Here is a 144,179-nt window from a genome sequence, read left to right as displayed (position 1 = left end):
GGCGTAGTTGAGACCCGGACCGACGGAGACTGACAAACTGGAGTTGCGATTGCAATTCCTGATAATATTTGTTGGAGTTGGTTGGATAATACGATAATACGAAGCGACGTTAACTTGATCGTTAATCGTACGAAGGCAGGGTGATCAGTCCTGCGGTCGTAGGTAGTTTAGTACGGACGAGTTTCGGTATACGTTAGTGTTTCTATTAGGCCTAGTCAGGTGTCGGGTGTCGGGAGTCGGGTGTCGGGTGCGCTGGATATATGTATTATAAAGGACATACTAACCGAGGCTAATTACAGATGCTCGTCGCGACTGCCCTCGCCGCGCTGGTGCTGTGCGCCGCGGCGCTGCCCGCTCCCGCCGCCGCTCCCGCCGCCGACCTGGAGGCCGCCGAGACCGCTCATCACGGGGGCGGCTACGGGGGCGGCTACGGGGGCTACGGGGGCGGCCACCACGGCGGCTTCGGGGGCGGCCATCACGGCGGCTTCGGAGGCGGCCACGGAGGCGGCTTCGGAGGCGGCTTCGGAGGCATCGGAGGATTCGGAGCGATCGGCGGATTCGGCGGATTCGGAGGAGGACATCACGGCCATGGACATTTCGGTTAAACTCCAATTCACCTCATTCCGCGTGTTCCTGACCAATTCAATTTTATAAGACTACAATACAGTATTAACCGATACGTTTCGTTAAGTGATTCATATTATTTACTACAGGCCATACGTGTGAGCTTTCACAAATAAATACTCTTTTTCTCATCAAACGTTGTGTTTTTTTTTAGTCCAGACTCTTATACACAATTGTTTTTGTAATTTACTCATAATATATTTGTTACCTAGCATACGTTGAAAGTTTAGAGACACCGTTCAAAAAAGTGTACAATCATAATATATTTTTGACAATGAGTGAATAATCTGATTTTTAATGTAAGACTTTTATACTTCCGTTTCTTAATTATTATAGAATAATTTAAGACTATTACCTCCCATGTAGATATGTGCGTCTTATGTATCTTATGGTGACTTCCGCCTGTCCAATGCCTCGATCTTCTGCCTCTCGCGCGATCGACCACTTCGCGGCTTGTCCGCCTCCATAACGCAATGGTACGCGCGTTAGATTTCTGCGCCGGAGGTCCCGGTGAGATTCCTAGGAGAGTCAAAAGAAATATTAGTAACTTTTCACTCTAAAATTTATCTAATATTACTTTGGACAAGTACCTGAAGCGCAGAGCAGATCACCCTTCGTATGTATGGCATATTAACCGAGATAACACTGCTTCTATTCAATAGAATGAATGCGACAAAGGTCGGAAGAAGTAAATATATATAAATATGTAAATATTATGGTAACATTCAATTTGTATGCGCTACCTCTAAAATAATCGTATCGCCGCTCGTAGAGATTAGCTAACACGAGTCTACAGAAGTACAACAGCATTCCATTTCCCATCCATAGATGATCTACAACATGAAGCTGGGACTGATGAAGGTCATCGACCGCCCCAATGTTACCATAATATATTCTTATCCTTAAGGCCTCTGGGTTACGCCGGTGATTGGTGATTAAGGAGAAGAGTTCGAGGGACGAGTAGAAGGAGTATGTACCATACATATTTAACGTAACTCCGTCTAGTGGTACTGGATGATAGCATTTCAGAAGATCTGCCTTAACCCTTTGGTTACTAAAATCCGATATATCGTCTTTCGGTACTCTAGCGAGAAATACCGGATCCGTCGGATCTGACGTCATGATTTATAAAAGTATCAGATACATTTTGGATAGTAAGTTAGCGATTCCTTCAGGGTGGTGTAAAAATTTTCGATTCATACTGTCTTTTTAATAAGTTATGAATCAAAAATTTTAATGACATGTTTATTTTATTTCTTACAGTTTTAGAATTACCAAAATTAATGTTACAAAAATACTTAAAGGGAAACGAGAAAAATAAAGCATCTTAAACCAATTTAGTTTCGCGAAAAATAAGTTGTGTATAGCTGAGATAAACAAATGATAAAAAAGGTAAATTACCCGTAGGTACCTACCTTTACACTATTTCTTTTATTTAGATATTTTCGTTACGGCAAAGATAAAACAATGGCACAGAGTGTTTATAAGTTATCGAACACATTTTACTTTTGAAGTATTTATGTTTAAATCGCGTATTTCTGGTAACCAAAGGGTATTAACGACTGACCGTTGAACGTGTTGAATAGGATATGAGGTAAGTAGTACATAACGAATATTTTATTCCCACTTGAGGCCTGATTTATCGTATCAAATTGCTCACACTTAATTATTGCTAATAATATAATATAAATATGTACGTTTGGACTTGCTGATTTTAACACAGCACTTATTATACAAGTTATTTTTTTACAATTTCGTTAATATTTTACCAGGTAGATTCGATATAAATATCACATGATTCAACGTCACGTTCTTCTAGCACTTATTACCAGAAGAACCTGTTCCCGGGGAGACAACACAGAGTACCCATTTGGATGTCAATCTACTGACGTATATTATACGTATGGTAAATTTGAAAGTACATACACATACACAATTTATATAATATATATATATATATATATATATATATATATATATATATATATATATATATATATATATATATATATATATATATATATATATATATATATATATATATATATATATATATATATATATATATATATATATATATATATATATATATATATATATATATATATATATATATATATATATATATATATATATATATATATATATATATATATATATATATATATATATATATATATATATAACAAAAGACAGATCTCGGTTGTGTGAGTATTTTGAAATGGTACTTCGGCTTGGACGATTAGTGTCTATCTTTTATATATATATATATATATATATATATATATATATATATATATATATATATATATATATATATATATAAAAGATAGACACTAATCGTCCAAGCCGAAGTACCATTTCAAAATACTCACACGACCGAGATCTGTCTTTTGTTTAAAAACTATACGAGGCCATTAACTCACCACCTTCTCCGCAACCCGATGGAGTACGTAATTCCTATCTACTGTCCACTCTGGCGCGTCCTATTGCAGGAGTAGACACCGGACATCCTTTGTCCCGGCATGCGGCAGGCCGCAATGGGACTCTGCTCCGCGCAGAGTGCGGGTGGAGGAAGCAGAGGACAACCCTCGACACGGCGTAACTGGCTGATAGGGCAAACATGACACGACTGACAAAACCGATTGACAAACTGTTGTAGCGAGAAGCCAAAAAGGGAAACCAATCCGCAATTTCGTACGAACAAAATTATGGATTGTTAATTTGGATTTGTTTATTTTGGATTAAGTTGACTCGGATGTTAATTATGGATTGCAAAGTCGTTAGGAAACGAAAGCAGTGATGACAGCAAACCTTAATAAATAAATCTGACAGACGAAGCGAACTTTTTGCAATATCGGGACATGTACCGAGAAAAAGCCTTATCTCGGCATCTCGAAAATTATTACATTATAGCTGTTACTATAAACTACAAAGAAGAATAAGCTTAAATGTCATAAGCTTCAGAATTCTAGAGGTAATTTATTAAGTACCTGTAAACTTACGCTGGCCATCACATACATCACAAAAAAATATGATACTTGATTGGTCTCACACCTTAGAGGCGCGTGATGGACCCTAATCGAAAACAAATCATTCTCATCTCCATCTACCTCAATAGGTAGGTACATGACATTCTTACAAAAACAGTTACAGTTAGTAAAAGCCAGAGGTAGTGAAGTGTTTCTACCAAGAATTTCAGTGAAACTCAAACAATGCATGTCCGAGTATACGGTTACATGTACTTATGTTGTTTTATTCACCTTCTCGTACATGCTAACAATTTGATACATTTTTATCCAATTATACGGCAGATTTTCTCTAAAATGTGTTACCAAAAATATAACAAGAATTGAATATTCAAACAAATATGTAATGGAAAAAAAACTAACTAACTAATCATCACGCCGCTTCACCGCAGGGGTAGGCAGAGAGAATAGAACGCCACACCACTCTGTCTTTGCAAACATTCTTCGCCTCTTCAATCGCCTCATACATACCCGCCGATTGTTACGACTCCTAACCTGACCACTTTCAAGTATTTGGCATACCTGATCGTGCCATGTTTTTCTCGGTCTTCCTCTGCTCTTTTTTCCATATCTTAATACATTGATCATTGACAGGAATCACATGAAAATGAATTTCTAGCTGTTGTCATCAGTTAGGTCGTGGATGCGTTTGAAATATTTTGTTATAATTAAAAGATGGTAAAAATCAGTCTTTGAACGTGATTCGAGTATACAAGCAAATACCCGAGTAAGAAGGACGTCATTGAATCACACCATTTTACTTTTTAGGAAGCATAGTGAACTCTTGTATACTTTTCTCTAGAGAATGATTCTCACTCTTTACTATTAATTTGATGTGGCATTATTATATGTGGCCAGTATAAAGTATATATTACCAGTTCAAAACAATAAAGCGGCCCTGCAGTTGGAGTACACTGGAGCCGAAGGTAAGGCCGATGGTGCAGTAATGTAGATGCGGTCCAGGCGGGCGGGGAGGGGAGGGGAGCGGAGGCACTCCAGACCGGGAAGGGCGGGCAGCCTATAAAGGCGGGCGGGTTCGGCGACACATCAGTTCATCCGCTCCCGGAACTATCAGCTGCACGCGTAAAGTGGTCATATCTCTGGACTATTCCCGCTCTCCATGTTGTCATTTACGGTGGTAAGTAGGCATATACAAATAGTTGCTCCTTCCGCCTCTACTGATTCTTGGCTCCGAGCTCCGCCGTCCTTAAGCGTGCGAGTACTTTCGTGGGTATATATACCTACAACAAAAAAAGTACCATTTAGGTTAGGCGAGTGAAGGATCGGTTGGTCCATAGGTCGGCAAAGTGTGGCTCGGGAGCCGCATGAGACTCCTCGTTTTAAGTGCGGCTCCGGCACAAATATCCGCGCAAGGCTTTTCGACTCTAATATTCATGGGAACAATCCTTTTGAATCTTCAACCGTATTAAAAGCAAACTGGAAAATCATCTTATTGATGTGAACCTGGAAACGTGCTAAAAATAACGACACAAACCAGACGTGATCAAACTTTAAATGGAGATGCGAGGACATTATTCGCAATAAGTAGTGTTCTTATGGATACCTTACTTTCAAAACATTTTTTATCAATGAAAACAATTCTTATTATGTGTGAAATCGAGTATTACTGGGTGTACCCGTAATTTAATAAAGGTCTAAAATTAAAATTAACGTGTGGGTACTAGAATAGGAAACAGATTTGACTCTCAAGAATTTTTCAAATCGTAGTTACGTGCATATTTGACTCTTTGGTTAATAAGTTTGCCGACCGCTGGGCCAGTCCATTGTCAGAAGATCTGCACAAAAAATATTATCACTGGAAAACCATCTCGAATGGAGTGTTTTGCCATAATTTTTTTTAAGATAGCTTGATTAATATTTTTACAAGCAAATTATCAGTATCGATTGGATGAACACGTGAGTATTTTCGATATGGCATTATGACGTCACCAATGTAGACAATTATTTTTTTCAATAATAATTATTAAGATTTTTTAAAACATTGACCAACAAATCTAAGCATCTTACGTCCAATATAGAAATATTTCTAGGTATTCAAAGGCGTTCAATAACCTGTAAAAATATTTGTATACATACATACGTATAAGTAGGTACTTAATATTTTCTAATAAAACATTGTGCATAAAAACACAACCTGCTTGCTTGCGTGTGTACAAACATCTTTGGCATAATCCTTAGGGTTCCCAGTTCCATCTGGAAATACTTTTCAGGAGACAGTAAAAAAATACAATTTAACCATCAAGGGTGATTTATCGATTCCAGAGATAAAATATAACAAACTTTGTTGTGTTTCAGTACACTACATGAAGGAATACAGAAAAGTTTTTAAGGTTTTGTACGAAATTTATACAAAACACGTAAATACTACGTATTCTCTACCTGAAGTACACATTAGCAGTGTTTAAGTTGAACAGTACAAGTACAGTATGCAACTTCAAGTATTTCACTCCTCTCAGATCAGGAGCGTGGCATTGATCACCCGGTCTTAGTTAAATTTACAAAGAAGTTAATACCGCGTCGGTCCGACGCGGTGCCCATCCACCATTTAAGTGTGTGAAGAAAATATTAAATATAAAAGAAAACAATACACAAAAGGTTTCATTAATTCGATTCACTGTACCGAAATCCAACAGCCGAGTAAAAATCGTATTTATTATTGCCGACCCGTGTTATCGACGTTACTTCGTTGCACTATTAAAATGTTAAAAATTAAGTTATTTCACCCGACACATTGTCTTCAGGTGCTGATGGCGGTAGCGCTGATGAGCGCGGGGGCGCGAGGGGCGCCGGGAGATCTCCAGGCCGCGGGCACCACGTGGGGCGGTGGCTGGGGCGGCCGCCCGGGCTGGGGGGGCGGCGGGTGGGGCGGCGGCCAATGGGGCCACTACGGCGAGGGGGGCTACCCCGGCGTCGGGGGCTACCAGGGCGCCTACGGGGGGTACCAGGGCGCCTACGGGGGCTACCAGGGCGGCGGCGGATGGGGGCCGGCCGCGGGGTGGGGCTACGGTGGCTAGACACGACGAGTCACTACCAGTACTTACTTCATTTTGTAATAACCTTTTCAACGGGCCTCAAATATCCAACAACTACATATTTTAGATACCTGTTTTATTAAAACATGATTATCTCGATAATAATCTATCGTAAGTAAATCCTGTATTTGTATGTACGTACAAAAAATTAACCCACATTAAAATATTGTCAACGTCGTTAATTACTTACTTATTTATCGAGGATACCCGATACCCTGGCCAGGAGTTACTTTACTTCGCATTCGTTAAAAAAATCGTAGCTTTAGCATTCCGATAGTACGGATCAACAACCAGTTTGAAAAGACCAAAATCACTTGAAACAAAAGTCATCTAAAGTAATTTTCATTCTGCTCCCTTTGCGGAACCACACACTGCCTCCGGGCTTCTCTGTCGGCTGCCAGCTCCCTCGCTACCTCCCAAATCAGGGCCGCGTCCCGAAGTTCAAACGAGAACCGCCGACGGATTGTCAGCGGTGGACGTCCCGGGAGGCGAGCCCAGGACGTCCACTCGCAAAAGGGGTAAGTTTGATGGCGGCTCTCGAGAGGCATGCGAAGTACACGGCCTAGCCAACTGAATCGCCCTTTCTTGACTACAGATGTGGTCATCTTCTTCTTCTCCATGAGCCCTCTGTCTTCCACTGCTGGATATAAGCCTCTTCCCCCTTTTTCCTTTTCCTCCGGTCGGTTGCAGCAATGTACATACCTATAACTATTATTTTGCTTCGTAAGTTTTGTTCCCGATGAATTATCGACCGACTTTACAATCCGCATTATCAGGAAGTTAAAGTTAACGCCCAGAAATAATCCAGCCAAGTTGGAAGCTGGAGGCACTGCACACAGACGGATGCTATTTAACATATTTTAATTATATAATAATTGTTTTACGTTATAATAAATATATTATTACAAAATTATAGGTGATTTTATTAAACTGGCATATTGCATACCATATAGCGTCACCATCGGCGGTTTGTTTCAGCGCGCTGGAAGTTAGGTAGAAGATTTTAACAAAGCGAGTGATAGACAAAACAACTCGTAAAGGAAGGAAGCCTTTATCTCAATAAAATTTCATCCTAAGTATATAAGTTCACTTTATACGGTATCTGAGGACTTTAAAATCCAACGAGCAACGGAGCTAACGCCGAGTACCGGTCTCTAGTGGCAAACGCTTCTAAATAGACATCATCATCATCTTCTAAAGGCAGCGCCTTGTAGTGTCAGCCACTTGTCTCTGTCAGTCGCCATCCTCTTGAGCTGCGAATAGGAGGAGACGTCCATGAGCCGCTTCAAATCCTGGAAGTATGAAGTTCTTGGGCGGCCTCTTGTTCGTTTTCCCAAGATTCTTCCTTCGAAGATGTTGCTAAGAAAGGTGCTATGTCTAATTGAGTGCCCTATTAGCTTGGCCTTCCTCTTCAAAATATGATTTAAAAGCTCTCTTCTTTCTTTTACGTCCTGCAACACCTTTTCGTTGGACTTCCTTACGACCCATGATGTCTTGGTCATCTTCCTCCAAACCCACATCTCAAATGCTTCAAGCCGGTCTTTTTCGTACTTTTGGATGGTCCAGGTTTCACACCCATACAACAAAACACTCCAAACAAAAGCCTTTATGAATCCTAGACATCGGAGTTTTATTTGCACACCAAACCTTCACATCGATATCGACCAACGCCGAATCCAGCGATCTTCACGACACCGCTGACAGTCGTCGGGACGTCAGAGACCACCCCCTGTGCAGTTTATAGTCCTGTGCGGATGTAGACGTCTCGTACACTAAGAAAGGGTGTTTTCAGAATAATTTTATTGTAACAAGAAAATAGTTTATTGCTTTTATAAATCAAAATTGTTATTTTATTATTATTATTATTATTGACACCTGTTTCGTCCATTTTGATGTACCTATTATCCTTGAAAAGAACTGAATTTACGACGAAAAAATATTTATACATCATTTAGAAACCCTTGAAAACGATTCTTATGTAAACTTTGTGTAATTAAAGCGGGATATTCGATAGCCCGCAACATAGTTTTCTTTAAACCCAGATAACATTTAACATAATTTTTCTTGCTTTAAGCACCGTTTTTGTATTGAAAAAGGTTTTCTTCGAAATAAATACATACATATATGGTTTTGAACAGGAAAGAAAGAATTATTGAAAGGCAAGGAGTTAAAAAAAATCTAAAAATATTTTTCCAATAATAAACTAAAAAAAAAGTGCGTGGAGACACGTATGGCCCCTCGAACAGCCGATAGCGTACTGAATTGTATATTTTTGCGAGTACCTCCTAAGTGTGTAATTAACCTTCTATAGGAATTAAATGGGAAAGAATTTGGTGGATTTTGAAAATATACACGTAAGTATATGTATATTGTTGCTCTAATACTTTTACTGAAAATTATGTTGCACGTACTTTTCATAAAAACGTTCCACAAAAGTGCTACCGAGATTATTAAAAAAAAAAACACTACATCAATGATATCTATTTTTCTCATAATAAAGTTTTATTCGTGACATTTTTAAACAAGAATCATAAAAAAATAAATTTGAGTTAGACCTATCAGGATTTTATTCGTAGAAAACATTCACAAAATGATAAACGTACTTTTGGTCCAGATTACTATTGATGAAGATCACGAGTAGAATGGTGAATGTTACCCGGTATGTAAAGTGATCAAGTAAACCAGCCTATGACAGGTCGTAAACCCTGTAAAAGCCCAGACTTCTATATTCCCATCTTAACAAATAAATCGTCATCTTTTTCGGGATATGAACGACGATGTAAATCGTGCATTCGATAGAATACATTTTCCGAAGATCAAGGCTTTATCTACGTATTAACCGCTTAAGTATTATAAAAACATACTTATGTAAAAATTTTCGAGCGTTGAAATTTGACCAAATGTCGTAAACAAGAAAATAGGTGTTCTCGTGACGTCACGTGTCGGGGGAACCAGAAGGCTGCAGACCGGTCCTTTGGAGGACCCGCTTCACTATATAAAGCGGGGGCCGCCTCCGCTGCTGCATACGGTGGGTTCTCGTCATAGTCGAAGGTTACGCGACCAGCCGCGGCTTCCAGAATGAAGACGTTCTTACAAGTAAGCGGCGGAGCACTCTCTGCGTGAAGTGTGTGTACTGCGCGGGGCTTTCCCGAACTCCCGGTCCTTTGCGCCCCACACCGTCCCGGTGGCGGTGGAACAACATGCATTTCGGAACATTTCGGGAACAAAACTGAACATTAAATTAAATTTATTTTTTAACGTAAAAACAGTGTTTGCGTTTATCTTTCTATGTGACGTTTTCTAGCGTTTGTATTAATTTTACGGAGCGTTTTTTTTTGTTCGCGGTTATTATCATCTGTCTATCAAGCTTGTCGAGCATTATCGAACTTCTGATTTTATTTTGTAACAATAGCTTCGATGGATTTTGAATTTTCGATTATTTTTCTAATTTTACAAATTTGAGACTCGATTTTTGATATTCTGATTTCTGAGATACTAAGTATTTCTATTTTTGAGATATCGAGTTTTGTCGTTTTATTTTTGAGGTATTATTTAAAAAAAAATAACGATTTTCATTTATTGGTTTCCATTTCTTTATTTTACGTTATATTTGAACGTTTTATGATTATTGAGATTTCTATTCGAGTTTTGAACTTCTTTATTTTTACATTTATATAGTTTTTTTATATCGCGGATAAATTAGCAGCTTATATTAAGACTGCTCGAACCAGATCGGGCAGTCCTAATAATTATACGCATTCGAGGGCCGCAGTAACATATACTTTAAGTTCTCAAAGAAAAAAAAGACGGATGTCATTGCTACAGGATAATTAATTAATACGAATAAATACGTCATTCTATTATTAAAGATGCCGTAAAAGTAAAATGTTCTACGAAATAAATTTTGTGAAGGGAAAATTTTCGTATTTGCGGTACATCAAAAATACGTCACGGGCCGCACTTATATCGGCCGTGGGCCGCACGCGCCTAGCGAGCCGCGCTTTGCACAGTCCTGGCTCATATTGTTAGAAATTATTAATCAACTAGTAAAGTAAAAAAAAAACACTATTTACGTTATAATAACTAGTGACATTGTTTCATTAAATTGCAGATATTGGTGGTGTCGGTGCTGGTGGCCGCGAGCCTGTCGCTCCCCGCGCCCGCTCCCGCCCCCAAGCCGCAGTTCGGCTTCGGGGGCTTCGGCGGCGCCATCGGGTTCGGGGGCTTCGGAGGCGGCTTCGGGGGCTACGGGGGGCACGGTCACCACGGCTACGGCGGCTACGGGGACTACGGGGATTACGGGCACTACCACCACCACCACGACCACGGCCACCACCACCACCACCACGGCGGCTACTACGGCTGATCGGCTGCCGGCTGCCGGCACCGCGCCCCGGTGAGTGTGGCGAGCGTCGACCCGACCACTCGGCCCATTATCGGAACACTCGTTGTGACCCATGAAACAAAATATCACAACGATAGCTGATGATTAAAAAAATCTAGGTTATTAATCCTTTCCCGTCATCCAGAATTAAAAAAAATATCTAGGTAGACTGTTAAATTCCAATTGGAAAAAAATCATTTGTCCTCTGCTCCATATACTGTCATAATAGATACGAGTGACACAAATGTAAGCTCACATTTTAAATAAATAATCCTAAAGATAAAAAAATGTGGAATAACATCTGACATGGGACCTAAGAGGAAAAAATTGATGTCGAATGAGATGTAACGAGCCAATATGAAAGTTAAATAAAATTACGGGGTTCTAGTACCCAGACTTTCATATTACCATTTCAATAACCCTCGTCTCTGTCGAGACATCGATATAAAAAAAATAGAGATATTAATAGTTTAAAACAATTTTGATTGAATATTGATTACACGAATACGCGTGAGTGTGTAGCGAGAAATGTATTTCTCCGAGTCCAGTAGAGATATGACATAGCGTAGGTCAGTTTTGAATAATTACAGGTCCATCAGTACATGCGGACTAATGGTGCATTGTTCCAGGTGGGGTAGAGGCGAGGTCCCCCGTCCGCAGTTGTTGTGCGACATTACAACACTCCCCAGTGATAACTATGTATAATCAAAATAAGTTGTTTTAGTATAATATATACTCAACCGTGTTAGGAGATATTTGTGCAATAAAGTGAATATGTTGACAAACTTAGTATAGTTGATATATTCTGGTACCTGTTTCTGTTTAAGCATTTGGATCATTATATTATATTGTTATTTGATTTAAGCAAATAAGATTGTAGCTAAAAAAATTTTTGGAAAATATCTGTTTTTACCTCTTTTTAATAAAATTGTGATGAATTGAAATGTTTTTTGTTGGTATTTTTTATTGTATATTAGAGGCATAATAAGAACCTCGATTATCCCGACTAATTGTGGATGAAGGTAGTCCCCATAAGGAAAAATCCAGATCATCGGAAAAAATCATAGTAGACAAGAAAAGACACGTACATTCAGTATAACCAATTTTTTAAATTTAAGTTTAACTCGGTAAATATCACTACAAATACACGGTGTTTGAAAATGAAGCAGAATGCATCAAAATACATCTCTAAAAAGATTTGAAGGAATAGTGGTATTTACCAAGTAAAACTTAAATTAAAAAATGGATAGATTTTACCGCAAAGTGACTGTTGAATGAATTAATGCTTCAATATCAAGCCGGCTGGTTTTTCCAAGCTGCCAAATAGCGAATACCTTCAAGAAATATAAGTTGTCCCGAGTTACTCTTCTTGCCTCTCAAAACCATTTGATGGTGACACTAAACGCTGAAAGGCTTCAGAAGGTGTAGGACCAATATCTTTACCCTCGCAAATCTCTTCGTCTTCTTGATCTTGTTTCTCTAGGGCAAATATTTCTCCACTTATTTATTACCTGCTATAGGCATAGGAAGTGTGGGTCGTAAGCCCTGTAAATACCTAGACATCCAAATTTTTTTCATCTTTGTTGAGATGTCAACAATCAGAATTGGCCGCGACAGTAAATGTCAATCTTAGAGATGTATTTCCCAATGTTTACAGTAGATGAGAATGACTAAAATATAAAGGTTGTTTGGATGGGATTATTAGTAGTTATAAAAATGAATACATATATCACTCGTGATATAATTCCCTCTGCTATACTTTCAAATGTTATATCAAATTTCAGTAGATAACAGATTCTCGGGATTGGGGTAGATCTATTGGAAATGTCAGTCACTCTCCACTGTAGCCCCATCATTATTTTGATGCCAGATAAATACAAGATATCCTCCTACTAAAGTTGTCCTTTACAAAATGGATTTCTAAAATAATAAACCTAGCTAGAAATAAAAGCCAAAAATATTTATTTATGTGATTTATTATTACGAGAGATGCAGTGGAATACAATTCTTTTTCTGATCCGTGAACACTAAGATCCCGTAGATACCATTATATCCCAGCTGTGTGGGTCCCGACCCGCTTATTACTCGCCTCCTCATTTGCAATCAACAGAAAACAGTACAATTTATAGTATGTAAACAGAATGGTAAGTTAATTTGATACATACGCACTTCCAGCAGCGGTAGCGTCGACGAAGGGTGCGCGAGTGGGACAGTACGTTGGTGGAGAACTCGCATCACTCGGTATTTGAAGATATTTCAAAATGTCTCGTCATTCCATAATTTATCCTACCGTTATTTTAAATATAAACACTACGCGGTCATTTGAAATCCAGACTTGCGGTATTTCAATTCAAGTAAAAAATATTTAAAAATGCATAATGCATCTTTATCATTTAGATATATTTGTATAAGATAATTAAATTATATTACGGAGCCAAATAATAACTTCACTCGGTGAGAGCTACGCAAAGCGCTTCCGCAAGATGACAAAAAGTAAAATTTAAATTTCTTAAAAAAAACATCGGGAATTTTTCCCTACAGTCCCGATTCATCGAACGCGAAAGCCCTTCCAAAAAATATATCTTTTTGAGATTTCAGGCAGATGGAAAAGTTTGACGGGACGGTCAGCCTAGCTGTAGAGGTCGTCGTCCACCCCGTCGTCCTGGAAGGTGGGCTGGTCCCCCGCCGAGGTGCCGGCCGCCCCCGGCCCGCCCGCCGAGCCGCCCGCCGGGAAGCGGAAGTTGGTCCCGAAGCCGCGCGACTGCTGCAGCGTCTGCGCAAACATCTCGTACTTGCGGATGTCGTTGTCCGACACCGAGCGCCGGGCGAACTTCATGGCCTCCTCGAAGTGCGCCCGCGTGATCTCCGGCACGGGGTCCTCCTCGTCCATCTGCAACCGCACACACACACCGTTACACTCAACCGTCACAGGATCGTGGCATCCCAGAGAGCGGAGTAGACTCACGTCCATGGCGGTGGTGGCCGTCGCCTGCTGGCGCTGCCTCTCCCGCGTGATCTCCGTCTCGATGGCTTGTCGGATGGCCAGCTTGCACGCTCGCTGACAGATCTCGGTCAAGTCGGCTCCGCTGAAGCCCTGGGTGACCTGCAAATATAAATGTACCTTTTTGTAATAAAAGAGTATTTATGCTGCAAGAAAGAGATAAGATAAGATAAGCAAAAGAGATGAGATAAGCATTATCGATAAAATTAAGAAAGGTGTGTTGAGATGGTTTGGACATGTGGAGCGTATGAGCGAAGAAAGAACGGTTAAACAAATTTATGGAGCGAATGTAGTAGGAAAAAGAAGCAGAGGACGACCGAGGAAAACTTGGCACAATCAGGTATGTCAAATACTTGAAAGCGGCCGGGTCAGGAGTCGTAATAATCGTCGGGTATGTATGAGGAGATGCATGAATGTAGAAGAGGCAAAGAATGTTTGCAAAGACAGAGTGATGTGGCGTTCGATTCTCTCTGCCTACCCCTGCGGGGAAGCGGCGTGATGGTTAGTTAGTTAGTTAGTTAATAAAAAAATACTACGTAATTCTGGTATGATTTTTACATTTATATAATTTAACTCAAGTTTGACAATTGAAAAAAAAAATTGCCAAAAATCGAAATAAAATGATAAGAATACAAAAATGAAAAAAATAAATAAACAAGTTTTTATTGAACAACAAAAGATTAAGTGTGGGATGTTCAGAGCGGATTCACGAATGGGAAAGGATTACAATATGAGTGTTCTTTATTGCCTTAATTCTTACTACTACTACTACATCTGCGGGGAAGCGGCGCGGTGGTTAGTTAGTCGCAACATTTTGAGTGTGTCCAAATCCTTGTTCACAAAACATGAGGCGACATGAGAGTAATATGACATATGTATGAGTTTCAAAAATTTTAATACTGCGGTTGTCAAATCATGGGTAGAATGGTGAATGTTTACACGAGTATAAAGTGATAACTTTAATAATTGATATCATTAATATTTAAAGCACTTACTTTATGGTTAGTCATTTTTGCTTATTTATTTTTTTACAAAAATGTTAGTAATATTAGTATATAACCACTCACCGAGATTTTTGTTTATATTCGGAAGGCAATTATATTCCCTTAATTAACAACCAAACAAATTTTACTTATAGATTCAACATTAATTTATTTGATTCAACATCGGTTAAGCAAGATTCGTCAATATCCAATTCAAACTCCGCCCACTCCTTTCAACCTACGAGTATTTAAGCTGGTTAAATAATCAATTTTAACCCTAGTGCATGTTTGACTTCGGCTCGTAACGCATGTTTGCCCTGCAACCATTAGTGCATGTTGGTTTTTGGGTCGACCAAAAATCGCATGTGTTAAAAATTTTGTGTAGTTTTAAGTGTGTAAATAGTGCTATGGTAGTGAAGGGTAGTATTGTTTGCATGCTGTGGTAGTGATTGTCCTTACGAAGAGACGGGTACATCTCAGACCGGTAGACATAAAAATTTCGGTGAGTGGTTATATCCCAATATTACTAACATTTTTGTAAAAAAATAAATAAGTAAAGCCTACAACAGGTCATAAGCCCTTTGAATATCCAGACTTCCATATTCTTCTTCATCTATGTTGAGACGTCAAAATGTTAGTTTAACTGTAACGCAGGCAATCCAACTTGGACAGGACTAACCTGCTGATGGTTGTGCCGGTTGACAGAGCTGAACAATATCGCATCGACATTGATCTATTCTTCTCTTCCTTAAGTAAAGTGTACCTATAATTTGATCCTACTTTGTGTGTAGTGTACATATAAATGTGTCGGGTTGTGGTCCCGTGGTTAGTGTCGCGGATTCCTGAGTGAGAGTTTCTCAATTCGAACCCACTCTACCACAATGTGATACCTTTTTCTAATGAGCCGCTTAGGCTCACAGAAATTTAAGTATTTTTGTAAACAAAAAGACAAATATTTCTCACTCTTTATAGATTTTGATTCCTTCTTATAGTACCATTGCACACTTTGGGTTCGCTTGAAGTAGCAGAGTACCATACCATCCATCAGCTGCTATGGGCAAAGTGATCTTACCAGGTCACAACCGGCGCACTAAATTTGGCGAGTGTGGCTTTGCTGTTGCGGGGCCGATTGCGTGGAATGCTTTTCCACCAGTAGTTAGAAATAGTGAGAGAGAGATAATCTTTAGAAAAAAAATAGAACCATGTTTGTTTGCTGAACCATTTCCAATATCTTCTTTTCCCCAATCCATTCACAGTGAAGCGCCCTCGCGGTAAAATTCTACAAAAATGGCACAATAAATTATCCAAATATATTACGAATATGATGGTACCTTGGCGATGTAGGTAAGGTCTACGTCCTTAGCGACGGGGGACTTGCGCAGGTTAGCCCGGAAGATGGCCTCGCGGGACTTCTCGTCGGGGAGGGGGATGTAGATGAGCTGGTCGAGGCGGCCGGGACGGAGAATGGCCGGGTCGATGATGTCCGGTCGGTTGGTGGCACCTAAACAGTTCACTCCAGATTATTCCCCGAGCAGGGACTCTTCCGCAACTATCCCGTATGCATTCCAAATAGACAGGTAGTTACCGATGATGAAGACATTCTTCTTGGCCCCCATGCCGTCCATCTCTGTGAGGATCTGGTTGATGACGCGGTCGGCTGCGCCTCCGGCGTCGCTCACGGAGCCGCCGCGCGACTTGGCGATGGAGTCCAATTCGTCGAAGAACAGCACGCACGGGGACGCCGAGCGAGCCTGCCGGTCCACAACACACCGTCAGATGCTTACACTCCAAACACACCCGCTCGCTCATCTCCCAGTATTATTCTACTACACTATGCCAGATATTAAGTAGACACAAGGTATCTAATCAGCTTACCTTATCAAAAATATCCCTAACGTTCGCTTCAGACTCTCCAAACCACATAGTGAGGAGTTCGGGTCCCTTCACAGATATGAAGTTGGCTTGACACTCATTCGCAATGGCTTTAGCCAAGAGAGTTTTACCTGAAACATTATAAGTGCAATATGATTCAGACTAGATTAGTAGAGCAATGTTGGAAGCATTAAAAGCAGACAAATAGTGCGTATATTACCGCATCCCGGAGGCCCGTAGAACAGGACTCCGCGAGACGGCTGCATGCCGAACTTCAGGAACTTGTCGGGATGCTCCACAGGATACTGCACCAGCTCCTGTAGCTCCTTCTTCACGTTGGAGAGGCCTCCGATGTCCGTCCAGCTCACATTGGGCACCTCCACGACCGTCTCGCGCAGAGCCGACGGGGACGATTTGGTCATGGCATACTGGAAATACACACATTGCAATTCAGTATGCACTCGCGTTACGTAATAACCAAACTGGAGATGCGGAACAGTGCGACAGTCTCACCCTGAAGTTGTCCATGGAGACGGCCAGAGAGTTGAGAACCTCGGCGTCTATCTGATCGTCTTCCAAGTCTATGAGATCCATCTTCTCCCTGATCTGCTGGAGGGCGGCTTCGGAACATAGAGAAGCCAAGTCAGCTCCCACGTGACCGTGAGATTCTGCCGCAATCTGCAATAAATAAGCATTTAGTAATATCCTCCTTCCTTTCTGCACTAGCTGGGATTAAAAAACCTTTATGTACATTTGAGTACAGTAATTTTAGTTTTTACACACAGAAGCCACAGAGTCGGCTGCCTGAATTGTCGTATTACTCGAGTGCCTTGCGTGGCGGCAAGAAAATAAAGGCTTATTTTTCAAATATTTTTAATACATTTTTTTTGCAATATAATTTTACTAAAATCATATTAGTTCAGTTAAAAAGAAATAACTTATGGAATTTTATTAACCTGACAGAACATACGAAAAAAAATTAAGCGCAAAGCGTTAATAAACATCACTTTTCATTTTTCATTTATGTTTTCCACTTTTTATAATGAAAATCCAATTTCATTTCATCTCTATACTAACATTTTTCTCAATTCGTACCAATAAAATTTAACATTATTTCAGTTTCATGCATAAATAATTTCATGAACATGAAAATTAAGCACAAAAAAAGATATCCGTATGTGGCATTGTGCATTTTATACAATAATGACATCTTTGAGGTTGATAAATAAAACATCTTTGAGGTTGTAAGTTTAAATTTGGACATTTATGTATGAATTTGCCAAATAGTAAATAAAATCAGGAAACTCGATTTTAAGATGAAACAAGTTTACCAGAAGAGACCACAGAACAAGGATAAATCCTTACTTTGAACTGGGGGGCGTGGTATATTTTATTTTACGGTTTTATTAACACATTGTAGTCGGGCGCTTCGAACAATAGACTCTAGCCTATAGCGGATGTTTTTCACGATTAGCGCAAAAATATATCGCTTTCTTAAAATTGACACAATTTCTAAACCAAATAATATTTTCGATTGAAATTTTCAAAGAAATCATAAATGACATTTGATCATCAAAAATAAATTATAATCATAATTTTTAATTAAGTATTCCGTATTTCACAATTTTAGAAGCATTGTAAACTCTAAAAAATTGTCTTCCCCTCCGACGAGGTATCATTCCCTATACAATGCTAATATATTCAAATAATAAAATACCAAACAGTAAACAAAACAGTGCGAGCGGTATGAAAAATAGTCCAATACGTGAAATGACTCAAACTAAACTGGAGATTGAGATCGCATAAAAACTCTAGATTTCCGGCAATGCCTTTACAAGCGGCACACTACCAATCTGGACAAATACTCAAATAAGACATCTCAAATAACGTCGACAGACTTTCGCCTAGCACCCGGGTAGCAAATTACCCTTCAAGGCATTTTATTTCACGCTGATAACAAACCCGTATATTGCCGTTTCCCGCCGATAACCGACAGTCGACAAAAACGGCATTTGCCGTGTCCCGCAGTTGACCGACAGTCCACAAAAAACGGCAAATGCTGTGTCCCGACGACAATGTGTTAAGAGTTTAAACTAGTCTGTAGTACATGTCTTAGACTTGTGCCCCTCTTCTGTTTTACCAGATATTTGCAGCAGGGAAATTTTACTTGGAGCCAAGGAAATAAATCCACTGTCACCACCGGTCGGCTATACATGTTCAAGATCTTATTTTTATATTTCGATTTTATTGATAATGTTTTAAAAATCAATAAAAAGGTCAGTTTTCTGAGATATTCTTCACTCTCAACTTTTAATATTAAATTTGCACATTTTGTTACAGATTTTTCATGAAAATATATCACAAAACTTCTAAATTACCATTACATTATTTTGACGGCCGAGAAAAATAGCTAACATATTTCGCAATTATTTAGAAATTTTTCTTTTGTGTTTGTAAAATTTAATTTAATTTGGCCAAATTCTGATTCCCGAGTTTTGAATCAATGTACTTTTGGTATATTAAGTTTAGTTTATATAATTTGTCAAAAAATTCCGAAACAGAGAAAACCTTTAAACTGGACAAGATACCTTTTTTTATTTAAAAAAAAGTGCATTGACCTGACAAAACAGCTTACATAATATCCCATATTCAACCTTGAATGTAATATGTATAGCTTTTTTTACATTCACACATACACCATTTAATTATACGAGAAATAAAATTTCTTTTCCTGAGTTTTACATTTCCCTAAGAAATGTAAAAAGTGGATCTTAATTCTTTATATGTACTGTAAAAATGTGTATGGAAAAATCAATTTGGAGCTTACAAAAGAGTAAAAACATTATGATTTAACCATGAAATGGAATTTTTCATTCTAAAAACGTGCTGTGTTTTTTGTTTTTAAATCAATAAATTATGCTTGGTTACAATACTTTTACACTCTCCTGTAAAGTAATCCCAAATAGAATTAAGACACTTTCCAGATTAACCCAAATACGAGGAATTGGAAAAAATAGTTTTTAGCCGTTATTAAGCAAAACAATACCATTTCTTAAACAGTGTTACATAGAAAAAGTGACCATTAATGTAAAAACGTTAAATTGAATTCCATTAAAATATCAATATTGGAGACGAACCTGTTCAAGATCCACATCCTCAGCCAGCTTCATGTTCTTGGTGTGAATGCGCAGTACTTCCAGGCGACCTATCGCGTCCGGAATCCCAATATCAATCTCCCGATCGAAGCGACCGAACCGGCGGAGAGCTCCGTCAATAGAGTTGGGACGGTTGGTAGCTGCCATTACTATAACGTGGGATGACTTCTTCATACCTGCAAACAAATGTTTCAACTGTTGTATGGCGCTATAAAGTGATATTACAGGACCCGAGTAATATTATTCCAATTCCAGCTAGTCTACAAAACCACTCATTTTATACTGTGTTGCACTCTGTGAAGATGATGGCCGAAATTGGAATATAGAACGCTTACCGTCCATGAGTGTGAGTAGCTGACTGACAATACGTCTCTCCACCTCTCCGTGTGTCTTCTCTCTCTTGGGAGCGATGGCGTCCAGCTCATCTATGAAGATGATGGCTGGGGAGTTCTTGTCCGCCTCTTCGAAAGCCTTCCTCAGGTTGGACTCGGACTCTCCCGCCAACTTGGACATGATCTCCGGACCGTTGATTAGGAAGAAGAAAGCACCTGGAATTCAAATTCGCATATAAAAACAGAGTAATAGTTTCACTCATTAATATAGTACTATGCAAGTTATGATTCCCTTTGACAATTGGACAGTTCGTATAAGCCTGCTATATTATCAGATCTAGAAGATGAGGAAACTTGCTGCACCAAACAGATACATTATGAGTATATTGATTTGTGAAAAGGGGTAAACTGACCGGTTTCATTGGCCACGGCCCTGGCGATGAGGGTCTTGCCGGTGCCGGGCGGGCCGTAGAGCAGGATGCCGCGCGGGGGCTTGACTCCGATGGCCTTGAAGAGCGAGGGGTGGCGCAGAGGGAGCTCCACCATCTCTTTGATCTGCGCCAGCTGCTTGCGGCAGCCGCCGATGTCGTCGTAACCCACCGCGTTGAGCGCCTCCTCCTCCTCCTCGCGCTTGATGGGGTCCCCTTCGCAGTGGATGACGGTGTCGGGGGCCACGATGCAGTACGGCACGGGGTCCGTCTCCACCACCTTGAACTCCACGGCGCGCATGCCCCCGCGAACGATGAAAGTGTCGTCCTTGTGGATCGGTCGGTACGCTTCCAGGAAGTACGGTTTCAGGTATACTTCAAACAAGTTCCTGGTTAGACAATAAAATCAATTAAAAAATTGTACCTAATAGTATCCGGCTCTACCGACATTTTGGTACATCTATTGAGATGAGCCAGAATCTACTGAAATAACCAATACACTCAGACCTCGCTTTGCGTCCTTTCACTTTACATTTTTTCCAAGTTGCGTTGTTACGGAATTAAGACTCATTTTCGCTGTGCGTCATTGTATTTTCGAATTGCATTCTTTATTTTATTATTATAGAGGTTCTGTGAATTAAAATTTTGTTTGGATTTCGGGGAATCCCAAAGTTTTTTAAAATTTGATTCTTGATTGAAGTGGAAAGATTTTTGTCAATCATTGTAAAAAGCATAGTTGCAGTGGTTGATTATAAATTAAGGTAAATAAAATATTATTAAAATAATAAAAGGCTGTTACCCTGTTTCTTTATTTTTATTTAAACTTTTCAGACTATAATAAGACTTAATAATCATGAGTGGAAAAATCAGTATTGGTAAAATTACAAAAAAACACTAAGTTTGGAAATAAAATTGGACATTTTACGACGCTTTGATAATGGAGAAAAGGCTGTAGACATAGCAAAAGGTCTTGATCTGCCTGCAACAACTGGAGTATTCAATCATTCAGTTCATCAGGAGTATTCAAGCTCGAGATAGAATTAAAATAAAAGAAGCTGCTAAGTCTGTTACATCGTTAGACACCAAGACGATGACTCATACAAGGAGTGGTTTTATGATATCAATTGTTACAAACAACTTTAACTCAACATAAAAAAAACAAGCTGTTCAGCAAACTTTGGACAAATTAAAAAAAAGAGATTTCAATTGCTGCAAGCTTGTCTTCAGAATCTGAATACATAATTTTATATTTTGTAAATTTTTCGTATATATTTTTAATTTTTTATTGAATCTAGTCTTTTTAATATTTTTAAATGAATTAATAAAGTTTTACTTTGGTTTTGTTATGTAAATATTCTTATTTTATTTAACATTTAAGGACTGAATGAAAAATACGATAACCTATCTTTGATGTTCATATGATTTCCAATGGAAATAGCAATTCACATTTGCGTTGTTTCAATTTGCATCGCGATATTTTGGACATATAATTGATGCAAAGTGAGCTCTAAGAGTTACTCGCTATAATACTGATTTTTGTCACCTTTCTGTCAATGCCAAAAAATATAGGGCCAAATCGTTTTTTCTAAAACATCACAGTTTCCTCCAAAACCACAATCCACCCAATTTTCAACCTGCAACACTAGCCTAGGGGTCAGTTTAGGAGTGATGCGGGCATGTGAATATGAAATTATATTTACACAACACAAAGCCCTTCAAAGGGGGACACTAAAATCCGTTCAAAACCAGCGCCAATTTATTATATTAAGAGATGATTAAGATCGGTAGATTAATGAGTACATTATGAATGTAGATGGATGGATAGTGCCAAATACAAAATGCGGTGTTAGAGGAGTGAAGGGATAATTTAGGCAGCCGACTATTGAACCGCTAGGAATAAGTGATGAATAGCGACGGTGTCGTACCCGGTGAGGCCCTCGACGGAGTCGTCCATGGGCAGGATGTGCACGCGCTTGCCGTACTTGACGTCGGGGCACGGCGCCACGGCCACCACGTCGGACAGGCGCACGCGCAGGTTGTTGCGCACGGCGCGGTTCATGCGGATCTTCTCGTCGGGACACGTGTCGTCCGACAGCACGATGCACACCGTCTCCTTGCGCCGCTTTCCCTTCAGCAGCACCGTATCTCCGCGGAACAGCTGCAGCTCGTCCATCTTGGCCTGATTACAACATACAACAAAAAGGTCAAACAACAACTGGACCTAAACTAAAGTAAATACGAAAATGTCTGAATTATTTATTTTGTTCATGACATATATATTTATATATTTATTTTTATATTATATGTATATATTATATATGGTAATAATAAAATAAGATCAATGTGAATTGAAGTTAAAGTGTATGTATAACGATGTCTTTAAATAAATAAATTTAATTTTAACAAAATTTACAAACACTTTGTTGCGATGCTATCATACTTTTGTTAAATGATGCAATTTTATTATGTAAGAATTAATTTTTGGTACATAAAGAAATTAATTTATGAATTCAACACTGTATGCTAAATAGTCTAATCTGAGACAGATCAAAAGAATATGAAATTCACAGTGTCATGGTGTTAAGCCAAATTATCAATATATTTGTTATGTAAAATGAAGATTTTCCAAATGAACCTTTTCACTTTTGATTTCTTTAAATTAAGAATGGGCGGGAATAGGATTAACCTGAATTATTCTTTTCTCATTAATAAATTAATTAATGAGAATAATTCCTTACAATTACAGGTTATTTAGTAGAGAAGAACCCAAATGTTTCTGGAAGATTCCATAGAAAAGGGATAATTGGCACATTACAAAAAATCTCTAAAGCACGCATACATTAACAAATATGATTCCAATTGCTATCAATAAATGAAGCAAACTTGAAAACATTAACATACACCGTGAAAATAAGAACCAAACTGAAAATTATTCTGATACATATAAAAAGGTGTGAGGTTCCGAAGCATTAAATATAACAGATGTTAAATGTAACAGATTAGACACTAACATTATTCCAACCATTATTGTTTTCTTTGTGGTCTTGGATAAAATATAAGTTGTTTAGCATGTTGCACAGCAATTTTTTTTATTTAATGGAAATGCATAACCTGTGACAGAGCTACTACTGAATTGTCATCGTTGGCAGCTTCCTCCACAATCAGACGATTAGGACGATCCTTACGCCTCAGGATCGCGGTAGATAGATCATCGGGGCTGAAAACAATTATTATTACAGTTACCATAATAAAAAAGATTAGGCAAATATTATAATCAAATAGAGGTTAGCTACTGAAAAACACAATCGGGAATTTAAAAAAATGCGAATTTGAACAAAGGTCGTATAAATCGCTCCGAAAGTAGGGTTATAATATCTAGTCATCGTACTAAATAAAATTTCACAAAAAATATAAAGCCATACAATAGCACTTTTGGAGAATATCATGAAACGGTAGATGTTTTTCAACCGAATTACCGATTTAATAATGAATAAAAGTTGACGACATGATGACAAGCCAATTTTCGAATGTTTTACAAACAGAAAAGTTCCCCGGAGATTATATCAATGCATACAATAATAACAAACAGTATTAAATAATAAAACTAAGACGTACCTCTTTCCTTCAGCCATATTAACAGATATTTGAACTATAAATTTAAACAGGCACAACTCCCAATTACACTTGTCTACTCGAGTAAAAAAAAGCCGGACTGAAACCACAGACTAACTATTTATATAAAGACCGCCAACTACCTCGATTTTTTATGGCTGGAAGTGATATTCGCCAGCGGCCGGAAGCGACGTAAACGGCTACTAGTACTAAGCTCCCGGCTGGGCGTGACTTCGCCGCGGCTGAATGTCGAATCCACCCGCCGAAATATTTATCATTAATTTTTCAGGTTAAATGGTATTGATATTGAAATTTGTTGTATTACATATTTTCAAAATTATAATATTAATATTACAAAGAAGATATTTCACTATCTAAATTTATTTATTTCAGTGTAAACAAAAATAGAAAGGTCACGGCTAAAACGCGACATTTATAAAAAGAGTTTAGGCGTTTAGTTGAGTTCAAAAGTTCAGTTTAATAATGGTTACTCAACTCAGCCGTACAACGGTAAATGGTAATGGTAATTTTTTTGACTTACTATAATATACAATATATAAAATTCCAGAAAACACAATATTTTAAAAGGACAGAAGGAGTGTCCACCACTTCCTGAAGTTATGTTTCTTATCGGGGGTGCCAGCGCCCCTTTCTGGACGTTTTGGAAGTCTGGCTAGGCGTTTTTAAAATTTTCGCATTTGGGGGGTGCTGCAGAAGGGAGCGGGAGGTTCAAGGGAACGTTGTGTCAATAAAGAAAAACTACACTTTCATACGCAAAATTTAACTTTAACTTTGGCATAATACTCAATATTATCAAGTTCTTCATATAAAACAAGGGCCCATTAACACCTAAAGCGCGATGGCCTCAAACAAAACGCGCCCAGCGGTGGTGGGTCTGATCTGACCCAGTACAGAAATCGCCTTTTAGGCGTTTTTCGTCGGGTTTTTATATTTTATATATTATTCAAAATAGCCTACATAGCAATAGGATAATGTGTCATAAGTTTTGTATGAGAATTTTCAAGTTTTTGATAGTTTTGAAATTAAATTATCCAAGCGCATAATTTTACATCCAAACGCGACCGCGCGCTTCGGCTCACTACCACAGACTAACTAATTTATATACTCACTACTACCGCGGAGCATGTCACACGCGCATGTAGCATGGTTGGCAATGAAGCAGTGATTGTAAACATTTTTATTTTTACTGAATTCAAATAATTTGTGTTTTTAATTTTATAACTATATTTAAGTCAACATCATAATAGATAGAATTATTAACAAAATGCAACTAAGTAATTATCTTCAAATATAAAACGTGGCAGTTAGCTCCAAAAACCACAAAATGATTCTAGGATTTTGAGTTAATATTTCAAGATAAATTTTTGTCCATAATGCAATTAAAATTCATTTTAAATACAGTGAAAATATTTAAATTTTCATTGAAAAATATATACGGAATTGCCCAAAATGGTGTAAATATTCATTTAAAGTTCGCCATTTCTTACATAAACATTTTGCGGGTTTTAGAAATTATGAATACAATTTTGTACGAAACCAAATAAAACTAATTATTATAAAAAATTTATATACAAGTTCGTTAGACATAATAGGTATGATATTTAATTTTATTATTGACCAATAAATTGTTACCAAAAAATAAGAGGACAATCGGTACTTTTCTTGTTGAAATCGATGTTTTTATCACTTACTGACATTTCTTATAAAACCACGTTTTCCGTTGCACTTTCAAATTCTGAATCTAAGGTTTTTGAATTCTAAATCACTGTCATCTGCGCTATTCTCTCACTTTTCTTTCACTTTTAGAACTGTCCAAAAGTCGTTCAATCTCGTCATGAGATAATTATTTTTTTCCTGCCATTGTGGTAAAGTATCGAAAAGATTTAAAAAAAATAAAACTAGAAATCGTTCAAATATAAAACAGTTTATTGTGAAGGTCTGTGTTTTGTAATATTAATATTTTTTAAATGTAGATTTACCTTATAGTCTATATATATGATATTTAATCCGTCATACAAGTAAACAAATAAATCAGTTAAAAACAAATATAAAAAAAAACAATAAACGGAAACAATCGCCAAAGATTGACAATGTATGCTTTTGTTTTTGGGATTTCAAAATCACGGCAGACGGCACACTAACACATTGATAGCGATCAACTGACCTTACTCAATATGATTTTTGATATTTTATTTGTTCTTTTTTTTTAAATAACTCATTTGAATCTGGTCCAATAATTTTCGTTTGTATCTCAATTTGTAGGTAATTTTTTGAAGAACGATTACACTCAAGGAAAACGACGTAAACAAATTACCTATTACGTAATCAATGATTTTCCGCGATGGTGGGTCTGACCAGACCCACCATCGCAGAGGAAGTGTTAAAAAAGACATATAGTATCATAGCCACATTAATGCCCTTATCGAAGATATGATAATACGGTTCAAAGACTAACAGGAACTTTTGATATCAGCTTGGTTAATCAATCCATTTTTATCAGACGTAGAAAGTGTTAGTCCAAATTTAAAAGAGTAATTTATTGATCTGCAAAATGACTGTGAAGCCAAAATAATATTTTATGTATTAATTTTAAATCAAACACAGATTTTTTGAGTCTACTAAGTTGTATTTTATTAATAAAAAACACATAAAAAATTATACTGTGACAATTGTTTCGCCTTGTTAGGGCATTATCAAACGAATGATAATTCATGGATAACGAATGGTCATTCGTTTGATAATGCCCTAACAAGGCGAAACAATTGTCACAGTATAATTTTTTATGTGTTTTTTATTAATAAAATACAACTTAGTAGACTCAAAAAATCTGTGTTTGATTTAAAATTAATACATAAATTAAAATGGAGTTCTACAAATTAAACGCCAAGTCAATAAATAAACCAAAATAATATGTAATCAATGTGTTTATATTGATTTTTGGGTACGTTTTCGTCATCAATACCTAATTCTGTGGGAAGAATTGAAATTACCTATAATAGCCTTTCTATCTTCATATTTAGAAGAGAAGGGTTTTAGTGCAGTAATGCATATATTTAAAAAAAAACGCGAAATTGATTACAAATAACCCGAAGAGGAGATAAACTTTAACCAAATAAAACGAAATTGGCGCAATCTCATGACGCTCAAGGATCTCTTTAATTTTTTTAAGTAAGAAAAAAAAAATTTAAATACATGTTTTATTTAAAATTAAAAAAGGTGTTTTATTGTGTATTTCGCAATAATTTTTATTTGTAGAAGGAAATCCATCGCATAAATACTTACAGGTAAGTAGGTAGTGGGTACGTAAATACATACATAGAGAAAAGTGTAGTGTAGTGTTAAAAATTTATAAAAGCATATGCAGACACGGATCAATAATTTTATCTTTAAAAAATCCTAATGAATTCCGGCAGACCGAAAAAGATTAATAAAGATGTTTAAGGCATTGAAAATAAAAATAGACGTATAAAACATATAAAAATAGAAAATAAAAATTAATCAAAGCAGATGTATGTAGAGGAATAGAGCAAATCTCAAAGCGAAATCGATTTCCTAACAATATCATGGCAACAGTAAAAATATAAAAAAATATTGCAAGCAACATAATAAAACCGTAATCGATGCTCCCGGCTGAAGGTACTTAGCTCCCGGCTGGGCGCGGCCGGATCCACCCGGCGAAATTTTTACCATTAATTTTTCAGGCCAAATGATATTTATATTAAAATTTGTTTTATTACATATTAACATAATTATAATATCAATATTAAAAAAAGGAATTTTATAACCAACATTTATTTATTTCATTGTAAACAAAAATATAGAGGTCACGGCTAAAACGCGACATTTATGAAAAGAGTTCAGGCAATTAGTAGTTTCTAAACTCAGCCGCTGAATGATAAATTACATTCGAACCCTTTTTACTTATTCGTCACTCGCCGAATTGCTAAAATATTTTTCTTTTTTTTTATTCTACGGTCTTTCTTATTGAGGCTTCTGTTCAAATAATCAGACTTATTAACTTTTTTGAATGTAAAATAATATATATTTATATATATATATATATATATATATATATATATATATATATATATATATATATATATATTATATATATATATATATATATATATATATATATATATATATATATATATATATATATATATATATATATATATATATATAAATATTTTATATAAACATATATACATTTATACATATTTTTTTATATATTCACTAAATATTACACACTCAAACTTGTGTGATACATCGTTTTTTTTAATTACCTAACGTCCAAGTGACTCTGAAATCTAGCTACGGCTTATGCAACACCGTTTATCATGTCCCTACTCAGGCTTCAACTTAAAAGTTTCATAGCCTATGCCTACTTGTGAGTGGATTTACTCTTTATGTTTAAAGTTACTATAATTTCATGTAATTCATGAGTGAAAATTCTAGGCAAAAACACTCGCAATGTGTGATACATCGCAATCGATACAATGCTTTTAAATAAAAACAAAAAAGGGAATTTTCAAATGACTATATTTCAGACAAAAATTCCAGAAAAACACACAATTTATGTTCCTTCTGCCCTTTTAAACAAAAAATATATAACAATTTACAAACAAGTATATTACAGATACAATTGTACAATTCTCTAAAAACAACTTGTTGGTATCTCGTATTGGTTTCTCAAACAACTTGTTGGTATCTCGTATTTTTCGTTCCCGTTTCGGTGTTTTTGTTAGTGTATTAGCGTGTCTCGTCATTTCTGGTCGTTTTTTGAACAATCTGACGTTTACGAGTCGACCCCCCCTGACTGAAACCAAAATGCAAATATCATCCGTCGAATTCGTCCATTGGCCCTTGCCTTTGACGTGACGTTGCCGTATTTCATTTGTCCAGTCGCTTTGTCATGAAAACTTCTGTCTATGCTCACTTATCGTCTATGGTACGTTACTTAAGTCGCCATGTTTATACTCCAGCAAATGAAATAACTGCACGTTTTTGGTTCTATATTTTGATTGGTCCAATTGTTAAGTAGGATACTAACAATATATAAGGATTTTGAAGCGCCACATAGCATATGAACGAATTTAATCGTTACCAATATTATAATTTCAAAGTCTATAGTACTGACGTAGCCTTGTCGCATACATAATTTTTTTTTTACTAAAAGGAATTTTATTTTATTCTCTTCACATTTATAAAAATCCAATAAATTTCAAATTTAAAAAATTTGTATTTCGGAAAAAATAAACAGGGGATACAGAATTTTTGTGGCTTTCGTGCATTTGGAAATCCGAATTCGTAAAATGAAAACGGAGAACTGATATGTGCTATCAGTTTCATTTATAAATAATGGAAAGTACCTACGCTATTCATTTCAATACTTTGAAATAGTAATTATATTAAAAATAAGTTTTCTCTGTTATATCAAAGTTTGATAAAATATTAAATTCGAAATAATCACAGTTTGGAAAAAACCGAACATGACAGGGTACAATTTTGTGTCAGCGTTTTATACGTATGTATCCGGCCACGCGTTGCTGTGGCTTGGTTTGATAAAAAAATGAAAGCACAAAATTCTATTAAGATTAATTTAAAATGCTTGTGAAGCAGTAAAAAAAGGAATAACCTTTGTAACAAAAATGCATTACAAAACATAGAAAATGCTAAGCGTCAATAGTTTTCCAGAAGCACGCTGTCGGCCATGAGTAACATACAGTATGAGTGTGTTGCTCTTACGTCCAACTCATGATGCTTTACCCGTAGCAGGATTTAAAAATTTTCACAAACAAACTTTTTTCAATATACATAGGTTTTATGTAAATCCTGATATGCATGAAGAGATAAAGAGGCAAAGAATATTTTCAAAAACATAGTGGCGTTCTATTCTCTCTGCCTATCCTTGAGGGGAAACGGCGTGATTGTTAGTCAATATTTCTCTATTTTCAGATCCCTAACATCACTTTGCTAGTGTCCTTAGTGTGATATATTTTACAATTACATAGTTTCATGGTACATCTTCTTCTGCATCTTATTCCTCATTGCTGTGAGTTGTGACCCTTGTGGAAGCAATGCCACTTTTCTAGTTATCCCTTGACTGCGCTGCACGTAGCGCTCCAACCACCGAGAAACCTGCTGCTGCCTTAACTTGATTGATCCATTGTGCGGGGGATCTTTCTCTCCCTCTCTTCCTCTCCAGGCTATGCGCACCGTTAAAAACCAGTCAATCCAGGTTATTCTCATAGCCACGCGCAACGTGTCCGAAGAACTGAGGAGTCCGTTGTGTACAGATATTGGCCAGAGTCGAGCCATCCAAGTGTACCATAGTTCCTCGTAAAACATACATGGATGGAATCCATTTACCATGAGGAATCCGATTCCAAATTCAAATTGTGTTTTTAAACAATGGACAGTGTTTATTGCAAAATATGACATTTTAAACTCCCACATACTTACAGTTTCGAACGATTTTTTATGCTTAAAATACTTTTCACGTATTGTCTTGTGATTATTTTAGTACAGTTACCTCCGCGAGGCTGTAATGAAGATATTTTGAATGTTTCAAACATTTCCTATGCTTATATAGCAATACGTCAAGTACAAACAGACAAACAAACAAACAAATAGACGGGACATTTTTATGTACTATGTGCCCATAATTATGAAAGTGGCGTAAGTCAAGAAATTGAGAAAATGAGTAATTCATTTATTTCGGTTCACATTCTTGTAAAATAATATAATCTATATTAAAACATTTTTTTTTATAAAACTGTGGAAATAATGCCAAGTACTGTTGTCACTTTCAGCGGTGCACCACTTTTGTCATTTTGACAACAGACTAAGTGCATCTTGTACATCATAATTTTAATCCTGTAAATGTATTGTTTAATGTAAAAATATTTTTTAAAAGATTGAAACGCAAACCTTTAAATATCTCAAAACTAAGAAAACATGACTTACGCCACTTTCATAATTATGGTCACATATTAGGGGGTTGAATTAATTCTCACCATTCTTTGTAGTATTTTGAATTGAATTTTTTTTTTTTTTTTAAAAATAAGAATTTATTCAAAGTATTGCCCTTCTTTCTCGACTACTTTGGCCCATCTTTCAGGAAGAAGTCGTATTCCCCTATAAAAGAAAACCTTGTCTTTTGAGGCAATCCAATTTTCAACCCATAACTCGACTTCTCGATAACTTTTGAAAATTTCTCCCGATAATCCATGCTGCATGGACCGAAACAGATGATAATCGGATGGTGCGACGTCAGGGGAGTAGGGCGGATGTGACAGAACCTCCCAGCCGAAGGAGTTTATCTGTTCTTTTACCACTTTGGCAACATGCGGGCGCGCGTTATCGTGCAGAATGAGAATCGACTCGTGCCTGGCTGCGTATTCTGGACGTTTTTCTTCAATTGCTGTTTTCAGTTTGATCATTTGCTACTTGTAAACCTCTGCTGTGACTGTTTGGCCTGCTTTGAGAAGCTCGAAAAAAATTACTCCCTGCTGATCCCACCAAATGCAAAGCATCGTTTTTGAGCCGTGAATGTTGCGTTTTGCAATGCTGGCTTCAGCAGGGAGTGGCTGACCTGGCTGGCAGATGACTTTGCGGCGTTTGGGGTTGTCGAAGAAGATCCACTTCTCATCGCTGGCGATGACGCGATGCAAAAAACCTTTTGTGTGATGCCGTTGCAAGAGTGAATCACACATGCAAAGTCGCCTTTCCATATCTCTCTCCTTCAGAGCATATGGGACCCAGTTTCCCTGCCGATGAACAAGGCCCATAGCCTTAATTTTGAGGCGGTTTGAGGCGGTTGAAAGTGCCTCGTGGGTGTTCGAGGCAGCGGGGGACAGGAAAACAAAAAAAAACTAAAGGAATCTATTTAAATCACAGAGAAATATTAAATTTTTATAAACGGCAAGAACTAATTCAACCCCCTAATATATAGATTTACGGAGTTTTTTCTACTTGCGCTCATCAATAACCAAGAGATTCTAAATTTCCATAGACTCATCTGTAGAACTACTTGTAATATAAACCGATTTTTGCTGGATCTAAAAAAAAATCTGTAAATATTGGCAGTACACAATGGAATCCTGGTTCCAACCATAATGTATCGAAGTGAAATGCAGTCATAATGCGATCCCTCAGACGAATGTGCGGCGAAATGATCAATGTATGTATGATCAATGTTCGAATGGTGAAATCAGGAGAAAATGCAAAACTAAAATAAACATTATCGATCAAATTAAGAAAAGTGAGTTGAGATGGTTTGGACGTGTAGAGTGAATGGGCGAGGAAAGAACGACAAAACAAATTTATGAGTCAAATGTAGTTTGCAAAAGGAGCAGAGGAAGACCGAGGAAAAGTGTATGATACGGTATGTCAAATACTTGAAAGCGGTCGGATCAGGAGTCGAAATAATTGGCGAGTGTGTATGAGGAGAATGCATGAATGTGGACGAGGCAAATAATGTTTTCAAAGACACTAGTGTGGCGTTCTATTCCCTCTGCCTATCCCTGGGGAAAGCGGCGTGTTGGTTAGTTAGTTCTGTAAATATTTGAATGGTCAAAATCAGTATTGCATAAAAAAAAAAACAAACAAAAAATTAACAGTGTGGTCTCCCGGAACTTCTCCAGATGTTTATAAAAGTATATGTGACTCTCCGGAGTTCAGAATAGGTTTTTATTTTTAATTAAAAAAAAAAAAACATCAAATTAACTCATCTATCAATCATAAATCGAAAAATGTTAATTCTTCAAATTTATTAAAGAAACGAAAACATGTTTTTTTCATATTTTACCTGATGAGTGTTAAAATGACTTGATTTAGTATTTTATTTTATATTGCGGATTTCATTATCTTTTTCTAAATGCGAACATATAACTATGTACTGTCATATAAACTTTGGGGACTTTATTTTCTTTCTTGGTAGAAGAATGTTTGCTTTGTCACCATTAAATGAGAGATGTCAGTAAACAATAAGCCATGGTTTTGAACCATTTCTCCGTCGGACATCCTCCTGCCGAATGACAAATCTCCGATCATGTTCGGACGTTTGCATTTGCATTCGTTTTTTGCTTAGCCGAGTTTAGTCGAGCCGAAATCATTGAATCATATTTTTTTTGAGAATAATTATTTTTCTCTTATTTTTTTTAACACAAATACTCGATCCCTATAGAAATTTTACAAAGAAATCAATATTTTCTAGTACATTCAATGTTTGCATTCAAATATCAACATTATGCCGGACTCGGTGTTGTTGTGGTGATTTTCGAAGCATCGAACAGGGTTTACGGTTGTTGCTTTGTGGAGAATACTCTTACACTAACTTTGGGAAAAAAGTAATTTCTTATTTTTCGCTTTATTTCAATATAAAAAGTGTTACAATCATCCGATTAAGTCAAATATGCTCCGTTCTGTTCGATAACTCGTTGCAAACGAGAATCTAACTTCGTAATGCCCCTTTGGTAGAAGCTCTTATCCCTATTGGCAAAAAACTTTGGACAACCAATTTTCACAGGCCTCTATTGAGGCCAAATTTATACTCCTTAACGCGTTTGCCACTGACAGGAATAGGTGGTAGCCACTTGGTGCCAATCCTGACTATAGAGAGGATGCAAAAGAACTTCCCATCCGAGCGTCAAAGATGTGTGCGGCCTGGCGTTGCCTGCTTCTGTTCGATCGCCGATTTCAATCGGTCGAGTTGTTCACAGTAGAGGGCAGAATTGAGCGTTTGGCCATAGGGTAGCAGCTCATAGTAGAGTATTCCCTGTCAATCCCACCGAACACACAGCAAGACCTTCCTGGCCATCAATCCTGGCTTTGTTGACTTTCGACCACAATCTCTGTCGCTTAACACTGTCGTAAGTGACCTATTTTTCATCACCAGTCAACATCCGCTCAGAAATGAGTAGATTTTGTTGCGATTCAGCAGCGATACGCAGTTAGAGATTCGGTCCATGAGGTTTTTTGCGTCAGGCCGTGTGGCATCCAAACATCGGGCTTTTTTTAAAAATCCATCCTTCTGCAAATGGTTCAAAATGGTTCTATGATCAATATTCAGCTCCTAGGCGATACTACGATTGCTAACATGACAGTCGATGTTTTCCATTGTTTTACCGACATTTTCGACAACAAGCCTGCCAGACCGTGGTCCACCATTCGTCTCCATTACACTAAAACGCAATAGTTCGAACCACTGTTGTGCAGCACGAACCGAAAGAGTATCGGCCTCGCATACAACGAAAAATTTTCTTCACAACATTTTGAGTGTATCCAAATACTTGTTTACAAATCTGGATTTTCTCCAATTATAGGAGTGTTTTCATATTATTTTACAAGTATTGGACACACTCAAAATGTTGTAAATAAATTATCTGGTCAAATTAAAAGCTAAAATGATAAAAATGAAAATGATATTTTTTGGCGTTTCTCATGTATGTGATTATAATCCAGGAATCGGACCACACATACTCAATTAAAGAGTTTCTGCTCAACAAAAAGCTTCTTTTTATCTCACCAATAGATGTCTCTAGTGAAGTTCTAGTGATTCAAGAACAATGTTTCAAAATTGGTTCATATATACAGAACTTCCAAGAAATTGAGTAGTATGGTTGTCATTAATGGGTAGAATTGGTGAATGTTACCCGTGTGTAAATTGATTGCTTAAACCAGGCTATGACGGTCGTCAGCACCGTAAATGCCCAGACTTCCATATTCTTCTTCATCTTTGATGAGATGTCAAAAAATATGAAAATTTTTCTGATCGTTTTCAACACGTTTTTCCTTTTCAGGTAGTATAAATGTAAAATATGGCGAATTTCTTCTTTTGAGACTTCCATACTTGAAGCACAATAGTTCACGACTGAACCGACCAAGTTTAATACTGTCAGAAAAACGTTTGTAGACACACTCACACCTTTATAACGCCATATCATATGATCCGATGTGACCAATAATGAACGAGATATACTTCGTAAATAAAAGGGCGCAAAATACGAAGTTACTTATTCCCCAAACTATTATGTAGGGTCGGCGGTATTACGGTGACCATCCAAGTTACCAGTATAAAAATATCACTTATGGTTTAAGTAAAAAATAAGGCATGTTCCAAGAAATTAGGTTTCGAATCCTGGGTACTGCCAAAACATACCTGTAATGGTTGCGTATCAGACAGGTTTATTTAGTTTACAGTCATGTGTATTAGCCAAATACTCACTCATAGTTTTGTGCCAGTGAAAATAATTACATTTATATGTGTATGTTATTACACAGTTTATAGGTTTACATATTTCAATTTTAAACATGTGTTTTATAAGTGTCGGGTTGTGGTCCCGTGGTTAGTGTCGCGGACTCTCAAGCTCAAGGAGTTTCTCGGTTCGAACACACTCTACCACAATTTGATACCTATTTCTAATAATGAGCCGCTTAGGCTCACAGAAATAGTATGAAATTAAAATATTTGTGAAAATATTAAAAAACACTATTATTTCTCTAAATTAAAAAATTAAATAAAATAAATAATTTGTTCTTTTAAATCAATTAAACGATTTAACCTCTCACAAATACCTTCTAGTGAATATCAGCATCCTGCCATCCAAAACATTACGTCTGCGTTCTTTGGCTGCAGAGTTGATAGGTCTTCTTGTGTCTAGAAAATCTTTCAGGGAATGGAACAGTGGAAAAGGGAAATAATGTAAGACAAGAGGAACATACCTAGTAAGTAAATAAAACAACTAGGATTATGGTTTAATATTTAATGCAGTTTTTTTTCTAAAGTTTGTTGATAACAGCGATGAGCACTTTTGGTAAAATATCATTAGTATAGTAACTGTGCACATATTATTACCCTTCGCACAACTTACTCCGTCTTAAGAGATTAAGGGAACGTGATTACTGGTAACATTTGGGCGTTGACTCTTGTACCCGCTAAGGTTGTCGGGGAGTACAGAGCGGTTACAAATGACAGTGTTAACAGTTGTGGACTAAGGAGTGCTCCCAACATTTATGTACATACATGTGGAGTAAACCTCTCGAGGCGAGCAAAGTATAGGTGAAAACATAAAGTTGTATAATAAGTTGGTGAACCAGTAACGAGACAGTACAAGCCGTTAACATCGCAGATTGCGTTCCATAAGTAAAAGTGAACTTCTTTAACCATAAACTACATTTTCATAATTAACAAAGCATAATTATTATAATACAATAAATGTTCAGTCTACGCTATCATGTTGATGCCATGTAATAATTATAAAATGGCAAGATTCATCTAAAAGTATTCCGATAGTTTTTCTAAAGAGTCTTCAGCGATACAATAGCGAGGAATCAAATAATTTAATAATAGTAAACAATTAATATTAAAATTAACACACTTGTCGTTTAAATTAATAAAAACAAAATATTACATAATTTGGCAAAAATATATTCTACGTAAAATTGACATTATTTGTATTTACAAAAATACTCGGCTCGGGTTCTCAGTTTGTCAGTGCGAGAAGTAGGGAGAGAAGGCAACCCGAGTGCTAGTCTAGTCTAGTCTAGTCTTCCTACGCTTTCCTTCTAACGGACAGAACGGTGCGGCCCGAGCCGCGTACTTACCTCTATAGAAGGCGAGTCTCTTACGCTACTGTATTCCCTAATATTTACATCATAACTTAACTTACGGTAGGTACACCTAAACAAACAAATCCAGACGGGGGAAACAATTTAACGGGTGCCGGCGGTGCCGCTCTACGCTCGTGGCGGAGTGCTGTGCGGCTCTACTTAGTAATCTTAGTAGCGAACTTCTTCTAACCATCGGATAACAGCGAGTGTAAGAACAATCTGACAAAATAGAATAGTCAACAAGTCGGCGGGGTCCATCCGTAGTCGTCGGTCACCGCTTCACATATATATTTCTCTATAAAATATATCATACGTATCAAAAACAATTTGTTGTATCAATACAAGTCTACGGTTTCACACTAGGAATATACTCTGTAGTCTCCCGCGGGCTGTCTCGAGTCGGAGCCGCGGGGAGCGGATAGTCCTAGCGGGAAGGGCTCGTGCGGTCGCCGGACACATACATCCTTTGTATCTTTTGAGCACCTAATATTTTTTAAAGCTAATATTGTTTCTGTATATCTAAATATTGCACGATTTCTAGCATATTATACATTTAATAATTGATTTCGATAGCGGATATAGGCGTCCCGAGTGACGATGTTTCGCACAACACAATTATCTACGTAATTAACGATATTAAACATTTGTGAATCTCGCTCGCTTCCATCGTGATGCCAACTGATCGAATGAATTTGCGAATGCCAAATCTGAAAGAGACATCCGTCCTCTCGTCCGGGCCGTCTCGTTTGCCCGGGCTCTGCGTTTTGGAAACGCAATCGCAATGAGAAAATTTAATTAACCTGTTAAAAATAATTGTCTTCTAAAACTTATTTCCCCTTCTTCACAGCCCAATTAAAAATATGAGATACTCAATAAATAACCTAAGAATACGGCTAGCACGCGGAAGAAGGAGCAGCCGCTAGTGAGTAGAGTGTCGTCATTGCGGTGGGAAGTTGGCGTCTGACTTGTGAAAAGCGCGCGGGGCGAGCGAGGGTTCGGGCAGCATGTTGTTGTCGGACTTGGGGCGGGGCAGGCGCATGGCGTGCTGCAGCGGCCGCAGCGCCAGCCCCAGCGACGGCGGCCCGCGGTCTGGCGACCGGGACGCGTGCTCCGCCTCCGCTGCCAACGCCACAACCACGGCGTTTATACTCCCCGTGTCCTCTTCCGATCTGCAACATTACCCCCACCATACTGTACTCCAAATGTCAACCACTCCCAACTGATCACAGCCCTCATCGGCACAAAAGTACTAGTAAATACACACACACATATGTATATATATTTTTCTTAAGGATATTTAAGTATTTGGCAGAAATGGATGTGTAAAATACCTATGCGCAACAAGGTTGGGATTTTTTCCTATCTTATTGAGTCTCTCTGCGGCCACACTCTCCATGGTCCTCCTCATGAGAGGATATTGGTCCAGCACGGCGTTGAAGTGGTCCACCGACAGAGAGAAGAGGTTGCAGTAAGTCTCGGCTCTCACAGAAGCCACTCTCCGCGCGTTGGTCAGCAGACAGATCTCCCCGAAGTAGGAGCCGTCAGACAAGCTGGTGGCCACTTCTCCATTCGCCATCACAATATCTACGATGCCTTCTTGTATGAAGTACATCTTGGAACCGATGGTTCCCTCCTTTATAATTATATCACCTGAAATATAAACATGATAAGCTAAATGCGATGCCCATGGCCATGCAGTACTGTATTCCTGGTAGTGAACAATATGTAAATTATTTGTATGCATCACTTTTAGAATAAACTGAATTAATTTACGCTGTTTTATAATATACGGTTTATAATATGCTGGAGTTTTGAATTTCATCCTTTAATACATCAGATGGAAAAGGTTGAATTATTTTATTCTTTTAGAAGTGCAAGAAAATATAGAAATTTGAAATATTCCTTACCCGGTTGAAATACTTCATATCTTAGTTTAGTAACAACATCTGAAACAAAGTTAGAATCCGCATTGGCGAAGAATGGAACGGATGCCACAAGAGATCTGCAGTTGTAATTGATGACATCTTCGCGGAGCTTTTCACTTAATTCTCCTAATATAAGTTCTTCATCGAAGAACTTTCCTTGGTATCTATGCTCAAAGTATTCTGTTATCCTTTGTCTCATCTCTCGAGGTAATTTTCTATAAGCCATATACTCTTCTACTTGCTTGACCTGAAACAAAGATCATATTTAGTAATGATTCAATAACAACTATGTACATGTCAATTTATTAAACCCAATCATAAAATAAACATAAATTAAATATACCAGCCAACAACATTTTTATAAAGTTACAAAAGGTATTAAGGGATCACTGGTAAACCATAACTATATATTATAATGTCTCAGAAGTAGACTAAGGATGTATTGTTTAGTGAAACAGTCTAGAATTAATTACCTTCTCGCGGTACTGTCTGCGCGAGGAGTCGAGGCTCTGGATGAGGTTGGTAGCGTGGCCCAGGAACAGGGCGTAGCAAGTGGCTCCGGAGATCATGGAAAGCATGGTGAGCCACATGTCCGTGAGGGACTGCGGGGGGAAGCGCCCGTACCCGATACACAGCATGTGGGACATGGCCTTGAACAGTGCCCACGAGTACTGCTCTAGCCAAAATGCTTCCTACATTGTAATATACACACTGTTCAATGAACAACAAATGGCATTATGTTACATAGTACATTGTCATTATCTAGGGTAAACTGGGCATCAAGTTGGGAATCGAGTTGCAACTGAGTTTCAAAACATCAGAGGGAGGAATATAAAACTGCGTGGACTGTAGCTATCCATAATATCCAATTCCCATCCTCGAGCTGTAAGCATCAGGACAACAGAATATTCAAACTGAAGTGGTTGAGGTCTTTTTCAAATGCAGAATTTCGATTCTAGACCTAAAATGCCGGGGGAATTATTTTGGTTGAAATTTGATTTTTTTGAACTTAGGAAGATAATAAATACTATTAAAATGTACCTGCAGTTCGTTGATTGCGACCCAGGAGTTGGATGGAAATCCTTGTAGCATAGGAACCAGGAACTGAAGGCAGCCGGACCAGTGGCCGATGAGCAGCATCATGCAGATCAGGTTAAAGATCCGCATGAACACCGATGCCATGTTGAGGAACTGGACAGACAATGCGCAGCAAGTGAGAACAAGTACATGATATGACACGAGATCCGGTACTGATGTGCCTTGAAGATCCTCTGGACTAAATTGCTGGCGGCTCCGGAACAGAAGCCCCTCGGAGCGCTACTTTCTCCCTTAGATTGTTAAAGAGGTGAAGCGACAGTTCCCAAGAAGTTAGCGGGTTAGTATAGCTTCATATGCAACACGATATTCGGCTAAAGTCAGTCGACTTTAAAAACTATATCTATCACATTAATTTTATTTGCTTTTGTTAGATCGGTTTTTTTATATTGATTAAAAGCGTTAAATTCTTCTTTTTATCTTCTAGAACAGAGTATTAGACGTCACAGTCTACAACTAAAGAGTTAAATAAATTGAGAAAAGTTTGTATTGAAATAGCTGAAGTTCGTGGCGCGGCTCTACTGCGTCAAGAAGGTTTACTGAATACACGGGGAAACGCGTCCCGAGTTCGCATAGTCAGCTCTCCCCCTTGAAGGCCAAAAGAAATTGAGTATGCGAAAAAAATTGCGAATTATAATAATTAATTGTGAAAAATTCAAAATAAACTGATGAAATGTAAACTTTAAAGCCATTCGATAAACTAAGTTTTTTTTTGTAGAGTGATAAAATTGCATGCCCGTATGAATCGGTATAATGAAGTATCTATCTCGTTGAATGATAGCGCTAATCGATGTTGGCGTGTTTCGGAGTAGGTCTCGAGGTGGCCCGTGTGTGTGTGGCGTGTATTTGCATGCAGAGCGGCGGAGAAGAAAAGAAAGAAAGAAGCGAAAGCAAAGAAGCGGCAAGCGGGAGAGTAGCGGCCGGAGCGGACGGTGCAGACCGCCTTGCCGCCGGCACAAAGCTTGGCTCATGCTGCGGGCGCATGCTGCCCGCGGCGCCAGTTACCTTGAAAATCAGATTGCTTTTGGTGTATCCCTTCTTTTTGCTCGATTGATCGGAGCTCAGACGCCCCCTCCTTTCTGTGCGCTTTTTTTGGAGATTCTGCAAGATCTAGAAAACAAGCGAGAAACACAAGATAGTAGAAAAGAGCAAAGCACGATTAAGTGATTCCCGGATGGTAGAGGGCTTCATGCCGACGCGGGTGAGTGAGGAGTGGTGAGGGAATAGAGCAGAGTAAGAGAACAGAAAGGCCGCCCGACCAGCTTCTCGCGCCCCCGAGCGAGCGGAGAAGAGGTCCCACAAACACCGAGTGCTAGATGCTAGCTTTACCACCAAACACATACATTTCTATGGTATTTGTCATGCCTTACGGGGATCAAGTCGAGATCCACTCGGGAATCTCCATATTAGTTTGGAGGTTAGCATTGTTATTCTTTCTAAAATGCAATTCCTAAGTTGAGACAAAGGGAATTCTAGTCAGTTACTTACGTAACTACGAGCAATAAAACAAATTATTTCACCGAGAACTAATTCGGATGATACCTACACTCTGAATAAAATTTTACCTTTTTTCATGATAATGTTTGTGAATGTGATAAATAAATATTAATGATTTGGATAGTATGTGTTACAATGTATTATGTTTACAAATATTCACATGCCCACAGTTTTACCAACATCAAATACTTCCCTACCAGAGAACCACAAATTAAGAAAAATCATTTAGAGACGGAAGAACATCAACAATCTAGGCATAATCCTCACAACTGCAAAACGTCATTACAAAAATCTAACATTAGTTTCTAACACAACATCAAATGTCAACAATGGTCGGAAACCAAATACAGGCAGTCAATCTGTACAGTAATGGCGGAGTCTACATTACTTCAAGGATCTGGGATGGTCTGGATGCTGTACATTGTACATCTACATTCTACTTCGGGGATTATCAAGACCACCATGACGACATACGCTACACGATAAGCTACACGACAAGAGTGATCCAACCAAATACACGCCACCACGGATAGAAGAGAAAGGTTAGGTGTGCACCTGCGAGAGCCAGTCTCTGTCCTGGGGCCCCTCGGGACGTAGGTCCGTCCGCTGCGGCTGGTACAGGGGGCTGATCTGTCCACACAACACCTCCGTTACCTCTCTGTCACACAACCACCCGCACACACTACTGTTCTGCCTCACTGCTCACACACACTGTCACGCTCCCCCATTCTCTCTGTGTTTGTGTTGTTCTGTTTCTGTGACTGTACTGTTACTGTTACTGTTACCGATACTCGGATACTCGACGAGAACGCTCACGAGAAGAAATCGGACGCGATCGAGTGCTGCGAGAGGTTCACAATAAGCGATCAATAATGTGCTCTCGGGTGGTTGTGAGACAATGAGGTTCCTAGTGGATTGGTGTACTAAACATAATGGGATCAGTTAGGGTAATTGCATTATGTTAGAAGGAATGACTCTCCATTTCTTTATTACCTGATCGGTTTTTCCTTTCTCTGAAAATTATTAGCCCTCTTTAAACGGTATATTGACGGTTTCTCGCTACTTATACACAGCAGATATATACATACATATAAAAATATGTATCTATTTATTGCCAGCAAAGTATAATTGGCTAATAATAATGTTTTGAAATGAAGGATTTGAGTACATAATTAACATAGTGGAGTAAGTTAACGTCGGTACCAAAATAAAGCAAGCACGGATAGAAGTGAGCAAATAAATACATTTCAACAGATGTAAGCTCTTCTATAGTCCATGCATATTTCTAAATGGAGAAAATGTATTTTGTGTATGTAGTAGAGGGTATAATATATATTATATCAGGCATTCATTATATTTTTGTTCATTTATTTCCATCGCAGTGTTAAAATAACATCTCTATGTGTTGACATTCTGATCTTTTATAAACGTAATCCTTTATTTTTATTTTGGTATCTCATTCTTAATTTTATGAATTGTATATGATTAAAAGGACGCTAGTAATGTGTAGTGTTATTATTGTATTCAGTAAGATTGCATCTCGAATCCTTGAAATGATTAATAATGATTTGAAGACTTTACCACTCCATTTTCCATTCAATCTCATCCCATCATTTTAACCAGACTTTGTTAATAAGTTTGATCCACAGTTGATAATTATAATGTAAAACTCACTTTGAATTTTGAGTTACAAAAGCTTGGTCTAGTTTTCTTCTGAACCCTTACTGTCAGTAGTGAATACGGACAAATATATGTTGAATTTTATAAATCCAAACGAGGATGTACAGAGTTTGAGAGGGATACCATCAGATTATAAAGAAAAAACATTATTTTTGAGAAAAGAAGTTTATATGCGTCGTTCTGTTCCATTGCAAATATAGTTATATGATAAATATTTGTACATCTACGAGTGTTTCAACCATGTTAGTAGTGAATAAATATATTTAATCTATTATTTCATTACTATGTAGTAAATGTAAGTGTTATTGTGAAATAAATAAAAAATTTAACCGAGTTTTGTTGAAAAACATAGAACATTAATTAATTGTATTGTTTTCATATTGATTGTAAATAATGTACTTTTTACATTTATATATAATTTTTTTTCTTTCTAATTACTTCCAACACTGTTTTTTAATCATTAATAACATGAAGGCAAGATGATTAGTCATCCGTTCAGGTACCAGTTCAGGTGATATTAAAATTAAATCAATTTTAGTGTGAAATATCACTGGCATTTATTTTGACGAACATGGGACCTCCAGCATGGTAGCTTAACGTGCTACCTGCCACATTACAGAGAAAGATATTTTATTATTTATCTATAATCAATATTAAATGTAATTCAAAGGCTTATTTTTTTATTTGATTTAGTCTCATAATGAAATGTAATGTTTTGTAAGAACTTTGTTAAATTCTATACACATAATATGATTACATGCTACATAGTTAGTGTCCTGAAATATTTTTTAACAAAATGCGGTGAGTAAGTACATAATGGGTATTAGTTTGATGTAATGTATAGTGATACTTATACATGGTGAAAGTTGATTATTAGCTCTTCAAATGATCTGTACTGTGCGAGTGATGCGAGAGTGTAGCCAAGATAGTTTGTGCACGTATCGAGTTAGTACATTCATTAAATAAATCAGACAGAGGCTTTAAAGTAACTGAACCATTTAGTTACATCAAATCAAATTCTGACTTTATTATTAAATGAAATCTTACTTCGTATTTAGGTAGATAAATATTGAAGGCAGGAACTCGTGGGAAAAAACCTATTAATATAGAATTGGATTTCAAACAAGAAAAGTTGATTTAAATGCAGAAACGAACTTATATTGCCGCTTTTTGTGTGAAGTTCGAAGCTAAAATAAAAATATTACAAAATAACATGTAAATTGAATAATCATGGTAAATATACAAATAAAGGGATATAGTTGGCTGGATTCATTCATTCAAGTTTAGAATTTATACCATTTACAACCCCAATAGATGCAGGGTTATCCGATAGAGTATTATTGTTACATAAGTTGAACAGTTCAATTCATTTTTTAAATACATCTAAACTATATCCCTTTACAAATGCGAGTAGTGCTTAATTTATATAGGGTAAAATGTTATCGCTTCCGCTACATGCCTTACTCGGTATAGTTTATGTAAGGAAGCCTTCGGATAACTTAATATACAAGCTGGCACTATGTATTAAGAAATAAGGCTTACATATACTTCCTCCCATTGCGAGACATATCGAACCAGACGAGACAGCCGGAGCAGTCGGACGAGAGACAGCAACTTGGCGAGCCTCAGGATCCGGAGCGCTCTCCCGGCGTGCAGGATCTGGAAGCTCTCGCTGAAATCCTGCGTGACAACCGCACATTAGACATTGGCACGGCAGAAACATCTTTCAATAAGTGCCACGTTCGTGTAACAACAATATCGTTTGACATTTCTAAAAAATCCGTTTTAAAAAGAAAAGACGCCGAGATGAAATGGCGCGCCAAGAGAATGTGGCAGCGCGGTGGAGGTTTCGGGCTTAGGTCATGAATTAAGATTTTTGCTAGGTTCACAGAATTTCGGGTATTCTTACTACCCCAACTTGAAACCTTCCATTAATCTCATAATTATGTAATTACGCTAAACACATACTGATGAAAATCTAGGGTTATGATATTTTTAGCATTGAAAATTGAATATCTAAAATTAATTTGAAATGAAGTTTTTTGCTGGTAATTAGATGATATAGCAGCATTGTTACTTAGGATTCTCTTACATTGTGAATGTGACAAATCTGTTATATTTATTGTATGGTTCTATGATATTTGGTGCGAGTTTTTGTGATTTGTGCATGTTCTTTTGACAACCTGTAGTTTCATAACTGATGTACGTATATAAAAAGTACATACATTTTGCATATTTTACACCAATTGACAAATAAAAAAAATATTGATCTTAGAGCATTCGGATTAGTGTAGTGTGTTTTAAAAAGAAATATATCTCCCATCATTTAATGGCAATAAGCATAAATACATACATATTAATGTGTAAAAATATGTTTTCTTTAGTATTATGTATGTATTATCTTCGATAACCAGACACAACAGCATAAATACAAAACATGTAAATTTTCAGGAAAAAAAGTTTTTTTAAATGCATAGGCTGCCTCGATGTCTCGAAAACTATTTTATAATTCATTCAAATTAAATTAAGACGGTATTGTAAGTACCATTTAAAAAAATATTTCTCGAATAAAAATGAGTACTTATTTACGTTTTAGTGCAAAGGTTCCCAATCTCTTCGAGCCAAGGAGATGTTGCATTTTTAAGTTTTTTGAAATATTCAAACTTGACTCGTCTTTTAAGATTTCCCGGTGACTTTTTTTTATGTCGCCCGGTGGCGGAATACAATTCGACGGTAAATGTTAACCCAGTGTGTTCGGTAAATTTAAACTAAGTGCGCCTAGTGTTCAAAATATTATAAAATCACGCCTAAAGCACTTAAACCTCTCGCCACCCAAGTGAGTTCAATCTTCGATCACTTGGCGGTGTTGGTGATATAGGTGAGTGGGGGGGGGGGGGGGGGAAGAAATTAATACAATTTTGTAAAAAAATCATTCAACAACATCTACATGTAAAGTGTGAAATGTAAAACTCGAAGTGAAATATAAACACAAATTATTAAATTATCAAAATTACATATAAACTGTTATATCTACCCTTCAAAGTTTAAATGTTTGGTTTTTCAATTCCATTAATTAATTGAGATTCGTTCTTTTGAAATCACATACGTGCAGTGCAATTTAACTTCCTAAGTACAAGGTATTATTATATAAAACTTCACTGAAAATGAGTAGAAAATGAGTATAGATATGTTACTAATTTTTCATACTGTAAAATTATTTAATAAAAACATTCAAGTTACAAAGTGAGTTAAAATTACAACTCTATATAAAGTTTTATTTCATATTCGGCCAATTAAGTTACTAAAATTCAACGTTTTATTTACACTCCTCATAATACTTAGTATTAGAATATATAAAAAATGGATGTAGGTAATAACACGAATATGAAATTCAAATATTTGGCGATTAATTTATATTCTTCGTAACTGTGAAATGGTTATTGATCTTGCAATAAGTGCTAATTTATTTAAATAAAAAATAACTTAAGGTTAATCATTCGTGAATTAATCATATAGATGCGGGTACCTACATACACATTTATTACATATATGTATGTTAAAACATTATTTGTTGCCATGCTGTGCAGCTTTCATCAAGTAAAAAAGAATATTGCGAAATGAAATAAAATAAATTAATAAACCAAACATTCTCAGAAAACTGCGAAATGTAAAAACGAATTGTTAATTCACATAAATATATTATTTTTTACTTATTAAAAATAGGTTATTCACAAATAAAAAAATAAGGAACACGAAGACTGTTTCCTAAGATTAAATCGTAACTAAAATTATTTTGAACTCATAAGAAAATAATATTTATACGCAAGTGAATAGATAGCTGTATCATTTAATTTAGCAGAATAAAGAAGATAGTAAATATTCGCAAGAAATTCTGTCGTAAAAAAATGTAAGCAGAAAAATAATTTTTTTTCCGGAGAAAAACTAATAAATTACGAAAAAAGTCTCATCATCGTTGTAAAATAATTTTACATATTTCTAATTGCTTTAAGAAATAGCTTAATTGTAAAAAGCCTACTAAAGTGGTTTGATTTAATTACAAAACCAAATGATAAATTGAATGTATATTATCATTTCTTACACATTCCGAAGATAAAGTTTCTCGAAAAGTGGGAAATCTTCTTTTAAGTATTCATTTTAGTTTTTAATTTAATTTCTATATTTAAAACTGAAACATAAAATATGTACTACCGTTTATTGGTGTACATACATGTTCTTCTTGTTAGATAAACGATGAAATATATTGGCTCTATATCCTCCGGTATTTTTTTAAATGTATGAAAGAATAATTTAACTAGACAAGAATATTACAATAACAATAGCAGAGTACACATATTGTTAATCATATTTAACAAATAAAATATGAAGTTCGAGCATTCCACTTAGTATTCTGACCAAATGTAAATAACATTTTTATATAAAATTAACTTAAGTATAGATAATTCATAAAGAAATACAGTCTACTTAAAAGAATGTATTACATTTTGCATACTTAACCCTAACTTCTCACAAAACTGCATAAATGAAACAGTAATAAAATCTCTTCGGTAATAGGATAATGTAACAAAAATGTAATATATTCTTCAAACTAAAATCTAATTAAAAAAGCATTCAAATAAGTTAATAAATAAAAAAAACATGTAAAAAAATAAGGAAGTGGAAACTGAAATTACAAAGCAAATATTGCAACATATGTGCAAGAAGAAGATGCAGAGGTAAAAGATTTCAAGAAAATAGTAAAATATAAAGAAAATTTAAATACTTGGTGCAAAAGGATCGAGTGTTAGAAACAGAGTGTAAGAACAAAACCGAACAATAATGTTCACATAGAAATAGCGAGGAGTCTTGGTACTTAGAAAGGGGAAGTCGGTACGTACATAGAACGGCGAGTCGTGTGTATCTTGGACAGGGAATGAAGGTGTTAAAGTGAGGGTACTCGGGAATGTAAAGTTAGAATAAATAATGAAAGTAGAGAATAAGAATAATAATTGAAGCGTAGATAAAAGAGTGAGATAAAATGATCCGTAAAGAAGTAATAGATTGTACACCAAACCTGGGCCAATACTCTGGAGGTAGACATAATATACCGAAACAAACATAAATCAAGCTACGACCATCACGGAGACAACAAAAATGGAAAATAAATTAACTGGAACAGAAACACACTGAAATCAAATCCAAACAAAAAATTAACGGGCAAAATAAACAAAAACAAACGAATGAAACGTACGTTTACCTGATTGAAGATTAAGAATATATAGTCAAGAGGAATACTCGAGATGAGGTCGAGGAAGAACCAAGTCTTCAGGTAGTGCTTCGCTATCAACTTCGGGTCCAGAATGACTTGCTCCGCGTTGTCTTGTTGCATTATACCTGGAATGGTAAAGGAGCACGTCACTCGGGAGTAGCTGATATTCAATCATGAATGGGTACAACGAAGTTTTAGTAATGAACCCCTCGAAAACATCTCGGAAAAGTTTCTCCATTAAGGCTGCTTCACGTAATGTGTGTCCTACGTGATCTCCGCAGGTTCTCATGCAAACAGAATCAAAACTTGCTTTCCTGAAGAATGGATTACGTGTATAACTTTTAAAGTTTCATGTTGAAATCCTAGCGAATCTAATATTCAATATACTCGTGCTCGGGACACTTCAGGAACTTTTGCGTTCACTGAAATGTTTGTGTTAAAAAGTAAGCAACTAGATGTCTATTTTACTTCTTGCGATTATACAACTTCTAAATAATATAAGGAAAATATCCGAATGAATCTTGTACTTTTTCATGATCTTAAATAATGAATTCCTTATAGTATAAATGACGTAAAATACATCTCGATTAACATTTTTTCCATATATGCGTATTACACTATTGGTTGAATGTGCCTTGGTAAAAAGTTTATACTTAAAAATAAACCCATCAAAACGGAACACACTAAAAATGAATATTAAAGGGTTATTGAGAATAGGGACATAATTTTCCCTTATTCTCCCGACAATGGATCAGAATAATATACAGTTATCATGATAGAAACTTACAAAAAGACAATGTGCTATTTACTATAATATGTCTCCTGTGGGAATCGAACCCGGTACCTCATACATGGTAGTAAAATGTGATGACACTAGGGCGATGAGATTGATGAGATGGAATGAGTGATGTAATACTAACCTGTCCTAAAATTAACAACAATATCTATAAGAAATATGGTGTCCGAGAGGCAATTGAAGGCGATCCATCTCGTGCTGAGGTCATCGTTGAAAAAGGAGATGGCCACTGGCAGGATTATGAGGTTAGCTACGAGGAGCAGCAGCATACACAAGTCCCAGTAGAACCTGCAACAACATTTGCGAGCTGTTATCCCAGTCTCTTATAACTGTTAAATAAATGAACATATATATTTATGCGGTACATTTGTTTTTTTTCAAATGTCTCTCTCGTTAACGGTGGTAATTGAAGTGTTTTCCTATGAACGGCGAATGATGATAAATCCTTTAAAGTTATTTGTGAAGAGTTAAGAGTTAAGATTAGCGTTAATTTCATTCGTGATTAGCAGATGAAAAGCGAAATAATTTAAAAACATTCTTCCGTTTTCTGAATTCATTATTCGCACCTTCATTAGCACGCGAAAATAAAGTTTCCATTGAACTCGGTGTTCACGCTTCTTCACCAATTCCAACGGAAAATTTAGGGCTCGTAACCTCGAAATATAATATTGTGATACAGAACAAGAAGCATTACCCAAGATCGGAGGATCGGTATCAAAATAAAACGGAAGCGTAATTTGTATTAATTTTCGCAAGAAGGCTGCTGAAGTGTGGAAATTTACTCAAACAACTGCCTTCACTTCGAACGGAATATTCCAGGTCGGTGGCTTTAAAGTTACGCGATTAAATAAATTCACGGGACTTTTACGCGAGTTACCAAAAGTAATAATATTATGTTATACTACACCGGAGGAACAATTATCGTAAGTTATTCTAGAAAGTGCACAAATATTAGGAGAATAAATGTACCCCAAAGAGAAGAGCTTTTAATGTGCATAGTTGATCCTAATTCAAACGTCGCAATAAATTATTTCCCTTTGGTTAGACTTTGTGCTAGTAAATAATTTTATTTTCTCTCATGAAAACTCAAATACTGAATTTATATTACTTTATTTTATTTCTTCACACAATATATATAGTTTTCATTTAAAACTGGAATCTTTTACCATATAATAACATCAATATTGTGCAAGAAATATGAATTTATTTTCAAATTTTTACTTATTGGTGTTGGAAATTTGGTTTAACATAACAAAATGGACTACGTTTATAGAGCGATGGTAATTGACTAGACGCATGATAATTTTAACTAGATGGGGGTACGATACAAGGAGTGAACATCGACCAAATATATTTTAATAGACCTATAGTCGCAAGGTCAAACCTTAAGAAGATTTGTGAAAACGGGCACAAGTCTTCTTTTAGCTGTTGTAGAACACCTCTGGAAAATGGTGTAGTTTTTTTTTATAAAAACTAAAATAATATCTATCCATGGTATATTATGCAAAGATTATGATATTTTCTCGGTAATCTATGTACCATTACCAGTATGGTATATATAATGCTTGAGCGGAAACTTTAAAAATAATGAGTCAGATTCGGGTAAAAATAAGTAGCAACATATTTTGATATTCATTGGTACAAATTAAACATAAATTAATAAAATAATAGGCAAATACTCATAAACATATAAACTCTAATATTACCATGCAGGAAACAAAAAAACTAAAATGGATTTCGAAAACGTCGATATATTAAAATACATCCCGCAGGAATATTTTACTTTGGTGAGATGAATATTTAAAAAAAAAACATTTTTTTTGTTTGTCATCTTTGTATAGTGTCAAACAGATGTCAAAAATCTAAGGCATTGGATTTTTGACATCTGTTTGACTAGTCTTAGTTAGTACCAGTTTTCATTTTGTTGAATTACTGTGGTGTATATAGCTACTACATATTTCCTTGTGTAGAAATTACTCCGTCGAATCAAGTCCTCCCTCAACACCCCACTTGTCGCTCATGGATCTTCTCCACAAAGGCTTTTTCGGTGTTTTTTACACGACAAAAACTCCCCCGGGAAAACAACGTTGTAACTGCGTACCTGCTAGTACCGGTCCGTATGGTAAACCACTACAAAGGCAATCAAAGTAATACTTGTTTTAAAAAGTCATAAATCAATAAAGAATGCTGATTATGGTTTTGGAAAACACAAGGTTTACAATTTTTTATTTACTCCTTTGAGCAGAATCCATTCATTTGAGAAAGCGGTTTGTACTTGTTTTTAAATTAGTGTTTTAGTAACATGATCAAAAGATGTCTCTAATAAATGAAAGGTAGCCACAATACTGGACATCGTCTCCCTCGCGAGCCCAGGTTTCGCATCCGTATGTTATTATTGGCCAAATATATGCAAAAAATCTAGTTGAAAATTTGATATTTGTATCAGTGTTGGTTTAAATGTTAGTTTAAATTATTCAAAATATTTTCATATTATATTAAAAGCTGATTTATCCACCATGTAGAAATATATAAGCACGAGGATGTATAAAACGTGTGTATGTGTAGATTGATTAGTTAATATGTATATCATTAACTTTTTGATACTTTATACTTCTAGGAGCCAAAACCTTCAAACTACCGCCAAAGCACGATATTTTCCCCTATTCGGTGTTCCCCATATTCAGAGAAGTGGGAGATTTCCTGATAATAACTGTGTTACTTACCGTTCTGAATAATTAAATCATTTGGGGAATTAAAAAGCTTTCTCCGCTCTGATTTGAAGTGGAATCGTTTTTACTGTGTAATTTCCCAAGGAGTTATTTTACTGCTCTCGGACGAGTGTTGAGTATTTTTCAGGCGGCTACGAGCTACTAATATTTTATCCAACTGAAATGATATTATGAAAATTCTGAAGTTAAAAATGTTCATTACTAGAGTGAGTTCAAATGGTACCCACTGCCTTACTGGGCGCTTGTGAATATTCTATGAAATAGAAATATTCAGGTACATATTTTATATGAATTATTGTGTTTGAAATTGATTTTCTTAATAAGATTTTAGGTAAATGTTACCGATTCCCCATATTTTTTTGGAAGAAAACAGTCAAAAGTCTTTTCTCACTATTATGATCATAACATATTATACAATAGCTAATCATCACGCTACTTCCACGTGAGCATGGTCAAAGAGTATCGCATAGATTGCCACACTTCTGTTTTTACAGATATGCTTCTTTCACGTCCATATATACATTTTCACACATGCACGCCGATTGTTCAAACTTTTAAAGGATTTGGGGCACTTGATCATCCCATTTATTTTTTAGCTTTCTTCGACTTCCACTTACAGCTATATTTGCATCGTGAATCTGTTTATCGTTCGCTCATCTTCAACTCGCTCTATATGTTTAAAACCATCTTAATACACCTCTTTTTACCTCATGAATAATGTTTATTGTATTCTTTCAATATTTCACTGTTCGGACATCTGTTATGCAACGTCAATGTTTTGGCTCACGGACGCCTCAGAGATCGCATTTTGAATTATTTCAGTCTGCTTTTACCTTCTTTTATGAATTCCATGATTCGCTTCCATACGTTCACGCATAAGGGTTGGTATATTTTAATATTCATTTCCAAATATTTTTAAGCCTACTTTTTAAAGCCCGTATTTTAAAACAAAGTAAAAGCAATGCGTTAAAGCAGTTATAGAAAAGCTGTTGATTATTTATAATTTTCCGAGTTCTCGTGGTTTTTTCCATACCTTTAAATAAGTATTATATTTGAATTTTGTGTTATTTATAAAATATAATACAATACCTTAATTATTTATCAGTTTACGTGTTTTTCTTTCATTTCAGGATATTTAAACAAAAAATATTCAAAGATAACTGAGATTCGAATGTGAGGGCTTTTGGATAAATTTATGTTAATTTAACCGGTATATTTTGTCAGCAAAGAAAATTGAAGACTATGACGAAGAAGTGACTGGAGAATGACAAGGGAAGATCAAATTATATTCTCTGGGAGACTCTCCAAACAGAGAGCGGGATAACTATATAATCTCTGTACCCGGAGAGCGAAAACCTCCAATGCTCTCATCTTCTTATAAAAAGACAGTCGAGATGGCGACGTCTCTAAATTGGAGAACATTTATCTAAGGTCTCGCGTAATCCGAAGGAGCCTTATAAGAAACTGCGGGATTAAGTGGCACTTCTCCTCGCCAGAGCTTCCTAACGATACACACTATCCACGAAAGCGTATCACTCATCCCAAAATAATATTAAAAGTAAAACATATTTTATTACTTGGCTATTCTAAGAATTTCTCTCTCTTCCTCGCCCAGAAACATCTGCGAATTTAGGACTAATGCGGCCAATCCGATGTTGATCTGTTTTAACCGAATTGTGCGAAAATTTATGAAAGTTTTCAGGCAGGTTCAGGCAGGTTCAGGCAGGTTGGGACAGGTCGAGGCAGGTCAGGGCAGGTCGGTGATAAATCCCCACGGACCCCTCCGCCGTAGTAATTAAACAGTTTGAACCCACTCAAAGGAGGAAAGCTCCATAAATTTTATCCGAGAGTAATAAATACTACGCAGATAGATAAAGGATCGGAGAAAATTCGAAGGAAGATACAATTAAAGAGGTACGAGTGTATGTACAGTACGTCATTTAGTTCATATTCATTACAAAACGTCATCATGAACATACGTATGAACGTGCTTACTTGAAAGCGTCACAAAACATAAGAATATGTCACCAGGAAATACGTTACAGAACATTTGTTAAACAACATTAAACATTTGTTTTGTTTCGTTTTTAAAATACTATGTACTTGTAAAAAAATGGCTGACAAAGTATTACGCCCGCTGCTTAGTTAAGCCGGAACATAAATTTTCATCATTATTAATTATATTATTATATAAATTTTAATTTATATGTAGATAATAAAAAAAATGCATTAAATTATTATTTTCAATCTAGTAGAAAATTTTGGCTTTTAGATTTTCGAGTTCCGTTGTTACAATGCGGATGAAATGCATTTCCCGTTTTTTTTTAAACTAATCGACCGTCAGTTAAAGCAGTTCGTAGCAAAACTGAATAAGGATCGCTCTGAGAGTTAACTACGTATATGTGTACATAGGTACACTGCAAATCGAGTCTGCTGAACCAGGATTTGAAACCACTAGAGATGAAAACGTATTAAACGGTCCCCGAACTCTAAATCCGAGGTTTGTTAGAAATCAGGTCTTCATTCATTTCATACATACTTATACATATACAGTTTTATACAAATACAGTGGCGTGCACAGAGAATTGATTGGGCAGGCAGTTGAGGCAGATAGTAAGGTAAGCTAGGTACTACTTACTAAGGTGGGGTAGGTACTGACTACTGTAGGTAAGACACGAAAAATCACAAATTAATATGAATTTCTTCAAGGAATTAATTCATATACGGGACGACTCATTGGAAAAATGAGAATCACATTATTCTCAATTAATCCCTCGAGGTATGATATGAATTCTTAGTTAACTCCAGTGTAGTTTCTTCGTAAGAATATCACAGCCTGTGCGATTAGTGTCTCTGTTAATAGCCAAGGAAAACTTTTCTAATTATCTAAATTTTCATTCAAAATATGGATAAAATTGATTAAAAAATATTGTGAGGTGAGAAGATAAACATTTGAGCCGAAGAACAAAAGCCTTGGAACTTTATGTGACTAAAGATCCCCCCTACCTCACTCAGCGAACGGAAAATAACAATAACTCTTTCCTCCTTATTGCCGCAATCTTCGTCGACCGTTGACTTTAAGGCGGATATTCAAATTGTAATTTAAATTTTAATTAAAGAAGACATCATCATCTCCCACCATTATCTGGCAGGGAAACTGAGTACTAAAAATATGACAAAATTTTCGGATATTTATCGTTCGTGCAAAACAAACGTTTAACACGCATCCTTTATTATATCCCTCATAGTAAATACAATGACCTTATTAGATTCAAGTTTTAAAACAGCAAATATGTAGTTTACTCCAATTTTATTTTATTTGACCAGTGATCGGGTTTCGTCGTTACCGACACCATCAGACTGGTGTGACAGGTGATGTCGATAACGACAAAATCCGGTCACTTGACAAATAAAATAAAAGTGGAATAAACCATATTATTGTTTTATTACAATATATTCGGTATTGTAGACAATTTGTTCATTTTCAATTTGTTACCTGAAATTAATATGAACGTTTCCCTGATACAAATTATACACCGTATAGGCTAATTTTACATATTTTTAGTGTGAAACGTGCGTGGTTTCCTCGTCTATAAAACATTAAAAAATATTATATTTTTATGTGATTCAATACATCAGGGTTTATGAAAAATGCATACCAACAATAAAAACTCTACGTAAAAGAAAAGAAGCAGAAGAAATAATGTGTATCGGATTAATATTTTCTTTGCCTTTCTCGTAATTTGGCATTAACAATGGTTCTACTTTGTCGATAGAACACACTTTTGAGTGTATTCAGCGCAATTTGAAACCAATAAACCTAAATTTCCCTCAATTACTTTGATTAATGGCAAAGGTTTTATTCCCCATCCGATAGCCCTGATGTTATTCCAGGGATATGATAATAGTTCTAGGGAAGTATGTTTGGGTCAGGGGGTAATAATATCCACCCCAAAGCTCTAGATACCGAGCTATATATACAGTTCTCTTCTACATATACGGCCTTTTTTCGTAGAATTTAAATTCAAAGAGTTTTCCTAACCTTTTTTATCTGAATTTACTGGAATTGTAAAATTATTCGCAATATTTTCTAAGATACAGATTGTATTAAAAGTAGCACGTAGCTGAAAGGCTATAAGTGATTTAAAGTTGTACTCAAAAATATTAATTTCCTTTTTACGTTTACAATATCTAATACCATGGTACAGGTTTATTCACGAGAGTTTGCAAGTTCGTTAGTTGAAAATACATACATACATATTTTTCAAACAAATTCTGTGTAATTAATATAAGAAAATTAAATTATGTACAAATTCACTAAAGATTTTTTATTTTATTTCGATAACATTCTTTAATTTTATAAATCGGAGTTATTTACAAAAATAAATATGACAAATATTAACTTAGAATAGTAGATACGTATTATTGAACGTAAATCATAATAAATTATAGATACATAATAAATTAATTAATTTTAATATCATAAACGTTTAAATAAGAAAAAAAGGAAAATATAAAAAAATATATTAGACTCATGCCAAGTACCTACTCATGGTAATAAATAGCAGAACTTCGATTTTAGGAAAATAATTATTGAAGTCAACCACAGATAATGAAATGTCTTGTATAAAGAAGATGAGTATCTCTTAAAACCTTAGTTAGAAAACTAGTCATCTACAAATTCACCTCTATCTCAGTTTTACTAAACTTACTATTTACTAATACGAAAGGAAAACTTTAAAGGTGTGGGTCGCGTGTGACAAGAATCCCTACTATGTTTCATGGAACACGCTTCACGGCGGACGCAATATGACGGGACTATACTACAGATGCTGGTTCGTGTCCTGAATGTGGAACCATGTTATCGGAGCTCTGGATCTGGATATGGTATCAATACATACGAACGGAACATAAAATGTGGATAATCGAATTATGAAAGGGATGATATTTTACTTTTTTCAAAAAAATATACAATTGTACTCGTATTTTTATACAAACGTATGAAAAATACTTAATTTATATTTTAAAAAAATTAGCCTTTCCGATTCAAAATAAATTTCATAAAAAAATTGAAAGGCGTATGCAGTTCAATAATATTGAACAACATTTATTTTCATTAAACCATATACAGCCATCTAAATTAATCGAGCATTAATTTTTCATTTTTTTAATGGAACATAATATTTTTCATGTTCCTATTAAATATTATTCTGGTTCAAATTTACCATTTGTTGAAGATTAGACTAAATCTATAAAAAATACAAATTTTCTTGCATTTGTCCATCCAATTTTCCGTTCATAAAATATTATTATATCATAAGATTATTGGTACGATAATTTATTAATAAATATTCGATAATTTTTGTAATAACAAAAACATTAGAAAATCGGTCATAGTGACCAAGAATGCTTAAGAATGAATTCTAAAGCGAACTTTTTAGATCAAGGTACCTTATAAAGCATTTCCTGTACTTCACGTAAAATCGTAGATAATAACAATTATGTATATATTATACAGGAGAATCTATCTTCCAATCTCTCTAAATCTATCCGAATTTAGTATACTCGGGTAATATCGAGCAGAACGGTGCGGGCGCTATTTAACACGCTCAGCTAGCGTTAGGGGAGTCGGGAGGAATACCTGTTACGGGAAGTTTGTATCGATCTCCTCATCCTCATGGACTCCCAGGATAAGGAAAATGAATGAGAGTGGAAGGTAACAAGAATAGAAGGTAAAAGTATTGCGGTCGAAACCAACTATCCACAGGGAACCAAGGAGACACGAAGCAAAACCCCTGCGGTTACTTTTTCAGTGGCAAAAGAAAAACAATAACGCTCAAATGGGAAATAAAACTTTCAGATTTATTTTTCTTAGAAAAAGTGTAAATGTCCGACTATTCGTTAATTATAAAAAAAGGCGCAATAAAAATTTTAAATGCCTAAAATTCGAAAAATCTGGAGGTCGTATTGAATTAAAGTAGATAAAGTAAATAAAATACATACAAATAGAAAATGACGTATTAATGACAATAAATAAAAAAAGACGTGTTCCTTGTTAAATTTGTAGCTTTTAAAATAGCCGAAAAGGTTCAAATTGTACCATAGTAATCTATGTCTAAAATATTATGATTTTTCAATAAAAAAATATTTATAAGATACTTTCAGATTTCATGAAGCAATGAAAACTGGCATTTGATCCAAAGACTTGTTAGTAGAAGTACATATTTCATCCTATCGTTTAATTTAAGATTTCACTTATTTAAGCAGTTTACAACACCGAATATAAAAAAAGCCAAATACATAAAAGGTGCACAAAAATTTAACATGGGAACATTCAATGGAAATATTTCATTTCAGTTCACGCGTATACTGAACCTACACCGTGTGTCCATTTAAATGAATGAATAAATCCAATGACATATCAAAATATTCCGCTTAACTGAACATTTAGCGAAGTGAGCTTTTAAAAAGGACCTGGCTGAATATTAACACATTTAACAAGAATAAGGTACATATTTCCAATAAATATTTTTCCCACAACGCGCGATAAAGTGACGGAAAATGCGTAAACTGATGAGTGGTTTTACTTCGGGGAATTCGAGCTCATTCTGCTCAAACGACTTTATATCTCGTGAACCATTATTCGGACGAGGTGAGGTGAGACATCCACCCTCCCCCTTCCATGTCCCTGTCCCTATCCTGAGGGAGGGAGAGGAATATGAAACACGGTTAATCCAGCAATTTGTATTGCGGTTTAATGTTTATTACCTACCCCTTTAGTTACATTTCAAATTCAAAGAATTCATTACAAAGTTCATAAACAGATTAAAGTTTTAATTGGGGAAGACAATATTCAAAAAAATATGTGAAAAAACATAATACGTATGTACATACGTGTATATTTTATTGCGGATTACTAAATCACATTTTGATTTCTTTATAAAATATTCATAAATAAATTTATTAATTATAAATTCGCAATATATATATATATATATATATATATATATATATATATATATATATATATATATATATATATATATATATATATATATATATAATGTGTGTGTACATACACACATATATAAATATTACTATTATTATTATTATTGAATGTACTCTGTTCAAATATAAGTGATGTTAATATAAATAAAATAAGTAAATAATCTTATAAAAAAACCCAAATCGATATTGAAATCGTAACGTGATACAATAACCTATTTTAACGAGTCCTTCAAAAGTATCAAAAAGCACAAAGCGTCGCTTCAATTCCCCGTGTAATGTAATTACCTACTTCTCAATTAATTTGCATAGAATTATAGAGTGAGTATTGTCACACATCCTATGGCAAGTATATCTCCCTAATAGTTCCATCAAGTGAAGGCGTAATGACTGCACCTATGTACACACAGCCTCGGATTAATTATGTACGTTCTGGTAGTGTTTTGGCAGGATCGATGGATCATCAATCACCAGAGACAACAGGTATCTGCTTATACTAAACGAATTATGGTGAGGGTAGGTAGAAGGTAGAAGGTATACGAGCGTAGTATGTGAGCACATCCCCTGTTGGTATTCAGTTACCCCGAATCCTCAACATATATTTACAAAGGATTAAAATCAATATAAAATTTAATAATAAACGGATTACGTTTATAATTTATATCCACTAGATTCAGCCTGTCTAAAATCGAAAATATTGGATGTGATCTATTTTGTTTTGTATTACTGTAACTAATAGTTTTATAAAAATAATACGCATTAAGGCCCAGAATTCGTTGAGTCGCAACATAATTTTCTCTAAATCCAGGTAAAATTTAATATAATTTTTTTGTTCTTTAAATACAGTTTTTGCATTAAAATTTTTTTTTTTCTTCGAAGTAATTATATCGTTTCAAAAAGAAAAGAGTTATTAAAAGGTAAGGAGTTAAATAATTATAAAAATATTTTTCTATATTTATTCTAAAAAATAAAAAAAAATTCTAATATACATAAAAAAAAATCGGTCGCAAAGAGACGTGTGACCTCTTCGGTGCAATGAATGCGACTTAACGAATGCTGGGCCTTAATATTGCTAATCGCGCCTTGTATGTGAGCATGACATGTTCACATACAAGGCGCTTACTAATGTGTGGACATTGTCCTTAAATAAGTAAGATTAAAATTGCTTTCGCTTCTAGTGTCAACACAGTCAAACTGATTTATATTTAAAATATTCTGATTGAACTTCATTCTTACCAAGTAATAACTTTCATTTCAAGAATGATTCGAGGAAACCTTACAAAATAAAAATCTATAAAGAAGCAATTATGACAGCAAGATATTCGTTTTGTTATTCAACCATTTATATTTTATGTTATAATAGAAATGACTGGAGGGCCACAGCTCAAAATTCGTGCCTCAGGCATTTTTTTTCAGGAGATGAATTCGGAGCACTATAACTTAGCTAAGCAGTCAATATGAAATGACGTGATAATAATATTTAAATGTACATATGTACATGCGGGTTATAGCGCCAAGTCTCTGAAAATCAAACTGTATGCTAAATTGCAAATGAGATATATGTATATACAATATTATTACAACGCAAGAATTTTAAACGTTTTTCACTAAAGATAGGGGATGTTCTTATTAAAAAAGAAAATAAAAAACCTTTTTATAGTCAACAGTCCGCGCGGTCGGAAGGGTGCCATGTTTTCCATTACGGCGATATGGAAAATAGATTCGTAAAAACAGAATACTGGTTGAAATTCTTCCATTTCTAATACGAGTAAAAACAGCACACACTTTCCATCATTATTTTTCCTGAACGCTTTTAAGTAAAATTACAACGATAAATTTATTCATTTAAGTACAATTTAAAATAAAAATTTAAGCCTATCATATTGTGGGTACATACTTTACAAATTGAAGCATCTTAATTATCAATATTCAATATTAATTTTGGGGTTCAATTAAATAATTGGTATTGGTCTTATGATAACTTTATTTATTTCGGGTTGAATAATCGGCGGGTATGTATGAGGAGATGCATGAACGTGGAAGAGGCGAAAAATGTTTGCAAGGACAGTGGTGTGGCGCTCTATTCTCTCTGCCTACCCCTGCGAGGAAGCGGCGTAATGGTTAAATTAAATAATAATTTCGTTGGAATTTGTATTCTGATAATTTTCTTTTCCATCCTTTCTCTTTATGCGCAGACGTCCCTTTAGTATGGAAGCTTCACGGGACACTCCTTACTACCATGTACATGAATATTTCAGTCACTTATATCACTAAAGGTTATTTTCAATGAACACGCAAAAATAGTTTGCGTATAGTATCTTGTTCGACCGATTTAAATATATTTGTGTGTGGGATCGATTTAAATTTATCGAACCCGGTAAGTTTTTGTTTTTATTTTTATTTTTATGGCAACAAAATTACATTTCCCGCATTACTGGCCCTCTCTTATCTTTCAAAGAAACTATCACATGCAAGATAGCAAATTAAATAATTCTCTTCAAAAAAAGCTTAAGTTATTTACTCGAGCCACTTTCGCAAGACAATGAAGTCACAGGAGATGTTACTATTTTTAGAAGTGTAGTAATTGTTAAAACATGACTCGGGGTTTCTCTCATCTTATTTCATGAATGGGCTGGTGTTATTTTACTAAGATTTTGAAGTTTGGGGTGAAATAAATAAGAGCGTGGAGTAATTCGGAGTTAGAGTATTCCGTAGTACGTGTTTTGCTCGTATTGCTGTATGAATGTTTGATGTGACGATGTGCTACATTGGTGGAATGTCAGGTGTTGGTATTAGCGCAAAAAAAGGATGGTAAAAAACCAAAAAGTCCGCCTCCATAGTGTGATCGTAAGCACGCTCGCCTACCGCACTGGAGGTCCCGGGTTCGATTCCCAGGGGCGAGGTCAAATAAATATAAGTGATTTTTCATTCAAATATTTATTCAATATTACCCTGGAATGGTACCTGAAGCGGACGGCTGATCATTTTCATCCGTGTGTTAACGATCAAGAAAACACTGCGTTTATATCATGCAGTGCCCTTTGGTACATCGGGTGCGGATAAGGGTTATATGTTTGTATGTAAAGAATCAAATATGTACTGTTTTTAAAGTGGTTTGAGGTTAAAACCCTAAAATTTGTTCTCAAAGTACTAAAATTAACATGTATTCCAACTCGAGTAGAGAATTAATGATAATCATAATTAATTATTAATTTTATTTCAAGTTTTTTATATTAATTTCCCAACATAGATTGATAAAAAATATGTCAATCTGGGCGTTAGCAGGGCTTATGACCTGCCATATATTGGTTTGAGTGATCACTTTACACACTGTAAGATTAACGATTCAGCTCATAATTGACTAAAGTTTCAAAGGCAATATTGTAATTAGGGCTACAATTGAATATTTTATTCCATGTTAGTTCTTCTACATCATTTATGGTAGGATTTTCAAGTTTATTTTTTAAATTTTATTAGCAAAGTCATTCATTAAATGAATGTACGATTCTTCCTGAATATTATTATTTTGCATACTAGGAGTCCCCTGAACATAGTCGTTTTCAATTTTAACTTATATTTTAATACGAGCATAGATGGTCGATGAACTAGCATGTACAATTAAGTTAAACTGAAGCATAAAATATGATTTACAAAATTTAAGTAGTGAGGTAATCATGGGTAGAATCGTGAATATAACACGAGTACAAAGTGATCACTTAAATCGCCCTATGATAGATAGTAAGGGGTGTGAATACCCAGACTTAATACTCAACTATATCGATACGCAACAACTCCCAAGTGGAGACAACCCTAGAAATTGTGCAAAAAAGAAATGCAAAATATTGCGATTAAATTTATTAATTTTTAACTGATTCGTTGATTCCCGAATTATTTTTGATGAAAAAAGCATCCTTAAAATCATGATATTTTGGATATCTCGCATGCTAAATGGTTTAAGTCATAGTCATATCTGATAACGAAGTTCGATATTTTGAATACGTATCCTTGTAACTTTACATAACCCTTAGGAAACCTTACCTTATCTTACCGAACCTGACAGGGATCAACTTCAATCTCATTACAACCTCTTAATTACTTACATACAGTGGCGTGCAAAGAGAATTTATTAGGGTAGGCAGTAGAGGTAGATATTTTTTATTTACTCGTTTAATTTTCAAACATTAACCAATGTTAATATATGTATATTTTGAAATTTAAAACAATTTCCGTTTCAAGTTTTTGAGTGAAACACAACTTGTTTCCGGTTAAACTATGACCATTGGGTAGGTATGTCATAAAAAGCTTTCCAAGTTTTTATTATTAGAGCTAAGGGATGATAAATCTATTTTGTGGCGCGAGATGCTGACCCAGATGAGGATGGAAAATACCGTCAAGGGCATACCTTCTCCCTTGGATTAATAACAAACCTTTAGGCTAATTATATACTTGAGAGCACGCTAGCTCACAAGAGGCGCGTATCGAGATATAAGATATTGAAAGATTGCCAAATTTTCCGAGTGAAGTGCCGAATGCACATAAAGCATGTTTGGATAAACCTAAACATTATTTCAGTCGATGTCTCAAAGCAAACTGAAATGTATCAATAAACACGCTACGATATTTTCGAGAAAAGAGTTTTTATTTAAAACAGCTAATACTTATCTTTAATAAAGTTTATGTGGCATAGTTTAATATATCCTCAACTAATCAGCTACCGCAATGGGTTCGTTTCCCTCAAATAATTCAAGAATCATTTATTTTGAACTGTTTTGGGATTTTGACATGTCATTCACATTTATTTGTAGAGAAGCCTTTACAATAAAGGTTTTCAGGATTATTCAGTAACAAAATGTACCATTTTTAAAAGGTTAAATTTTTTACTCAGCATTGTTTACATTAAATCGTAATAAAAGTGTTTAGAAACCGATAAAAAATCGGGAACAGTAGAAAACCATTATTCTATAATTTGAGATTATTTAGATTTTTAATGAAAATTGTAATGTAATTGAGTTTAAAAAAAATATAAATGACCATTTGAGGGTACAAAGGGTGACCTAGAAGCAAAAGTACAATTTTGCAGTAACTAAAAACAAGATGGTTCTTGTACCATTGGAAATATGTAACCTAAGACTTGCATCACAATAATAATATTTTAAATTAATAATATGATGCACATACCTAATATGGTACCATCGGGCTGATAAAAAATGAATGGCCTGCCATTTAATGTAGCGATGTTTTTTGAACACTTGCTCTACATGATTGCGATAACAGATAAAATAAATGAAGTGTTTAGAACGTGTAGTCTCAATAAGTACATTGTGCAGTACACACATTCTATATACTCGTAAATACGAGTATAAAACATTTATGTACATATGCGTAAGTTTATTTTATTTCTCTATACATGGTTTATATTTTTTTACGTTTGGGAAACTTTCACGATAGGGATCATAAATTCCAAACACGAAGATAACCAAAAGTTTTTTTGTTCTTTTTGTAGCTTACTGATAAAATGGGTATCAGGTAGCGATATTGGCAAGAGAGTATGACAAGGGACATTGGCTAGGTAAGATTGTAAATCTTAGGGGTTGGAATGTTCTGTGGAGGGGGCTCTTTTCTAACCTAACCTAACCTTAGAACCGATAGGGGTGACAATTTAACTAAACCTCCACCCAAAATTTTCCCAGAGCGATATTTTTTTTTGGTTTCCAGGATCAGATTTTACCTGAATCGGTGGAAAATCAAAACGTGTTATCCAAAGAAAAATAAATAAAGGTGATGCGGAAAAAAGTAAGGTACTAGGCTACCATTAAAACAAAACTGCAAAAAATGGATAATGGAAACTGGAAAAACGGAGAATGGGAAGATTACTGACAATGGTTATTACAAAACAACCTTTAAGGTGGAGTCGATAGTTTGAATATGTTTCAGTATAAAAAGCAAATTGTAAATTAATAAATTGATTAAATCAATGATATGGTGGTAGAAAATATTTAAAGTAAAAACCTTTAATTAATACTACCCCGGTTTGAGAATTGAAGTGCAAGACTGATCATGCTTTCACATATTGGGTGCCGCCAAAAGAAATTTTAAAAGAAGTCAATAAATATTATGCCCATACACATATGGTGTAGTAAACACACATTTGTGATCCGAAACTTCGCGACTGTGATGTGTGTTTAATTTATATCAGTAGCTAGGAAATTTAAATAAAAAATAGTTGGTCTTGATAAATGACGTGTTTCAGTGCTTACTATATAATACGTTTAGGAAGACTAGCATGTTTTATATTCCAGTGTAAGAATAATAAGCAGCTATAGTTTACTAGGGGTGGGAGTGTAAGTATGGATTACATCGTCTCAATAAGAAACTCCGATAAAAAACACAAACTGACTTCACATTGGGTAAATAAATTTTTGGAGTAATTTGGTTCAAAATCACACGAGGAAAAAAGGTAAAGATGCTCATACGTTACTGTTCACTTAATTAAAAAATAAATGTTGTCCTTAATTGTTGAAAAGTGGTATTTGTCTCTACAATATTTTTATACCTAAAAAATCATTTTCTCGTTCTGAAAGTAAAATGAAAAGAACAAGGAAAAAATGAGTAATTTTTCATCGTCATTATTTTCTAAAAAGTATATCATATTTTGTGTTTGTTCTTTATTTTAAGAAGCACAAGATGGCGTTAATAGCATTTTAATTGAAGAAAATGTGTCAAGATAGATTACTTCTGCTGCAAAGAGGAAGATTAATTACTTGTCTCAATCAAATAAAAGAAACAAAAAAATGTTTCTGAGAGGCCCGGATTTTATTCAAATTACAAACCATTTGAGAATATTTATAAATATTTAAATAAGCAATTTTTTGTTGTTGTTGTTTTTAACTGCATTTTAACTGATAACCTTACGTCATATGTAAATAACGACTAATTTGACACCGCCTCTATCCGATGCGGTGCCTTATGCACCATTAGAGTTTCAGTTATGTCATTTTTTTAAGTACAATAAGTTTATGACTCCTAGAAGTAAAAACCTAGTCCTAGTAGTAGTATAATATGTGCATCTTAAATTCAGATATATTTGTTTTTTTTTTATTATTTTTTATTACGTTATAAGAGTTAAGGAAAAGAAAAACGCGTATATCATTCGTTTAGTACGTGTTGGCTTTACTTACGTTTATCGTGTTTCAGTCAGAATTGTGTAAATAGTGAATATTGCAAGAGGTTAGTATTGGTGAATGAGTGTCCTTTAATATCGTTGTAAATACCTTAACCCTGTAACGCTTAATAAAGTTTAAATTTAATAAATATATTTATATTAGAAGATACAAAACTTTATCACAAATAGCAGATAGGTGTCTTAAGCGAAACGATGATAAAACGAGTGTAAATAATTTATGATCCGTAATTAATATTTAGGGATGAAAAGAGGTAGTTTGATTCTCGTTAAAATCCATACGTGTAATAATTTAAGAAAAATTATACTATAATATAATAATGATTTGTTTTTTTCTATTTATATATTTCTTATCAAGACACTTTTTTTATGATAAGCCAAATTCCTATAGTTAGTGTCAAAGAGTTAGAGGTTTGATATCTAAGGCGTATTTGACACAGTATCATATCAAAGCGTGTATCATCGTCGTAAATAATTTGAATACAAGGTCATACTTTACTTCGGGTAGCAGTCAAAAGTGATATTAAAAAAAAGTTAATGTCCAAAATCATTTATATTTATTTTTTTACGAAAAAAATCTAATTCAGCACAGTAGCCAAACCCTTAACACCGTACTATGGAGACGAACAGTTCGACCACCGCTCTGCTGAAACTTATTACTCTTTTTTCAAAGACAGGTTACTTGATATTGAATAGAAATATTTTTATACGTCACGAGAACAGAAATACTTACTAACAACAACAAAACATGTTACAAAACTAGTAAAAACAAAGATTTTGAAAATGTGCTTACGAACGTGGCGTTTTGTAAATAAATCCAATATAATCTTTTTTGATTTTTAATTTGAGAAGATGCAAAGGGTTACCAGGTAGATATATGAACATCCGATGCCACCCTGACCGTTGTTTATAGTACGTGCGGCCGTGATCGGGGAGCACGCAACGCCACCCCTCTAGGTCGATAGCACAGGCACCATTTTCCTAAGAGACTAGAATTCCATATTTACCTGAAACAATAAGAAAACATCTATTACAATCTCTCCAAAGGATAGAAAATACACACAAAATACGATAACATCAAGGTTGATCAATGTTACCCGTACAAAATAATCAACAAATCATGTAATAATGTAAACGACGGATATATTGTGTCAGAAAAAAGAAGAAATAAAAGCGGAAAATAAACAGCGGACAAACTTTTGGCCCCATGTTTACACGCAATCTAAAATCATTACATAAATGGAGCACCTCAAGCGGTTTTTCACAAATATAATTGAATATTTGTATTTAAATGAGGTCTATGATTTTAACGCAAGTCGTAAAAATTTTTTGACATCTCAACATAGATGAAGAAGAATATGGAAATCTGGGTATTATTAGATTATCATCTTTGTTAAATTACATATCTTTGAAATATTTTTACAAATAACCCTTTGTTGGGAAAATGGTGTTCATTTGTTGGACTATTGGTTACGGAATGGATTTTCCCCCATCTGGATATTAGTAATAGTCTCTGCTAGCACGTAAGGCACGTTGCATGATATTCAATTTCTGATAAAGCCAACATGAAAGATTGTGTATTTTCACCAAGACTAAATGGAAAATCAATTTTATTAAGTGCCCTATGCACCATTTGGTATAAATAAGGGGAAAAAGACAGAAAGAGAGATTTATTCAGCAACCCGATGATGGATTAGACCTTCCGAAAAGGGTAGACACGAAAAATAATCTCCAAAGGTTTTAAACGAAATTGAAAATAAAAACTGAATAATAATTAAAAATTATATTTTCCATTTAATTTAAATTTACATTTTAAAATTCAAATAACAATTGTGAAAACATTTAAAGATTAAAACTGATTGATTTATTTACTTAAGTGAGAGATTTTCGTATTGTGAGGGATTTTCAAGATATTTTGAGATATTCACTCATTTCCTTACTTTCAAATTTATGTGAAATCTGCCTTAAAAATATTAACACAATAAACTTCAACATATCTAACATACTGGTACGTACATATTCTCCCGGTATCTGTTTGAGGTAAATCAATCATTGAGTACCGCGGATTTTCGCTGATGTGGATTTGTATACTAGTCGGTTTAATACATTAGTATTACTTATAGAAGAATTTCCAACGTATGCCCATTTCTATAGCCCGGATTTGTGTGTTATGAAACACATACAAACTGAGAGCAAACGGAATTTTTAATAACGTTTCACATTCATCTTTCATAGACGTTAATTTGTAGTATTCAGTTAATGGAATGCGATGTTGAACATAATATTTTCATGACGTTTTATTAAAAATTATATTAAAAAAGCTAATAAATTAGGAAAGAGTTGCGAACACGCAATTTAATACTTTATTGAAATAATTACTTTAATTTACATTACACGTGTATTTATACATTAACGAATCATCATAAAACTGTACTTTTATATCGTTGGTATTGTTTTAAAATGTGTCATGTTATAAATATGACTAGCATATTTTTAATTTAAAACATAATTTTTTGGAACAAAATACTTAAATTGTAATTATTTTCATATTAAGCCGGGATATTATTTATCTTTATATCGAAGTCCATTTAAATATTGACAACGATTTTTTTGGCAACAGTGATCGGGTTAAGTAGTCACTTAAGTAATCATAAACATTATAATTCTTACAGTAACCATAATGTTCGTTATCAAACATCGATATGTACTTTATTTGCGAGACTTGTTTACTTTATAACTAGTAACTATTCATAATCAAGTTTAAATTTCACCAATTCAAATTCATGTGAACTTATTTACTAAAACCTTTTGGATAAGTCATTTATTGAAAACTAGTGTAGTGTTGGTTAAAATTATTGCAAATATTTTTTTCCAAGTGAAATTCAATATTTGAGATCGCATCATATTCGGGTCAATGGGTTAAAATAATGAATAAAGCACGAAAAAATTTCAACTTGGATTGATATTTTCGAAGTGAAAATGTACAAATGTTCATACACAAACGAAGATTTATTCTGCCAAAAGGCACCACACCGTTGTATAACTGTTGGAATATTTTTTTAATTCTCATGAATGCAACAAATAGGCTTATTCGAATATTCTTTTTGTATAGGTATATATAATGTACAGTCAATAAAATAAACCTACTAAACTAAATATATCGGTAATAATTTGAACACAATTTGAATATTAAATATGTAATGAAAGAAGTTTTTACAATCACAATGAAACAAAAGAAGGTACAATCATTGTAAAATTTACACAAAAATTGCTTCTTGAATTAAAACATTTTTAAGGTTACTTCATACATATTTTTCCCTGTTTTTCCTGTTACTCTGATTTATCATGTACATACAATGATACTTTATTACACCCTGAGGCACTCTTTATCTTTACTGTTTTTTAAATACTTATTTGTGTCGGTCTACCTCAAAGTTGTTGAATAATGTTGACACAAAAATATGGAGTGGCGGGTTGGAGGGTTGCTGCTAGTTACAAAAAGGCGGACTCGAGCACTCTCCACAGCGGCGTAGTGCCCGTTGTGACGTCACTACTCTCTTATCACAGCCAATGAGAGGCCGAGCTTTCATTATCTTACAAACATACAATCACAAGCATACGCAATCGGTATTATGATGAATAATTTCATGAAAAAGCAAGTGAAATTTCAAAATTCCATTCATTGATTCGGCAGTTAATTTGTGGTAAAATCTTTTGATTTGAGTTTTACTTAGTAAATTTCCACTATTTCTATAGTGGTATTTACTAACAGTGATATTAACTAAGAAAAACTTAAATCAAAATGAAATTTATAAATCTTAGGCAAATGAACGATGTTTTATGTATGTAAAATAAGACATACTTAGTAAAAGTTCTGGAATAAACGTCTCAATATGTAGAAAAACAGGATTATAATGATTTATTTACTGGGTTTTAGAAAGTTTTATATTTTTCATAAGTAAGAATATTTTTGAACAATTGAATTCGAACCTTGAATTCGTTCAATATTTTTCCTGTTATTGTCCTAACTCTTATCTTTACTTCACGGTGCAAAAGGCATCACATGAGTTTAATAAGATAGTAAAGTCCTACATTTCAGGTACTAGTGTAATATTAAATAATTTAGCATTGAATTCGGGACTTAATTATACTACGGAGGTAACAAAAAAATCATAATTATACGATGTCACTAACATTTCTACGTCAATTTTTTTACGCGTTGATGTATATCTTCAATGCGTCGAAATAAAAAATATACTGTTTTTTAACCTTTTTTATCAAAAAATTTTGGACGCCGGAGGGCATCGTTGGAATTTTTTGGAAAATATAAGTACATACAATGGTACAAGCGTGTCTCAATGTTGACCGTTTTAAAATTTAAAAGCATTTAAAATTTCCATTTCATGCCAGAATTTTCTCATCAACGAACAGCAGTCTATCTAACTCGGATATACCTGAGACTATACAAAATTCTATTTTTATTCCTGATATTATACCGCGTGCTGGTATAGTGATGTGCTTTTATTCATTTTTACATGTATTAAAAAATGTTAAGTTTTTAAAAATGATTTCATCTGTTTTTTAAAGAGGCTAACTTGTAAGACTTGAGTTTGTGCAGAGACACGATTGGTAGTACTGAGCCCCCATGCTGATGGGAATAATCATATCCTACTAAGAGTTTTTGACAGAAATACGTATATACTGTCATATACAAAAAAAAACCGTATTAAACTTCACAGCCGCAAGTGTTTAACTTTATGCAATACTAATTCCCTACACAGCAATTAAAAACTATGAATTTTTACTTTTTTGTGAGTTTTTATGACGTTGTGGGTCGAAACTGTTAATTGCCGATGTTTTAATCGCCATTGCATCATTACACTACTGCAACAACATCTCAGATTTTGTGTACATAGCGTGTTCACTTACACCAGTCAATGACGTGTTATAAATTGAGACATTCATATAATTATCATAACAAACTTTTCATCTGTATTGATGTATTAATAAAATCTTGATATAAATATCTTCTAATTGAAGCAAATCCAGCATTTGTGAACGTAAATTTGGGCACACTTAAAATGTGTAGATAAAAATTATTTATTAATAATTCTAGAAGAACCACACATTGATTGATGGCATAATAGTATTTAGTTTAGTGTGAGGACGGGTCGGGAGGATGGGTGATACCCGGCGCTGTGTTCTGGGAAGATGATGGATGCTCCGGGGTGCGTGGTGTAGAGTGCCCGGAGTCCAGAAGGGTTGCGAGGCAGATTAGGGTAATTGAGTACGAGCTACTTGCAAACGTCCTTAGGAAAACTTAGTGTCGAGGACTTCTATATACTCCGGGTATACCTTACAACATTTGAAAATATTTGGAGCCTGTCATAATAATATATTTGACACGCAATGTTAATTATGAGTAAAATAACCATATTTTAGTGTTTTCAATTAATGTAAAAGTTTGTAGACATTAGTTAAAAACTATTTCATGTAATGTATTATAGAGATTCAAAATGCCTATGCCTGATTTGCGAAATATCAGTAAAAATCTAGAGTATGTTTTTTTAAATCTATCAAGTTACATAGTTAATATAATTATTTAATACCTATAAACGGTCAAAGATATGACTCGACGTTGACAATTAAGTAGTCGAATCAGTACCAACGCAACTAGCATTTTATCAGTATATCATTAACCAAAATAACTTTTACTTCACATAGATATACCGGATTGATCTTGAAAAGAAATTTAAATGTTCCCTGGAGAAATGTAAGATACGTTAGGTTTTTTTTTTTAAGATTCCAGTTTTCAGCGATCTGGTGAGCTTTACAGAGCCACGGATCTGCCGACTATCTGCATCACTTGTTATTCCTGTAGCCAAGGCCCTGGGGCCTAATGAATTCAGCAGACCCGACATTACTACCCGAGCTCCTAATATATACCTAGAGTTGGAGGTAGAAATATTTATGATCCGTGCCGAGCTCAATACTCCAACTTTGCCGAGCGGAAAGAAAACACTCCTATGCTTCCATATCTATCTGTCCACATCTAGCACCACCGCCACCGGCGAGCTTCCAGCGTACGAACTATTGTACGTAACTTTGTTGTAATGTAATATGACTGGAACTCACTACTTTTGTGAGATTTATGCAGATTTCGTGTGTTTATAGGTTGTTCTAAGGTATCTGCTTTGTTAGGTTTTATGCTCGGTTAGGTTTTAATGCTTTTGTACTATATTTTTGTTCATAATAATTTGTTTTAAATACTATCAACTTCAGTTTGACGATGAATAACAATGATTATTATTTTTGCCAATGGATTAAATTTAACTACAATATATGTTAATATTTAATAGAGAAAATGTTTACTGCATATTGTAGTAAGCATATCTCACAAAAAATATATTGGGAACCTTCGGATGTCGTGTCTGATGCTCTATTGATTGAGCTAATAAATTTGTAATCTAAGACTAATCTTGAATATCCATGAAACCAATAAAATAAAGATAAGGTTAATATAGTTTGGTGAAAAATACAACAAAGGTTAATAAATAAATTACACTCGATGGGAAATGATTAACTCCTCAAGTAAGGTAACAGACTGCTCAGACTGGTAGAGTTCAACATGTCTTCGTTTCAAACTCTCTCAATCCACGATATTTTGTGCATTCTTTAAAGCACCATATTTCGAATATTTCAAGCATCTTTGTGCAATGTCGGATGCGAAACCATAGTTGGCTTTTGAAGCCATAGAGAAACACTGTGGTTGAAGTCTTTATTACTAAGATTCTTTTTAAACTCTTAATTTACTTCAAGTAATAGAAATCACAAGTATTTAGAAATTCTACAAAATATATGTCAAATAATTATAAATAATAAGAAAATAATTTTTACAACGGGTTTTTATTTTATTTATTACTATGTTACAAGTAATAAGACACATTTGTTGATCCAGAGTAAAGTACGGCGTGTGTTTCTCTACATTAAGTACCGAGGGGCCATGAAAATATAAGGGAAAACTGATAACATATTTCAATGTGGGTCAATAAAGATGGACAGTAAAATCAACATTTCCTAGGCAGATTGAATGGAGGGCATTATTCAGAAGTGCGTAAAGCTTCATGGCTTCTATATAAACATTAACCGTTAATGTATCGGTGGCCTCACATTAATAAATGGTTATAAAATCCCCATCAACTCGGCTAAGGTCAAGACTAAGGAAATGGATTACCAATAAACGGGGTTCAGTCGTTATTTATTATTATTATGATTATTATTTTAGTTACGAAATGGTTTTTTTGTAATTGAATATAACTTTGAAAATTACCACTAAAACTTCATAAATATGTGACACGAGTAGGATATAGAGCATTCTATTATAGTAGCCATTGTGTTAATACCGAATTAATAAATATGATAAAAATAGTCACTAAAGATGTTTATTTACAAATAAGCGATATCAACCACAACAATAAACTATTTCTTCTTCTTTTATTTCATCCAACAATATATTAATAAAACATTTAAGAAAATAAAAATAATTTCGCATTCAGATGAACACGTGGAATGAAAAACACCTAAGATTATTTTTTGTACGTTTTTACAATCGTTTATATTGTAATTAGTATTAAGGGTTTTACTTTGTATAAAGACACATTTGTTTAAATTAAATATGATAATTTTAAAATAAAATTGTCCGCTTTTATATTACAGTGAATGGCGCATTCAGCTACTATTCTGGAGGTCCTAGCTTTAAATCCTAATAGGGATCGAAATAAATACATAAGTGATTTTCAATCTAATGTCACCCATTACTAGTACCTAAATCGGAGGACTGATCACTTTGCCTTTACATTATTAACGATCAAGATAACACCAATCAATTTGCACTACTGTGTGCGGATAAGGGTTAAGACGAAACTTGAAAATTTTGGTCAAATAAGTTAAATGAAATTTCAGTTTGTTGAAACAGGAGTAGTTCAATGTTTCAAACGTTTTTTTTAATTATCACATTTAAAAGTCATTAAAGACTTTTAAATGTAGTTTTTTTAAATTTTTATTATTGTTTTGTTTGTAAATAAAAATAAGACTTGACACTGTCAGAAACATCCTCTCACTGGTGACTGCCAAATAGTAAATAATAATAATAGTAATAATAGTGTAGTTCGAGAAAATATTATAAATTAAAGAAACATTCTGTTTGACATGTCATATTATACTCCGAATATCACTTTCACCCAACTTTCAATGAGTGTAACTTCACCTGCGGGCAGTGTGCACTGCAGCGCACAGGGCAGTACTAGCGGAGTGCTGGTGGCCAGGGGGCCCACCGCAAGCCTCGCGCTGACGCTGGCTGCGGTTCGTTGTCAGTCCTCTCTACGTATTGAGTTGACAGATCCGTGGAACCGACAATAGAATACGAATTGCTTTCTACTTTGCTTCGAGCATCAAATTGCATTGCTCGAAATGTACAAATTAATGGATAGATCGTACGTAAAGCAGCTGGTTAAGAATGAATAATAGCATGAGCATTCTAATCAATGAATAAAAAAAGAGATCACAGCCTACTTATGCATATATGTCATTTTATTTGCCTCCGTTGTGTAATGGTCGGCATGCTCGGCTACCGTACTGATAAGTGATTTTTTCACTCTAATATTTATTCAATATTACCCTGGACTGGTATTTAAAGCGGAGGGCTGATTACCTTTCCTTCATGTGTTAAAGGTCAACATAACACTGCGTTTATATGATGCTGTGCCCTATGCACCATCGGGTGCGGATGAGGGTTTCAATAACTTATGTGTATTTAAACATGGTGTACTTAATTCGCTTCCATATTGAATGATTGGTGTGTTTGGCTCGGTTACAGCGCAGGAGGTCCCGGGCTCGATTCCCGTAGGGCGAGTCAAAATAAATGCGTTTTTTAGTGTACTTGAAGGCCTATTAGCTGACGTATAAATGTTTTATATTTATATTATTGAAATATGTTTTTTTATTTAACCAAAATTTTATTTCCCATAATTCACTTAAGATTTTTCCAAAAAAAAATTTTACCATATCATTCAATCATAATTTGCACGTTAAATCAACAAACAACTTTTCGATCATAATCGCATGCCATGTTTCACAGTAGAACACTTTTCATTTAACGTGGCACGTCACGTCACTCGGTTTGCTCTTTATTAAACTTTAGTTAATCAATATAATTTTGTTCATTCAAGTAAATAGTATTTTTTATACTTTAACTTTTAAGCGATAAAAAGGAGTAAAACATAAACATTGATGCGTTAAATTACTTTTCGACTTAGTAAATATTTAAAGTAAATATTTTTTATCCTTTGTCTTCCGGTGGCATTTGGTCGAATCAGAAATGAATGTATGATAGATGTCATCAGAACATCAGTTCTAGATTATCAACAAAGCGCAATGTTCTACTCTGGTATAGATACTAGTCAAGTATAGGTGTTTCCGAGTCTAGTGTCTCTCGGACTAAAGGAGTCATTATGCAAAGTTATGCAGCCGAAATTAGTGCGGGATCAAATGCAAAATACATGCAGACATGTGTGGCTTCGGAGATATCATATTATTAGGTTCTAACCAATACATTAGAACCTATTAATTGGTTTGTCCGCCTCCGAAGTGGAACAGTAAGCACGCTCGGCTACCGTTCTGGAGGTCCTGGGTTCGATTCCCAGGTGGGGTCAAATAAATACAAGCGATTTTTTCAATCTAATATTTATTTAATATTACCCTAGACTGGTACCTGAAGCGGAAGGCTGATCACCTTTCCTTCATCTGTTAACGATCAAGATAACACTGCGTTTATATGATACTGTGGCATATGCACCATTGGGGTACGGATAAAGGTTTGAAGAACCAATACTATCCATTTCATATCATAGTTAAGTTTAAGTTTTAGTACTCCAAATAATCATAGCCAAGGTAATTTTGAATTTGAATAAACTGATATTTGAAATAAAACAATTATTTAAAATTAAACGATTAAAATAAGGGTAATACAAATTAATTGTTAAGATCGCGGTTAAATTTATGTATAATATTTTCCTCGTGCGCTGCGCGTCTTCCCAGGACAGATGGCCACCGTAGGAAACCACCCATTTAGTTTCATGTTTCATTAACATAATATCTAAAATGCTAAACTATTCATAGAAATGGGAACGCCATCCTTTCTCCCACAATTCCGTGTAATGTTGCCCGTCACATTATCCTGAAGAGAGAAAGTATGACGTATATTACAGCCTTCATTCTGTACGCGGTGTATCTAAACTTGGAGATCAACGAAAAATGAGAGTTTCAAGGATTTTAAACAAAAAATTCAATAGGTATCCGATCTCGAGACCTAAATACACCCAAATCAATACTTTGAACAACAAAAGGAGACCAGCATAAATACTAGCAGGTAAATCACTATAAAGGGGAAAATGGCATGTGTAGTGATGGTGTGGGAGAAAGAAAACGATTGAATTATATGTATCGTTTCATGTGCAATGTTTTCTTTAGAGCAGAGGTGTCAAATTCAAAAGGTAAACGTATTTTGGGTACGCCGGCGAGTCACATTAAAAAAACTCAAAAATCTATTTTTTATTATTATTTAACTTTGACTGAATAATCTATAAACAAAAACAATCACATTAGTACGGTAGATCCAACTTATGATCAAAATATCAGATAACAGGTCTTTACATGTCGCTGTCTTTATGACAAATTCTTCCGAATGTAGGTCGAACACTCTTGAGGGATGTAACCCCATAACAACGATAAAAATAAGTATTCTCACTTTTCCTTCGTTTGATCCCTATTCGCACCCAGGTGGTGCTTGAGGAACCACTTTGGATTGAGGCGGTGTCAACCTTATCATAAAATTTACATAGTTGGGTGAGACATTCAATGGGAGTGATATTGTTGATGAACCATAAAAATGCCAGTCAGTCACAAACCTAGAGTAATTTTATTATAAAATTTGAAATGAAGATTTTTTCGTTTTCATTTTTCCGTTAAATCAATAGTTTCAAAATAAAACACGAACAGTAAAGTTTGTGTCAAGTTGTTTTATCACTCATCAATTTTAGAGTCCCGGGAGCACAGACCAGAAACAAAAACTGATTTAAAATCCCTAAAATGCACACCAAGTCCTACCAAAATTCATTTTTAAATCGAGCCTGCGATATGTGCAATGAATTGCTTAATGAAATAGACATCAATAATGTTTCTTTTAATACGTTTAAAAGAAATATTGTTGATGTCTATTTGACCAGTTGATAAAGAAATGTTCTATATAGTTATACTTATATAACAGTTTATTTAAATTGTTTTATTTTTAGATTACTTAGGTGGAAACCCATAATTGGAATTGTTATTTTTTTGTATTTCATCATATTATGTTATTTTTGTCGAAATATTCTGTTGGTTTTCCAATAAAAAAAATAAATAAATAAAAAAAGTTGTGGTCCCGTGGTTAGTGTCGCGGACTCTTAAGTCAGAGTTTCTCGGTTCGAACCCACTCTACCACAATTTGATGCCTATCTCTAATAATGATCCGCTTAGGCTCACAGAAATAGTGTGAAATTGAAATATTTGTTAAGTAATACTGCAATCAGTGTTAAACGCAGCAGCGAGACTAATTTTTGGAATTTCTAAATTCAGTCACATCACCCCACTACTTCACAAACTCCACTGGTTACGCTTTCCCGAAAAGGTTGAGTATAAACTCTGCCTACTCATGTATAAATCAATACACAATATGGCTCCAGAGTATCTTAAGGAGCTGTGTATTCCAGATGAATTGGTTGATAGACGTCTCACGCTTCGATCGGCTACAACATCTGCAATGGGCAAAGTTATCTTACCAGCTCGCAACCAACGCACTAAATTTGGCGAGCGTGCCTTTGCTGTTGCATGACCGACGGCGTGGAATGCTCTTCCACCAATGGTTAGAAATAGTGAGAGTGAGATGATCTTTAGAAAAAGACTAAAAACACATTTGTTTGCTAAATCATTTCCACCATAATATTTTCCCCAATTCATTCACAGTGAAGCGCCCTTGAGGTATTTTTTTACGAAAATGGCGCTATATAAGTTATCCAATTTTATTATTATTATTATTAATAAAAACACAAATATTTCTCTTTAAAAAAAATCAAATTAAAGGCTGAAATACGAGCCGAATATTAATACGTTACATACCGTGGACATATTTACTTTGTGACACCGTGTATAAGTTGTTCCAGGAAAGGTAAAATATTTATTAAATTCTAGAGCAAACTGTTGCCGTGAAAAGCTAGTGGGAGTGAAACATAAAAAGCAGCTTTTCCTCGAAGAGGGACGATATTATTTATAGTTCAAAATATTTTATTTGTTAATTTGGCAAACACGAACCGTGCATACTGATAAGCTAAATTGTGTAAAAAATCGCAATTAAAGTAAACTTTGTCATTGAAAAAACCTGTCGTTTTTTAAGCCCTTATATAAATATTCAAATTATAAAATCTATCAATCATAATTGAATTAATATAATATTGCTAAGTCCAAAGGTATTAATTGGAAGGAATTGTTTTTGCTTCAACAGATGGTAAATTCTTAATTGTTTTCTGCGGTAATCACATACACATATTTGAAGGAATTTCTACATTCACGTAAATTTATTAATAAAAACAAAAAAACATTATTATCCTGCGGAACCAAGTCACAAATTAAAATGACATAAAATATTAAATAAAGGAAATGCTCAACTGTTAATTTATTGTAGAATTAATGATAAATAATTGGAACTATTTATAATGACGAAATATTAATGAATTATACGAGAATTCTCTACACTGTACGAAAAATAAGCGATATCATTCCCAAGTGTGTGTTTATGTAAATGTAAATCTTTAATGATAATAGAAATTTTATTGTTAACACGTTAACATTTGTTAGATCTAAACGTTTAATATTATTAAAGGAAAACTTTTTTGGCGCTCTGCCCCTTTCACTTAACAACATTGAAAAATAGAGCAACGGCCATTAAAATCTGGGATCAATCGCCGTTATTGGAAAAGTAGCAATAGATGTACAAAAGAATGAGAACTCGTTCTCGTCTGAATTATTCGCTTCGTTACTTTGTATTCCCTCGAGGATGACATGATGGTCTCCGGTTTATTGCAGTATCCAGTGGTGTCCTCAGAAACCAATCTATCGGCACTTCACTCTTAGCGACTTCTGCGCTTCCTGCCGACTCGTGCAGTAACACGAGTATGTACAATAGTTTATAGACTATCTATCCATAGCTCCGAGATCTCGGCACAGTGATGTCATAAAGATGGAATATACTTCTCCAGAATTCAGATTGTATGCATTGTCAACACGTTCATACCTTTACACTTCAACATAATGGGGTTATATTAAATAAGCTCCCCAGAGCGCGACGCGACATTGAGAAATTCGAGAAGATGTCTTCTATGTAATATGCATTATGGTCCGATGCAGCTTAAATGTGCTCTATACCCGCTCGGGAGTAGAGTACATTAGGAATATTTAAGGTGATATTTTAAGAGAATTCCTCAGTTTCAAGAGAGGATTTTGAGCTGTTAGTATAAATTTATGAGATGTTTTGAAATATGAATGTAAAATATAACTATTCTCAAATGAATCAAAAGAGTATGCTCTTTTGATTGATTTGAGAATAGTTATATTTATGGCATAATATTTTGGGCTTGATTTTTATAATGCCTTTTGAAATAATTAATTTTTAAACAACACAGACTGTAATGTCACTTTATTTTTAAATGATATTTGTAACTTAAAAATGCATATATTTAATGGAAGATGTTACGTCAAAAGAGATCGGGCTTTAAATAATGTAATTTTTAAGATTGTAAAAAAATCTTTTGTTCAGGGTAGACGGGATGGAAATTCTTCAATTCAATTTAAATATCTTAACATATAAAAACAATGAATCTTTGAAAATGTCAAAATTAATAAAAACTAGAGAATAGTTTAAAGTTTTAGTTTATGTAAAATTTGAATATTAAAAAAAAATTAAATTACTTTTCTACCTCGTGACCTTAGCGTATCTGTCAAAATGAGTCTTAATATGTATTTTACTTATTTAACACGTTAAACGCAATACTAAAATTTGCCAATTTTAAAATTCACATAAAAACTTTTCGGTAATTTACTTATTTTAATAATATAACGTATGTACTCTATTCATTTTTTATTTTGACGATGGGTTCCATAGTTGAAACATTATGAATATAGCCCTGGATTGAGGTCACTGGTGCCCCCCATGGCGCTGCGGTCCAACACCGGCGAGGTCATAGTTAATAAGACAGAAAATCAATAAAATACATGTATGAATTTTTTTCTTAGATTCGTTTGTTTTCGAATAAAATAAATATACATTTTTATCATATTAGATCTCTACAAGCATTGTTAACCTACGCGTTACATTCATACAAAACAGCACATAGAAGATCCACAAAGTAATTACCCAAATAAATAATGTATCCAGCACAAATAGCAGACTCTGCCTGTCTAACAAATAATTGAACAGTTTCTCGTGAAATTTGGTATTTCGCGGAAAATAAAACCCAATTATTCGCCTATGATGTTGCAGCATTGCGCGAATCGTGCATGGCTAAAACGTGCGGCCTTTCCCAAAACAGGAAACCCAAAACGATGAGCTATTTTGTGTCGAATTACGCGCCGTAATTTATGAAAGAGTTGATAATTATAGTTGAATGATATTACGCAAAACATTTGTGACAGCTAATTTTTCTTGGAAAATAAATAAATAATATAATATAATACATTCAGCAGATCCTAAACATTGCTTGGATACACTTGATTACTAATAAAAGATTATGGAATAATTATTTTTTAAATAACTTAAAATACAAGTTTAAATAAAAACAAGCCATATAAAATATTTTATACATTAGTCTCGGAAATACGATTAATACTTTTCAGGAATGTGTACGATAAAACGTTATATAATATGTTTTACAAAGGAAACGGATCAGAAAACTCGGGGTTGTATATTAACACGTGTATAAGCTTATGTACGATTTACTATAAATAATAATTTCTGAATACCTTATTAATGAACTTGAGTGATTTAGAGTATTTCTGAGTCACTTACTGACTTTTGTTAGTACAAAGACAATGTTTTACTGAAGGAAATAAGTTTAATAATAATAATTATTATTAATATTGACTCATCTTTTTGTGTTGATCTAAAAAAGGGCATGCCGAGAACAAAACAGACAGCGTTGTTGCTTGTATTTGGCCGAGCACCAAATAATTTCAGTTGGTTGTTTTCAGTAGGTTGGTTTGTTAGCGTTGTCTTTCAGCGGTGGTTTTCAAATCTGGAGCTGTCGTGTCACTATCTTGGTTATTGCAACCTGAAAGCTTGTTTCGTTTAATCTACCTTTGTTATATTTTCATGTCTGTCTATCGTGATTGATCACTCTTGCATCTTTTTTCTATGAAAACCTTTGAACCTTATCAAAACTTTGTCTTGATATATTTAGATGGGCTCTGCGCTGAAACATCAAGTATTATCGATATTCATGATTTTCGTAGTTTTTTGGTGATTAATTGGTTTTTGTTCGAAATACTTGTAATATTATCAAATCTATACCCACATATTTATGCTTTCTAACGGACTTTATTGTTTGTTGAAACGATCATCCTAGGAGCGGTTGGAGTGGTTGTACATATACATACTAACAATTAACACTTATTCAGGATTTGGACCTTACATACAAATGGAAAAAGAGTCTCTGCTTAATAAAAGCTTTCCTCATCACACTATAAATGACTATAGTAAACTTAGCTTAGACGTGTGTAAAGTGATCACTTAATCAAGCTCACGACGGTCATAAGCTCTGTAAATGCCCAGACTTCCTTCCCTCGAAGTTTGATTACTTAAATATTCTTCTTCACCTACATATGTTGAGATGTCAAAAAATTATGTAAAAAATAACTCCTAATTGAAGATAATCCAGATTTATGAAAAAAGTATTCAGAAACACTCAAAAAGTTGTAAATTAACCCTGAGTTAAAATTTGTGATTACACATTATTTTAATATTTAAAATTCAATGTGATTATAAGCAGTAATATTTATTTATTATTTTGGTTTCTAGTTTATTTCAATGATCGTCAAACTATCTTTATATCGCTGATCAAATCATACTACTTCAAATCGTACAAAATGCATTCCACAGTTCTAACTCGTTCAACAAACACCACATCCAGTAAAACAATAGTATTGTGTATTAAGTGAACAGACAAAATGAACCTATCGTCACGCTCTTCGGTTACCCATAATTATTTCGCCATGCTATTAAATGCGCTACATGGACCATTCATTACAGTATTGACGTTCGTTGTACACTTTGTTCATGTTTATTCATACGAAATGTGCTCCTACGAAACAAAAATCTCGCCAAATGTCTGTCACCGTATCTTCAGGCATCATGACGTTCACGTGTCTTTATAAGAATACTCGTATTATGCACAGCGAATGACTACAGAACATGTCAATACCTCTACCTAAATATTTCTCAATAGCCTAGCAACAATACCAAAAATAATGATGTATTTTGTAAATTTCGAATTTCTTAAGCTTTAAAATAGGCCTACTATAGACCCCTAGTATAAAACCTGACGTCATTCTATCTTATTAATAAATCTCTCTCTTTATATCCTTTTTTAAGTGTTCAATTCTGTAATATAAATTATTAAGACCATGTAAGATGTGTATAGAAATATTTTAACCGCAAATACCGCATAATATTTATATTTTAGGTGGATGGAAAATATGTGTAACTTCTATGAGAATGTAAAACATATGTACCTACAATTTTCTTAAAATATGCACATAAGTCAAAGAAATTTAGCATCTTCCTGTGCATTTCAAATAACTAACACGTTGAATACACTCGTACAAGTATAAAATGTATCGCTACATGTGCAAAAATGTATACGTATGTAAATATTTTATGATGCACTTGAAGTGAAATTGCATTTATTTCGTGAGTGGTACATTTCCTAGTAACACATTACTCGATACACTTTCGTCAAAACGTGCTAAGGATTATTGTACTTGTGAATAAATATGTATACACCTGATCTTAACCTTTCATAATGTTTTCGTTATTCAAATTATTTGTTGACTGAGTTCAATTAGTAAAAATCTGCTGAAATTATAGATAACTTTAACGCACGAAAGTATGGATAACTTTACGGATTCATTTTCGCACGTTTTGACGAAAAACGGCACAATGTTTGTATATTTTTTCTTTCTTATCATCAATATTCACTTTCCTTTCTACCTGTATTTGATTTTCTTTCCATCTATAGAAAATATACTTGCCAAATAGACGGAATTGTCTACCTGTTCCAAAATTTCTCTACGTACTAGTATTTTACACCCAGATATACATCAATCTATTTTATAAACCATGACTTTGGATTTGTCGACATTCATCAGCAAATCACTTTCCTTGCAAACATTATATTATATTGTATATCTATGACACCAGCGCCTTTAAATCTGCTCTACTATTAACCAGATTCACTTAACATTCTTTTATCAGTTTTTATGTTTCTGTATGTTTAAAAATTACTTCACAATATGAATAGCTGTACCAGGAATCAAAAAAATATATTTGATTCGTCACTTATAGGAATTAAAAAAGTAAAATATTACTAATAAGATCAATCTAAAGAGAAAAAACTACACCATTTCACCATTTACGATTCAAGCGTAAATAAATAAACCGGTAATCGGTATTATAAATAAATAAATGCACATATACACATAACATAAAATAGGTGTAAAAACTTTGGAGGTCGATTAAAAGATCAAAGTTAATCTAAATTTGTCTGTTCACTTTAAATTTCGGACAAATAGCAAATTAATAAACGGAATTTCATCATTTTTCTATGAACTGCGTGAGTATAAGTTTTACAAATGAGAAAAAAAATCATTGCAAAAGTAAGCTAACTGAATTAAATAAGCCAACTGAATTCCTGATCGCAAGAACCATGACATCAGAAGAACCATATTCGATTCCTGGCATAGGACAGATAATTTTTCCGGCAGTACTCATTTTGCTCATATATGTATGATCATATATGCTATCTAACATCAACCATTCTATCCTTGACTGATATTCATATAACTCAAATTTTGCAACGATATACATATTTTCCAAATAACTGAAATTCTTTTAATTTTCTGTAAAAACTTCAATATCGACATTTACGACTGAAATTTTTCAGTTAAGCACAGACTTTTATTTATGCATGTTAGATCATTTACGAGTAATTTCACATCCTTGGAAACGTTTGAATATATATTTTTTAAATTTATTTATTTGATAAGTTACTTTTTAAACAATATTATGAAAGCCCTAATATTTTTACGCAATCACTGGTTTTCACTCTATTCAGTACTTTTCATCAGCTTTGCGGATAATTCCTTAAAAAAACATTGTATTGACATTTTTAGATATATGGAGCGGTGCATCGATATGGGGTAGTAGAAGTTTGGGTATTTGCGATTGAGTTTACAAGTTGATAAAGTTCAGCATTTATCATTACAATTTTATCCCGACAAGGACACGCTTTCTAGCGCGAATACCTACTAATGTTATTACCGGTACAGGGGATAACATTTGGAGCTTAGCCAAATATTTCTCAATACACAAATATGATTTAATGACTAGCGATACACTTTAAAATACCTCAAAATATATTTCTGGTAGTTTATGGCTTAGCGATACTAAAAATGATTATTGGACTTTACGAGTATTGCTAGCACATTTGATATGCTGAGCCATTGATTGGCAGATGAAGATGTTGATCCTGATTTCTATCATAAGTTAAACTCTGTGTACTCTAATCCCGGAAACTTTCAGGTTTAATGCTGAGCGTCCGATCTCATCAAATGATTTCGGATGCGGTCTATTTCTGCAAACAGGTATCAAGCAATTTGGCGTGTATATTGACCAATAAAACAACATTTTCACATTTTGAACCATAGTGAAGACATGGATCAATTGTAATTATTTCAATCACGACAGACCAATTGAAGATTTTGTGCCGAAAATGTCTTTATTAATGTTTCCATAAGTTATTAGTAAAAATTGGTTAAAAAATATTTTTGTGGCAATTAAACAATGTACTGTAGTTGATCGATAAGTTAGTGACTTTTTTCTATTTTATTTTTAGGAAATCCAAAAAAACATAACCTTATAAAAAGTCACAAACTTGAAGATTTTAAAACTATAGATCATAAAATTATAAATAATAATAAACCTATAAATAATAATTTGACATTGACATAAGCCTACCCTGTATTGTCCATGTTCTAACTGATAAAAAATAACGAAAGTTTCCACCACTTCTAATCCTTCAATCTCCTAAGAGCACCATTGTAAAATTTAGACTAAGCTTCATCGTTTATGTTGAATGCATCGAACACGTGTCACATGTTGAAACAGTAGTATTTACCAAGTAAAATTAAAATTGATTTCCCTAAAGTTATTGCTAAATCAATAAATGAAAATAAATAGTCTATCTAAAAGGTACGAAATTCTCTTGGCAAAAATATTACATACTGAAAATGGTGATAGAATACAATATTCAAGCTCTATGTGTAATTTATATAATACATCTGTATTCCCCTTTCCCACGCAATCCGAAGTGTAAAGCAATAATTTATCAATCGATATATTTAAATCGATCAGAATACCGCAGAAGAATCCGGCATTTCTAATATTAATTTGGTTCTATTATTAGTCAAGTCAGAAGGAGCGCCATTACGAACTCACGATGGAGGATAATGTAAACAAACAGTAGTGTTAATATTTACAAGATTCAATGTTGCCATTGGACCTCCGACCCTGGACTATATTTAGCCGAAAATGGTTACGTCACGGGCAGATACTGAGCTTCGTCATCAATAATCAGAACGTACTAAAGCTGGAGCGTTAGTTCGTGAAACTAGAATGGAGTATCAGCAGTCTCGGTGAATCGTCAGTAATCAGTGACCATTCATCAATAGTTTTAATGAATAACATCTAGTTATCTTATACTTAGCCAAATCTACGTCTATACACAAACTACCTCCAGGTTTTTCTGTCGGAGCAGTGAATATCCTGCAGGAACATGATACCTCGTAAAATAGGCTCAGGCGATGGCGGCTCTCAAGAGGCATACAAAGTACGAATCCACGGTCTAGTTAAATAAATCGTCTTTTCTTGGTAGCAATGTAAACATAATGGATTTGTGAACTGCGTCCGTTGCTTTAATTCCGCATTACTTAAAAAGTCAAACCAACACGTATCTAAAATTCGTCGTTAGATACCTATTCTTAAAGCTAAATAAACGACTGTTCTTGTCCCCTGTTAGACGCTTTATCATGTGGGACTATTAACAGTTTAGTAAATAATTAATATTTTTTGGTGAAAGACTAGTAATCATTTAGTAAACCATTGGGTTTAATTGACGGTATCACAAAATAGTATTGATGAAATGAATAACCTCTTTTTATAATTGTGTTGCTATTATCTTTCAAATAAGTGTTTAAGAGTCTCCGAAGTAATCTCCCATTAATAAAATATGCATCGAGTCTGTATAATTTAATACTTGACACTAGTCCCTGCTCGAGTCTCTGTAGAGATTATAATAATATATTCAGGAGTTCCCATCGCAAGACTAAGTACTTTGAATTAACTTGTAACAGACTGGTGTATCTAGACTCTACTCTCTTATTCTAGACAGTTGAGATTCATTCTTCTCCTACAATTATTCTGTGATGGTTTAACTTAACAAGTGATGTCTTACGAGTAAATGAATTTATAACGTCTAGAAATAGGAAAGCTTTCGTTCGCAGACATATCCAATTCATTTAACTCGTTTCTTTTCAGATTTTTTAAATGACTATCTTAATACAGAAGAAGGTTTAAATAGGAATACGTTTTATGGGTATTTATATGCCTTAGAATCTTTAAATGAGAGGTTTAAGAAATCACTTTGTAATATACATGTATCGCGATCGACAAAGTAGTAAGACATTCTATCCTCTCAGTTTGTTATTTAGTAATATCTAGCCCACTGACCCAGTCAGAGAATTGCATGCCCACAATTGACAGATCGGAATACATTTGTGTTCCGCCTAAGATATATTGCTCAATCAAATTGAATTGCACCTGCATGAATCTACATCTACTTGTACACACCCCTACAAGCCTGCAGCCACCCATGTACAAATTACAAACTTTCCTTTGAAATTAATTCCACAAACTCATTGAATCAACTTAAATTTTGATCATACATACTAAGAACTCTGTTATTTGACTCTAAATATCAATAATGATTATATTTGATTCTAAATGTCAATAATACTTAAAAGTTCATATCAACAGAGCAATGGTTTTTAAAACTAATTGAAGCCGTATTTGAAAAGTTTCCCTCCATAAGCACAAGAGTTATTGTCCTGCCTGTAAATTTCTGTTTATTGAATATGTAGAACCTTATCAAATTTTAAATGTGAAATCTCGTAAATAAGCTAGTAAGCGTTATCTTATTATTAAGGAAACTACTATGTACGATTTTTTAATATCGTTGCGATTAATTTAAGCTCAAATAAAGTTATGATAAATTACGTTTTTGAAAAGTACTTCTGAAGAATGGGAATATTTAAAAGAACCAGAGCTTTAAAGTATATATGTTGTGTATAAAAATGATTAGTACAAAAAACTATGATATTTAACATCCTCTATTAGAAAAATATTTTATTTTTATTTTTCAGATGATATTATTTTGATGTAAAATCACATTTCTACAAACCTTAAATAACTCAAATCATCAGTTAATTTCTTCGACAGATTTTATGATTATATGGAGAATGTAGACAGATCAATGACCCAATAACAAAATTGTTTTTTGATAGCCAAACCGCAATCGTAATAGATTGTTTGTAATATGTTTTAGAGTTGATTAGTTGACATTATTTTTTATCGTATGTTGCAACAAAATTAAATTTAACTGAAAAATTCAATGGGGCATTCATATGTGTTGCACTCCTGTAAAAATAAACCGGTCAAACAGCTTGTAAGACTTTTCTATATTCGAATTTGATTTTTTACTGAATCTTTGTTGAGTTTTCATTAAAAAAAACTGATAATATGTTATACGACAGTTACAAAAAATATGGCAGACATGTTAGTTAAAACAGGTAATACGTAAACAAGTCAATACATAAGTCAATTTAAATAAACGAGTTTATGTAGATTGGGTAAAACATATAGTTCTGTATACAAAAGATTTGTCCGAATTATTCATATTTGTTCTGTTCTGTAGTGAGGTGTGTCTAGAATGTCCAGTGTTACATTGTGTCCGGCATCATAATGTGTCCAGTTCGACATGTGATTTGTCATCTCGTACAGATGAAGGCCGCCTAACTATTCGATTGTGTCTACTAGTGATTAATAAGTCGAATAATGTCATCTTATATATACGTTTGATATGGACTGAATGTAGACCTAATTGGAATGAATAAAGCTGGCAAAACGATGAAAAAAAAAACTAATTTTTGACCGAAAATGCAATAAATTTATACAAAAAACAACATCCAGCGAAACATATTTATAAAACTAAAATAATAAAAATGCAGGAATAAATCAAACGAATACCACGAGAAACTTTTAATATTATACAAGAAAGCTCTAAAACCTACTTCCGTTATCTATTAATGATTATTTATAAAATATCTTATAATAATCAGATAATCAAGATGGGTAAAAACAAAAAAATGATGTCATCGGCCATGTTTTCCATAATTGCAAGGCAATTAAGGATTGAACGGATCGTCCAAATAATTTACTTAGTTTTAAAAAAATGCTCTAGGTATGGGAAAACTCAATCAAGGCATGTGCATATTGTTATTATGCGTAGATGAAATTAAATAAATTATGTATTAAATTATCTAAACTACATCAATATTTAAAAAAAAAATATTTAAAAAAACATGTTGAAGTTTCAGAATTATGTCAGTAAAAAAAAACATGTTGGGTGTTCGTAAAACCGTGATGATTGCAAAATTTTGTTGGAAAGGGTAATCATTAAGTTCTTGTAGTACAGAACTATGAGCAGCAATGGTACGTGTGGCATAATGATTATGATTGACATACTCAAATGAATGATTTGATCCGAATAAACTGCTCTAAATAGAAATCTACAACAACTGTTACTTAACCGTTTAGAATCTCTTTTATATCTCGCAGATCAAAATATTGATACAAATTGATAGATATCAACCTATTTATAATAAATTGATATGTATTCGCGTTTAATATTAAGCTTTTTGATTGTTTACAATAAAGGTAATTCACATACGTGAGTAATTAAACTGTATACTTTAGATATTTCGATTGTCATTTTTATATATTTGTTGTATTTAGTCCGTAAAACATATTGATTGACATAAACCCTAAGGTTGGTAGTCCGCCTCCGTAGTAAAGTCGTTAGTGTGTGTTTAGCTACCAAGTTGGCGCTCCCGGATTGGATTCCCAGGGGGCTCAAAATAAATATAAATGATTTTTCACTGGACCTAAAGCGGTCTGATCATTTCGATTCTTGAGATCAACGATACTTATGCGCCATTGGGTGCGGATAACGATAAGATGTGATGACTTACAAACAATATGAAAATCGACTTATTGCGTAACAGTTAAACGTTAATTAACTTGCGAACTGTGAATTTGTAAGTGATAAACAGAAAAACGAATATAAAAAATCTGAACTTACACTATTGTCCGTTTCAATGGATGCACTTTTGTAGATCATGCGTAACGAGAAAAGAGAAGTTTATCTTGTAGATTTCTTTACCTAAAACAAAGAGAAAAAACTTATTGGCAAAAAAAGGATTTATGTGGATACCAAAAAAAGGAGACTATTTGCGTAAAAAATATTACAATGATCGATTTAACGATATTTTCCAAAAAACTAAATATTTATGTAGTTTATAGTTGTAATATGAAGCTGGTTGCAACTGCCTCTTACTGGAGCGTGAAACGTCGGCTATTCAAGTATCGAAACACAACATCATTAATATTCTTTATAACTAAAACACAATATAAATACAAATACTACCATACTACCAAAAATAAATACTACCAAAATCTTACATATTTGAGAATTATTAAGAGCATAGTTTACGTTTAAATATCATACTTATCTAATATTATATTTCTAACAATCATTTTTATTTACAAGCAAATATTTCTATCAAAATATCTAAATTGAAATATCGATATACGTGTTTAAATACGCGTAAGAATTATTTATTGCCGAGTCATTTTTTTTTATCGGAAAGTGAAGTAAATGTTTCATCGGCAGATTATTATCCTGTTATTATTTCACCACGAGACTGGAAAATTGAAAAGTTCTAAATTATGTACATATTTTTTCGGTCAATATTTTGTGGAATGGATTTAATCTAAGCGATAAAAAGTAACGTCAACAATATTTGAAATTATAACTGAAGTATTCTGAGGTTCAAGTAACGTTGAGTGATGTATCATCAGCGTAAATCGAGAACGGCTAACACTACCACCAACGAAAAATATGTTTATGATAGAATTTTAAAGGATATTTTCATCTTGACATAATTCGTAAATCGTAAATAAAAATATAAAATAATGAAAACAACTCCAAATATTAATTTTAAAATATTTTAAATTTGTAATAGATTCAAAAAAATATATGTATTTGCTTTGTATGATATAGGTACGTTCAATAAATTTAGTCACATCAGAAATCCAAGTTTTCATATATTCTAAATAAAAATCAAGGCCTGAATATTAGATACTATATTATCGAATCCATTTTAATATTACAAAGAAGAAAATGATTAAGAAAAAATAAAAATTAAAAGTTATAAAAAACATTGAAATAATCAATTTAATAATTTGATAAATAACTATTTATAGATTTACTAAACGGATTTTTTAAGCAAATAAATAACTCTCAATTTTTAAGTTTGATCTAATTTTTTCTATTTTTTTTTGTACTTTATTACTAATTAACTTAGTATTAGTTTTTCTACAGTTCTAATTTTAAATCTTAATTTCAAATTTTCTTGCCGAACATTTAATTTTCGCTATTCGATCTAATGTAGGTATTTGTATGTCCTTGATAGGTAAGAGTTGACGGATTTAATAATAAAAGTACGTTATAAATTGCGTAAAAAATGTGATTTGTAAAGAACAAATAAAAAATAGACATTTGAATTTACGAATAGATATACGGGAACTTTATTTGATCTACGAAGCATTGATTATATTCTTTATTTAGATTAAAATAAGCATTAAATGCATAAATAAAAGTACTAAAAATAAGAGGTAATTTTCTCGAATTTAAGCTCGTTAAGATGTTGTCAATCCTAGTAAATCTGTTAGCGGTCAGACACGACACGTGAAAGGAGCGGAGGTACAGTAATTGAATTGTTGAACAATGGTAAATTAGTTTTCAGTAGCTCGCCTTGAACTCCGCGGGTGGTACGTCCCTACATTATGTATCAAGTGTTCCACTGCAGTGTGCGAGGAAAGGTAACCCAGATAGAGGCAGGCTGATCCCTGGGGACCGGAGGAACGCGGGTCATGGAAACAACGAAACACTTATTTTTACACTTCACTTTACAGAATCCAAAATGATTAATGATGTAAACTTACGGCAATTTTGCGGTTTCAACCGAAAGAATTCTACGTTTTTATGTTCGAAGAGTGAAATAAATTCAGCCAATTCAGATTTTTAAAAAATAGTTTTAGCTTAGGACTTTTTTTTTTATTCTTCTGATATTTTCAATAAATATAATTTTTAGAAGCGTATAAGTTTACCTTTTTACTCACTAAAATTCATGTCTCTTAACTGCTTGCAGTCAGTCATATGTGGTGCTAGTAAAAATGATATTTTAATGATGTATGTAAGGTTTTAATTTCTATGAATATTTTAGTTGGTTTCAAATTTTATCACACTCCGTAGTCCATTGTTTTTCCGACAGTTTTTTTCGGAACGAAAGAGAGACTAGGATATAAATATCGGTAATAGCTAAGTTCTCTATTAATAGTAAATAATTTCCATTGTGGACTTTTATACCGGCTAAAGACTTAAATAAGGTTCTTTGAACTCGTGAAATACGAAAAAATAAGTTTCTCAATTTAATAAATTTATTTTCTAATCAAAATTCCTTAATCTTATACGTAGTCATATAAATCTCAACATTTCGTGCTGTTCGTTATCGCTGTATGCAATTATATCCCCAAATTTCTTATACCAAATAATCTAGAAGAAATAAGACTTTACGGAAATTTGTCGCTTTGATGTTTGTTTGAATGCCAGAAACGGAGAAAAGGAGACATTTCCTTCTCTTGAGAAGTACTAACGAATTTCAGGAGACGTTTCCTTTGAGATTGGTCGAGATAAAATATATTTATAAAAAAAACAGGTATAAAGTAGTGTCAGAATATTTAAGAATTTCATTAATAATCAAACTTTCTTAAATTTAACATTTTGTTAAATTACTTTACTTACTGTTGTTATATTAAATGTTTCATTACCAACGCTTTTAATATACAAAACACTTTGTTTGATCTGAATGGTGTGTTTTTGTCAGTGTACCGACTACAGTCAATTACCAATATTTGACAACAGTTTTTTTTCAAAATGACTGCTCATATATCGTATTCATCGGTATTAAATTTATTCACTCAATAAAATTGCAGGCATACTATTTGCTAGATTAGAACACTACCTTACTTTCCATGCAAATGTGTTTCCAAGTGCTCGCATCACGAGCATTTGTTCAGTGTTTAGTTGACTTGAACTGACAGTCGACGCCATAAACATTCCATAGTTTCAAAGCAAACAAATCAAACGAAAATCTGAAGTCGAGCTTTCAGACGAATGGATCGGAAGGATTGTTCAAAAGTTAATACAAGTGGTTTTTAAAAAAAAAAATTATGATGATTAGTATTTTATGGAAAATGATATCACGCTTTGCAACTTAGAAACCTTAAAAGATACTTACGTAAAAGTAAATGAAAATTTTTCATAAATCTGTCTGAATTATACCTTGAAATTAGTGATAGTTCTTAAAAAGGGATGATATAAAAAAGGACAAATAATAAATATTACTGATGCAGATATAAATATTTATATAACTTCGAAAAATTCAAATTTCAATTTAATATGACCTAAAACATTATAATTTTGGAGACATGGCGCTTTCACAAAAATACGATATTACAGCGTATAGCGGGAGTAAGGTTAATTTGCACTGAAAGCAAACACGAGGAGGAAATAATAATGTTCCCGAGTTGAGATGGAATGAGAAAAAACTAAACAAAATAAAACCGTAATAGAAAAAACACAATATTGTCCAGTTTTCTGAAGAACTTTTGTAGGAAGGTACATTCCAAATGTTGTAAAAACAATACGTGAAATGTGATAACGGATAATCTTGTAAGTATTCGAAAACTGGTAAACATATACCTTGTAACTATGTAAATATGTATGTAAACTCACATCCAATGTATAATAATTAATGCCCCATCATTTGATGCAGTATCCTTTGCAGAATCAGTGAAAGATAAAGGGCACAGCAGAAAGCTATGTAAGAATACCTACCAAAGCATTTTAAAGGTTAGGTGAAATTTTTGTATTACCCAGGTAAACGAAATAAATAAAGCATTTATGGGTACAGAATATAATCACATTACCATAATAAAATATTAATAAAATGATAGAAGAATCGTTATTTTAGATTTATATTAGTATTTAAAGAAAACATAGATAAAATATACCTTTAACTTTTGCACACTTAGTTATAAACGTAAATGATTTATTTTTATTTATATTGTTAAACCAAATTTCAATAAATGAAATTAAAGCTACTCAGCTTAATTAGCGAGCAATGTAATGCGTACTTGTACTGTTTCGTGTTGTCCTTGTTAAAAAGTTAATTAATGGAGCTATGTACTTTTTACATCACATGTGATATTTAGAGTAAACACTGTTCAGCAATTCATCCCTTAACTATAACGTCCGAAGGGAAGTTTTTTGCGTTCAACATAAATACAACGTAAAACGAAGAGAACGCTAAATGGTGGTCAGAAACCATGTCCTAATTTGGAGAGTTTATTTACCTCACACAGCAAAAAACCTTTTTTTAATCACAAAAAAACAGACGGTGTTTCAATAATTTCTTTTTATAAACATTGCCATTAAAAGCACCTCCCTACATTTTTTTTCAAATTACTCGTAATAATTTTTTACGATTAACAAAATACATTTTCAATAGATTTATATTATCCACTGACACTTCGTGATGGAATTGCATTTTTAATTTATTATTAGATTAAAACCAATATTTTTAGCTTTTCCACTTTTTTATTTGACCAGCGACCGGGTTTCGTCGTTACCGACATCATCAGACTGGTACATATACCGTATCGTATTTAAAATACCGTATTTAAAATACATTTTCTACGAAACTACAATATAATATATTGTTCCTCTCAACGTATCATATAAAAAAACATAGAAATTGTTTTCAATAAAAACATTTTAAATGCGTTTTTAATTTTTAATTTTATTAAAACAGAAACTCCTAGAACAACTGATATTAAACAAATATTTTTTTAAACTTTGATGGCAGACTGTAAGAGATTCGGAGAAAATACCACGTGGCTCTTTCCTTAAACCAAATCTCGAGACTAGATAATCATCTGGAATGATAACTCTTGTGTTTGGTTATGAAAAAATAACGTGATCTATTTCTTTATGAGTTGCATCAACAGTGTTACATAACTCTGCAGTTGTTGCTAGTGACTCGCGCATCCCCTCCGAATTAACATATTAATCTAGAACTAGAACACACATTTTTACTGAAATATTTGTCATGAAGTTGAAAACTTTTTAAGCTCCAATCAATGACAGATAACATAATGTTTGTTTTAGTTACGCATCAGTAAAATAAATTGTACCGTATTTAAAATAAAAAATAAACTTAAAATAAATAACTTTAAAATAAACTTAAAAATAAGGGTGTTTCTTAAAATATATTTTTTTCTTAATTTTATTTTTATATTTCGTCAAAATAAACCATTTTTATACGTTTTTGTTTTCAAGAAAAGTAAAAGATTGAATCTCGTATTTCAACAATTCCTACCCTCTGTTCATACAATTCATACCCTCTTTGATATAATTAATACCCTCTTTTGTACAACTCATTCTCGCTGTTGTACTATTCATTCCGCAGGTTTTAATTTGATATTAAAAAATGTAGCAATGTTCCCTTAGGCCAAGTTTACAACACAAACCTTCGAGAGAAATAAAGCTAATTACCAGGCACAGGCGAGTCGGGTATACGTTGTAAGGAAATATTACAAATTACTAATTACAGTACATAAATTGTACTGCAATTCGCAATTAAACAATAAACCGCTCTGTTTAACCTTTACGAGGACGGCCAGAGAGGAATAAAACTTTTAAATGCCTGATTTTAATAGTACATTTTATGATTTGATTAATAAATATGTAAACGTGCATATTTATTTCGCAGTTAGTTTCCTACGTAACAAATACAATAATGTCTCTTAGCTGCGACTACATGAGGCTCTATGTAAAGTGTATCTTACAGAAAATGAAATCGACAAACAAATATAAAAAATAATAATAAGTTTGACTAGCTGCTTTTTTGCCACAACATTTTGAGTGTGTCCAAATAATTGTTCAAAGATTTCTCGCCATCTCAACACAGATGAAGAATATGGAAGTCTGGGCTTACGACCGTCATAGTCTGGTGATCACTTTACACAGTGTAACATTCACCAATTCTACCCATTGATTGATAACCACACTTCTCAAATTCTTGAAACTTCTATATATATGGTTCAATTTCGAAACAAAGTGTTTGAATCGCTAGAATTTTACTAGAGACATTTATTAGTGAGATGAAAGAAGCCTTTTTTCATTTCTTTTGAATTAACATTAGATGGAAAATGGAATGAATGCAATAATTTAATTAATATATCTTAATGAAGCACCTATATTTATGAGTTTTACTGTTTAATTGTTACTTTTTTAACCATATTCCTGTACAAAATTTATAAACATTTTATATTTAAAATTTATAGTTAAATTATATTTTATCAGTTTTTATTGACTTTTGCCTTTATAGCCCTTATATAAACGTAACTAATTAACTATTTGAATCCCTCAAAATGCCCTTTAAATTGAATTCTTGCCACGTCTTACATTACGTAATATACCAACGTATTACATATAACACTCGAACATACGGAAGTCGACCTTATGTTAGAATCACTGAGAATGTGCATTTTAAAAGATTTATTACATTCGAAAATATATTCTTTTTTAAACCTTGTGCACATTTAATAACAAATACATTATTTTTATATGAAAAAGATTAAGAAAAATTATAACGACAGTGACTTCCAAAATAACATTATATTATTCAAGGTAAGTTAAGTCCGATAAGTAATCAAAGCCATGTGAGATTTATGATTTATGTATAAGTTCCGTAAAATAGTGTAGTGTGGTTGTAAATCTTAAGTGGGATGGTAACTATTACACGTATATGGAGTGATCACTTAACCAGCCCATAACAGGTCATAATCCCTGTAAATACCCAGACTTCCATATTCTTTTTTCATCTATGTTAAGATGTCAAAAACGTAAAACTCCAAGATGGAAAAATCCTGATTTGTGAACAAGGATTTGGACATAACCGAAATGTGATAAAAAAACAATATTTTTAAATTTAAAAACAATCTCTCACCAGTCTGATGTCGGTTACGACAAAACACGGTTGCTAGTCAAATATTTTTTTTGTAGAAATAACTATATCGTTGTTATTTTATCAATGAATAAATAATTCCATTAAATATTTTATATATATTTTTTGTAAATAATAAACATTACAGTATGACATTGCATTTCACGGTTGGGTATCAAGAAAGACTAGTACGTATGCAGTTCAACCAAGACAAAATGGAGTCACCGTGAATAGAATAAGGGTGACAATTATGGCATTGATAGGCCAGTATATGGTTGCACAAAAAGGAAATTAATACATATATTGGAATTCATTTTACAGATGCCTATTTTTTTTATAATTAAAAGGTAAAATAGTTTAAATTTATAGGACACCCATTGTAATTATAAATCGTGTGGGGTTTATTGTATGTACATATGTTATATAGAACAGTGTGCGGACTAATGTGCGGACACGAATTTCGCATAATTAATTCCCTAAAGCGGGCTCGGGGTAGTCGGGGCGAGAGTGGCCGGTCCGGGGGACACGAGGGGGTTAGATTGGAGGCTCCACTTTGTTGTGGTCTCCTGAATATAAATGTTATGAATTTCAAACGCACAAATCCAACATTTCAACTCAGAGGCCATGTGGTATATCTTAATTTTTCAACAAGTTTATGTGTTCGCCATTAAAGGTCTTTACATAAAACCAATTTTTAATTATTGATTCCTTTTATTTCTACCGTGTTACATCTTTGTCACATACCACAATGCTTCAAATAATACTTTTTGTTGAGATAAAATTGTAGAAGGGAAGAAGATCTGTCTTAGATTCAGATATTAGTACTTACGTAATTAATATATTCAAAATATTACATCATAAAAATTATTAATATAATAATACTCTTAAAATATTCTAATACTCTTCTTATCATTCATCGCTCACTCTGTGTAATACCACTTGAAATACTATTTTATTACTACCGGTTTCACAATTACCATTCCATTGTGAGAATAGGTGGACTAAGTTTTACCTGATGGTGGAATGGTTATTCTGAAACCGGTCGTCATGAAGTGGTATCATACAAATTGAACGATGAATGATAAGGAGAGTGTTAAATGACAATGTTTTTCAATTACAAAATATAAAATATTCTAAAACAGGGAAAAATTCATCCGAATATAAAAAATGTTATTGCCGATTAATTTTCCTCATTTTTTAAATGCACAATTCTTCAAAATAAACGTAGCCGACATCTTTATTTTAAGTCCTTTTTGGATTGAAAGTTTTATCAGTCAACCCGTAATTATAAAATATTAAAAGGGAATTTAAATGAAAATTAAAAATTTATAAAAGTGAAATATTATATTTCTTACCCGTTCCCTTGCTTTCCGACCCATTCACTCCCAACTTTTTTCTTCTCATTATAGTTAGTAAGCAAGTTTTAATTTGCTTCCGAGGAAAGTGTCAAGACTGCAAATATCCGATAAGAAAATACTGCTTCAAGTTTCCTCCACGGTAGGTACTTGCTGCCACTTTCTAGCATCCTCAACCAATAATCAACCACCTTTCACCCATTTCGTTTACTTCTACCTAGCCATCACTCACAAACAGCTGTTCAAGGTTTTTTAAATCTAGGAATTCCATTATTTCTAAGGTTTGGGAGACAAAAGGTGTATGACTAAAATAAACAGTAAAATAACGAAAATGTTGACAGTTACTTTCTGAAGATGTTATCGTATATCAAACGTTCAGAAACGTAAGAATAAAATTGAAAATGAAGTTATATTAAAATCAAAATAAAAATACAGTATAATAGAAGACCGAAAAAACTTGATCAAGTATTTCTAATACTTGAAAGTTGTCAGGTCAGGAGTCGCAATAATTGGCGGGGACGTATGAGGAGATGCATGCATGTGGAAGAGGCGAATTTTTTTTTTATAAAGACGGATTGGTGTGGCGTTCTATTCTTTCTGCCTATCTCGCAGTCAAGCGAGATAGATGGTTAGTGAGTTACTTTATTCAGTTTTTTATAACCAAAATTCTTAAAGGTAGTAATTAAATATCAACTTCTTTTTAAAAACCTATACCATTACAATGTTATATATGTATTACGAATTGACGGTTAAGACAAGCGCCGAGGCGTAGTTGGGCAGACGCTGGACTGCAAAACTAGCGTCACGGGTTCGATTCCCACCAATTGCAAAATGAATTCGAGAAATATTTATTGGTCTGGGTATTTATCCTTACTTTCCATGCAACAGGCATGTATGTATGTGTATTATAATATATATACTCGTATATATTAAAATATATTACCACCTTTCAGCAATTTTTTTTGCAACACTATTGCAATATTTTTAAAATTAACTCTGTAATGCAACACTGATCTTATTGAAGAATAAAAAGTTTCATTATTTCTGAAGAGTCTCCTTGAGACAATATTTACAAAATTTTAAAACATGTTTATTACAAAAATAATATTTTTATAGCTTTTAAATATTTTAAATAGACGCCATGTCCCGTGAACGTATGCTATTTAGCATGAAAAAAAGTCAAAATAAAAAAATACGGTATTATTATATCTAAAATGACGGAGTATTAAATGTCCAGTATCGCAAATGTCACCGTTGTCCATTGGTTTGGAAGTGAGTAATAATTGATATTCCCGATCGAGTGTGCAGAAGAATGGATGAATAGCATACAGTCTGTTCCCAATGCCCGCGTGGATTGTAATCACACGGAATAAATAATAACGATCGAACAGAATGTGTAAACAATCACGGCTAAATAATTCATTCACCTATTATAGCCATTGCTTCCACCACGTAAAATCGGTTCCATTTCATTAACATTTTAATAGATCTTTAAATAAGCTAACAGTATGTGGATAGAATTGACGCTCTACGTTCTGATTCGAACGTTTATATCTGTGTATACATATTTGAAACTCAAAACTTTTGATATCGTTCATATATCATATCATATCGCTGAAATATATCCGAGAAGAAAAGGGTTTGATTGTTCTTAGGCTCTTGCTATCATTGATCTTGTTACATTTTAAACCAATATAATAAATTCGACACTCAAAACTATAAGTGGCGAGATGTGGTACGAGTTTATAAACAATTCATATCTTTCTGATATATGTATGTATTTTAAAGGTTATAAAGGCGTATTAATTAAAAGGTTGATGTGCCCTTTAATCATTTGACAATTTTATAGTTCTTACACCGTGGTCACGGATCTAGCAGATAGCAGTCAGAAAAGTCGATGTCCTATCTTACGCCATGCGGTTTACGTCTTTCAGTATTTCCATGCTCTGTGTTGAACTCTGTTAATCTTTTTTGACACCTTCCATGAAGTTAACATTAATACCAGTACGAAGTCAACGTTCGCCAGAAATTTGAAGTTTACAATGATACCAGTTCGAAGTCAACGTTCGCCAGAAATTTCAAGTAACAATCAAATTAAATCTTTGTATGCAATATGGCAATATAAATGGATGATTGGAGTAAAAACTATTAAAATCAACGAAAATCTATTGACAGTTCACGTTGTCTAGTTGTAGCATGAACCGTCGGAGCATAGATGCTGGAAAACTGGGATCGAGGGCCAATTCCAAATGTGTATTTAGAAAAATATTTATTTTCACTAATCGAAAATTTTTCTGATGTTTTACTATTTTTACGAACCTTCTTGTTCCTATATTTATTGCAAGATGAACTGATTACCTTAAATATGCTAAGCAGGTCTCAATTTTTTTCACATTTTCACAGATGAAGAAATGTACTTACATGATTATTTTAAATATCAAAATGGAATATTCAGCCCGTTTAGAGTTTTGATTTATATATTTATAAAACAACCTATCTATTTTATTTTATAAACAATTTAATCACATTATACTTTAAAATTAAATACGTACTAAATATTATATGATATAATTGATAATTTTCCTACAGAAAAGTAATGCATCATATGCGGAATAAGCCAGTTGAATCTCCTTTATTTATCGCAAAATATTATGAAATTTGTTTGTGCTTTATTAAAATATTTACCTAATAAATCTTATATTAATATGTCTAGGAAGATTTTCCAAGTCTTGGGCATGACATTGACCAATGAATATATTAGAAAAAAACTGTTCAGGGCTGGGATTCCAAAGGGAACTTGAGGTTTTAACTTCTTAGCGTAAGATAATTAAAACATCCCTTTGGAATCAAAGACTATCTAAGAAAAAAGAGTTACTTTAGAGAGTCGGGAATGGAACACGCGATGCCAGAATTCGTAGTCGAATATAATTGTAATTTACCACTGGATTTTTTATGGAATCATGTTCTATATAAAATTTTTGTTGGACAATTTTATTTGATTAAACATCGTAAAAAAAAGTACAGTTAATTATTTAGTTTTAAATATCTGTCATGCTTTTGATATCTCCCTAAGTTTAATCCGTTTACTATACCTATACTAGTGATATATTTAAGAATCGCAATATTTCAAGTACGTCAAAAATTTTGTTTTCAAGTAATGGAAACATTCAAAATATAACGATAGAGCGATCATTTTAATCAGCCTTCGACAGGTTTTAATTTAAACCCCGTAAATACTCAATATTCGATATTTTCATCCTAGTCAGCTTTATTTATACTTCGACATCGATAAAAATATATGTAAATATTTATTCAAAACAGGAAGATAAATTCCTCAGTCGAAATATTCCACGAAAAGCCTTCAGTCGCAGCTTACAATCTACTTCTTCGGCTGTCTAATGGAATAGAAAAATACTTACTACCGGCGAATGCAAAAGACAAATTTATTCTGCAAATTGCGCTTTCCATTGGTAAACTTGGTACCAATTCGAGATTCCGATTTACCGATTCTTGTACAACTCTCTCAGAATCCGCGCTAACTTTTACATTACGGAAAGTATTGTGGGATAGAATAGTAAACAGTTTTACCGCGAGTAGGTGCTGAAAGCCAAATTAAAATACTCAAATTTAAAAACAATAAACCTTCATGTTTCTACGTCTACTTTATTTTATAATATTTAATTCTTCAATACAAAGATTGCCTTGGCAGCACTACTCATTTAAGTTTACTTGTTTTTCGAGAACATGGAAGGACAAAGATTTACGGACGAATCGAGAGATGTTTATTTTAAAGTATAATTAGTATTATTTAGAAAACGCTCCCGGTCAAAAAATGTAACTAACACTTTGCTATATGCCAAAATCTTTGTAAATATCTGAGCAATAGTTATTAATGTAAATAAATCTCTTCGCGAGATATAAATTTATAAAAACCTCAAAATTCATCATATTTTCATAAAACTAGTAGATTTAATTTGCAAACGTTTACTAGGTCTAATATCGTAATTAAAATTTTAGATGAAAATATGTTGTAATATAGTATTTTTATCGTGGTCAAAAGTCCTTAAGGAATATAATTTTTAAAATATACTAATTCATATTAATATAACTTTTTAAACGTCATTTTAAAGATTAAATATCAGAAGCAAAGTTTGGTATGCATGAATAAGAATTTCATAAGATGCAGATCCGTTTAAATTTTCAGTACGATATAATAGCCTCAACGATTCAAGGAGAACAGAATCCACCTGAGGCAGCCATCTTGCACTGTCAAACTATCCCCAATTCACTGAACTTTGTGATCTCGATATATAGATAAGATAGAATGTTATATACTCAAAAGTGAAGCTTTGAACTTTCGAACTGAATGCGTATGTTATTATATTTATGCAGATACTTCTTATTATTATCAACACAGATCATCGGGAGCTACCGGCGTTTACATTGTAGTATTAATATCGTCAGAACTATGAATTAATGTTTCACTTATAAAAAAAAACATAGAAAAGGCCGGAAAATTAATTGTATTTATTTTAATGAAAAATCAATAAGAAAGAGAAATATCATTCAAAATACAACATTGCAGGGAATTAAATAAATGTATTTATTGTATACAATATAATTAATATAGAATATTCATTGGGTAAAAAAATAATCAGAATTGTTTAAATTATTTCTACATTGTTTCCGCAATCAATAAAATGCTTTGTATAATTGAAGTTATTTTAAAAATATTTATAAATTACTTGTCTCGTTTGTTGACGTGACCTCAAATTTTATTAATTATTAAAATAAAATCTAATTCGACCTAGAAATAACAGCAGAAACCCTCAATCTATTAATTAGTTTGTAAGTGGAAATGTGATAATAACAATATATTTATTACGATTAAAGTAAGGTTTAGTAAGGTTAGGTTTGTCGATAAACTATTTGCCTCGTACATTGAATGTCAATTCTTATCACACGCCACAAGGACAAGGTTTGGTTTACTCAATAATTTTTACGTCACGTGTTTGTTTTGACTTCTTTTGTTGCGTAGAGGTATGTCGCATGTCACTAGCATAGCCCTCATCATAATGTACAGAGACTAACCACATTCCTCGGAATAATTCAATAAATAAATCTAAACTCTTTACCAGTATGTGTGGATCTATGTACTTGATTCCATATACTTAATAATGGCATTAAACCAAATGAATAACTGAATGAATGACTTGATGATAAATTGTGAGTAAATTCACAGTATTTATAAAAATAAATAAAAAGTTTTTAAATGTAATTTTCTTTTAAAGTAAAAGGTATTAAACCATATTGATTTTTTAAGAATGGTAAAATTTCACTTATCTAGATTTTATGAGAAAATAAATTAATTTGAAATATTTGAGAAATTTATTTAGTATTTAATCATCTTTTCACCGACACTGTGAAACGATTTTTTTCACTTTATTTTATTCATTAAGTAGCTTTCAAATTTCAGAAGCTATTTATTATGTAGCTTTCAAAGACACATTAATTAACTTATTTGTCTGACCCATTTCTTTTCACCATTTTTTTTATTAAAAGTTAAAAAACGGATTATGCAATTTATATTTGTACGACTTTAAACAGTTCTCAATTTTCAGTCACCTTACACGACGAATGACGTGATGAATATTTCTAGAACACGAAAAGGTAATAATAATTGATTTATCGGAAAAAAAATTTCAAGCATAACCTTTGTTTTTATACTCCAATGGAAAATATTATTTTCGAAATCACGATCAAATGTAGAATGAAATATGGCAAGGCTACATAAAGCGAATGAAAAGTCAAAAAAGTCGATTTCAGTTTTCTTCTAAAATTCTAAAATTCTATAATTTTATTTTTATTAATCAAGCCCTGGCTTTCAATAATTTCTTACGATTACAAGGGAAGTGTATTGAAAAAGTGATGTAGAGTTTTTAATTACTAATGATTATACGATTCTTTTGTAATTAACAAATTGATATATTTGTGGTTAGTAAAACATTTTTTTTTTAAATAATTGTTTTTATGTAATCGAAAATACATTAATGACTATTGATGTATGGCTCCCTGAGGGTTAAAATTTGGTATTCATATGTAATTTAATAAAATATTATTATTAGTCAACCGGTCAATTTAGAAATTCTTGTATACTATACATTAATAACAATTATAATTATAGTTCGGCAGTCTCCCAAAAGGAAAAAATGACCTGCAGTTAGAAGGGGAAAGCTATTAAATTCACCGAGTTCTAACAGATGGCAGTTACACTATGAGTTTCAATTGAGATATGAAAGTGGTTATTATGTTAATATTTATCATATATTATACTTGTACAAGTAAAAACCCAATTAATTGTGAACGTTATAAAAGTAAATAAATAAAAAAACCTATATTAGTCCTCACAACCCCTGTAAATACCCAGGCTTCCATATTCCCTTCATATAAAAGAAGCATTGTCACTATTTAGACATGTATAATATACATTTTAATATATATTATAACACTTTTTACTTAGATCAACTGAAGCGAGGTCAGAGTAAGTATAGTAGATGAAGCAATAATTTATTACTGAGATTAAATAATCATTCAATATTCATTTCCAATGTGTACACATCTCTTTGAAATTCATGATCAATATTGTATTATTTTTAATATAGTTAGGTTAATTCTCGTTAAATATCAGCTTCGCTTCCCTCCTGTACTTTTTTGGTTTACACATATGTTATATTGTACATTCTTTTGTTAAGGAAATATAAAACAAATTTAGTTTTTTTTTCATCTATTGAATTCTGTCCCTTGAGCCAATAAAAATGATAAGGCAATTAATTTGCTTAATTTTTATATATTATACATACAATTATAAATGAAAATATATTGATAAAGATTTCTTGAATTTTTTTCGCAGATGCTTTGTGGCACAGTTTGTTAACTTTATAAAATAAAACCACTTTTTAAAAAATTATTTTCTTTTTAAAAGTGGTTAAAACAAAGTTGTTTTATTTTATGAAGTTTAAAAAATGATAAGGATTACTGTGGATTGCGGATATCTAGATTCCTTTGATTTTTAACAGCAGCAAACCACGCAGAGCTCAAGTGGTTATGATATAATGTTTTAATAGTGCCGGACGTACTACTAATGCGAAGAGATATAAATGCATTAGTACTTTATATTCGCTTATGATGAAAGGCTGTAAAGTGCACTCAGTATGCAGCTTTATAAATAGCAAGATATATAAATGTATTCTTCTTGCATTTTATGAATGATAATTTAAATAACATTTGATAACCACATATTTAAAAAATCTACCAACTTCTCAATTTTTATTTAAAAAATCTTCCATTATTTAAAGTCAAGATACATGTAATACATAAACTCTGAAGAGGGCAACAGGTTGTTGCCGAAACTAGTTGGTTAATAAAAATGTGAGTGGATCAGAACACAAAGTATTTTTTATTTCTCGAAATAATATATCAAGATAGGTACATGTTTCAGATAAAATTTTATTGAAAAATACCTTTCGAACCTATCAGGGTAAGGACTTTTGAACCTTACTGCATAATTCAATGATGCATCAATATTTTTGTGTTTATTCTCAATAAATTTATTTTAGACACCAGATTCCCAATTTAGTTGAATGCCAGACATCATATTTGGTTTATGCACTGTAAAACAGAGTAGCAGAATATTACAGCTTGAGTCTACAGATGGTGCTGGCGCCAAGATTAAGTGCATCAAACAAATTATATTAGGTTATGTGAATATTATTATATTCAATGCGAATGGGGGCGTCCGATTGGCGAATTGATGAGATCATCGCTATCAGGACTGTCTTCTGGCTGCAAACTTATTAGTATTACCCACAGGGCTTTTTTTCCCATGTAACGCGGTGGAACGGAGTTCCGGCACCTTTTTCACGGATATTTGTTTTATTATAATTTTCAAAATCAATTAGACGAAACAATGTTGTAATTACAATATATGTGTATATTATTCACCATAATGATACAACATGGTATTGTTATAATTATTTAAAGATAATTGTATACATTTTTTTAGTAAGCTTGACATGAAGTGAGTTTCGGGACCTTTTTTGTATAAAAAAAGCCCTGATTATCCATAATATGATCCCAAAAGTTTGTTTGTTTAAGAAAATTTTGGTTATTTTAATAATTGATTCCGCATTCTTTTTGTAGTAAGACATGATTAAATCGAAAATAAAAACACAACTAGTTTTGGAAGCTACATATGATTCCATCTATGGGTTTGAGTATAAAGGTATATACTCAGACCCATAGATGGAAGCATCTGTAGTTTCCAAAACTAATCGTTTAAAATAAATATAAAACTCAAGTATTTTCGTTTACAATTTAATCCTTGGGCTTGAAAATTTTTAACAATATTAAAAAAAAAATTGTTATACAAAATCCAAAAGTTTTGACTATTCACTTCCGTATAAACATATAACAAAATAACACTGATAAATGAGTGTAATTAACAGAAAAAATGATGCTATAATAAATCAAGAACTAACAAAGACAGAGCCTTTTGAGTGTAAATCACTAAAATGGCATAATAATAACCCTAACTAATTGTAACTATTTGCGTTGACATATTCATACATCACAAAATCGCCGTCTAATATTTGTATTTTTTTTCATGTACCAACACCTAATTCATGTTTTGAATGTCACGCAACACCCCGATAGATATTACTTGAATTAATACAATAATAACCCATGGCGACCGCCACGCGCAGGAAACGACTCCAGATTCTTCAAATTACATCTACAGATTGATATGGAGAATATAGATATAGAATGGGGAATAAGCTTTTTACGCCTTTAGACGTAAACCGCAGCTGAGTGATCAAGTGAACGCTTAACTCAGATTTATTACCCAACGTCAATAATAATTAATATAGGTACCTAATAAGTTTGAATATAACTTTTGTGAAATCTACATGATAATGATGATTTCTTTCCTACTAGTTTTAATTATTGATGTTAAGGAATGTACGTAGGCACTTAAAAATCTAAATAATAGGTTATATTTTAACAAGCTTACACCCGTTTTCGAGTGATTTTGGCTCTTACAAACAAACAAAAAAACATTGTTTTAATAAAATATATAAGAGGAGATAGAAAAGGAAAAAAAAACAAACAAAAAACAGAAATTAAGGAAAATAAAATTAAAAAAAGTTCAAGAATACTTTCCTAATTAATTGAAGCTATCATTCGGCTTGTTAGTACTGTGTCCAATTAGTAGTGTGAAATATTGAATAAAAACAAGCCGCGGAGTTATCTCATAATAGAATATTGTAGGAAACTAATTGAAATTGTGGTAACTCATTGTCACAGACATACACCATTGAAGATTCATTCAGATACGTTAAAAAGGTAGTTCTCAGAAAATTGAGGAAAATTAAAAAAATAAAGGCAGTGGGAACTTGATATTCAAATACGAGTACTTAAAATATTATTATTTGAATGATGTAGATTTCGGAAAAAACATAATTAAAATTCATAAATAGGAATAAAAAAAAAAAGCTTAAAGCTTCTTTACACCTCACCAATAGATGTCTCTAGTGAAGTTCTAGTGATTCAAGAACAAGGATTCTAAATTGGTTCATATATACAGAACTTCCAAGAATTTGAGTAGTGTGGTTGTCAATAATGGGTAGAATTGGTGAATGTTACACGTGTGTAAAGTGATCAGTTAAACCAGCCTATGACGGTCGTCAGCCTCGTAAATGCCCAAACTTCCATATTCTTCTTCATTTTTGATGAGATGTCAAAAAATAATAGGAATAGTAAACGCAACATCGTATTCAGTAAGGGCAGTTTGGTCTAAATAAATTAAATTATAAATATTTGAAACGTTAAATTTATTGGTCAAGCGGTTAAATAAAATGTTGATAATATTAATATTACTCCCAGTGATAAATATATAAGTTTTGTGACATCACAATATAAAAAATACTTTACATTCTTAGCATTTAAATAGCATCAATTTACTTCTACCGTAAACATACATAAAATATTAATCAAATACATAAGTTTAGGCAAAGACCAACATACGCATGACAGACTAATAAAGCATATGATGAACATTTTTTTGCATTTGCATGCTCGTATAGTGATTGTCATAAATGTCTTCAAACCGGTGGGTTAAAATTTCAATGAGTGGTTATATGCGAGTACTAGCATAACCTTTAAATTAATTATATTCAAAAATGTCAATTACAATCCAAAATCAATTATTATTCGTAATTATGTAATTATTTTAGTACTTGTAATTATGTTGGTTAGTAGCAATTATTACCACTATTTGTCACAGCTAATGGAGAGCGGTATATTCTAACATTCCGTAACGTTGATATCAGAACAATTGTTTAAAAAATTAATGTAAATATTTTTCGAGAACTGGAATAACCCAAATATGCCTTTCTTAGAATTTACTCGATTCCCAGAAGTTTCGTATAAATCAATTGAGAGGTCTGCGCCCGATTTGTTCAATATGATATTCAGATCAACACGTCTCACAACAAGTCCAATTTAGTTAAATCTGGCGGTGGTAATGGCCATGGCTCCACGCAGTTAATTAACATAATGATTTATTCAATACATGAGTCATGATCGCGTGCTTTAATACGAGTCTCGTGTTGTTGTTATTGTTGAGAAATGTCGGAGAAATGAAATCAGGTTTGGCTTCTCGGAAAACCCGACAATTCAACGTATAAGGGGTCACCGCGTGACATAAAATTACGACGAAGTTTATTAAGTTCTTACGCCACAGGTAAAAATAAGACGTACAATGTTTATAAATATTATGATAGTTTATTACAAAAACAACACGTGATAAAAATAATGTAATTGACATTATAAATAAACTTTTATGAATATGAATATTTTATTGAGTTCAAATGTTTCTTATTTTCTTATTTAGTAAAGCACTGAAACAGAAAATGAAACATATTTGAAATTATGAAAAATCTATTTTGCAGATTACGTTTTTTGTCAAGATAGCTCGAAGCGGGAGTTAGGAATGGATAAATGTTATTGAGATTAAAATAACTTACTTCTTAAGCTTTTATATCGTATAAATTTCATAATTTCAAAAAAATATATTCTAAGCGAATGCAAATAGACTTTGGTCAATTTTTAAGTAATTTAATTTAATTAAGTTTATTTTTAAATAACTAAATTGAATAGTTGAATGAGAAAAAAATAAATAGCATTCAGGTAATTTTGGCCGAAATTTAAAAATAAAATTAAAATGTTTTCATATTATCCATTTTAGGCTTGAAATTCAGGAGTGTTGTGAAAGACAATTATTGAATTTTTTTTAATAGAGTGTTAATTTTAGCATTTTTTTTTCAAATTTGTTTTTATTGGACTGTCGAGCGATAAAATAACTTAACTAACTACCCATCAAGCCGCTTCACCGCAGGGTTAGGCAGAGAGAATAGAACGCCATACCACTCTGTCTTTGCAAACATTCTTCGAATCTTCCACATTCATGCATCTCCTCAACGATAAAATGGTATATGTATTTTGTTACAAACAAAAACGGTACCAAGGGTTTAACTATTTTTCTTCGACTTAATTTAATTCATAAATATGATGTGGAAAAAAACGTGATATAAATGAAAATATGAAGATATCATATGTCGATTATGTAGATTAATTCGAAAACTTTTGGAAGAATACTTTAAGGGCTAGTTTGAAATAAATCTCAAATCCAAAAATTATATTCTATGAAATTGACAGAAAATATTAATGTTGATTTCACTGTTAATGTCAACAAGACTGTTTCAAATGTTTAATTGCGAAACTCAGTGATTTAGCCAATACTGATGACGTAAGCAACCCCTAATATATTTCAGTATTTCTTGTGACATCATTAATTCAATTTAGGGTATTAATATGTAACGGGGCCACCGCGAGCACTCCACTTCCATACGGCAGGGGTAGCACTGGGAATAAAATGACAACATTAATTTGGCGATTTGTCTTACGGTGCAGTGCTGGAATACAATTTATTTATTTTTGAATTACTTTAATCGTACATTTTCTACTCTATTTACTGAAGATCATTTCATTCTAAATATGGCCTTTACCATTTTTTTCCCGTTAGATGATTTCAAAAAGAATGTTATTATCGGATATTATAAATAACAATGATTGTATGCAGTAAGTATCTAAAATATTTCTATCTAAAATTGTGAAATGGGTCTTTTATTGATCAAGTATTGAATGTATCAACTGATGTGGTTTCCAAAAGTAGTAATGTGTTATATATAATATATATTTATATTTGACCTATTCGAATTATTAAATGGGGTTAATAGCGAACACAGCTGATGTGTTTTGTGCATTGCAAAAGTGTTAAATATACCTATGTTCAAATAAGCAGATGAAAAAAAGATTCTATGAAATTGTTGGGGCTAGAACATATTAATGAATTACCTATTCTTAATAAACTTTGACTATTAAAAGCTTCAAAAATAGTATGTCGAGAAAGAATATTAGAAAAAAATACAGAATTTAGCGTAATTAATTTACTTCCAGTAGGTCTAAAAACTTGCGGATACGGCTTTTTTGCTAAGGACGCCTCTTTAGTGAAACCTACAGATGACCAATTAGTGTCTCAGCAGTGCTCTTCAGAAATTCGGAGCACACTTGTAAGTAGGTAGTTGTTATTAGCGTAACTACGTGCTGACTTGCAAAGTATTAAAAAATAGAATTCTTAAAGGTTCGTGGTTTGGTCCACTTTAAACAATGCAGATTTATCGCTTAATCAACATTTAAGGAATAAAGATGGTTTGTTTTGAAGCTGAGTAAAAAACATAGCAATAAAATCCTATTTGTTTACTTGTATTATACCTTCAAAATAAGATAAACCATATATTCGAATCAGACATGTTTTACTAAAATTAGTTTCAGTAAGAATCAATAAGAAACGCAAATCTAATAAATAAAATATTCAAATTATGCGTAAATTTTTAAATATAAATGAAACAATGAAAAATCACAGGCATTATTAAAATATATTTTTGATAAAAGTAAAACGTCTATATATGGAATATGTCATTTATGTTATATTTTGTTTTAAAGCAAATTTACGTTTTAAATTTATATACAGTTTGGTAGCCATGTAAAATCAATAAAAATAAATAAATTAAATCACAAAGTTTAAAACGAGACCGTTAAGTCGTTATTTAAAGATCAACCACATCTATTTATGATACATTCATTCAAAAAACACTTTTTCATTTAAAAAAAGAAATCATCAAACAAACGTATTTTTGTTTTAAACGCAGATATAAATATAATGAATTTTTCATTTCTTTTCTAAAAGTTTCCAACAGGTGATAGCCAAGTGTTAACGGAGGTTCGTGCATAAATACATTCTAATGATTTATTTTCATTTAAAATCGCAAATTCATTTCAAAGTATTTATAAATCTTATAATTCTGATCATAAATACAATGTAAATGTTGTTTGACTGGTTTCAAGCCGATTCTAATCATTTTATTCAGAAGCAAATAAACATAAATAAACTCCCATCAGAACACCTTAAGTATTAATAATTATTTGGAATAATCACCTGTCACAATGGTGAACACTTTTCTGATATTTATAGGAGGAATAAAATTTTATTCGATTTATTTATCAACCATAACTGGTCAATCAATATTCCAGCCTGCACTGTTTAGTTCATTTGCACGCTGTTTTATGAACAAGTAAATGAGATGAACAGGAGTGGTTTATTGTATGTTTGTACATTATAACACAAAGTTGACGCGTATGGCATTTTCCATAAAGGGCAATCAAGATAAGTACTTGAAGAAAATGTCAAAACATATAACATTCATATTTTAATTTTGAAAATGTTATATGGCTGAGTGTAATAATTTTAAATATATTGCCCGCACCCGCTAAGAGAAGGTAGAGATGTATTGTATAATTTTATTTATTGCTTTCACAATATACTTTTATTTTGATTACACTAACGTTCGCCCTATGAGGACACAACCTCTATAGACGTTGCGTTGTAAATACATATAACATGTACTTTTTTTCATAAGCATATTACAAAGCGTAAAATTACAACGTTTTTACAATTTTAAGATATTTCAGTATACATAATTTTTTCATATATTTGGATAAAAACCAAGTAAACGTCGTAATTTCCATGAATGTATAATATAATATGATTTTTTTTAACATCGTAAGAAGATATTAAACTTTAAAAATGCATTTTTAAATTTAAAAAATATACATAAAAACATTAAGAATATCTCCTAAAGGGTTGGCAAATACAATATTTATTTTGATTATCTCAATATATTATCACTTATCTCCCAAAACAAATATTTGACTTCTGTCGGTCGCTATCCGTATACTAATGGTGCAAAGGACACCGAAATACAACGAAGCGGCGTGATCTGTACCGTTAATTATATAAGTGAGGGCAACAAATTATTGAATCTAGAAATGGAATTGATTTGATGGTATAGAGATGTCTTAAGTGAATTACGTGAGTTTAGGTTGAACAAAAGTTAAAAACCTGATTCGGAAAATAAAACTTATTAATTAGTTGTGGTAAAGTTAAGTTTTATTTGTTTTATTTGTATGTTTTACTTAGTAAATACCACTATTTTATAAAATCTATTTTGTTTGTTACGATGTTTGAAAATGACGCGGAATGCATCGAAACACGTGTCACAATAGATATTAAGAAATACTGGTATTTACTAAGTAAAACGTATATTTAAAATGGAATCGTTTTACCACAAAGTTACTCTCGAATCAATTAATGAAATCAATATTTGTTGTTTTAAACCATCTCAATATATCCTATTGTATTTTTATATTTATATTCTAATTTTAGTAAACAAGGACTTATCTAACCCTACCACGAGATCACACTTCGACCCAATGCAAGGTTTATAACTGTCACAGCAAGATGGATTTCAGTTGAGTAAAGGACGCGAGGGAATCAAGTGTTGACTGAGTAGTTTCAAATAAGAAAAAGTTTTGACTATAAATAGTTCAGTACACTTAATCAGTTATCCTATTAAGATCCTGTCCATGGAACTGAGAAGCTTTTGAAAAGCGATCCATTTTATACATCTTACATAAAGTTGGACGGAATAAATCTCGGTAATAAATCAAACGAAATTCCCACCTGAGGTCTGCTTTGAACAAGACATATGAAACGTAAAGTGCTAGTTGAGTACTGCTCAAAAATCTACAAGTGCGTATCGATATCATCTATTGATTTCGTGCAGTTGATTGCCACTTCAGTCACATAAAATGTAATATCGAATTCCCATACAAATATACAATACACTACAATACAAAAAACCCACCATTGAATGTGTGTTGGAGTATAAATAAATATGTAATTTTTTCTCGACTATTCACACTACAATACGTTTAAAAGAATTTCCTTCGGTAGATAACAATGAGGGAATAAATATAGTACCCACTGCGCTATCTCACATTGTGCTTTTTAAATATTTGATTCGGATTTTTTCCCTGACATTTCTTGATAGAACTGCGTTTTATATATTAAAACCACTACAAAACTTTCCCACTTTTATTTTATCTGACCAGCCGCGTTTCGTCGCTCCCGTCGTCATCAGTCTGATGATGTCAGTAACGACGAAAATTCGTCACTGATCAAATAAAATAAAAGTGCAAAAAGCTATACAATTGTAGTTTTATCAAACCTTTTTTGATATTATTGGTATCACAAGTTTTGGGGCTAGAATAGCTAGGGTGGGTCCTTGCCTTGTTCATGATGACTATCGAGCTTCTGTTAAGGGTTTATTCTTATTTATTTGTACAATCTTGCAATCTTGGAGCGCACAAAAGTATAAATGTTAAACACGGAATAGTTCCATAAGAGCCAGGCCATGCAGACGATTTATTATTCTTGTGTGCAAAACTAATTTTCAGTCGGTAAGACCTGTCGGGAGGATGATTTGTCTGCTGAATTATTCTGCGGAGAGGTGGATCTACTTCATTTTAGGATTACCAATTTTAAGCTGACTTCTCCCTTGTTTTTCGATAAAAGGTTTAATGTCAAATGTGGGTACATCATAATTTTTACTCCCATAATTTACAAATAAATTAAAAAGTGACAAGTAAAACAAAACTAAAGAAAGACTAACATGTAGAGTTAGACTCGGTTATTTGTACAAAATCGTGAACTTAAATTTTGTATGATTTAAATATTAATTGGGCTCAGCTAAAAATGCGGTGATTTTTAAAGCAAAGTTAAAAAAGTTTTAACAGTGAAATGTGTAATTGTGCTTCATTATTTAAGCATTTTTTCAGCAATAAAATGCATATAATTTATATTTGAAGCACTAATTTTGTGATTTTTCATTTTATAATTAAAATATCACTTTGTTTTAAAATTATTATATATTTATAGTGATTTTAAAACAAAGTTACATTTTAATTATAAATAAAATTCAACTAGAAAAAAAGATAAAAAGATCATATTTTGGCTTTCGTTAAAGATTTAATTATGTAAATATGTTGTCAAATAGTTGTCTCGTGGTGTAAGTTGCGAACAAGAGATACGAATTCCCGAATAATTACAAAATGAATTTAAGAAATCCCATATTTATTTTCATATTGGCCTTGTAGTTTTTGCTGTATTTTTGAAATATACCTTTTCTTTCTATTATATTTGAAGATGAGCATTTGAAAAAGGGGTTCCTGCGTATTTTTTCTTGACTTATACACGTTTTGTGACCAGCATGTATCCCATATTTTGATATCTAATTATTTCTATCGCGATATGTGTTAAATACCTCACTAGTATTGTAATATAATATAGCGTGGATATTGCAGCCAATAAGTGGTCAGAGTTGTTAAGCGTATTGAAGTCAGGGGTAATGGCTGAAACAGATCTCGACTTTGAACTTGAATTAATGAACAAGTTTGTAGGAAATGTGTTTTAATTACTAATAGTGCAAATTAACACTGAGAAACTATTCGCACGCAACCCGAGATGTCGTCTGCCACTTGAATCGTCACTCGCACTCACTTTTACAATTTAAACTTAAAATGCACTTGTATTAAAAACAAAACAAACATGAGATATGATTTTACAACACTTTGAGTGCGTCCAAATACTTGATTACAAATCTGGATTGTTATTCCAGATTTGTGAACAAGCATTTGGACACACTCAGAATGTTGTAAATAAAATTACTGGTAAATTATCCTGTCCGCCTCCGTAGTGTAATGATCAGCACGCTCGGCTACCGTTCTGGAGGTCCCGGGTTCGATTCCCAAGGGGGGGTAAAATAAATATAAGTGATTTTTTCAATGTCATATTTATTCAATACTACCCTGGACTGGTACCTGAAGCGGAGGGCTGATCATCTTTCCTTCATGTGTAAACGATCAAGATAACACTGCGTTTATATGAAGCAGTGCCCTATGCACCATTGGGGTGCGGATAAGGGTTTTATTATTATTATAAAATTATAAGCTTAAATCCGCCTTAAGTCCGCCTCCGTAGTGTAATGGTCAGCACGCTCGGCTACCATTCTGGAGGTCCCAGGTTCAATTCCCAAAGGGGGTTAAATAAATATAAGTGATTTTTTCACTGTAATATTTATTCAAAATTACCATGGACTGGTACCTGAAGCGGAGGGCTGATCACCTTTCCTTCATGTATCAACGATCAAGATAACACTGTGTTTATATGACACAGTGCCCTATGCACCATTGGGGTGCGGATAAGGGTTTTTATCATTATTATTATTAAGCTTAAATAAAAAAAAAATTCTAGGGTTTCTCAAGTTTGTGAATACCATATAATCGAGAATTCGTACCTCGCATACAAATGAAAGAGTTCCGCTTAGTAAAAAGCTTCCCTCATCCCACCATAGATGTCTCTAGTGAAGTCTAGTTAAGTCAACCACCATGTTTCGAATTTGATCAATATATCCAGAAGTTTCAAGAATTTGACCAGTGTGGTTGTCAATCGTAGGTAGAATTGGTGAATGTTACACATGTGTAAAATGATCACTTAAACGTCAGCCTATGACGGTCGTAAGCCATGTAAATGCCAAAACTTTCACATTCTTCATCATCTATGTTGAGATGTCAAAAAATAATGTATAAGATATAATGAATGCCATAAACGTAAAACGATTTATAATTTTATCTTTTTGACAACTGCTTCACTAAATTTGACGGTAAATTTTTCTGAAAAACCAAACTACTGATGTAATGTCGAGGATGAGGTATCTTGAAAGATAATTTAGGACATTTGAAAGTAATCCTAGGTAAGTTGAATCTAAAAAATACCATTATTTGAAATAGGTCTATAAAATTGCAATATCACAAGCCGTCACAAGATTCATTTATTTTTACGACGCTATTATGACGAACTATCGTGTTGTATTCCTATTACGAGTCTCAAACTCGAGACATGACGTTAATCTTTTATTTAAATTATGATTATTGATGAGCCGTGTAAACTAGGAGTTGTTTTAAAGCGACAAATTATTCTTCACAAAAAAATATTTTCGTTTAAATATAGGTACGGGTAAACTAACAATGCAGAAAAAAGAAAATGAATTATTGCGTGTCTCTACTTTAAAATCCTAGTTAGGATTTATTGTTTTCAGCTGTAAACAGTATGTAAAAAAAACTAATCCAATATATTTAAAATATCGTAGATATTTAACATAAAAAATATATTAGTCATAAAAACCGTGAAACAAAGACACACCTCCCGTATAAAACATTTATTGTAGATGTACAAATATATGTATTATTTGATACGTCAGGTAATTAATTTATTTTAAAGAGAAAATATTTCTCTTTATTTTTTAGGTTACAACTCGACTTTGTACCCTGATCATGGCTCCTGCAAGAGTGGCCAAAACGTTGTTAGATACGTTTGCAGGAAATATATTATTAAAGTTATACCTAAAAATATATATAACATTTTGAGTGTTTCCAAACCCTTGTTCACAAATCAGGGTTTCTCGACTTACATTTAGTACCTCGAGTTCGATGTTGAGATTTCATCACAAAAATATGCCTTTCAAATGAGCTTTTATATTTCTTTTTTTTTTTAAACATAATTCTGCTCGTAAAGAGAACTAAGGATTGTAATAAATATGTAACAATTCAGTATAATAAGTAGGATAAAGATGAAATTTTATATGTCCAGTGTATGTTTAGGAGACAAAAGTATAATTCATTCAATGTAAAGAGAAAATTCTCTTCACAAAATATCTAATTTCCATTTTATACCCAGAAAACCCAGCTCGGTGAAAACTATGGATTATTATACATAGAGCTGTATGATATTATGTAAGGAATATGCCTATTTTTGAGGTCCGTGTAATATTTAATGCCAGATTTTGAGAACAGATATTTTCTCGACATTATGAAATATTTTGTATCCTCATGAATGCGGTCTTATTTGATATAATAACTAAGCATTTTTTGTGTGATAAAACTGGAAAAATTAATAACTTAAACGATAATAAATAAACGATAAAGTTTGAAAATAAATAAAGGTGACGTTATTGCCCAAAGAAGCCAGAAAATATTATATATATACACAATGTTTCGATTTTTTAGTACAATTATGGGTAGAATAGTAAATACTACAAAGTATAAGAAGTGGTCACTTAGACAAGCTAACGTCAGGTCTTTATAAAATTAATTAATTTTGTTTTCACCAGAAAAAAAGTGGTGAAAACAATGTTGATTAATATTATAAAGATATAATAAAATGTGCCACAAAGTATCTGAGGAAAACATTCAAGAAATAACGACAGGTCGTACGCCAGACTTCCATATTTCCATTTCTATAAATTACTTCATCTAACATACGTTATACTTATCAAAAAATGTAGTTCTTGTAAAACATGTAAGAATGTGTTTATTGTGATATTAAATTACAGAGTGGTTATTCAATTAAATCAGTTTATAAAGCGATGACCAATTTTATAATCAGACTGGTTGATTTATTGTTTCGCAGCGATAACAGTTAAATATTATAACAAAATATGACTGTTGATTTTTTTCGTACATAAATACGTGTAAATAATATCAACAATGATAATTGGATTGAAGTATAAAATTGAAATACAATTTAATTATAATTATAGAAGCAAAGTGCTTTATACATATTATGTATTGGCAAATAAATGTTTATGTCACCTCGTAAAGCTTACTAGTGTTACCGTACTGGAGGCCCCGGGTTCGATTCCCAGGGGGGGGTCAAATAAATATAATTGAGTTTTTCACTTTAATATTACCCTGGACTGGTACCTGAAGTGGAGGGCTGATCACCTTTCCTTCATATGTTAACGATCAAGATAACATTGACTTTATATGATGCAGTGCCCTATGCACCATTGGGGTGCGAATAAGGGTTGAAAGAAGATAAAACTTACTTAAACTAAAACCAGTGATAGTGGATATTTATATATTTTTTCCACTCAATATCGTCATTTTTGTGTCTGGCCCTTACGTATATACATATGTTTTGGAAAATAAACTAGAAACACTTAAAAGATTCCAAGCTATATCTGGGGCTTATACCAACAGCGTTTATCGGCCTAGTTGGGGAGGTATTATATATACCGTAATCGCTTTGACACCTTTCTAAGTGTTACAAAGTTACGACTTTAAATCTTCCCTAAAAACTGAATGTTGGATGAATGGGTGGATGAAAACGTAAAGTCACCCCTAAATACTACTACTACCACATTGCTGATGTTAGGCTGAGAAGATGAAAAGCCTCGTTTGTCCTGACATACACTCTTTCCCTTCTCAACATCCTTGCATCTATAATACATACTTTTCAGTTACGTAATCTTGGAGATTTCTGGCTCTAATTGATGAGGTTGCGCAGAGTCTTTCTTAGCAATTCTCGTTCTGTTTTCCCATTCATATTTGATCAATTTATCTACAAACCATCTCAAAGAATCTTTATTAATAATTTCAATTACCAGTAATTCAGTCCTATATTTCATTATAGTTTGTCTAAATCAAGTATTATTATGTAATTTATATAAAAGTTATTTACTAATTTCAAGAATAAAGTTTTCATTATTTGTGTTCTATTTTTTTCTTCTTCACTTCCTTGTTCATTGATCAAGTTCTGCGTACTCTTCTGCGATATCCACCTTGAACATCGCATCTTCCTTAAGTAAGCTAACGCCAGTGTTTAGAGAAGACTTCGATAGTAACACATAAAATATTTTATTATTTTTTCAACAATTTTTTCTTTAGACAAATTCCTATATGTGATTCTCAACTAAAAATAGTTCACGCCTTGAAATGTAGGGTCAAGTGTATTACCTGTCCACATTGGTATGTTACATATCCATTATGTTTTTCAGCTGAACTAGAAAAGGAATGTTCTGTTTCCATTATATCCTAACCGTAGCGATAAGCCTTGTTAAAGAAGAAACTAAACTTTGTGATTTATTTGTAGATTTTGCAAGAACTGGAAACATTCCGCAGAAAACATAAAGGGATTTGGATTCCTGATTGTAAATAATATATTTTTGAACATTCTGTTATAAGATTTTTTGTTTTTTCTTGATTTATTGATATTTATAGTCAATTATAATTGGTTATTTGTAATTACTACGGTGTTTCAAAAACCACGCAAATATATAAATAATTTAGATAGATAGAATCGAAAGAATGAAGAGGTCCCACCTTTGCAACGATATTGTTACACAAGCTAAATAAGGCTTTTTACTATTGTGGAAACCACACTGATTCCGACAATATCTGTCCGGTCTAACGAATAGTGTTATTTGACGATTTTCAAGCTTAGCCGGCCTCTCGCTGTAGTTGAATTATTATTTCACGCAAATAATGGAATAATTTATTGATAAATTATTACATCTATATGAGTAAATTTATTTCCGTACACACTGTTTATATAAATAAATTTTGCAACTTATTATATTTATGTGATAAGTATGATTGTAGGTAGTAGAGTAAGCATTTCGATTGTAATTGTAGTGAACGAATAATCAATCGATCAAAATAATGTATTTATAAAACAATTCAGGTAAGAGTTTAACATCACACAACATCGTGACATGTTTCAATATGCCGAGATTTCAGACATCCATCCATCCAAAATAATAATGAAAAACCGATATAACAAACAGAAAATCATTAAATTTATATTAAAATAGGAATAAGTAGGAAACATCATTTATAAACTGTCGAAAATCATAATCTCATCATATCATATATCCTAAACTCTCAAATAACATAAAAAATAGCAGTGTTTTTAAGAAAACAAGAATGTGGAGTTACTTATTGCTGTTCAAATTTAAAATAACGAATTTCTACAAAGTTTTACGATCTAAATTGGGTAAATTTCACATTAAAATGCAAGCGGGTAAGGAAAAAGTCGACTGCGCCTACTTTGAAGGCAAAACACGGTGTTATAGTTAGTCGTTTAGTCGAGACGGTTAGCGTGGTGCAGACTTCTGGTATTGCGAGTACATCTGGAGCATGGCGAGATGTGTAGATCTACTCTCCAATAATATCTGTAGTGATTAATATTCCAAGGCTGTGGATTCTATATTCACATTCGGCGGATCCTCAATAACATCCAATTATTACTCCACCATGTTGTACGAACTGACACATGTACCATATACAATATATACCTCTCTCCATACATCATTTTTAAGCCTCGACTTAAAGTCATAATGTTATGCATAAATATTTTTTAATTAATACAAAATAAGGCAGGATTACAGGACACCTTTAATAATATACTAGGTATAGATATAAATTTGAAATAACAAATTTTATCGATTTTGTTGATCCGATTTTATTGTGTGGTCGAACTTTAAATTCATACAGGAACATATGTAATGTATTCAGATTATATACTAATTCTGAGTTACTCATCATTTATTAGTTTTCTAATATTTATTAAAATTTTACTAGTTATTTGAAAGATGGATGATCGCGTAAATTGAAAAGATGCATATATATATATATATATATATATATATATATATATATATATATATATATATATATATATATATACATATACATAAACATATATATATATATATATATATATATGTATATATATATATATATTTATATATATATATATATATATATATATATATATATATATATATATATATATATATATATATATATATATATATATATACATATGTATATATACATATACATATATACATATACATATACATATATATATATACATATATATATATATATATATATATATATATATATACATATATATATATATATATATATATATATATATATATATATATATATATATATATATATATATATACATATATATATATATATATACATATATATATATATACATATATATATATATATATATATATATATATATATATATATATATATATATATATATATATATATATATATATATATATATATATATATATATATATATATATATATATATATATATATATATATATATATATATATATATATATATATATATATATATATATATATATATATATATATATATATATATATATATATATATATATATATATATATATATATATATATATATATATATATATATATATATATATATATATATATATATATATATATATATATATATATATATATATATATTTATTTGCTTTATGGACAAATATTGTACCGTTCAATAAATATTCAATATTCTGGAAAATTGTTTAAGAGCGATCAAATGAAAATAACCACTGAACCTAAAATAATATTCTTTACATCTTTAAAAACAAACATAATTGTTAATACAGTATATAATAATTTTTTAATCGTTATTCCGTCAAAATTTTTATTTACAAGAGCCAAATGTTTTACATTTTGAAACTGACTTCTTCATTACCCGTGTTGCATGTCAATGATGCAACTCGAATAATGGTAAACAATTAATGAACGAAGTATAATAATAGACAACTTTCTGTTTACTTTTCTAAGTAATCTAATTAATAAATTCAAGCGTACTTATACTCGTATCCTTGTTATTAATCTATGTTTAATTTTAATTACAAATAATTTGTTATATTAAAAATGTTTCACGATTAGTACCAGCAAAAGAAAGGGTTTAAATTAGATTTTAATTGTCTTTTTTTCTGAAATAACCGCGATGAGAATCTAACCCGCGACGCCATAGCCAATTTCGAATGTCTACCCAACTACTCCACAAAATTTATTTTTATCTATCACAAAATTTGTTTTTGATATCAAAACTTTAATTTCATAGAAAATGCTTATGCAAGTGGGGTATTATCAACATCATTTGTAAAAAGTACCAATCGTTTTTAAAACAGTTTCAATATTTTTTTTGCATTATATCTTCACCAGATTTCGTTTTTTCACCGAATATGACAACTTGTAAGAGACTTTCCAATTAGTTTAATTGTGTAACCATGTGTGTTTTACATTGTGAATTTTACATACTCACGTGTATTACATTGTTTAGTTTTTTTCCATTTAATATTTAAAGCTAGTTTATAAGTACGGAACAAGTATTTTCAGTGTATCCGATATGTTTTGGAGTTTACTTATTAACTAAATGTCAAAACAAGAGGATAAAAGTTAGCAATTTAAACGTAGGATAGGATTACTAGCAATTTCACCATCTAAACTTTGGATCTGTATATCGGGGACTTTTTTTCTCGCCTAACGCTTGTATTAAATTACTGTCATATCAATATAATGCATAAATACGATAAGAAAATTTCAAATCATCATAATGTAAAAATAATGCTAATTCGGATACAGAACTTATACTAAACGTTAATTGGGTAGTAAGTAGCGAGGTAGGTATTTTTCTTATTACAGTTTATTTAGTAGTATCGGTATTATCTTTACCTGCTGACTCGGACGAGTGCCAGAGGTATGTGCGTAATCTGTAGCAGATCTATCAGCCTATATGAGAGCATACGGTCTACACTCGATTGTTTGTTATCTGTCTATACCCATAGTCTGTGTCTACGTCTGGACCACCGGTTCTCAAACACCCGTATTTAGAGATGTTTAGAAAATCGAGTCAATGGAATGCTAAAACGAGAAAGAGATTTAAAAGCAACTCATGCAGTTAAGGAAAATGCGTTCTTTACTAGGGTCAATGCCTTGAAATATTATCAAATTACTAAAGGCGTCGAAAACAGGTGTACAAGAATTTACGTGCCCTTTTTGATTTCATTCGGTTTCGGAATCTGTGTTTCCGAATTTCCGGACACCTAACCTGAGTTCAAGTTTCTGCAGCCCTGAATGCGGAAACCTTAACAAATTAAATAGTATGCTTTTAATTCTATGCGATGTCTTTAAATAGTATGCCTTACTTAATAAATACAGATGGATAATGTGAGGATCAAAATAAAGATTTATTTGCAAACTCCCGGTGGTTCAACTAAGAACAGTATGTCTTATAAATTTCTATGATTTTTTTTATGTTTTACGCATTATAGACTTTATCAATTGCAGGTATGCAATATAACATGGATGTATTTTTTTGTTTATTTAAAAGTAACCATATATTTGTTCAAACATTGAGAGCCAGTGGTATAAACCTTTATTATTGTTACTCTAAGTTCAAGCTGTAGGGATGTGCCATTATCACTCATCCATCAAGAAGTAAAACTTGCAAACTGCTATTGTCAATCTATTTTCAAAACTAAATTGGTTGTGTGGAAAACTGGTTAGGTGGTAAATTGGTTTTATTCAAATGTAATATAGTAAACGTCAAAACAAAAACCCTTTGATAAATAAACCGATCATATCCATAGTAAATAAAAAGATATTCGTCATCATTACAGCCAATCACTTTTGTTTTTATTATAAACATACATATGTCAATAATTTTCTTAGGTTGGCCTAAGCGACCTGCCTTTGAAAATAAAAATCAATTTGTGGTAGCTTGGGAGTCGAACCTAAAAAGCCTGTCAGGAGAATCAAAGTCCTTTACACTTATCACAAGACCACAACCAACCGAATTGTATGACATATTGTTTAAAAAACAAACGTTTAAAAATAAATTATGTTGATGAAGATTTAAGTATGGTAAACAATGAAATTAGTTGGCACTTATAACAATGTTTGTTGAATTACAATACAGAAGTTATGGCGCAAGAGAAATGATTGCGACAGGTGATTGTTGACAAGCAAACAACAAGAGACAATGAAGTTCAATGTTTGGGAAAAATCACAGTAAACGATAAAACATTGTCCATTAATCACGACTAGATATTTGACAAGCGGGTCCCACAAAACGGACATCTTCATGAGACGGTTTGGTAATTATTTATAAATATAATGATCAATGTGTAGATACAGGTGTTCTTGGAAAATGTATGTGACGTTTTAGCGCCATTGATCACAAAGTAACACAGAAGTGTGTGTGTTTAATACATAAAATACTAACACATTTGAAAACGGCAATGCAAAGTTTCGAAAACGATGAATTAAATCATGTTTTTTGACGAGTAACGTCTTTTCATTCTTGTACTAGAGTACAAATTACGATGCACATGAGTTGTGTTATCATAAGTTCAAACGATCGGTAATATTTATCAACGTTTATATTATTTTTTGACATCTCATCAAAGATGAAGAAGAATATGGATGTCTGGTCATTTACGGGGCTGACGACCGTCATAGGCTGGTTTAAGTGATCACTTTACACACGTGTAACATTCACCAATTCTACCCATTATTGACAACCACACTACTCAAATTCTAACGTTATCAACGTTTATTGGATTTCAAGTTTTAAAGTAACAATTATTTGTATTCAAAGTGCATCATTTGACTTGGTAATGAAGACTCCGTGCAAAAAATCGACCCCAGTATTCTACCCTTACCAGGTTAAAATTTTGCTATTGGGTTTTGATACATGTGTCCTTAAAGCGACAGTAATTTACTAGAGAATGATGATTTATAACAAGACGAAGATAGGACAGGGGCTTAAAACTAGCCATTTTTTTGTATGTAGTTTACGTTACTGCGTCAAATGATGGCAGGGATTGTGAATACTGCTAAATGAATCGCCATTTTTAAGTTGGTATATTAATGTTTAGGTTCCCTTTATCATCTACAAATTATCGGTGGATTACGGTGAATTCCAATGCTAGTTTTAATATTTTTTACATATTATCTTTTGGTATTGGCAAAAAAGGATTTATTCATAGTGCCAATATAATTTCACGCTACATGATAATTAGAATTTCCGAATGAAAAGTCCACAGTTTGAAAAATAAACTGCTTCTGCGTAAAACTGTTCAATTTTTTGAAATCAATACATTGATAGGATTGGGTACAATAAGATTACAAACTAGAAATGGAAGATGATAAACGTGACGTGTACGAAACGCACGCGTTTCTGTCACCGTAGAAACCTCTTAATTTTATTCATCTACAGGGGTTGATTGGTAAACCCTACGATTAAGTGTAAACCATATCACCTGACTCCGTTAAATTAAATACAGTATTTGTTTGTCAAGTTTTTTACTTTATGTAAATCTGCGGCGAATATGTTAACCAATTAGCCGTCAGAACTACGACGGGATGACAGCATTAACACGCAAAGCGAGTACAGCTGTTCAAATTTGTAGACTGGAGCTTCCTATTGACTTATCATAGAAACAAACCAATCTAATATACTGCTCTATTCTGCCAAATAGAAAATTGCTCTTCTTTCTCGTATCTCTATCGCGCATACGGTCGGGTAGTCAAAGAGATGGCATACATTCTATGGTATAAATCAAATTTTGGATGGCTGCTGTCGTTGAAAATATCAACTGAAAATATCCTATAGGAGGACCTATAGTATAGACATGTTCACTCAAAGGACAGTCGCTTTGTGCATTTGAAGTTGTATTATTTAAAAATGACATTTTTTCTTGTTTTTTCATTAGGTGTCAATTTTTAATGTAAAATCAGATTTTCGGGACTCTAAATCTGCTGAATTCGCCACTACCTTAAATAATGCATATTTTCAAGTTCAGATGAAAATAGTGACAATAAAACTTGTGTGAAATAAAATTTTGTTATTTTAGGTTCTGTCTCCCATAAATATATGTGTGATAATGCGGGTGAATGTCACCTATGTTCAAAAGGAATGAGCTTTATATTTCACAAATTGCTCGACTATTGGCGTAACAATCGGCCATAATTGATGAATGTATCGAAAACCTTACCGGTGTGCGGTAGGATCTTAGATCATTGCACTAGTACACGTTTCAATAATTAGGGCAATATGGATGTTAAATAATGGGCAGATTGGTGAATGTTACACCAGAATATGGCAGGTTGCAAGCCCTGGGATGCTTAGACTTCCATATACCTGTTTCATATCAAGTTGAGACATTTTGATCATATTTTTATTCCTACATTTCGGATCTGATCGAGTCAAAATATAATGTTTCGGTCAAGTTGAAAAAACAATTGAAGTTGCAAGGAAAAAAATCCTACAAATGTTGGTTACTATAATTTCAACTTAAAAGTTGAAAATATTCATAACATGAGACGTTGACTAACGTCACGGGTTCCGATTAATGAAATGTGGATTACAGTAAAGCGCTAAAAATGCAGCGAAATAATGATTTTATGCTATAAGCGATGTCTTCAAAGGTAAATTTAAATCCCACATAACACGTTTCTCCTCTTTATCATCGATATGATTTAAGAAATTATCGATGTCGCAAAATGTATGCAAGTGAGATATAATATGGAGTACCTAATGTTTAATCAGAGAGTATTACTTGAACTATAATTAATAATGATATCAAGTAAACACAATGCAGCGGATACAACTCAGTCCTGTAGTTGATTAGCACATTAGGCATACTCGTATGTATTTTACACGGCACAAGTGCAGGTACCCAACTGACTGGTATTTATAATTCATATTTAACCCTATATGTCAATTGTTATATATACAAAATTGATAATTGAAATGGAACAGATAATAAAAAAGCACTTTCGCTATTAACAGAGTTATAAAAAATAATTACTATTTTTATTTGTTATTTTAAATTCACTCATAAATATTTTAATGACAAATACGGCAAAACCCAAGTATAAAAGAAATCGAAATGAATTTGGACTAATATATATTTTTTCCTGAATCGTAATTTAAAGGTGAGAAAAGTTTTAAAACTAAACTTAGAGGGCTTCGGTAGTATTATGATTATATTAAAAATATATATTCACGAAACTCGCTTATATCAAAACTACACGGACATGGTCATTTTTCGCTGTATGTTCACGATAATGTAAGTATTTGTTTTATGATATAAATGCTTAGAATACACTCGTCTTTTAAAGGTACAAATAAAACAATATGTTTTGAAAAATGAAGTTTATATTTAATGTACGTAATTTACTTTACGAGTAGATGAAATTTTCAAAACCGTTTTATTTTCCACTAATTACGTCTACACTAGGTATGGGAGGGTTAACTTATACGTAAGTACAGGTAAACAAACATATGACTATTTTATTTATACCGGTCAGGTGAAAGTATTTCCATAAAAATAGTGTTGTGTTATGGTAAAAGTACTTCATTTTGCTTTATATTACATCTGTGCGTTTGGTATGCGAATGCGAAGTATTGATCAGTTGCAAATATTTCTTATGTTCCATGAAATATCTGGATTCCAAAGGGTTTTAATTATTATCTTTGTCTTTTTTCGCAAATTTGTATTGTCGTCGAGAGAGACATTTTAAATTTTAAACTTACACTTTTTAAATTTTAAATTTACACTTTTTTTTAAATTATGGCTCACCATCTTTTATTCGAACTTTTAATTAATACTTAAATTTGTATAAATTAAAATCGATTTAATGTCATATTGTTGTTTAAATTAAAAAAGAATTAAAGAATCAACCCGACATTTTATTTACAAGGATAAATAAATAATTTATAACTTAATGTATTATATAATGTAGATTATAGATAGCGAGGCATCGTACCAAAACCTTTCAGACCCGAAATCTATAAACCTACCGTATGTATTGTTGAAATCATCAACTAATAAAATGTAATACGTATTTCTATTCTAGTTCAAAACAGTTAAAAAATATACTATTCTTGTAAATGAAATTAAGTAGTAAAATATGTATAACTGTTTATGACCTGATAAAGAAATCGTTTCAATTTAATAAATTATTTTTTATTACATATCGTTCCGCACTTTTAATGTCTTCAATAACAGTTAATTATCGTGTTAATATATATTTGTAATAACTGTAATATCGCTTAAATAGTTTTTTAATGATATTAAATCACATTTCTCCACAAATGCTAGATTTATCCTCAGAGACATTCTTATCAAGATATATTACAATAGTCTCAATACAAAAGAAACATTTTTTATAAGAAGTAAATATGACTGGGCATATGACCTGCCATCGGCTAATTCAAATAGTCTATTTATACAGTCTATAACTTTCGGTATCCCATCCATAATTTAATAACCATATATTCATCATAAAGTTTGATATCAATCTTTTGTGGATTTATATTAAGCATTTGTATACAAATATTTGAACAAAGCGAAAATGAAATTTATGTATTGAATTTCTTGTACAGAATACATTTACATTGGCTGGGTTATTGCTATAGAATAATACTTTCTAACTAACCAAATATAGACTAGAAATAGTGGTCACGTTATACATCTGTTTACAATTACTGGGTAGATAGTACTTGAAATAATCATAAGTTATAAGGGGTTGGTGAATGAATCAATTAAGCTAAGAACAACACGGGGAGTAGAACTACTAGTAGGTGAGGATGATATGATGAACAAATGGGGTTATAAACCTAACATTTGTATATAGAAATGTATTGAAACGTTTCGTGAAGGTGAACAGAGAAGTTTCATTTTTCACGTGGAGATGCGGTTCATTCCATGTCTGGACAGTATAAGTAATTGCTGAAGAAAGACATGTTGTGAGGAAGAATAGAAAGTGTTCTCTCCTCAGAAACGGATATATGTACTATAATTGGAAAGGTATATGGTACATGTATATAGCTTACATTATGTTTTGGTGCAATAAGTGATAAATTAAACACGTTTATGTGCTGATTGGAAAGAAATTTTTTAATTTATAACTATATATTTAAAAAAATGGTTAAATCATTGATTTTGTGGTCAGTTATGACAAAACAAAACATTATATGTATAACCGGTTTCGAGATGTACCTGTCTAGATGATCACTTCACCTGCATGCAAACAACACTTCACGTTACTACCATAGTACTATTAACACAAAATATTAATGAAATGCGTTTTTGGTCGACCAAAATAAGTTGCTCTTCAAATCGACCAAAATTGCATGTGATTAAGATTTTGTTTAATTGTATGTGTGTTATGGTAGTGTTGTTGGCATGCTGGCATGGTGATTGTCCTCACGAAGGGATGTGTACGTTTTAAAACCGATAGACTAAGATCTCGGTGAGTGGTTGTTTACTCAAATTACTAATGTGTAATGTCATAACTGACCAAAAAGATAATTTAACATTTTGCCAACTCAAAATAGAAAATCAACAATAAAAACTGGAAAACTGGATATTTATAGGGCTTACGACCTTTCATAGGCTGGTTAAGTGAAGTGAAGTGAAGTGAAGTGCAGCATTCACCATTCCACCCATGATTGACAATAACACCACCTAATTTTTTGGAACTCCTAGACATTTCGTAATTCTCATGATGCGTTACGAGTAGGTCTACTGGAGCCATCTTTGGCTAGTTCGAGAAAGCTTTTCTTTAGCAGAGACCCACTTATTTAGATGTTTGTATTTGGATACACTCAAAATGTTGTTTAATTTTGATTCAAACACAGATTGTGCGGAATTCAAACGGACATTCGTTTGAAAATGCCAAAACTAGGTGAAACAATTGTCACAATATTCATTTTGATGTGTTTTTGTTAATAAAATACAACTTAGTACACTCAAAAAAATTTGTGTTTGATTTAAAATTAATACATAAATTAAAATGGAGTTCTAAAAATTAAATGCAAAATCAATAAATAAAAATCAAAATGTTGTGATGAAATTTTAGTTCAGTGACATAAGATAATACATTATTTATTAAGTGTCTATAATTTATTAATTAAAATAACATATTTTATGTTCTACATATTTATGATTATTTGGAATACGCGACATGCGGTGACGATAAATAAAATTCAACAAAATCCGCACTCTGAATGATATCCGGTTTATTGTTTCCGCTTCTGTGAAATGACAGTCCTCGCGAGAGTGTGTACCTAAGTGTTTCAATAAGAAAACGACCAATCACTCATTTGTTATTCAATCTCTATCACACGACACGTATTGTTGCCATGTCTTGGATCGACATGTGTAAGAAAATATTTTTTTTCTACCGAGATTTGCAGTTGCCAAAATGAAGGATAGGTACGAGAAAAAAAAATTATGTCACGTAAAATGATCTGTGTGTTTTATTTTAATCCATCTTTATGAATTAGGTTAAAAAAATTAAAAAAATAAAATATGAGAGAGAAAGAAGATAAAGGATTCACTACGAAAAAAAAATCAAAAGCGGTCTTAATGTAAAAGTTAATTTAAAAAAAAAAATATATAATGGGTAAGTCTTTATCAATTACTTTGCTCATTTGTAAATTTTCAAGATTATCTTTACAAAGAATCAAGCTTATCTTTCATTTGAATAATAAAACTAACTAACCATTACGCCGCTTCCCCGTAGGGGTAGGCAGAGAGAAAAGAACGCCACACCACATTCATTGCAAAAATTCTTCGCCTCTTCTACGTTCATGCATCTCCTCATAAGAATGATATTTTTTATTTTATATTAAATACCGTAGCAAATTCACTTTTGTTCTCATTTGAACTAATGATGGAATGGTTATTATGAAACCGGTAGTCTTAAAGTAGTATAGTATTTGTAAGTGGTATTACACCAAATGAACGATGAATGACACGGAGAGTGTTATATTATATTACCTTACCGCAAAGTTAAGAATGCTTTTAATATACTAAAATATAAAATATTTTTATAAAAATAAAAAAAAAAACTAATGAATTCGGTTGCCATGTCCTTGTGGGATTTGGGTACTAGTCAAGTACAGCTGTACCAAGCAGACTCATTTTTATTGGTCTATTCATGTGACAAAAAAATGGAATAAGTTATTAAGCAGTTTGCTGTATATGTGTATATACATATGTACTCATATAGCTGTACAAGGCATTGTGTAACTAAAAATATTACACGTGGATGGGTTTCAAAATATCTGGCAAATTTAAGATTTTCATTGAATAAATTGAGTTGAGTTGACTAGCCTTGCGAAATAAAAATGTAAAAATCGTTTACGTTCTATTGCATTATTTTGATTCAAAATAAGTTTAAGGGATAAATTGAATGGTGGAACTCAGCCGGTGCGAACTGCGAACAAAATTTTTAAGAGTTCGCCGAACCGGTCCTTAACCCTTTGTTGTCACCCAATATTTCAAGTGAGATCATGTATCGGAGCACGCTCGGTTTACTTGGTCGGTCAACTTGTGAAAATATTTGAACTCACGAAGAGAAAAAAATGTTGAAAAAGGTAAAAAAAAATTGTGGTGAAATTCAGCTAAGTTATTGCACTCATTAAAAAGAATATGGTGAAATATATTCGCTTCAAAAATGTACAAGTAAACATTTTTTTCCTTTCTATAGCTTGCCAGACTCCCACAGGGCCAGAAGGAGATAGAAACATTTAATACGTAAAAAAAACTTTTTTTATGGTGGGAGGAAGGGGTAGGGGTAAGGGTAAAGGGCGAACCGGTTCTTGAAAAAATTTAATCCTATCACTGTATAGATTCCAATTTGAATATATATTATAATTAATAAACAAACAAAAAAATACGGTCTTTTAGAGAAAACCTAGAAAATAATGATCATGTCTGTTCCATGACATAATCAGTAAAATGTATGTATATTGCTTCAGGCAAATCAAGGCACAAAATACATATAATTAAATGCATATAGAAGCGATGTCAGCATCCCCCTTTACTGTAGCAACTATCCTCATTATAATTCATGTACATATTTTTTTCACGAAGGCATGTATATTTTTTTCTAAATATTAATTTAATATCAATATTATCTTGAAGTAAGTATGGTATTTTCAATGCTTGTGTTTATCTATTAATTTACTTTAAATTAAATTAAACCCTTATCCGAACCCAATGGTGCATAGGGCACTGCGTCATATAAACGCAGTGTTATTTTGATCGTTTACACATGAAGGGAAAGGTGATCAGACTTCAGCTTCAGGTACCAGTCCAGGGTAATATTGAATAAATATTACAGTGAAAAAATCACTTATATTTATTTTACCCCCCTTGGGAATCGAACCCGGGACCTCCAGAACGGTAGCCGAGCGTGCTGACCATTACACTACGGAGGCGGACTGTTACTGCGGAAATTTACTTTATCCGTATAAAATGTGAATTGGTAGTTTCGATTAGAAACTAACTATCACGCCGCTTTTCCGCAGGAGTAGGCAAAGAAAGTAGAACGCCACACTACTCTGTCTTTGCAAACATTCTTCGCCATTTCCACATTCATGCATCTCTTCATACATACATACCCGTTAATTATTACATCTCCTGACCTGACTACTTTTAAGTATTTGACAAAGCTGATCATGCCAAGTTTTCCTCAGTCTTGCTCTGCTCCTTTTCCCAACTACATTCGCCTAATAAATTTATTTTACCGTTCTTTCCTCACTCGTTCATTTCACATGTCCAAACCATGTCAACACATCTAACTTGATATAATGGTTTCATTAATTGATTCGGGAGTCACTTTGTGGTAAAACCTATCCACTTTTATTACAATTTTACTAAGTAAATACCACTATTTCTTAAACTCTATTGTGACACGTGTTTCGATGCATTCCATATCATATGGTGTTTGTAAATGATGCGGGATGCATCGAAACACGTGTCAAAGTAAATTTTAAGAAATAGTGGTATTTACTAAGTATTATTTTCATTAAAAAATAATATTATGGCTCTGCATTATTCTAATTTATGTTTTAATTTTTAAATCAAACACATATTTTTTTATTTTTTTATTTCATTATTCCACAATTCGAACAAGTATCATTCACCGTTTTGCGGCACATTCGTCTGAGGGATTACATTTGGACTGCATTCAGTTTATTTTCATTCTTCTTTTGGCAAGTTCATGCTTTGTTTTCGTACATTAGCGTTGGATCCAGGACTGTAAGATTCAATTAGTCCATGAAATATTTTTGTCTGCCTCCGTAGTGTAGTGGTCAGCACGCTCGGCTACCGTTCTGTAGGTCCCGGGTTCGATTCCCAGGGGGGTTCAAATAAATATAAGTGATTTTCCACTGTAATATTTATTCAATATTACCCTGGACCTGAAGCGGAGGGCTGATCACCTTTCCTTCGTGTGTAAAAACGATCAAGATAACACTGCGTTATATGACGCAGTGCCCTTTGCACCATTTGGGTGCGGATAAGAGTTTTATTATTATATTATTATTATTATATTATTTTTTTACGTGCGTAATGATTCATATTTGTTACATGAATATATCGCTCACTTCTTTCAACAACGTCACAAATCAAAAAACTTCAGGAGATCAGGATATCATTTTTAAAGTTTAAGGAGATCATTTTTAAAGTTTAAGAATACAAGAAATGTATTAAAAATAAATATAAAGCCACTTATTGAACTTTTTACTGTGCAACAGATCTTTTGAGTTAAAACCTGAAGGTATTTTCTCCATTTGAAAAATATTAAGCATATTTAAAAAAAACATTAAACAATACATTTTTTTCGAAAACAACACTTTCTGCCCTGTAGCGGGTAAATATTAAGTTAAAAATATGCCGCTTTTGTTGGGTATATAGTACATTTTCTGGGTATTCCGAAAACATGCACAACTGAAAATTTACGATTTTTGATATATGACGTTGTTGAAAGGAGTGAACGATATATGATTTAAGAAAATGGTCTAAGTAAGGGCGAAGAATAAAAAATAATATGACGATTAATTTGTCAAATTTATTTTACATGATAATTAATTAAAATAATTATTATTCCGAAGAAGGTGTTAAATTGTTGAAATATGTAAGTACTTAAAAATTCCACGAATCTTCGTTAGCGTTTGAATCAATTTTGAATCAGCGCGAATCGATTTCTTTGTAGGTATTATATGAATATTTATGTATGTTAACTAAAAGTATTACCAGTCACAACACAGGCATGACTACTAAAGTATTTCTTCGGGGTAAATGGAATTATGAACAGGGACATAAATTTTAATTTATGCCTTGGAGAAGACAAAGTACCAAAACATTTTGCTAATTTAACATATTGTATATTACTAGTAAAGCAAACATCACTCAGTTTTACTGCAGAGATAGGCAGAGAGAATGGAACGCCACACGTGTCTGTCCTAACCTATTTTCCTTAACCTGGATACTCTAATACAACATGCCTTTCGATTAAGTAGGCATTTGACGTATCAGGTTTTAGTTTTGATGGATGTTAAATACTTATTTTACCATTCGCACATCTATCATGCATTGTTTTGCCCCAAATTTGTCTAAGAGATCGCATTTCATCCTTCTTTTGCCAACTCCATGCTTCACTTCTATACATTTGAGTTAGAACCAGGATTCCGTTTAGAACCGCCAGTTTTTCAGTGCATCATTCACTCTGTTCCCAGCATCCACTCCTTTCTATATCTTTATCAATCTTTCCATCCCTTGAAAACATACTTCTCAAGTGTACAAAATCATCTACCTGTTCCACCATTTACCAATATTTCACACCCAGATTTACATTCATCTCTTTCGAAAACCATAATTTTGGATTTGCCAACATTCATCAGCAAATCACTTTCCTTACACACATCATACATTTTTGTCACCAACGCCTGCAGGTCTTGTCTGCTATCGGCAAGAAGAACAACATCGTCAGCATACAAAAGGCAACAGACGTTCAAATTATTCATTCTATATCCAATATTTTAATCTTTCAATTCTTTCAAGCTATTATGCAATTATTAAATAAATTTCATGGAATTGCTAAGCAGTATTTCTAGATTTATTGAAATACCGTGATAACTTCATTGAAAAGTGTATTTTATTAGCTTCTGAAATTTATTTTTTCATTTAATCTATAAAAATAGGTAATTCTGAAATCGTTTATAGAACCCATTTTTAATTTATCATTTAACTGGTGAACGTAATGTTGTCAAATGATTGAATAATCGTAATAGGAATCAGAAAAACTTATAATCCTTGCGGTTACAAATGTACATGTTCTTTAAAAGATTCCCCATCACGATTTGTTGAAAACAGATGGACTTGAATTTGCAGCATACATTGTAGTAGCAATGAATATGTTGTTTGTAATAAAATAATAAAATTTATTGTTCTTGTGAATATTTATCTACCTAGCTTATTAATTATTGCAACATCTTATGTAATAATTTAACGCTTTAATTATGCAATTTTATATTTGATTTAATAATAATAGTCATGCTTACGATTCAACCGGTAATATTTTAATATCTGGTTTGTGTATAGAATCTGTCACCACTAATAAGATGCTGTAAACACCATCTTATATTAAAACATGAGGTGGCAGGGAATTAATATTACACAATATTTCATGCCACGTGATTTCAGATTAAAGTAGAGATAATACTGTTAACGACCGGTTAATTAAGCTAGTGTTTACCACCTTTCAATGAAATAAATCGATCAAAAATAATGATTAAAAAAATTATATTATTAATTTTGAATACTTGATTTAAGGTTTTCTGCCCATTTAATAGTCTAATTGAATTTTCACGGAGGAAAATAAATTCCGATGCACTTTTCTGTTGATAAGAACGTATTTATTGAGGAAATGCCTATGTCACGTAGTAAAACCATTTCTGTTTGATTTTAAAGACAAAGTATCAGCACTATCGATTACACAATAGATGATTTCTAAAATTTTAAAACTTAAAACATTAATTTAAAAGCAGTAGAGGAAGATGTGAAAAGAATTGACGGTTAATAAAAGTAGCCCATAACAAGTCTTTGTTTTTTAACCGTATGAAAGTATATTCTATACCACGTACACAATTCTTGTTAATTGATATTTTTATTTCCTGATTTCCTCAAAACACATAAAATAAAAATGTTACACTTCAAATACATTTTTTCAGAAACGAGTTTATTTGAATTTTTTGAATTAATAGAAGTCACAAATACCTAATATGTTTATTGAAATAGTATACTGGTTCAAAAATTAAAGCTTTAGGGCATCATAGCTCTTTTTACAGTTTTAATGTATATCTTAGCCATGTAGAAAGTAAATTTAATATTATTTATCGCACTCTCAAATAATGTTAAAGAATGTATATTTTCGTCGTATAAAATTTGCTTCATGTTTGTGTAATTATTTATATTATGAATGAAATATGATAAGAAATATTAATTATTATTTCAACAAGTCTTGACAGACGACAAGACGTCGACGCCGGTCAATATAGACAAAACAAGGTTAATTATCAATAACTAGAGCGAATGGCTTAATCATGTATCAGATGTGAATTCATCTTATACAAAACTATATGTTTCAATTAACTAAATCACAATCCAGCCTATCCATACTGGAACAACGAGTAGGTAACACAAAATACGCAATAAATGGGATTTAACTACTATACATAGTTGCTAAGCATCTTATAGATTTGAAATATTACATAACATAGTGTAATGGCAATCTCATTTGGTTACTATGCGAGAGGTCCCAGGTTCAATTTTCGATTTCTGAAAGATTCTACAAGACAAACTTGTTTAACAATCTGATGCAACAATATTCTGTACTAACCTATGATTTATAAAGTTTGGTTGTGGAAATAAAAGATTTAAATGTCGTTTTAATTTAGGTGTCGGGTTGTGGTCCTGTGGTTAGTGTTGCGGACTCTCGAGTCAGAGCTTCTGGGTTCGAACCCACTCTATCACAATTTGATACTTCTACAATAATACTGAGCCGCTTAGGCTGACAGAAACAGTATGAAATTCAAGTATTTTTATAAATAATAAAAACACAAATATTTCTTAAAAAAAATATATCACACATTTACACGAAATTACTTATTTTGGTGAAATGATGGTAACAATGAAAAATTATTCCATCAAGAAATTCATTTCGCCATATTTTGAAAACAATACTCGTTTTATGTTTTAAATTGTTTATTATTTAAATTATCACGTTTTATTAATTACATTTTTAATTATTTTATGTCCTTCTCTATCCCACTATTTTTGTGATATGATGGTGACATTCGTATGGAATATTATTGCATTCAAAAACCAATTTCGCCATATGTTGAAAAAATATTAGTTTCATATTTTAAAATTTAAATTTCACGTTTTATAGATCAAAGTATTTTTTATTACGATTAATTATCCTTCTCTATCCTACATTTTTGGTGAAATGATGGTGACATTCGTATGAACAATTATTCCATCAAAAATTAATTTCGCCATAAAAATAATATTAGTACTATATTTAAAATTGTTTAGTTAAGGTTTTATAAATCAAAGTTTTTAATTATAATTAATTGTTTATTGATTTGGCGTTTTGATTTGTAGAACTCCATTGTAATTTGTAGTTTCGCCTAGTTATGGATTTATCAAACGAAATCGTTATCAAAAATTCGTTTGATAATGCCATAACTAGCCGAAACAATTGCCACAATATTAATTTTTATGTGTTTTTGTTAATAAAATGCAACTAAGTAGACTCAAAAAATCTGAGTTTGATTTAAAATTAATACACAAAATAATTCATTATCCTTCTCTATCCTACATTTTTGGTGAAATGATGGTGACATTCGTATGAAATATCCCATCAAAAAATTAATTTCACAATATGTTGAACAAAATATTTTAAATGATTAATTTTACGTTTTATTAATCAAAGTTTTTAATTTAATTAATTATCCTTCTCTATCCTTCATTTTTGGTGAAATGATGGTGACATTCGTATAAAATACCCCATCAAAAAATTAATTTCACAATATGTTGAAATTTTTTTTAAAATTGTTAATTTCACGTTTTATAAATCAAAGTTTTTAATTATAATTAATTATCCTTCTCTATCCTTAATTTTTGGTGAAATGATGGTGACATTAGAATGAATATTACATCAAAAAATTAATTTCACCATATGTTGAAAACAGTATTATGTTTTAAATGATTTATTTCACGTTTTATAAATCAAAGTTTTTAATTATTACTTATCCTTCTCTATGTCCTTGCCAATAATCAACATAAAAATGTGTTACAAAAGTTCTACTTTTTATTGTACAGAACTTTACAGTTTCATGGTCAGGTACGGGATGTCTATATAATACTTTTATGAGGCCAAAATTTGAAACGGTGCTCCCATTGTAGAAAAAGAACAGATTTTCTTAGGCCAGTATCTAAGTCGTTCACAAAAGCCTTGAAATTGATTTTCCTCACTGCCAATACGTTAATTTAATTGAAATTTTTATAATGAAACGTATGTTTTCGAGGATTATTAGTTTTCCCGCGCAAAATAAAACTCCGCAGCGGCACTTGGAGCTGCATACATGAATGCGATTAAAAATTTTTTTTCGCGAGTTTCGGCCTATAAATATCACGAATAAGATTCTGAAATTACGTTCAAATCATTTAATCATTTATTTCACCATAAAATGCAACATTTTCATGACAACGCTCTGCTAAGAGAGTAAGAGTACGAACATGGTACGGGGTAGTTTCCTAGAAGTACGGGGTAGTAAGAGAAGAGAAGAAGAGTGGTCCTACCTGAAACTGCTGCAGGGGTGGATGACCCAGTGGCCGGCGGCCTTCTGGCGGATCCTCTCCTTCATGAGCGCCTTCTTGGAGCCGAAGAGCTTCATGGCCAGCTTGTTGTCCGTGGGCTGGAAGAGCGCCTGCAGGTGGTTCTTCAAGAAGCTCTGCTTGGGGTCAGGGGGCCCGGGGGGCGCAGCCTCGACGGGCGTCCCGTAGAGGGAGACCTCGTCGAAGTGCACCTTGCCGGTGCTGCCCTGGTGGTTCTTGGCCGCCATGTCGGCGTCGCCTAGCAGCAGCGTCTCGTCATCGAGCGCGGTCACCAGGCTGTCGGTGCAGCACGTGTTCGTGTTGTCCAGCGAGACCCGTACACTGGCGCAGCCGGCGGCCGACTGGGAGGCCAGCTGCTCGTCCGAGTGCGCCGCCCCCGCGCGCCCGCCAGCGCGCCGCGCCCCGCCGCCGCCCCCGCCCCCGCCAACACCCCCGCCCCTGCGCAACAAAGGGAGACACCGCATTTACCAACAACTCTTTCTAACAACAATCGCAACATTCTACATATTAATTATTTATTTAAAACAAAATATATCAATAAACCTACATAAAAAATATAAAAGGAAAACCTATCCAAAAAATGTAAAAAAAAGTGGGGAAAAAATGTGTTCGAAATATTTAGTCCAGAGAAAAAAATCTAATGAATGAACATTATTGCAGTGATTAAATAAGCTAATAACGAACATATATTTATGTATTTCTTTTTCTTTTAACCCTTATACGCACCCAATGGCGCAAAGGGCACTGCATCACACTAACGCAGTGTTATCTTGAACGTTAACACACGATGAAAAGGTGATCAGCCATCCGCTTCAGGTACCAGTTCAGGGTAATATTGAATAAATATTAGAGTGGAAAAATGACTTTTCTTTTTTTGACCCCCCCCCCCCCACTGGGAATTAAACTCGGAACCTCTAGCACGGTAGCCAGATGTGCTCACCACTACACTACGGAGGCAGAAAAAAATATTTATGTTGCCTTAGTAAAACTTTTACTACTTTTAGCCACGATTATTGTATAAAGTAATTAACTTATTATTAAAAGCACGCGCGCTATTCACAAAAAAAAGTTATTTTAAGAGTGAGTTGTCTGAGAAGGTTTATTATATACAAAGTGCCTATGTTTTTTACACAGGTATGATTAAATAACAGAAATAAAATTATTCATTTTATCCCCATCCTCTTCCTAGTGGTCACTAGGGTATTTCAACGGATTGCTATGCTGTTAACGTGAACATCTAAATATATAGAGACAGGGTAGGATCAGTTTTTTGATCACCTCCAGGTTATTAGATGGAGGATTAGTACACATTTTATGGGGTGCAGTTTACGTCAGTGAAGAAACTTTAGGTAAGGACATTTCTGCTACGTGGGAAAAGAAATAGAGGAAGAATAGTAGGTACCTACTATAGAAGAGTAAAACGGGATTAGATGCGATGCATAATGTTTAATCTACCACCCTCCCTGTGAGAGTCCCTTATTATTTTAATAGCTTAACACTTTCATAAATCAATTTATTAAGTGGTGAAAGTTAAAAATGTTGTGTTTGCAAAGATATGTACCTACATTGATGTTGAATGAAAGCAACAAATCTTTTGCTAGAGAGAGAGGTCAACATGTCGGGTTGTGGTCCCGTGGTTAGTGTTGCGGACTCTTAATTCAGAGTTTCTCGGTCCGAACCCACTCTACCACGATTTGATACCTATTTCTAATAATGAGCCGCTTAACCTCACAGAAATAGTATGAAAATGCAGTGTTTACATAAATAATTAAATAAATATATTTCTCTTCAAAAAAAACATTTCGCTTGATTTACGCAGGTTAAACTATATTTAGTTTACAAATTTATTTACGGTTTTTCGATTCCCATTCAATATTTAACGAAAAATTTCGTATACTATTTTGATACATTAAATATTGAAACCCTTCAGGAAAGATATAAAATATGGCTGATAAAAACTGGTATCAACTAAGTATCGAACGTCAGGACGAGGATGCGTTTGAAACAATTTACTCATTTTAATAATTGATAAGCTAGATATCACAATTGACCTATCAGACTGTAAATAACGTGTTATTAAGCACTAATTTATATCTTCGATCTACATATTGTATGTTTATAATTATTTGATTTCATTGCACAAAAGTAGCATAATTATTAATAAAGTAATTAAAAATATCACTGATATGAATTCAATAAATATCCTTTTTTTTCAGTTTACATTTATTTTTATTATTGAAACAATTTGCTTAATTTCGTAATATTACCAACTCCGAAGGTACCTACTCTTTGATCAAACTTGATTATTTTTGAAGTGTTTACAAGACCAGTTTTTTATAGCGTTGGCGTAAATTACTTAAGTGCGTACATCAAAGGTACTATAAAAATACTTAAAAATAAGATTTAATATAATATTCAGTGTTAAATGCAATTGATCCACTGAATTCCGGTATATTTAAGTGTTAATATTACTAGAATTAAATAAATGGTAAATAAATTTCACAATAAATAAAAAAATATATATTTAAAGTTATTTTAAACATAATTTCATTTCTCATGAGACGGATTTCATTTTACGAATCAAACTTGTTTACACTAATTTGTACAAATACCAATATGCAATTCTGAGTATCCTAGCCGTTGATGTTATTCTCATTTTCCTTGTATAATACTTACTATTCCTCCTCAATTTCATTTTCTGTCTAGCAGTTATGTCTTCCTCCCTGAGCTTTTTCACTTAGTCATCTGCATCCCAATAAATTTATTTAACTCATATATATTCCAGAATCTTAAGCACATAACTTATCCCTTGTGTTTATGTAATTAGTCATCAAGGCAACATTAAATTGTTTTAATGCAATTTGCCATGCATCATTTGTAAATCAACCCCTGAAATCCCAAAGAGAAAGCAGGGTTTAAAATTCCATAACGAATTTTAGAAAGTCAGTAATTTGTGATCTAAGCCAAAGACATGTAAAGTAAACGCATTCATGCGTCTGTTTTTTTAGAGTGGCAACCAATACCACGTTTAATTAAGTATGCTACATATTTTAAATAAAGCTTTATTAATATTACATTTTACTAACAGATAAACGTAGGCACATAAAAGTAAATAATTTAAGAAATATTTGATTTTAAAAAAGTGACTATGGACGACTAATAAAACCAAATAGACTTTTAGAGCTACTAGAATTATTACAGGTGGAGCAATAAAATAATAAAGGTAAGAAAATATTATAAGGAAAAAAAAAGTTATAGAAACACTGCCTTCACTATTTGATAATATTTGAGTCAGAACAAAAGAATGCCATGTACTATCACCATTCCACGCAATTTCCAATTTCCCTTTTCAAGTAACAATACAGTAATTGTTATTACTTATTTCCACTATCATCGCGTCGCGACAATATAATGCGTGGGAACATTATACCACTATTAACCAAACACGAGTTATCACTCAGTTCCTCGACACGCAGCCAGAAAAGGGGGCGAACTAACGCAAGTCCACATTTCCGGTGACTTGCAATTCCTTTGTAAACTATTACGAAGTGCTCGTATTTTATCCCCTCCCAAACCGATATTCCGAATGCTGTCCTTGAAGTGTTCGCGAGGATATCAAGTATTGAGGAAGGCTGTGCAAGAAAAAATAATTAGGTCACTCGGTGCCAAAACAGGGTGACTCCACTTTAAATGTTTTCATAATATACTAAAGAAACTTGTCTCTTTCGACACAAAAATTGTACAAATTAAATAATACTTTCATTAATTGATTCGGCACTTTGTGGTAAAATCTATTCATTTACACAAATCTATTCATCAAATACGGTGTTTGAAAATGATGCAGAATGCATCGAAACACGTGTCACAGTAGATTTTAAGAAATTGTGGTATTTACTAAGTAAAACATTAATTAAAATTAAATAATACTTTTTTGGAAAAACGCTTCTATAGTTTGTGGTTATCCTTATTCACCTCTATTGGATTTAACCCTGGAAGGATTATTAACTAAACTAGTTAGTTAGTTTAAGGATTATTATCGGAAAGATATTGTAGGTATCTCCTAGACATGACGAAATGATTTTTGAGAAGGGAGTATGAATGTCTAATCATAATAATTTGAACCGGCCTATGACAAGTCGTAAGCAATGCAAATATCCAAATATCTGTAATAACTTTTCGTATCTTAAAAGTAAAATGTCCAAAATAAAAGAAAAAGTATTTACGTTGGTATATGTATTTTCGCGTTTTAAATAATCTATATATTTTTTGTAATATAAACTCGTATCGATGGATGAGCTGCAAGAGCTGTTATGTCACACGGACCAAATTTTACACAATCAACAAAAAGTTACAAAAAGTTCGTTAAAATTTAGCAAAACATTATATTTGTTAGATTTTTGTATTGAAAATTCTATTTTTGTATTATAATAAAAACTGGAGAGGGCGCATGACTGATATATAGTATTTAGTAATACTATATTTTTAAAATGTATTTATTTTTTCGAATAATTTGTAATGCACACGTATTTAAAACAAAATAAAAATTTGGTCGCCCCTGTTTAAATGTACTTTATGTAAATTTCTTTACGCCTTTTCGTAAATATTTAGAAATATTGATACCCCTTCATTTAGTGGAGGGTTAAAACTATTATATTCGGAGTGAGCACGC

At 32.9% G+C, this 144,179-nt stretch overlaps 3 protein-coding genes and 1 long non-coding RNA gene across 11 annotated transcripts in view; 2 read left to right on the top strand and 2 right to left on the bottom strand.

The window, feature by feature from the left end:
* LOC148312602 (uncharacterized) overlaps positions 1 to 760 on the top strand; it is a 1,237-nt gene extending 477 nt beyond the window's left edge. Inside the window, exon 2 of the mRNA XM_088276575.1 lies at positions 300 to 760. Within this exon, the coding sequence (XP_088132701.1) occupies positions 300 to 605 (306 nt within the window). The 3' untranslated portion in view covers positions 606 to 760. The remainder of the gene's footprint in view (positions 1 to 299) is intronic.
* An 8,948-nt stretch (positions 761 to 9,708) lies between these two features.
* Positions 9,709 to 12,038, top strand: LOC148312601 (uncharacterized). Of its 2 annotated transcripts, XR_015839152.1 has the most exons (3): positions 9,709 to 9,802; positions 10,818 to 11,102; positions 11,720 to 12,038. It is a non-coding gene; the product is annotated as an uncharacterized LOC148312601 (long non-coding RNA). The 2 variants fall into 2 exon arrangements; XR_015839149.1 differs by having other exon boundaries at positions 10,818 to 12,038.
* A 1,012-nt stretch (positions 12,039 to 13,050) lies between these two features.
* On the bottom strand, positions 13,051 to 29,379 carry TER94 (Transitional endoplasmic reticulum ATPase TER94). Of its 2 annotated transcripts, XM_088276447.1 has the most exons (14): positions 29,315 to 29,379; positions 24,477 to 24,573; positions 23,973 to 24,078; positions 22,787 to 23,040; positions 20,847 to 21,250; positions 20,437 to 20,649; positions 20,084 to 20,277; positions 17,460 to 17,624; positions 17,167 to 17,374; positions 16,950 to 17,077; positions 16,660 to 16,825; positions 16,406 to 16,575; positions 14,056 to 14,193; positions 13,051 to 13,980 (listed from the first exon to the last, which is right to left on the bottom strand). In XM_088276447.1, the coding sequence occupies exons 2-14, from the start codon at positions 24,491 to 24,493 to the stop codon at positions 13,720 to 13,722; spliced, it is 2,424 nt and encodes an 807-aa protein (XP_088132573.1). In that variant the 5' UTR covers positions 24,494 to 24,573; positions 29,315 to 29,379; the 3' UTR covers positions 13,051 to 13,719. The 2 variants fall into 2 exon arrangements, with proteins under 2 accessions (XP_088132573.1, XP_088132570.1); XM_088276444.1 differs by lacking the exon at positions 29,315 to 29,379 and having other exon boundaries at positions 24,477 to 24,575.
* A 6,868-nt stretch (positions 29,380 to 36,247) lies between these two features.
* Positions 36,248 to 139,853, bottom strand: Ih (hyperpolarization activated cyclic nucleotide gated potassium channel Ih). 6 transcript variants are annotated; one of them, XM_088276424.1, is made up of 11 exons: positions 139,475 to 139,853; positions 49,493 to 49,656; positions 48,555 to 48,697; positions 44,849 to 44,986; positions 42,182 to 42,256; positions 41,135 to 41,239; positions 40,076 to 40,225; positions 39,508 to 39,726; positions 39,017 to 39,281; positions 38,441 to 38,759; positions 36,248 to 38,278 (listed from the first exon to the last, which is right to left on the bottom strand). In XM_088276424.1, exons 1-11 carry the CDS (start codon positions 139,735 to 139,737, stop codon positions 38,047 to 38,049), a joined length of 2,073 nt encoding a protein of 690 aa, XP_088132550.1. In that variant the 5' UTR covers positions 139,738 to 139,853; the 3' UTR covers positions 36,248 to 38,046. The 6 variants fall into 6 exon arrangements, with proteins under 6 accessions (XP_088132550.1, XP_088132554.1, XP_088132559.1 ...); XM_088276428.1 differs by having other exon boundaries at positions 48,561 to 48,697; XM_088276433.1 differs by lacking the exon at positions 42,182 to 42,256.
* Positions 139,854 to 144,179: the final 4,326 nt, after the last annotated feature.

Source organism: Brachycentrus maculatus, unplaced genomic scaffold, assembly GCF_059751285.1.
Source record: "Brachycentrus maculatus isolate JH-2025_06_01 unplaced genomic scaffold, ASM5975128v1 h1tg000038l, whole genome shotgun sequence".
NCBI lineage: Eukaryota > Metazoa > Arthropoda > Insecta > Trichoptera > Brachycentridae > Brachycentrus > Brachycentrus maculatus.
Note: the sequence above shows the minus strand (reverse complement) of the source record. Positions and strands in the feature narration are given on the sequence as shown.

What these genes read in the sequence shown, in the direction of transcription:
- Ih (XM_088276424.1), bottom strand. Translation starts at nt 139,737, where the DNA reads ATGGCGGCCAAGAACCACCAGGGCAGCACCGGCAAGGTGCACTTCGAC. An exon ending in TGTTGTTAATTTTAGGACAG is followed by an intron (nt 48,698 to 49,492) that starts GTTAGTATTACA and finishes TTACCATTCCAG; the next exon opens with GTATAATGCAACAAGACAAC. An exon ending in GCAGACAGTACCGCGAGAAG is followed by an intron (nt 39,282 to 39,507) that starts GTAATTAATTCT and finishes TCTTTGTTTCAG; the next exon opens with GTCAAGCAAGTAGAAGAGTA.
- TER94 (XM_088276447.1), bottom strand. An exon ending in CAGTAGTAGCTCTGTCACAG is followed by an intron (nt 23,041 to 23,972) that starts GTTATGCATTTC and finishes TGTTGTAATCAG; the next exon opens with GCCAAGATGGACGAGCTGCA. An exon ending in GGCCGTGGCCAATGAAACCG is followed by an intron (nt 20,650 to 20,846) that starts GTCAGTTTACCC and finishes TTTGAATTCCAG; the next exon opens with GTGCTTTCTTCTTCCTAATC.